This window comes from Silurus aristotelis (assembly GCF_946808225.1).
Source record: "Silurus aristotelis genome assembly, chromosome: 1".
Lineage (NCBI taxonomy): Eukaryota > Metazoa > Chordata > Actinopteri > Siluriformes > Siluridae > Silurus > Silurus aristotelis.
In genome coordinates this window covers 14074668-14217321 of record NC_139574.1, presented here as the reverse complement: position 1 = coordinate 14217321, position 142654 = coordinate 14074668, and the positions used below count along the sequence as shown (strand labels likewise).

Genomic DNA, 142654 nt, shown 5'->3' with positions numbered 1-142654 from the left:
TCACACCAACTACCTGCATGTCTTCCCTCACCACATCCATAAACCTCCTCCTTAGCCGTCCTCTTTTCCTCCTTCCTGGTGGCTCCATCCTCAGCATTCTCCTACTGATATACTCCATGTGCCTCCTCTGCACATGTCCAAACCATCTCAATCGAGCCTCCCTCACCTTGTTTCCAAAACATCCTACATGTGCTGTCCCACCAATAAACTCATTTCTAATCTTGTCCATCCTCATTACTTCCAATGAAAATCTCAACATCTTCAGCTCTGCTACCTCCAGCTCCACCTCCTGTCTTTTACTCAATGCCACTGTCTCTAAACCATACAACATCGCAGGTCTCACCACAGTCCTATAAACTTTCCCTTTCACTCTTGCAGATACTCTTCTGTCACAATTCACTCTTCTCCACTTACTTTACACTGCCTGCACTCTTTTCTTCATTTCTCACTGTCCATTACTTTGCACTGTTGACCCAGGTACCTAAACTCCTCCACCTTCACCACCTCATCTCCCTGCAACCGCACCACTCCCCTGCCTTCCCTCTCATTCACACACATATACTCTGTCTTACCCCTACGGACTTTCGTTCCCTTTTTCTCCAACTCTCTAAGCTCTTCTTCACTTGCTCCCTACTCTTAACACAAGCCACCATATATTATTGCACTTCTCTATGTTACAGTCACGTGGCTGAATGTCGCCCTGACGCGCGGTGATGACGTCAGCCTATGTTTGCCTAAACTGAAAAGCAGTGAATCGGCACAATCTATTGCAGTGCATTGGTGGGGTAGTAAACTCCACAAACACAGTTGATAGTAGAGGACATATTCATAATCATCAACAACGTCTCGTTGCTTGGTTATTCCTAGGCTCTGTGCGAAAATGGAGACATATTTAAAGGGGTGTCGGGACGCGCTGAAGGTAAGATCACGATGTGTATGTGTTGTTCACTTATGTAATGTCACTTGGTGGTCTTCACACCGCACACAGTTTTCTTTTCGTCGCACGGAAATAGGGTTGTGTAGGTATTAATATTAGGTGAGCGTGGAATAAAACCTGCTGAACATAATTCTGGAGAAGAAAAGTTGATCTTTGTACCCAACAAAGCAACGCTTAGGGTGTTACAAGTGGATGTATTACAACTTTTAATGCTGTATAAGTAGATCTGCCAGACTTTTCTCCAAGTAGCTGCTTTTCGGTCAAACAAACGTCTGCAAATTATCATTACATTTTTTGACAATGTACGCAATGCTTTCCCTCTTTCTTGTTTTCTTTTTCTTATTTATGTTTGATAACGCATCGTTGAATTCTGCTTCCGGGGGAGTAAAGTGTGTGGTCTGGTGATTAGACACATCTCTGTGGGTAGACACACCCACACAACCGCCCCCAGCACATACACACACACACACACACACACGGTTGGATCCCATTTCCCCAGGGGTTCTGAGATATATTTGTATTTTGTTGCAATGCTGGGAATCACAGCAGACAAATAAACGAATTGTATGTATTACTGGATTGCATTTATTATATATATATATCTTTAAATAAATGAATATTTGACCTGCCCACTTGTAATGAATATATTAACCCAAAGCTCAAAGGGTAAAAGACCAATACATAATGTGTCAGCTTGATGCCATTGTCTTGTGTTGATTAACGAATCTGTACTGTGTCCATCTATTTACTGATAACAGAAAATGAATAGTGGTTATTTCTCATGCATTTCAAAGCTGCACCCACTGTTGATTATTTACACAGGCTGAACAGAAATCTTTCGGATTGTGAAATCTGTGGTGAGTACAGAAAGTAGTCGGGTCAGATGTCAGTGGAGTACAAGATCTTGTCTGTATTTCTTATTTATATTTATTTATTTTATTTCGTTGTTCTTTGATATATGATAGATGGCTAAAAAATTGTGTACATCTAAGTATCACATTCACATGTACTTGTTGAACATAACATTATAAATGTATTCCACTTTTATTGTAATAATTGGCGTGTGGCTGTGGAGATGGATTATTCACTCGAGAGCATTAGCGTGGTCAGGGTTTGGGTTACTCACACTGGGAATATTTTTAAAGGTCAGGGCTTTGTGTAGGACACTTGAGCTTTTCCAGCCTTGACATAACATGTCTTCATAGACTTGGATTTGTGCACACAGGCACTGTCCAGCTGGAACCAGTTTGGGCTTTTTAGGTCCAGTGAAGCGAAATCTACATTCTGTCCAATATTGTGCTTCCGAATTTGTGGCAACACTTTGGGGAAGAACCATATAGTGGGTGTAAATTGTTCAAAAACTTTTGCTCATATTGTGTATATGACTCTTTTTGTATCATGTCATGTTCATTCTGTTTCGATTTTTAAAAAAAAGGGACTTTACGGTTTAATCATGGAAAACACGTTTACCAAGGTCTTAAATTTGAAATAATTTTCAATAAAAGTATGAAAGGTTTGAAAAAAACAAGACACCGACTGGTGACCCTGCGCAATGACTGTAACTTCCTAACATGCTGGGATATTCGAAGGATAGAATTACACCGTACTGTTATGTATATGCGACAAATAAAGGCTGCGGCTTCTACTGGGGACTGCTTGCACTTTGTACATGGTGGCTGCTAAAAGTGGGAATGCCTAGAGTATTTGCAATTAAATTTTATTTTGACTCAGCAGTACATTCTTTATACATCATCCTTATCCTTATAGTAGTGTAACCTTTTGCTTTTATTTGAACATATCTTTTTATTATCTAAATATCATTCAATATAGTTTTAAAATGGAAGACCATTGCATGAAGGATTATAAAGATCAGATTTTTTTTGTGCATTGAAACATACAGTGTGAATAGACATATGAAATGCATCAAAGAAATAAATTTTTTCACACTCCCACAGCTACTGTTTTGTTTTAAGATTATAAGCCCCAGCAATGTATGTTGTCATCAGTATAAAATCCAGTTTGCACAGGAGCAACTTAATACCCCCATATTTGTTAGATTTCTTGATAGGAATCGGTTGGTTGCCAAATACTGTCCAACATGCAGAACAAGGCCACAGTCTCTGAGAATAATGAGTTGTGAACACAGAATTTGGTCCAAGAAAATAAATACTACATAAATGTAAAAAGATCTTGTGCAAATGAATAGTCACATAGAGAAAAGCTTAACATCATATAGTCAGCCCCTGTACTCACAGGATTGAGTTCACATGGAAGTATGGATCTCAGACCTAATCACTTATTTGTTAAAAAAAAAAAAAAAAGAATCCCCCCTCCCTTAACATTTAATGGTTTGTCTTTTTGTGTAGCAGAAAATCTGACCAGAATTCTTTTCTTAGAGCCTACAATTAGAGATGCAGTGAGATGGATATAAACCAGTGAGTTTATTATATCAGTGTCTGAGGAACTGCCTCAACAAAATAATGCATTTTTAAATTAAACTCAATGTAAAATTTACGTCTGACCTTAAAATCCTTCTCATCAGATATTTAATGTTTAATGAGTGAATTTTGTTCATTGAAAATGCTTTTACTATTTGTTATTTATTTGTTCAGTAAACAATGGTTGGCCATTTCAAGCTACACTAATTGCAGGTTTTTGAGATCAAATTTATAATTCATTAATTCTTTTGTGCTTCTTTTAGGGTCACATAAGGAACAGCTTTGGGCAGCTCCATGTTGTCCTGGGGAATGAGGCATGTGATATTGACTCCATGGTATCAGCTCTGACTTTTGCCTATTTTCTGTCAAAGGTGAGAACGTCGGTAATTTATTCACTGATTGGGCACTTTATTGGTAACAGCTGTACACCTACTCATTGATGCAAATGGGATTTTTTTTTCCCTCACAAAAATCTCTGGAGTTTACTCAGAATAGTGCAATAAAGAAAAAAACCTCTCGTGAACAGTAGTTCTGTGTACAGAAATGTCTTGTAGATGAGAGGTTTAAAAGAAGTCCCACAGTAAAAATCTGCAGTAAGAGTATAATGCAATCATGTCAGCATGGGGCAGAATCGTAAGGTTTACAACGTCCATGCCCCAAAGAATGAAGATCACAAAGTTTGTTTTAGTTTAACTTGTGTTTTTATTAGTCTTGGTTTGGGATATTTTGACTTTTCATATTGAAGAAGAATATGTACCATGATTTTGCTATAATGAAGCTGGGAAATAATTGAAATCTCATTGTTTGGTTATTAGACCTTAGACTCTGGAAAAGCAGTAGTGCCTATGCTGAACATTCCAAGGGCAGAACTTCCCTTGCGCTCTGACAATACCTTTCTGCTGAGAGAGAGCGGCCTGTCGCAGGACTACTTGCTGTTCAGGGACGAGGTGGATTTGCACAGCCTGAAAAATCTGACCATCACATTAGTGGACCACAACGTTCTGCCAGAGTATGTTGTTGTTGATTTTTATTTTACACAATTAACTTTACAGTTGAATGTATTGTTTGAGGATGCAGTACTCTAACTGTATTTGTTAAATGTATGTATGCAGTGTTTTACACCTCAGCACCATGTTTGCTTTTGATTACTCAGAACATGTGGATTCATTTTCTATCAAAGTAGCCCTGACCGTAGTTTTGACCATAATGCACATAGATTTGGAATATTATTGTTTCTGTAGTAAAATCTTTAATAACTTATACTGGCAAATTAAATGTAAATATTTATTTGTCATATACATAACCACACACAGTATGACATGTATTGAAATGGGTCTAGAAAAATAAAATGTTAAAATTTCAAAAGTTGCAGCATAATACAATGTCATAAACAAGTTTAAAATGTGTAATTAGTAAGAAGAAAGTACTTGTATAGTGAGATATAGTGAGCTGTCATTTGTGTAAAGAATCAGAAGTCAATTTCCTAACTTTAACTCAGTCATTAAGAGAAAGAGACACTTTTGCATTGTCTTGGTAAACTACATTTTTAGTTTCTTTTTTTCAAAAGTGGAAAAAAGGGGGGAAAAAAATGATGATAGAACCACTGTTAACATCTGTTAGCATTTATAATCGATAGCTGGAACCTGTGTCCCAGATGTTCTACATCAAGTGGCACTATAGACAAATAATAAGTATGCCTTATTGTTTAATTAAACAATCAGCAAATGGCTGTAGAATAAGATGAATAAAACACTTTGCAATGTAATGTTGGAGTGGTAGTGGCCATGTTATAATATTATTAATTCCTTTTTTGTTTTGTTGTTTGGCCGTGACTGATATTATTTAGTTTTGCTTTGTGTGGCTGCCTGTACATTTGCAAATTAAATCCATCACAGCTACATCGATAATAAAACTGCAGTGAATAACATTGTATGAGCAAATAGTACAATCTCCTCTGTGCAGGGCTGACAGAACACTGGAAAATGCTGTGGTGGAAGTCATTGATCATCATCGTTTGGATAGAACTCTGTCTCCTTCCTGTCAAGTAACCACGGAGACTGTGGGTTCCTGTGCCACCTTGATTACAGAGCGCATAGTCCAGAAGGCACCTGATCTGCTGGACCAACAGGTGGCACAGCTCTTGTATGGTAAGAAGACTAACTTAAAATGGCCTGAACACAGTGAGCATTAATAAAATAAAGAAACTTGCTGAACAGTGCAAAGAATTAGCACAGAAAGTAGATAGGTAAAACAAAGTAGATGCCTCACTGACTTCAGTGCAAATAGCCAGATTGTTTGAGGCTCAGTAGTCATTAAACAGTATGGCTGATTAGCAGGCTCTATGGCAGCAATTTTCAACATGAATGGATGTACTCACAGCTCAGTCTGCTGTTTACTTAGTCTGAAATCAACAGCATGAGCTCAGAGTGCTTATCATGGACACAGACCAATTCCAAATAGACAAGTAACCACCAAAAATACGGATTTAATCTTATCATATGCACTTCATTTTATGGTTCTCTATAGTTCTTTGAGCTTAAATGTTGTGAAAGTAAATATATTTCCCAAAAGTATTTCTAATAATTGTATTAAATCATCTGTATTTTTTTTTGTGTGTGTTGTCAGGCACGATTATCACTGACTGTGTTAATATGGCACCTGAGGCTGGGAAAGTCACACCAAAAGACAGCCAGTATGTCATCCTTCTAGAGAGCCGCTTCCCTAAACTCCCTCCTCGGAGCATTCTCTTTCAGTCTCTACAGAACGCTATGTTTGATGTGTCAGGTATGTGCCAGGCATAAAACAAGTTTAAATGAGAAAATTGGTAACCAACATTTGGAATATTTAGAATTAGTCTCTTTCAAAGATGTTTTTTTTTTTTGTGGCAAGATTGAAGTGTTACCAGTTGTACAATGTCCACAATGTTGAAAGAAATATACGTTTGTGTCATGTGAAACAGGCCTTACTACAGAGCAAATGTTGTTAAAAGACATGAAGACTGTATCAGGAGGAGATCTGAGACTGGCCGTCAGTGTTATTTACATGACACTTGAGGTAATCGATTTCACACTGTTGCTTTTTGAATGTAGGCATACTGAATGCATTATAGATGTTGCTCTTCTTGTTAAAAAATAGTAATCTTGGGAGAATAAGTCATTAAAAATTTTGGTGGAAAATAATATACCATACAGTGAGTATGATTTTTATTGTGCTCTAAAATTTCAAACTATTTGCGGACTTTTCAAACATACATATAAAATACATATATTTAAAATATAAAATTGTAAATAAACTCCCATGATGATGTTTTATTGACAACTTAATGGCCTGCATTTTATACCCCCCAAAAAAGAAATAAAATAAAAAAAAATCTCTGTTTTTTTAGACATTTCTGCAACGAGAGTACCTGCAACAGGAGTTTTGTGAATTCTGTCATAAGCATAACTACAATGTGGTTGTGGCCATGACCATCTCTTTCATCGACAATAAGGAGCCTTTTAGGCAGATTGCTGTATACAGCTCCAGCACACGCAACAGGGATGAGGTACACTACAGCTCATTCAATTTAGACCACATAGCAGTTTCTCATACTACATCTCACCGTTTCTCATACATATATTTAACATTTAAAAGTAATGTTTTTATTTTTGTTTTGGTTTTTATCCTGAGTAAAAAAAAAATCATTGAGTCATTTGTTTGTTAAAATTCTTTTGTATTCTTTATTTTTGAGGCTTGCCAGCGACTAGAAAATCTCTGTGGCAGCAAAATAAAAGCAACACTTTCTATTCGGAAATCATCAGTATGGTTTCTGTCTGCCAGAACACTCTAAATTATGTCTTCATGTAGTATACAATTTGTGTAGTAGACAATTTATTTTATTTTGATTAGTCATCTTGTTTATTTTGCTGCATTTCTGGTTTTAGATAAAATCCATTATTTGTGAGGCAGTCTGGAAAACACATCTAATCTTTTTCACTGAAATAATGCATAAGTAATTATTTATTTATTCATTTTTTGGGGGGGTAGGAAAACAGTTTAACAAACAGGTTGGTCAGACTGCTAAAAAGATACCTAAAATCTTGCTATGCAAATGATTGTTAATGTCATGCCCCAAAAAGGGTTTTCCCAAAGCCACCATACATTTCTCTATATACATCTTTATACAATCTTACCCATCCATTGGGACAGCATGTATATATGAAAATGTTGGGATACTGTATTTTTCTTTCTTAATAGGTAATTAAAGCACTTGAAAAAGCCAGGAGCCCCCATCTGAATCTCACACCCATGAGCAGTCCATATACAGATTTGAAGGCCTATGTTCAGGGTAACGTACAGGCCTCACGTAAGAAGGTGTTACCCATCATTTCAGATTTCCTTAAAGACTTAGAGAGGAAAATGGAACAACTGGAGGACCTTGAGCTGGACGATGAGTGCTTGCAAGAGCAGGGGGACTCTCAGCAAGACAGTGAGGACACTGTAATGGAAGAAGACTCCGGTGTTCCCCCAACACCAATGAACAGTCTGGTCGAAGGCTGTCCATTGGACAATGGTCTTCCCAAAATCAATACAGACATGCTGGTGGAAAAGGTCAGCAAGATAATCAGTGAGGAGGATAATGATGGACCATGATGGTACACTAGTTTTATTACTGAACCTCATAGACAAGAAGTTGGCCATTGGAGAAAGGTGGTTGTTCTTGTACAGGTATGTACTGCATATACAGTTAGCCCAGGGCACGCAACAGGAAACTGCTTTTTTCTGACTGGAAAAGTACATAATCCTGGTATCTTAGACATGGTACTCCAATTATTAGAAGCTGTTCAATATGTCATGTTCTGCATTTGGACATAATTATCATGCATATTTGTTTGTATTATATAAAATTTTTAGTCCAGCTGCTTATGCCATGGGTTCTTCAGCAAGTTTATTAAGAAGCATTTCCTCAGGTTCTCTATATAAATCTGACAAGAGCATAAATGTAAAAGGTATAAGTGTTCAAAGTTTTAATAGTTTCAGTTTTACTGAATGCATTTCATTATAAGTGTATCTAATCATAATTGTTTCTATCTAAAGACTGCCTACACTTGCATTCCTTCATAAATAGCTTTATATGAATTAATCTATTAATTGGTTCATCATCAATCCTTAAATCCCTTTCACAGTTTCTTGGTTTTTTTAATTTATTTATTTGTTTTATTTGACTTTAAAAAATTATGTGCCATTTAGTATTCAACGAGATTAAAATCAGTTTAAATTGAGACCTGTACTGTTATGCATTTTGCTTGCACTTTTATTTCAGTGCATGAATAATATTAATATTGCTTACTCAGATGTGTTCTGCATCCACAAGATGATATTAGGAAGGCTTCAAAAGCATTTCTGATTTCTATGCCCTGATTCAGGTCATCAGGTGTTAGTCATGTCTGTGACAGTGCATTGATCTTGTTAAAATTATTTATTAATATCAATGCAACGAAAGCCAAGTCATCTCAAAAAGGTTGCATGCAAACATAAGCTTGTTTCGTGAAAATTTGCCTGCAGTCAGCTTCAGAGAGACTTTTCTACTTAAGACCAAAGAGTATCAATGCAAATTTCATCTGGTTCAGTATTCATATCTCCATAGTTAATTTATACAATTAATTTCAGTGTTACAAATATTAGGTACACTATGCAGGGATGATTCGTGTGTGTGTGTGTGTGTGTGTGTGTGTGATTTTGTATTTTCTTTTACTGTTTGACAGATGAAATATTCAGTGTATTTTTGTTTAAAATTAACCTAATAATAACCAGTATTATGAGTGTGCCAAGAAATCTAATTCTGGTATTATGTAAATCAAAATGAATTCTACTATTGATTGCATAGCGTATGTATGTCTAAGAGAATCAGGTTTATGATGCATCACAGGTGTTGTACTGGCAGCTTTTGGATAAACTGTATTTAATCAAGATATTTCATTGAAATTTTGATGTTTTCAATCTAAATGTCATGAAAGATGTTGACATGGGACATTGGTAAAAGATGTGTTTTTGTAGTCAGTATCAGCAGGTTCAATGTTATTCAATCACTGTGAATAATTTTGGCTTTTTATAAAGGACTTGGAAGGCAAAATGTACATTTCCGTTCGATGTTTTGTTCTACACAATTTTTATGGATGATCTCATCAGCCAACCATGTGGTAAGAAACAGCACAGAAATTATGCAGATACAGTATACTGAATGGTGTAAAAATTAAAAAACTAAAATATAAGCAGCAGTTTGGAAATCCCTTTGGGTGGAAATCCCATAAAGACAAGAAACATCAGAGGAAAAAAGCCAGATAGGTTCAAGCTGCTATGCTATGAGGAATAGTAACTCAAATTATTGCTATTTACATCCATGTTTATGCAAAAAAAGCATCTCAGCATGCAAAAGTTGATGTGGATGGCCCACACAAACAGAAGACTGCATTGGGGTTTACTCTCGTCAGCCATGAACTGAACAGTATAAAAAATAATTCACCTGAAAATGTGCATTACTATAGACTTTCTGTCTGACCAGTCTGGTCTTTCTCCTCTAATCACTTTCTTCAACAAGGTGTTTCAGGCTGCAGACCTCATAGGAGGGTTTCTTTTTACCATTTTGTGAAAACTCTACAGAGTGTTTTGTAAAAATCTCAGATCAGAAATACTTAAACCAGCACATGTCACAAATACGGTTCAAAAGACTAAAAGATTTTTGTCCCCATTCTAATGTTTGATGTGAACATTACCTGAAACTCTTGACATCTGTCTGCATCATGATTGGCTGATTAGATAACTGCATGAATGTTCAAGTTTACACGTTTCTTAGAAAGTAGATGGCGAGTGTGTATTTTATTTAGAATATCAATTAGCTATCTATCTGTCTAGTATCTCAAAAAAGATCAGACAGTTTATGAGCAATTTTACACAAACTGTATAATTCACATGAAGTGTATATGTAGTTTAAATGATGCTGGACAATCGTACACTGGTGTGTTAATCTTTATCTGCCTTTAATTTGTGGGCCTTTCTTAATTCAAAGATCTGCTGCAAATTCGAATGTGTTAAATAAAAAAATTGTTTGGTGTTTAAATTGCAGAGGAATGAATAGAGGGTCGGCTGACAATAAGAACGTAGTAAAGTGCTAAAATGGTTTAAAATTGTTTTTGTTTTGCTTATTTTTGCCTTTATATTTTAATACTAATAAATATGTAATGTCTGTTGCCAGTGGCATGACGGCAAAATCCAAACCCTTCAACTTCAACACTACAAATAAAAGACAGAATAGGATTTTTAAGGCTACTATACAAAAATTCAGTAATCATGAATTTCAATAAAAGCACAGTTCAGGAAAAAAGGAAATCTGTATTCACTTTTTTTTTTTATATCTAAAACCTCTACAAGAAAGTGTCATGTCAAGTGACTTGGAGGCAATACTATTTAGTTTACCATACAAACTGTTTTGTAACAGTGGAAAGTAGTATGAAGTAAGGCAATACATTTGGTACATTGTCACTTGATTGAAAAACTTAACTTTTCGTTTTAGTCACTTGTGTCTACATGCTTGCATGGAACAAATATATATAAAAAAAAAAGACATGCACAAAAAGCAAAACATTGCATGGACACTGATGATAGATGTTCTCTATTTGAACATCACTTAAAAGCTTCTTTTGTGAGTCAGGAACATTTTACTGCCCTTTTTTTGCAGTAAAATGAAAACGAAAGGCAACAGTGAAAACCCTCCAAATTAGGGCAAGCTGAGCAATAGTGACTCAACTGTCACAAAAAAAATAGGCAAAAGGGGATGGGCAGAAAACTGAGTACTGGGAAGGAACAGAAATCTCATGCAAGAAAAATAGTATTAAGTGCAGATGCATTTTTCAGTCCTGCTCCCACAAACAAATGTTATTTGCTCCTGTCCGTAATATGTAAGTTTTTTGCCCGCTTGCAAAATCGTGCAGGTAAAAATAAATTCATATGTGTATGTTTCACTTAGTTTCCTTTTGAATATGAATGAAAAAGAAACCGGAAAATAAAAAAAGTTACTGTTTTTTACGAGTTCGTCTTTTTGTGTAAATGAACATGAACAAGGAACCCTTCAAAACATAAAACATCAACTTAAACAATATCTTATATAAAAAAAAGACAATGTTTTGTGTGTTCCTTTCTTTAATAATGAAGTAATGTCTGTAGCACCCAGTGTTCTAGTAGCTACATGAACCACGTGACAGTTCGCATCCGACCTGTAAACTGTTTTATTTTCTTTTTGGTTGCCAGATAAGAAATGAGTTTATTAGTGGGACAGCGCATGTAAAATACAAATGAAATCATTAATAAAATGCATAATTATTTGTATTAGATTCTTTTGGACAATTATTCTATCTTATGTCTCATATTTATACATCACCAAAGTTTAGATAAGTTTATATAAGTGCTTTCAGTAAATGCATATAAAATAAATCAATAGTACTATGTAATTAATATTGTACAATATTATTTCATGTGCTTAATTCATGTCACGTGTTTGACACTTTTGTTTTGCTCTTTCAAAGTCTCTAAAGTTAGAACAGCACCTTTTGTACACCGTGTTGCTTCTCTGCAGTGTGCAGTTGAGAATGTGCAGCAAGTGATTGTTTTGACAAAAAACATTTTCCACATGTGTTACAACTGAATTTATATTTAGTGTTTTGTTGCGATTTGCGTGTGTGCATCCACTCGTGTCGTCTAAAAGCACTTGGATCAGCAAATGACTTTGGGCAGTGAGCGCACATATAGGGTTTTAGACCAGAGTGAATGTTGTAGTGGATATCTAGGTTAAATTTCTTGGCAAAACTCTTTCCACACTGGGCACACATGAACGGCTTCTCTCCAGTGTGCAATCTGTAGTGGGAAGCCAGCGAATTTTTGGTTGAAAGATTTTTCCCACATATATTACAAACGTTTCCTTTCTCAGACAGTAGAGAAATCGGGGTTATTTTAGAAAAGTTTAAATGTTTAGCAGTTTTAGGTGCCACTGCTGAACTGAAATCTTTGCCCAAATGCAGAGCCATTCTGTGGTCTGAGTTTGTGAAGGCTGATTGATTTTCTCTAAGCAGATGGGTGGAATTCGGCTCTAGATCAGGTGTCCATAAACAGGAGACGTCGAACTGCTGCTCCTCTTCTCTTCTGTATTGAGGACTTTCAGCTGCACACACTTCATCCAGCAGCACACACTTTTCACTCTGATTTGAACAGTGTAAGCCAACCTCCATCCTGCACTCCGAGGATTGGAGAACAGGTTGAGACTTCTCTGATTCAGTTTTGAATTCATTACCGAGCACATAAAATCCACCATTTAGTTCTGTATCTAGATGGAGGAAAAACAAATATTTACTACAAATGTGGCTGAGGAAGAAGCAGCTTTAGTCAATGATTTGATTCCAATTAACATTTTTACAAGAGCAAATAAATATTATTTGTAGTTTTGTTGTACAGTGGGTCACTTACCATCTAGCTTTTGCTCTTCACTTTCCCTATCAGATCTTTCTTTCATTTCTGCTGGTGTATGGTTCCATCTCTGCAGTAGAACAAACACAAAATCCATAGCAGATTCAACCTCTCAGTTTAACCTCCTGAAGTCAGTGTTACCATAACGTCCTAAAGTAAAGTACCGAAAGCTCTTTCTAAAGTCTGTAATGTTCTTCAGTTTAGAAGTGCAGTTAAAAGATTTTGTTTCAAACTCCATGTATCAAATGAAACACATTTTACTATTAATCACAATCTTTAGCCAAATGGAAATTTATATCTATTTTTAGTAACTAATAATAATTAATATAATTCTGAAAATCACTGGGGAAAAATGTATGCTATAAAAATCTTTGCCTAACTGACCTGTTCATTCTTTAAAAGCTGCTAATGTGTGATTTGTACTGTGTGTGTGAGTACTGTTTAATCTGTAGGCTTGTCATTTTTTTATTGTCCTCTGTCTTGCCAAATATGAAAATGATTACCAGGTGTGGTCTTTTGGCTGGTGCAGAATCAGTCGCAGAACAGTTTCTTTTCATGGAGTCTGTAGGACAAACACAATCAATTACTAAATGACTGCTATATCTCCATTTCACCAAAAGGATAGATAATGTTGACACATTTGGTCTAAAATTTCTGGTTAAGAGACAACTGATTATATATATGATTATTTATATATATATATATATATATATATATATATATATATATATATATATATATATATATATATATATATATATATATATATATATATATATAAATAATCATGAATATATATATATAGCCTCTTCAGGAGCGTTTACTCTTCGGGTTATTCATATGACCACATATACACCTCATAAACGCAGAAGGTGATTTAATTTGTTTAGATAAACGTGCATTTTTTTTTTTTGTACCTCTGTAAAAAATGTTGTTTGTTTTCACAATTAGGTCACAAGTTCAGCGAAGAAGCGACACGTTTCTGCACTTGGGTATTTGACTTAATAATATACATATGCTTGTATACATTTGAGTTGGTTTAAAATACCAGATAACACTACATGATTTAGATAGGTAAAGTTTAAAACTATTTCATTAGATTAAAGATAGTTTAACGTTAAGTTGAAAAACCAAAAGAAAGAGTGACAGACAGTACCTGGTAAAAAGATGGAGTGATACAAGTAGAAAGTCAGATAAAGTGATAGATTTTCACAAGTAGACAATGTTATTGGTATAAAAAAAGGAGGTAGACAGTGGCAGATGGATAAAAATATGGAGAAAGTGTGTGTGTGTGTGCGTGTGTGTGTGTGTGTGTAAATGGTACCTTAATTGAGAGAGAGGGAAAAAGTGTGTCTCACTGATAGAGATATAGATGAAGTAAGAGTCTGTTACAGGTGGGAGGGAGAAGGGGCTTCAAGTCATGAGCATGCAGGTGTGTGCTAGTTTTGTCTGAATCAAAAACATTGCAAGACTCTGAACATTCCCTCAATGTAAGTATATGGGACGTTGTGATTATACTTGTTCGTCCACTACAGGAAAATCAAAAGTCTAAGGACTGATAAGATTATGAGAAGATGCAGTGCTACAGCAGCTTCCAGTACTATAATATATTAAATTATAATTTAAACAGAAGGCCAAAAAACAATGTGTTATTTGTCTGTATGTTTATTGACAAAATGAACAGTCTGTAGCACAAAGATGTTAAATCTGAATATCTCTATGCCTCTGTAGGTGCTTCTTAAGGTTGCTGTTACGGGAGAAGGTGAGCTCACAATAAGGACACTGTTTTGGCACGGTGTGTGTCTTTTCTCTGTGTGAATACAAGGTTTGTTTAGTAGGAAACTCCTGGTCACAGTCCTTGCACTTTTCCAAGTCCCTTTTGTGGTGACTTATGTGTTTTAACAGGCCACTTTTACTTCCAAAAGTCTTCCTGCACACATCACAAGCGTGCTTGAAGCCAGTGTGCATGTTAAGATGTCTTGAAAAGACAACTTTATTATGAAATATCCTATGACATTTATGGCATTTGAATTTTTGCTCATGCCACTCCAGATGACTTTTGAGGCATCCCACTTCCTTAACACAAATGTGACAAAACGGAGTCTTCTCTCTTTGTTCTGTGAAAAGCAGGAGGGATTATTGCTCTGTAGAAAACACCTATAGACGTAAAGCTGGTATACAGACAGAGGAAATAACGGTTTACCTTCCTGTGACGAGGGCGGCCATAGTTGTGCTCTCACAGCTAAATCTGGAATAACAAATTCAACGCACGAAATCAGATATGCTCAACGGTAATGGAACATTTATGTAGTGAAAATACTGTTGATATTAAAACAGCAAGATACAATCCAGTGTAAAGTGTGAATGTTTTTCATTAATAGCCTTGATCAGCATTTTTATTACTTGAAAATCCGAACAAAGTTTTAATGAAAAAAAAAAGTGTTAATAGATAAATGAATGTATATTGTCATTTTACCTTCTGTAGAGGTTCCTGCTAACACTGTGCAGCCCGAATCTGCGTAAGATGATAAATAAATTCATTAGTAAGTCCAAAAGTAAACATTGAGTTATTGAATTATTGTGTAGCTAAAACTGATTTATTCATGACCAATAAAAACCCATAGAATATCATCATGCTGTATAAGCAGCTCATCTTTAGCATGTTTTATAGCAAAACTAACGATTTATAATTGTTGGATGGGTGATATCACATTGGTTTGGTTATAAAACGTGTTACAGATGATCAGATCCAACATGGCATATTCCATGGGTTTTATGGTTAATGAATAATTCGGTTTATTAAAATGTAGAGAACGACAAATACAAATCAGGCCTGTGATGTTTTACAACGCAGACTATAGCACAATATAGGATTAGTCTCAGATACATTATATGGCTGAAGGTTTGTGGATTCGTCGATGTGGAACAGATTTGGGCCCTTTAGATCATGTAAAAAGGAATTTGCACAGACTTGTACATGTGTTTCCAACTAAATCGAAAAAGCCCATCTGATTTATTCCTCGAGCTTCAACTGTCTAGTTCACTGACTAACAGGAGTGGAGCCCAATACGATCTGCTGATGCTGTAACTTCTCATCCATCTCATGGGTACATCTCTCATGTATACCCAGATGTTTTTCTGTTCACCACAGCTGTACTGGGTTATTTGAATTACGATCTCTATCTTGGCACTTCACATCCATGACATTTTTTCCCCGCATTTTCATGTTTGAAGTCTACATTAGTTAAAGGTTTGGACTTGTCAAAAGCAATGTTGCTGAGACTGAAACTGGTCACATGAAGTGGAGCGTCTGATCAGATTAGGCGCCTTCACAATCAAGTGCACTTGCAAAGACATTTAGGATACCGCCACAATCTCAAAAGACTGTAGAACCCGGGTGTAAACTGGATCTCCTCTATATGGTGCTTTTATGCAGATACACCATGTGTGTTATAATGTTTATTACACTAACCGTCTGTATCTCTCACTTCAACCCCGTCATCTTTCTCCTGTTTGGTCGTTGTGTTTTCCGCCTCCGGTTCAACTGCTGGCTGGTGCTTTTCCTGCTCCATCATCTGCAGCTTTTGCCTTAAATCTTCGTTCTCCTTTTTGCTTCTTGCTATTTCCGTGTGCAGGGATTTGAACCAGCTCTCGGCCAGCGCGCAGATGTCGGACACCGCGGTTTTCAGGAGCACATCCATCACAGCGGTCAGCTGAACGTGAAAATGGGAGTCGACCATGTTCATCTCCTGTAGAGACTCCACGCTATAAGAACCTATAATTAATTCTCATTTACCTCTTAGCTTAAAAAAAAACCCCTTTCGACTCGCTTTAGGCTCACATACTTCAACACTACAAAGTATGCTTGCTAATATAGTACACAATGATGCTGCTGCGCCATACTGTTCAGTGCGCTAGTGTGTGATTAGGATCAGTCCCAAAATAACACGACACTATTAATAACGCCTGCTACAAAAGGATTTGATTAGTTACTTCATGCCCTAAGTAGTGCACGAATGTAGGGTAGTGATAGTCTTTTTAGTTTAACTGAAGAGCACAACTTCCGGTATGTAGGTCGTGCTTCGATTATATCAACTTTTAAAGAAACCACTGCCCTCTTCTGGACAGACTGAGAAACGCATCTGGACAGAGTTAACATGTTTATGCAAGCTGTGAAATTGTCATGCAATATTGTGGTGGATCTATAATAAATTATTAATGATATTAGCAAGTATAATGTTCAAGTCATGTACACATGAGACCTTAATGAGCTTTACATATATTTAGCTCTTTTATGCAGTTTACCTTCTTAAACTAAAACATTTACAATGTTCCATCTCAGAGTTTTTCTTGTCACAATCACCACTGGCTTGCTCAATAGGGATAAACATAAAATTATAAGGAACAAACTTTATGACCTCTCCAACTCTGTAAAACTGCTTTAAGACAACGTCTATTGTTTAAAGCATTCTACAATTGAAAAATAATTAGTGGTATTTACTGTAATTACTTATTGTCAAAGTATCCTGATTGTTTCATGAAAACATCCTTGTGGGACCCGGTATGGTGGCACGCATTACATATGACTGTGGTATAAAGATGACTGGGGTAGCTTTACTATGACTATAACTATGACTATTGTAGCTTTACATGAAGAACAAAAAGAGCTCTGTCATAATCCTACTTGTATATTAGAAGTCATAATGTACATGCTAATAAGGAACCAAAACAAAAGAAATCCTGTAGTGTGAATAGCTTAACTTTAGAATGTTATTAATCCTTTTCAGAAAAATCTGTTCATTTTCATTCAATTTTTTCCCCAAAAGCATAATAAACAAAATGTTTCCACCCACCATTGCACACGGGCAATTTATTTTAATACCCAAGCCACAAAACAGAGACATCCATTTTAAACAAATAGCACTCAAGTTTTTTTCTTAATAATGATAATAAATTTTTAGCCTTTATATTTTCTGCCAGAATAAAAAACAAAACAAAAAATGACTCCATGATCAACGACACATAGTCAGGTTTTATAAGTATGACACATTTGAATCTTATTGATTAGCCTCATCTATATCTAGATCAACTGATCACCTATATCTAAATTTACATCCTTTTTCTAGGGTCTTTTTCAATTACTTGTTAAAAAATTTGTTTCCATAAATAAATAAATAAATAAATAAATAAATAAATAAATAAATAAATAAATAAACAGTGTTTTTGGTGACTATTTCATGGAAACTCTCAAAACCCAACACCCCTTAGTTGTAATAGCAAGATCAAACTGCGTTCTGGCCCCTCACCCAGATTTAATATTAATCATAATATTACACAGGGATCCTTCAGTTTTCCTTTTACCGTCTCCCTTTTTACTCTGTTCACAACTGCAGATTCTATTAAGCAGAGGTCTTTAGGAGGAATGACAGTTTCATGTAGTGAAATGATCATTAGCCAGTTAGCAGAGGATACCACCAGGATAAATAATTATAGCTTATAATATAATCCTTTCCCTGAATAGTAAAGAGGGAGACTGTCTGATTTATGTCTGTATCTTGGAGTTCTTTTAAACCAGTGCATTCAAAATGCGATTCAAACTAGTCACAAGTGCTACTATTAGATTCCATAGCTGTTATCTGTGCAGCACAAACAAAAAATGCATGGTTTAGTTTTAAACACGATGAGATGATAACCCCATGGCCTGGGTTAGTTTTAACATACCTTAGGGTCAGAAGTAACATTATGAATTCCACTGGGGGATATGTAACATAATGAAATAAGGATTGTCAAAAAATGGATTTGTAAGCTTTTTATTCAACACTGACCTGGTTGTGTGTGTGTGTGTGTGTGTGTGTGTGTGTGTGTGTGTGTGTGTGTGTGTGTGTGTGTGTGTGTGTGTGTGTGTGTGTGTGTGTGCTACAAAGCTGAATAAAATGTGCAAATGCGCATCATTAAACCTAAACATTTGAACATTGTGTGTGTCTGTATGTGTGTTCTCTGTTAGTCACCATCAGCAGTCACAGTGGTAACAGGGCCCACAGAGGACAGGTCAAACATTGAACCCAACCTTCTATTGACTATGAACTGTTCCATGCACACAATACAGAAATTCCCCTCAGCTTCTGAGGAATCTGTGTGCGGTGGCTCAAAATGATGCAATTTCTGTTGCTTCTCTGTGTTTTCTTAGACAACCTAGGATGTTGTTGGTTTGTGAGAGTTGACTTTTATTTGTTGCCCAGACTTTTCTTGGGCAAGCTTATTTTCTGTTTCACGTTGTCAGACCTTGTTCTCTGCTCTTTTTCCAGGGCTATCTTGACAGGTATCAGTGAGTATTGCTGCCTGTCCTCTCTTTCTTCTTGTTGCAAAGATTTTCCTTGGTACAGCTTTTGTTAAGGATCAATTGTGCTAAAGTTCACCATTTCTTAAGCACAGCTTAATGAGGCGATAGCCTGGTGGCCACCCAGAGGAGTGGCCTGGGAGGAAGCAAGAGGTTTAGACTAGTAGGTGGCTGGAGGAGCAGTCTGGTGGAAAGTTTCAGGAGTGAACTTGTGGACAGTTGGAGCACTAGTCAGATGGGTAGCTGGATGTAGGGCTGGTGGATGATCTGTGACTTGTGAAGGTGAAAAATTACTCTCCTCAAATATGTCTGGATTGTATGGCCAAATTCCTCTAATCTGGAATCCAGATTGTGATGGAAATATTCACTTCACTTCATCTATTTAAGTGGGCTATATACAATCCTGTCATGGGTTTGTAGTTTATGACTACTGTGAGGGTGGAATTACATTGTTCTTACAGAAGTCAATGTCTTGAAAAGTGTGAGCAATGGTTATCTAGAAGTAGCAACTTTATCTCAGACCTTGTTGTGTCTTTTGTAAAGTGTTTCATAAAGATGACAAAATTCCTCCTCCTACATTGATCCTGATCTATTTCCACATCCAATGCTTCCAATCTTCAAAAGTGGTCCGCGAAAAGAAGGCATGGAAACACAAATATTGGAGGAATCGTGTTTTCAATCGCATTGACTTGAAATACGAGTGACCAGTTGACCTTACCACAACCTGTTTGGACAGTTACAATGCCTGTCATTGGCATTCCAAATGTAATTAGAAGTTAATCTGTACTGTTTCAGTATTTCAACAAGTTTTCTGAATCCATAAAATCATCAGCTCCCCTCACCAGATATTCTGTAAGTTCTTTATCCTGCTCCTCAGTAAAAACCTTCTTTCCACTGTGGTAGACCACTTTAGAAATTTAGAAGAGAAGACCCCTTCTTTTCTAACATCTTACTCTTATTACAGAATCTGTACAAGTTTACATGGCAAATGTCATACAATTTTGCCACAGATCTAACGATCATCCAATGCACTCTTCCAAATCCTGAGAAACCCCTCCCGGTCTGTCTTTCTCTTCTAAGACCTAGGCATACTCAAATTGAAACATATAAATACAACAAAATTTGCTTAACATGTTACATCTAACCCAAAGTCTTATTATTACAACTGACCCAGAGACTTGTAGCCATGAATTAGCTCACCTTACAGCTAACAGCTAAAGCATTAGTACCAACTACTTGAATGAAAAATATCTACACAGATACACAATTAACATAATGTAACTTTGATGAGTTTAACTACAAATCAGGCTTTGCCATCACAAAACTAAATTAAGGTAATTATTATTATTTATTTTTTTTTTTTAACCCTAAAATTAAGTTTCCCCCTCTAATATCTGCTGTGTCTGCCACAGGGCTCTACTTTCCCACATGTGGAGTAAGAACTAAACTGAGTAAGTGTGAAGGGAATCAAGTGATTTGTAACTAGTTCCTAATTGAAGAGACTGGAAGTTTTAACACTGACCAGTGTTACAACTATCCGCATTCTCCCCTAAGTGTAAATTTATGTCTCTCAAGCAGTGTGATTTATTATCTATGTAAGTTGTTTACCCACAATACCAATTGCAAAAAGATGGGATGATATGTAAAATGTAATAAAAAATTTTTTTATGATTTGCAAATCTCATAAACCCATATTGTGTTCACAGTAGAACACAGAAACTATATAAAATGTTTATACTGAGGAAATGTACCATTTTAAGATTTTTTTCTTATTGATAGCTGTAACACATCTCAGAAAAGTTCACGTTTATCACCCTGTATCCCCTTTTCTTTAAACAAGAGTCCATAGATGCTAGTTTTGGGAAAGGAATGTTGTCCCATTTGTGTCTGCTACAGGATTCTGGCTGCTTAACATTTTTGTTGTATATTTAATTTTAGCATTGATGGTGCCTTTCCAGTGCGCAAGCTGCCCATTCCATAGGCATTAATGCTCCCCCATACCATCTGAAATGCAGGCTTTTGAGTGCCGATGACAAATCAGATGGTTTCTCTCCTCTTTAGTCTGGAGGACACAGTGTCCATGGGGTACAAAAAGAAATAAAAATTTTGATTTGTCTGAGGTCTGTGTACAATCCGTGTAACTTTTTGTTATTCACTTTTCATTTTCAAAGAGAATATTAAAAATAAAAACACCGTTATTTTTTATTTTCTTCTAATACTCCAGAACCAAACCAGGGAAAAATTATGGGTAATTATCCTGTTTCTTTGTGGGTGCACAGAAAAGAAAGGCCTTGATTTTTTTTTTATGACTAACTGCAGAACTATTAAAGCAGAAGTGGATGGAGCTTACACTGTCTATAGAGGTAGTTGCACTTCCTAATACACACCTAATCCTTTTCTTTTACATAGATTTTGATTGTACTAATAATCTACAGTATTTAATGAGAAGTCACTTTTAAATAACTTAATGGTGCTGACTTAACACAAACATATGTAAATCACAGTGTTTAATTCAATTAAATCATTTTTGTTTGTGTAGTGCTTTTAACAATGAACATTTGTCTCAAAGCAGCTTTACACAGATAATGTGGTGATAAAAAGTGAATATGTTCTTTATAAGTCTAAGTTTGTTTCTGATGAGCGAGTCGGTGGCAACTGTGGCAACTGTGGCAAGGAAAAACTCCCCCAGATGGCATAAGGAAGAAACCTTGAGAGGAACCAGACTCACGAGGGAACCCATCCTCATCTGGGTTTCACCGAATGTCCATTTACAGATATACGATGTTGCGGGGTACAGTGGTGGTGATCATAAGCAAACTGTAGTCCTGAGTCAGTGTAGCAGACTGTTGACATTAACTACAGTCTAAATCCATCCTCAAAGCTCCTGTTCTTACTCCAGAATTTCATGGAACCACCCAAGGCTTTGATGAGAAACCGTCCCAAGCTGCACAGAGTGGCCTCCAAATGAAGAGAACACTATCCAGAGGCAGGCCTGGATGAAGTGGGAAGATCTGCGTTCAAGTCGAGGCTGAAATAATATTTATTTAGTCAAGCCTTTTTATCTGTAGATTTTTTTTAGGTAAAGGAGCAAATCTGGAGGGATCATGGATATAGAGTGTTCAGTGAACTGGGATATTTGTATGCTGTCATCCCCTCACTCTCATACATCCACTCAGGTTTGTTGATGGTGGTGTGGTGGGTCGTCTCTTATCCCAGAGATCCCTCATGTCTGTGTTACCTACTGTCCCTCTCTTTTAGTTATGCTGACATAGCTCTTCTTGGCGAAATCCCCAACTGCACAGTGTCCTTAACTTTTATACAAGAATAGGGATAATTAATAATTCATATCTTTCTCACTCTGTCACCCCTCTTCTCTTACGCTCTCTTTCGGTCGAGTTAAACATGCTCCTGAGGTACCAGTGACCAGTGTTCCTGTCTCTGGATGGTGTTCTCTTAGATTGGAGGTCTCTCTTTGTGCAGCTGGGGATGGATTCACATCAACGGCCTGGGGATCCATGAAACTACGGAGTAAGATAGGAGCTTTCAAGATGGATTTGGACTTTATTTTGACAACAGTCTGCTAGTCAGGACTACAGTTTGCATTTAATCACCATCTCTGCTCCACATATGATCCACATATTTGATTTGGCACGTTTTATGCTGGATGCCCTTCCTAAGGCAACCCTCCCCATTTATCTGGGCTTGGGACCAGCATTTAGAGTGCACTGGCTTGTGCAACTCTAATTCTTCTTCTTCTTCTTTCGGCTGCTTCCATTAGGGGTCGCCACAGCGGATTATTAGTCTCCATACCACCCTGTCCTCTACATCTGCCTCTTTCACACCAACCACCTGCATGTCTTCCCTCACCACATCCATGAACCTCCTCCAAATCAAATCAAATCAAATCAAATTTTTTTCATCACATACACATACATACAGGGTACGACATGTAGTGAAATGTTTTGTACAATGCCCGGCATGAGGGAATAGGATGGGGGAAAGAAAAGGAGGCAGATAAATAACTATAAGGTATGAGAAAAACTATTGAAATAAAATAAAATAAATAAATAAAATAAAGTAAAAGAATATAGGTATAAAGATATATAGATATATATATAAAAGGATAATGTATGAGCAGATATACATATAAACAGTAACAATGTGTAGTGAAAAATGTAAACAAAATAAAAATAAAAATGTAAACAATATGTAAACAATAGGCAATCTATGTCCATAAAGTGTCCGTGTGCGGTATGGTGTGGTGTAAAGGTCCGTAAAGTGTCCATGTGCAATATGGTGCAATATGGTCCATGTGGTATGAATAAAATAAAAAGTGCACTGTGCTGTGCAAGTCCAGAGTTTAAAGTGTCGTGGTGCGAACGGTGAGATATGTTTTTAAAGTGACGTGGTGCGAAGGTGAATATATGTACAGAGAAGTGTGATGATGATGGTGGAGAGAGTGGGCCAGTTCTAAATCCTGGGTGTTTCCTGGTTTAAACACCGGATGGCCTGCGGGAAGAAGCTCCTCCTCATTCTCTCTGTGTTCGCTTTCAGGGAGCGGAAGCTGCACCGCGTGCTATAGATGTCCTGCAGGTTAGGGAGCTCAGTGTGGATGGTACGTTCAGCTGAACGCACCACCCTCTGGAGGGCTCGTCTGTCCTGCATGGTGCTGTTCCCGAACCAGGAAGTGATGCTGCCCGTCAGGACGCTCTCAATGGTGCAAGTGTAGAAAGTCTTAAGCACCTGAGAGGGTAGTTTAAAGTCCCTTAAGCGTCTCAGATGGTACAGACGCTGCCGGGCCTTCTTCACCAGGGTGTTGGTGTGACAGGACCAAGACAGATCCTGTGTGATGTTAACACCAAGGTACCGGAAACTGTCCACTCTCTCCACTGGGGTCCCGCTGATGTTTATAGGTTGGTATGCCCGCTCCCGCTTTGTGCTGAAGTCCACGATTAACTTCTTTGTCTTGCTGACGTTCAGGAGAAGGTTGTTCTCCTGGTACCATCTCTCCAGGTTTTTAACCTCCTGTAGGTAGGCCGTCTCGTCGTTGTTGGAGATCAGACCCACCACAACAGTGTCGTCAGCAAACTTGATAATGGTGGTGGAGTTGGATGTGGCCACACAGTCATGTGTGTACATTGAGTAAAGCAGGGGGCTCAGAACACAACCCTGGGGGGCGCCAGTGCTGAGGGTGAGGGTGGATGAGGTGTGTTTTCCCACCCGTACGGCTTGTGGTCTGTCTGTCAGGAAGTTAGAGATCCATTGACACAGGGGCTGGCTGAGTCCCAGGACCTCCAACTTAGAGGTGAGTGTGGAGGGAATTATGGTGTTAAACGCTGAACTGTAGTCCACGAACAACATTTTTGCATAGTTCCCATTTCTTTGGTCCAGGTGGCTCATCGTGGTGTGGAGAAGATGAGCAATGGCGTCCTCAGTAGAGCGGTTCTGACGGTACGCAAACTGTAGTGGGTCCAGTGTGTCTGGTAGTGATGCAGTGATGAAGTCTCTGACCAGTCTCTCGAAGCACTTCATCACTACTGAGGTCAAGGCTACAGGGCGGTAGTCGTTAAGGCAGGCGGGCTGGGGTTTCTTCGGGACAGGAACAATGGTGGACTGTTTGAAACATGAGGGGACAACAGACTGTTCCAGTGAGAGGTTGAATATCTCAGTGAACACCGGTGCTAACTGGTCAGCGCAGGCTTTCAGAACCCGGCCTGTGATGCCATCTGGTCCTGCTGCCTTCCTGGTATTCACTCTCTTGAAAGCCCTCCTCACGTCATGCTCCGAGATGGTGAACGTGTTTACCTCTCCGGCTCTCTCGGCGTGCACGCTGGTTGTGTCGCTAGCGTGGTTAGCTGCAGCCTCGAAACGAGCGTAAAAGGTGTTTAGCTCGTCTGCCAGAGAAGCGTCCGCATTCACCATTTTAGAAGATGGTGTTTTATAGTCCATTATTGTTCTTAGTCCCTGCCACAGGTTCCTAGAGCCACCATGTTGAAACTGTGACTCTAGTTTCCTCCCGTAGCGCCGCTTTGCTTCCTTCACCGCTCTGCGAACACTGTAAGACGCAGCCTTGTACTCGTCCATGTCCCCGGTGGCGAGCCCCAATCTCCTTGGCCTTCCTCTTTTCCTCCTACCTGGTGGCTGCATCCTCAGCATTCTTCTACCAATATAATTCATGTCCCTCCTTTGCACATGTCCAAACCATCTCAATCTCGCCTCCCTTACCTTGTCACCAAAACATCCTACATGCGCTGTACCTCTAATAAAATCATTTCTAATCTTGTCCATCCTCTCCCAACGAAAACCTTAACATCTTCAGCTCTGCTACCTCAAGCTCCGCCTCCTGTCTTTTACTCAATGCCACTGTCTCTAATCCATACAACATCGCAGGTCTCACCACAGACCTATAAACTTTCCCTTTCATTCTTGCAGATACCCTACTATCACAAATCACTCCTGTCACTCTTCTCCACCCACTCCACCCTGCCTGCACTCTTTTCTTCTCTTCTCTAACACACTCTCCATTACTTTGCACTGTTGACCTCAGGTACCTGAACTCCTCCACCTTTTTCAGCTCTTCTCCCTGCAACCGCATCACTCCACTGGCCTCTCTCTCATTCACACACATGTATTCTGTCTTACTCCTACTGAGTTTCATTCCCCTTCTCTCCAGCGCATATCTCCACCTCTCCAGGCTCTTCTCAACCTGCTCTCTACTCTCACCACAAATCACAATATCATCCGCAAACATCATAGTCCAGGGAGACTCCTGTCTGACCTCGTCCGTCAACCTGTCCATCACCACTGCAAACAGGAAAGGGCTCAGGGCCGATCATTGATGCAGTCCAACCTTTACCCTGAACCAGTCTGTCGTACCTACGGCACACTTCACTGCCGTCACACTGTCCTCATACATGTCCTGCACCACCCTCACATACTTCTCTGACACACCTGACTTCCTCATACAGTACCACAACCCCTCTCTTGGCACTCTGTCGTACGCTTTCTCTAAATCCACAAATACACAATGCAGCTCCTTCTGTCCTTCTCTATACTTCTCCATCAACATCCTCAAAGCAAATAAGGCATCTGTGGTGCTCTTCCTCGGCATGAAACCATACTGTTGCTCACAGATGGTCACCTCTTCTCTCAGCCTGGCTTCCACTACTCTTTCCCATAACTTCATGGTGTGACTGATCAACTTAATTCCCCTGTAGTTACTGCAAGACTGCACATCTCCTTTATGCTTAAAGATCGGTACCAGCACACTTCTTCTCCATTCCTCAGGCAACTTCTCACCTTCCAAAATCCTGTTAAACAAAATGGTCGAAAACTCCACTGCCATCTCTCCTAAACATCTCCACGCTTCTACCTGTATGTCATCTGGTCCAACCGACTTTCCACTCTTCATCCTCTTAATCGCTGCTCTTACTTCCTCCTTACTAATCCTATCCACGTCCTGCTTCACCAACTCCACATCGTCCAACCTTCTCTCTCTCTGATTTTCCTCATTCATCAGCTGCTCAAAATACTCCCTCCACCTTCTCAACACACTATCCTCACTAGTCAACTCATTTCCCTCTCCAACCTTTATTGCTCTAACTTGCAGAACATCCATTCCAGCTCGGTCCCTCTGCCTGGCCAATCGGTATAAATCCTTTTCTCCTTTCTTAGTGTCCAACCTCTCATACAGCTCCTCATATGCCTTTTCCTTGGCTTTCGCCACATCCCTCTTTACCGGCTGCGGCATCTCCTTGTACTCCTGCCTACTTTTCTCATCACTCTGTCTATCCCACTTCTGTTTTGCCAACCTCTTTCTCCTTATGCTCTCCTGCACTTCCTCATTCCACCACCATGTCTCCTTGTCTTGCTTTCTATTTCCAGATGTCACACCAAGTACTTTTCTAGCTGCCTCCCTCATCACTCCTGCAGTAGTTGCCCAATCATCCAACACCTCTTCACCACCACCGAGCCCCTGTCTGACCTCTTCCCTGAACCTCACACTACACTCTTTCTCCTTCAGTTTCCACCATCTTATTCTTCTTTTAGTCCTCACTCTCCTCCTCTTCTTCTTCGCCTCCAAAACCATCCTACAGACCACCATCCGATGCTGTCTAGCTACACTGTCCCCTGCCAACACCTTACAGTCTCCAATCTCCTTCAAGGTTGCATCTCCTGCATAGCACGTAGTCCACCTGTGTGCACCTTCCTCCACTCTTATACATCACCCTATGAATTTCCTTCTTCTTAAAATACGTGTTCACCACTGCCATTTCCATCCTTTTAGCAAAATCTACCACTATCTGCCCTTCCACATTCCTCTCCTTAAAACCATACCTCCCCATCACCTCCTCATCACCTCTGTTCCCTTCACCTACATGCCCATTAAAGTCTGCCCCAATCACCAGTCGTTCTTTCCTAGGTACACCGCTTGTGCAACTCTAATTGCTGGGTCAAAATATGGTCAAAATCAAGATTTAATAACAAATTACCATTTTATTGAAACTAATAGTATGTTTTATATTTGTTTGATCTGTTTCAGTGCAGAGTCTTCGTCTCCTGTCCAGCTGTTTGTACTGTTAATCCTAAATCAAAAGAAAGATTTTGAAGGCACAATTAATTAATGACATAATCCTGCCACATATTAAAAAATAAATAAAAAATAAGATCACAAAGAAAGTGGCAGCAAAAGAAAACTGCAAATACCTGATAAGTGAAACCACTGGTGATGCTCTATCTGTTCCAGGCTGGGACGGTTTTCTGCTTTGACACGCAAACACCAACGGACCAAATGACTGCACTCTGTTACACATACAGAAATAAACAAGTAGAAAATAAATTATACATAGAAAGAAGAATATAATACTTAACCCAATAAAGAACCTGCTGGATAATTTATGACCCTTCAAGAAATATCCCCCATAACCCTCAAAGTATCTGCGATCACAATTATAGCTGTGCAAATTTCCTGTGAATTTCATTGTACTCACTAAATAATTTATAACAGTCATAAAATAAAATACATGTTTCTCTGTTCAAGTCAATGTACAAAATAGAGTTGATCCTGCTATAAATTATTTCATAGCTTATCAGTCTTTGCAATTCCTGACCTTGAGAAATATTTTTGGGAAAGTGCACAAAGCCACGTTTCAATTGATTCCTGGTCTTGAAAGGCAGAGAGCCACACACCAGCTTGTACAGTGTCACACCCACAGTCCAGGCTGTAGCTGGGTCCGCCAAATACTGTTTCTTTTTGTACCACTCAGGCGGAGCGTAGTCGAACGTGCCTGTTAACAGAGATACATTTAGTAAAAGAAGCACAATATTCACTGCCATGCAGAACTTATGGTTTCATATAAGTTACCTGCAAATTCGTTGTAACAGTCCTTGACCAAGTCTCCACACCCAAAGTCAAACAGCTTGATATTAAGAGTGTCTGTCTGAACTAGGATGTTTTCTGGCTTAATGTCGCGATGAAGAATTCCTCGGCTCTTACAATGCTTCAGCGCCTTCAAAAGCTGAAACATCAGTTTACTAGCCATGAACTCAGGCAAGCGGCTGCCATGCTTTTTGCGGAATTGATCCAAGTCCTCACATGGTTCAGGCCGTTCCAGTATCATGATGTATTTGTCATGATCATCATACCACTCGAGAATCCGCAGGATGTTGGAACAGATTGGTTCAGTGTTTACAATGCACATCAAAGCTACCTCAGTGGGCAGGTAACCATGTCCAGGCTGTAGTAAAGAATAAGTGCCACATATAATCCCAACCTATAATAACCCCAACCTATCAAAGTTTTATACACAATTTGATGAAGATGATGATGATGATACTGCGAATGAAACTTACAATTTCCAGTTCTTCAGGTGATTCCTGTTTGGAGACATACTTGATTGCAACCTAAGGAAATATGAATGTGTTATGTGAACTTAGATGAAATTGTTCACATAAATTAAGAAAAATGATCTTTACACTCGTTTGGCCTCTGAAGATAAATAATAAGGTATGTGTGAGTGTAGTAATTACTCTTGATGTCGAAATATGTCAAAATAATGATAATGAAACAGACAACAATCAACGGACAAGATTAGAACCTATCCTGAACTCACATTTTAATATTCAGGATTATGACTAAAAACTGTCAGTTTTAATACAAGTTCTGCCTCTCTAATTTGCCTATTAAACTATATTTGAAAAAACTGAGTTAAGAAGTTTAATCAAATACATTCTGTCCATCAGCACATCTTTCCTTCAGATTATCATAAGGACAGTTAAAGACAAGAGTGAAAAAGGAATGAAAAGGCTTACTGGCAATCCATCTGCTTTGCGTATACCAGTAAACACGCATCCAAATCCTCCTTTGCCCAGCAGTTCTCCCTCCTCATACTCATTCTTGAAATTTGCTGCAAGAAAGCATCCAAATATGATTGTCTCATTCACATAAGTAGTCCTACAGTTTTAATACATTTCAAATTCCATCTGTCTTACCAGTGCCAACATGTTTAGAAGGCAGTTTGGATGAATTTGAGAGGTCAGGATTCTCGTTCCTCTGCTCACATTTATTTTCATCTAAGAGGTTAGTTGTTTTCCTTTTGCCCCTAGCTGATGACTTGGGTAAGTCTGTCTGATTAGACAATTGATGCTGAGCTCTGGGGTCTGCAACCTGCTCCTGGGACAAGGACTTTTCCTTGGTCCTCAGCAATTTTGGTACACACAAGCATGATTTGGATACACGTTTGATGTATGCACTCTTCTTTACGTTCAAGCATCCACTGTGCTGGTTGTTGTTTACAGCTGAATAATGAAAGAGATGAGAATTAATTCTTTGTACAAATAATCTAGTAATAATGCAGTAACACACAGGCACACAAAGTGTATATGAATGTAAAGGTGTTCCTAATAAAGTGGACACTGAGAGAACATCACATTCACAAACCCTTAATAATCTTTCCATTTTTTTATTACCTAGTTTAGGTGAATCGGCGAGGTCATGATTGTCTTGTGTCATCTGTGTTCTTGATCTCTTCTGCTGAGGCTCATTTTCATCTGGCAAGTGAGCAGATTTCCTTTTGCGCCTAGATGATGACTTGACTTGCCTTTTGCCTTTAGCTGATGACAGATCTGTCTGATTAGACCCCTGATGCTGAGCTCTGGCATCTGCGAACTGCTCCCGAAACAAGGACTCCTTGATCCCCAGCAATTTCAGTGTACGAAGGTTTAAGTAGGATACACGTTTGATGTATGTCTTCTTTTTGTTGCAGAATCCACTGTGCTTGTTGTTATTTACAGCTAAATAATGAAAGTGAAGATAAATAAATCTTTGCAAAATAATCGAGTAATAATGCAGCAACACACACACAAACACACACACACACAGGTACACAAAGTGTATATGAATGTACAGGTGTTCCTGATAAAGTGAATTGTTAGAGTACATCACATTCACATACCCTTTATCATCATTCTGTTATTTACTTACCTACTTTAGGTGAATTGGCGAGGACAGGATTGTTTTGTTTCTGTTTTCTTGGTCTCTTTTGCTGAGGCTCATTTTTACCTGCTAAGTGAGCAGATTTCCTCTTGCCCCTTAATGATGACTTGGTCAGATTAGTCTGATTAGACCCCTGATGCTGAGTTTTGGGGTCTGCACACTCGAACAAGGACTTCTTGATCCCCAGCAATTTTAGTGCATTCAGTGCATTGATGAATATGTAGGGTACACGTTTGATGTATTCCTTCATATTTTGATATTTTAAGCTGAATAAAGAAAGAAAGTAAGTAAATATTTGTATAAATGATCTAGAATTAAAACACACACAAACACACACACACACACACACACACACACACACACACACATGATTGTATGGCTATTTGTAATAAAGTAGACCTTGATATGATTTTTACCTTGATATGATTTCCTAATACAGATGTCATTTTATTTACCATTTATTCTAACAGTCCTAGTTTTAGATTATTTGATTTATATTTAACAAGACTGAACTCAGTAGAGAATTTATATCAGGGTAATAACTAGACCATAAAACTAAATGAGGATGTTAATACGGTGTTTAGGGTCTTATATTGATTAAATTACCGTTTTAATTTTATCACTTTCCATCCCAAGATGGCGCATCCTACCTGCACTGTATCAGCAGTGAAATGCGTTCGGTATCCATGGCAACTTTTGATTTTGATGACGACATATATGTTTACTGTTTTGTCTCCAGGTTACGCACCTATTACGTGTATAAATGAGCAAACTCAGGGGCTCCACTAACACTGCTCTGTATTTATACATGTCCTGAAACATCTAACTGATCAATCAATGATATACTGATAAAATAATACATGATAGAAAGATCACATGAATAGTTGAAGTGTGCAGAAACTCGGTTATTAGCTCTGTACAGATAGCAGTCATTAGCTTGTTTATGGGCGCTAGCTAGAGTAGTAAACTTAATTGTGTAATTATTGATTTTATTTCATTTCATTACTTGCCGTCGTGTCTTTTATTGTGAAACATGTAGGGTTTATTAAAGCATTAGCGGGGACAGAATTTAACTTCTTACAATTATTATTATTATTATTATTATTATTATTTTTTATTTTTTTTACTGTTAAACACATTTAACAATAAATCCGAGCAACATATAATAACATATAATAATTAAATTAAATTTCACAATAATTTTTAATGCTTTAAAACAAGAAGAAACTAAAAAATCTACATTTGTGTAAATAATACTTGGCTACAGCTTCTTACTAGTTAAAATCGGATCACTTCAGTGACTTGGTTCTTTGAATCTTGTTCATCAAAATGAATGAATCTTTTTTATTCATTTAGATCATTTAATTCGTTTAATCAGAAAATAATAAATGTTACATTTTCAATTAGTCAATATACACTCACAAAATGTGGCTGCTGTTGGTTCAAATAATGTAACTATGTTTAAAATAAATTAATTAAATATTTTAATTAAAAGAGTCGTGTTGACAAAATAAAAAAATAGTAATATTTCAGTTTTATATGGAAGCGCATTGCATTCACACAAAAAAAAAAATCACAGCCAGGATCTCATAATTATGACTTAGTATCTCATAATTATAACTTAGTATCCTATAATTATGAGATCCGTATCTCATAATTATGACTTAGTAGTTTGATGACTGTATATGTTAGTGTTAAGATGGTTGTCACACTGATTCTCTAAACACATTCCTGTTATCTGTTCAGTGTCTATAGGGTCTTTATAATGTGAGTATGTAAGGTATACAGGAAGTCTTTATCTGGGCTCACACATCTCTGGTTATTATTGTCTTCTTACCCAATCAGGAACAGTTTTAGCTCAGGTATTTTCCAGTGAGTGTATATATACTTGTCTCTTATCTGCATTAAATTAAAGAAAAACATATGCGCCATTCTGTGTGCTGTGTGATTCTTCCCTGACCAGAAAAGGCACCACCATATAAGCAGTCAATGTTAAAATATAATAATAATAATAATAATAATAATAATAATAATTATTATTATTATTATTATATTTTAACATTGACTGCTAATAATAATAATTATTATTATTATTATTATTATAACAATAACCATATAATAGCTTCTACGTCTCAATTGTTGCGCAATGAGGCGCTTCCGAGCCAAAAAATGCAGTAACGTCAGATCCGGTGTTATGCGCTAAAACGCTCCCCTGCCACAGACTGCCCCAACTTATCTCATAATTATGAGATACTAAGTCATAATTATGAGATAAGGATCTCATAATTATGAGATACTAAGTCATAATAATGAGATACTAAGTCATAATTATGAGATACTAAGTCATAATAATGAGATACTAAGTCATAATTATGAGATACTAAGTCATAATAATGAGATACTAAGTCATAATTATAAGATAAGGATCTCATAATTATGAGATACTAAGTCATAATTATGAGATACTAAGTCATAATAATGAGATACTAAGTAATAATTATGAGATACTAAGTCATAATATTGAAATACTATGTCATAATTATGAGCTACTAAGTCATGATTATGAGATCCTGGCTGTGAATGAGATCCTGGCTTTTTTTGTGTGAATGCAATGCGCTTCCGTAGGTTTTACACTAATAATTTAAGGAAAACGAATGAAATGAGTTGTTTTGCATCTGCAGTACCGCGCTTTGGTCAACAGGCGGAGTAATATCTGCACATGCGCAGATGAAAAGCACATTCAACGCGCACTTTTTAGCTCTGTTTTTAATCGGCGCCATTTAATGAGAATCAATTTAAGCAAAGTTTACAGTGCAAAAAGACACAACAAGCGAAGATTTTTCCTTATGGACACACAGCCAGGTGAGATTTTACTTATATATATATATATATATATATATATATATATATATATATATATATATATATATATATATATATATATATATATATATATATATATTGAGGATGTCATTAGGTTAGGTTGGTTAATCGCGCATAATCTCATGTTTTGTATGGTATTTTCATGATGTTACTGTTTTCCTCATTCATGGGTTTCACATTCATGTTAGTTACCCTTCTTGTTTTTCGCTTTAATGTCATTTATATTTGTTGAAATGTGATTATTTCAATTCGCTCACACAAAGATGCAAATGATTTATTACATTGATATTAAGACTTTCTCGATTTATGTGTAAACGGATTGTACACAAGCTGTATCAAGTTTTTAATAGCCCCAAAGAAAACGTATAACAATAAACATATTGGTATTGTTTTAGCATATCAGATTTCATAAGCAAAACAAACAAACCAAAAAAAATAAATAATAATATATATATATATATATATATATATATATATATATATATATATATATATACATACATATATATATTTTTTTTATTTAATTTATTTATTTATTTAGCTTATGAAATCTGATATATAATACCAATATGTTTATTGTTATATGTTTTATTTATATATATATATATATATATATATATATATATATATATATATATATATATATATATTTATATATAACATATAACAATAAACATATTGTGACATATAGTGTTTGAGACTATACAGTAAAATGTTAAAGTCAAGTCAAGTCAAGTCAAGTTTATTTCTATAGCGCTTTTCACAACAGACATTGTCTCAAAGCAGCTTTAAAGAAATCAACAGTTAAGGTGAATGGTGTGCATTTATCCCTGATAAGCAGCCGTGGCGACTGTGGCAAGGAAAAACTCCCTTAGATGTTATGAGGAAGAAACCTTGAGAGGAACCAGACTCAAAAGGGGAACCCATCCTCATTTGGGTGACATCAAGAGTTTGATCATAAATCTTTCAACAATACAGAACACTGGAGAGTGAGAACTAACATGAGTACTGGAGTATAAGATTATAAGTAATGATCTTTCTACAGTCTTATACAGTCATTTGTGGTTAAAAAAAACTAGGAGCTACTGAGCAACTCATAAAATATTTCAACATTTGCGATCATCACAGATCCAACATCAGCTTCTCCATGCCAGAGCCTTTAAACAGTCCAGGAGGTCCAATGTCAAAACTCCACACATGAAGTGGGATCCAATTGGCACTGGTACGTCCCTAGATGGTATGGGATGTTTGCGAGTTCGGCATCTACTTCTTTAAAGGTCCATAGTCTTCATGAGGTGGGACGTGACTGGAGCTGGCCAAACCTCAGGATGCCTCGGGATGGGAAGAGAAAGAGAAGCAGTGGAGAGGAATTAGCGTCGCTGCTGTTAATGATATTAACAGCACAAGTTCATAATGTGCATGTAATCAGATGTTCTGGAGCACAAGGTTATGATGTGAGACGTATGTTATGTGTAGGATGTGAGACGTATGTTATGTGTATGTTATGTGTTCTTAACCATTTCATTAAGATTATTAAAAGTTATGGGTTTAGTGAGAAATTGAGATAAATCAGGCAGGTTATTTATGAATCTGTCCTTAGTGGTCGGAACAATAGTCCTACCAAGGTAAACACGGCTAATCTGCTCTACCGGTAGTGTGTACAGTATGAGATAAAGGTCTGTGATGTCATCACTCTGAGGTAAAATATCTATATCAGTGACGTCTGCTCCGTGGGATATTATTAAGTCTAATGTGTGGTTAAAGCGATGAGTTGGTCTGGTGACGTTTTGTTTAACCCCAAAAGAGTTTAATAAGTTCACAAATGATAGTCCTAGGGCATCGTTTGCATCATCTGCATGAATATTAAAATCTTCTACAAGCAGCACTTTATCAAAATTGATCAAGAGGTCTAAAAGAAAACAAGCAAACTCTTGAAGAAAATCAGCGTAGGGCCCTGGGGGTCTGTACACGGTGGCCAGAGCGAGAGACAGTAGGGGTTTTATATGTTTGTCTGAAAGTAAAATTTTAAGAACGAGCACTTCAAATAATTTAAAGCTGAATCCTAATCTGTGACTAACATTAAGAGAGGCACTATAAATGGTTGCTACACCTCCCCCACGACCAGTCTGACGGGGCTCATGCTTATAAACATATCCTGACGGTGTAGACTCGTTAAGACCCATATAATCATCTGGTTTAATCTAGGTCTCAGTGAGACAGAGTGCATCGAGATTATTCTCTGTTATCATCTCATTTACAATCAGTGCTTTGGGTGCAAGTGATCTAATGTTTAAAAGACCAAACTTTAGACCTTTTTTGGTGTTTGCTTATCTGGCATTTTTCAGTTTTAACTGCAATAAGATTTCAGTTTTAACTGCTTAAAAGACACTGTAAATAAGCATTATTTGAAAGATTGCCCAAAGTCAATTTGCCTTAACTTTTCTCAAAATCTCCACATTAAAATGAGTTCAAATTTAATTCAGTAATACACAGGGACACTGTAAATAAAAATAATTTAAAAGATTGAACAATCCTATCTAGGAAAATGTTTTATGAGTATTTAAATGTGGAACATGATTGAAATGCAGGGATGCTTTGAGTGATTTTGCCTTTACTTTTCTCCAAAACTCCACAGTAAAATGAGTTGAAATTCAACAGAGTAATACACAGGGACACTCTAAATAGGAATAATTTAAAAGATTATACAAACCTATCTAGGAAATAGTTTTATGAGTATTTAAATGTGGAACATGATTGAAAATGCAGCGATGTTAAAGTTAAGGGTCGCATGGATTCCACTCAATATCAGCAGATTCTTGGGAATAATGTTGAGGAATCAGTCACAAAGTTAAAGTTACGCCAGGGCTGGATATTTCAACAAGACAACAAAAAAAAACTACTCAAAATCTACTCTGCAGATTTTATGCAGATTTTTTCATTTATGCAGAGGAACAAGTACAATGTTCTGAAATGGCCATTCCAGTCCCCAGATCTGAATGTCATTGAACATCTGTGGGGTGACTATACTTTTGGTGTAGTATACCTTTAAATTTGTGTGTGTGTGTGTGTGTGTGTGTGTGTGTGTGTGTGTGCGTGTGTGTATATACAGTGAGGAAAATAAGTATTTGAACACCCTGCTATTTTGCAAGTTCTCCCACTTAGAAATCATGGAGGGGTCTGAAATTGTCATCGTAGGTGCATGTCCACTGTGAGAGACATAATCTAAAAAAAAAAATCCAGAAATCACAATGTATGATTTTTAAACTATTTATTTGTATGATACAGCTGCAAATAATTATTTGAACACCTGTCTATCAGCTAGAATTCTGACCCTCAAAGACCTGTTAGTCTGCCTTTAAAATGTCCACCTCCACTACATTTATTATCCTAAATTAGATGCACCTGTTTGAGGTCGTTAGCTGCATAAAGACACCTGTCCACCCCATACAATCAGTAAGAATCCAACTACTAACATGGCCAAGACCAAAGAGCTGTCCAAAGACACTAGAGACAAAATTGTACACCTCCACAAGGCTGGAAAGGGCTACGGGGAAATTGCCAAGCAGCTTGGTGAAAAAAGGTACACTGTTGGAGCAATCATTAGAAAATGGAAGAAGTTAAACATGACTGTCAATCTCCCTCGGACTGGGGCTACATGCAAGATCTCACCTCGTGGGGTCTCAATGATCCTAAGGAAGGTGAGAAATCAGCCCAGAACTACACGAGAGGAGCTGGTCAATGACCTGAAAAGAGCTGGGACCACCGTTTCCAAGGTTACTGTTGGTAATACACTAAGACGTCATAGTTTGAAATCATGCATGGAACGGAAGGTTCCCCTGCTTAAACCACCACATGTCCAGGCACGTCTTAAGTTTGCAAATGACCATTTGGATGATCCAGAGGAGTCATGGGAGAAAGTCATGTGGTCAGATGAGACCAAAATAGAACTTTTGGGTCATAATTCCACTAACCGTGTTTGGAGGAAGAAGAATGATGAGTACCATCCCAAGAACACCATCCCTACTGTGAAGCATGGGGGTGGTAGCATCATGCTTTGGGGGTGTTTTTCTGCACATGGGACAGGGCAACTGCACTGTATTAAGGAGAGGATGACCGGAGCCATGTATTGCGAGATTTTGGGGAACAACCTCCTTCCCTCAGTTAGAGCATTGAAGATGGGTCGAGGCTGGGTCTTCCAACATGACAATGACCCGAAGCACACAGCCAGGATAACCAAGGAGTGGCTCTGTAAGAAGCATAGCAAGGTTCTGGCATGGCCTAGCCAGTCTCCAGACCTAAACCCAATAGAGAATCTTTGGAGGGAGCTCAAACTCCATGTTTTTCAGCGACAGGCCAGGAACCTGACTGATCTAGAGAACATCTGTTTGGAGGAGTGGGCCAAAATCCCTCCTGCAGTGTGTGCAAACCTGGTGAAAAACTACAGGAAACATTTGCCCTCTGTAATTGCAAACAAAGGCTACTGTACCAAATATTAACATTGACTTTCTCAGGTGTTCAAATACTTATTTGCAGCTGTATCATACAAATAAATAGTTAAAAAATCATACATTTTTTTAGATTATGTCTCTCACAGTGGACATGCACCTACGATGACAATTTCAGACCCCTCCATGATTTCTAAGTAGGAGAATTTGCAAAATAGCAGGGTGTTCAAATACTTATTTTCCTCACTGTATATATATACACTGGCAATCAAAATTAGAGAACAATTTATAAACAATTGAAAAATTCTAAAATAATGTCATCTCCACTGCTCAACAGTTGAAGGAGTTTTTGTCCTGTCTATACCATGCTACCAGAACACCTTTTCCACCAATTACCTAAGGCATTTAAAAAAAAACATTATTTTGCAGAAAACACACTGATCAAAATTAGAGAACAACAATGACTGTAGCATGGAAAAAGATTACAACAAAATTTTCTGAAGGTTACAACAGTCAGCAATTAGTAGGAAGTGTACAGGCCTCTGCTCTGAATGACTTCAGAACATCTGCGGCCACAGGACAGCTCTAGTCTCTCACACTGCTCTGGTGTGATTTTGGTCCACTCTTCTTCCAGTCTCCTCCACAGTTCGGTGACTGTAGTGGGTTTCTTGGCCATAACTTTGTCACTAAGGATTTTCCAGAGGTTCTCGATTGGGTTGAGATCAGGACTCTGGGCAGGCCATGTCATTATTTCAATGTTTTCAGTTTCAAGGAACTGCTTTACCCGTTTTGCTGTGTGACATAGAGCGTTGTCCTGCATTAACACTGCGGGCTGATTGGGTGATGAACCCATGGAAGGCCCATTTGTTGTTGAAGAAGGTTCTGATAAACATTTGCATTCACTCTGCCATGTAGCTGTATAAGAGGCCCAACTCCTGCTGCAGAAAACATGCCCCAAACCATGACACTTCCTCCTCCACTTTTCACTGACGTCTTTTCACACTTTGGGTTCAGTCTTTCTCCAGTTTGTTCTCCAAACATAATGTTTTCCATCGAACCCAAATAAATTAAACTTGCTTTCATCACTGAAGTGAACTATAGACCAGTTCTCCTCTGTCCACACAACATGCTTAGTCTAGGCTTTTGATTCTTTCTGCTAATGAGAGGTTTGGTCACTGCAGAGTGGGCTTTCAGTCCAAATGCTCTTAAACGTCGAGACACTGTATGACGAGACAGATCCTTACAGTTCAGCGCTGAACTGGTGAGCAATTCCAGCTGCAGTGTGGAAACGATTGCCCATTGAGATCCTCCGCAGTATCCTGTCCTCTTTTGTATTTGTCTTCTGTAGCCTTCTTGGCGGACTTGAATGAGTTTGTGATGTTGTAAAGAGTCATTATTCTTGAAATCACAGATTTGGAACGACCAACTTGTCTTGCTATGGCTGATAGGGTCGTCCCTTGGCCTTCATCTGGACAACCTGCTGCCGGAGGCTTTCAGTCACTTTAGAACGGCCCACCATCTTGCAGAGTCAGTAAAACTGGAAGGTAGGCTGCCAATTAAATAGGGGTTGACAGATAATCAAGGAAATTAGCACCAGGTGCCAGTTTAACACCAATAACTGGGAGGTATCTGAAAGTGTTCTCTAATTTTGATCAGTGTGTTTTCTGCAAAATAATGTTTTTTTTTTTTTAAATGCTTTAGTGGAATTTTGTGGAAAAGGTGTTCTGGTAGCATGGTATAGACAGGACAAAAACTCCTTCAACTGTTGTGCAGTGAAGATGACATTATTTCAGAATTGTTCAATTGTTTATAAATTGTTCTCTAATTTTGATCGCCTGTGTGTATGTGTATATATTTATATATATATATATATATATATATATATATATATATATATATATATATATATATATATATATATATAATCACACACATGTATATCACAAAAGTGAGTACACCTCTCGCATTTCAGCAACCGTTTTCGTTTATCTTTTCAACTGACATTACTATAGAAATTAAATTTGGATATATTTTAGAGTAGTCAATGTGCAGCTTGTATAGCAGATTTACTTTCTTCTAAAAATAACTTAACATACAGCCATTATTGTCTAAATAACTGGCAAAAAGTTGAGTGAGTAAACTAAGTTACAGTACAATGGTTTTCCAAGGCGGGATAGGCCTCGCAAGGTTCCATCAAAGAAGTCCTCGTCCTCGTACTGTGCGTCAGGTGCAGAATTGCTGCAGCATTGCTTTAGAGGTTGCAAAAGCGGAAACTCTGCTTGTCAGTGTTTAGACCATACGCTGCACACTGCAACAAGTCGGTTTGCAGGCTATCGTCCCAGAAGGAGCCTCTTCTGAAGCTGCTCACAAGAAAACCCACAAACAAGTTTGCTGGAGACAACCTGTCCAAGAATTACTGGAACAATGTCCTGTTGTCTGGTAAGACTAAGATAAACTTGTTTGGCTCAGATGGAGTCCAGCATGTGTGGCGACGCCTAGTGAGAAGTACAAAGAAAATTGTGTCTTGCCTACATCATGAGCTGCGGTTTATTGAGAGAAACATGGATTCCAACATGTACTGTGACATTTTGCTGCATCTGACGCACAGTGCGAGGACTCGGCTTCTGTGATGGACCGTCTTGGAAAACCTCTGTACTGTAACTCAATTTCAGGGTGTTACCAAATCTGTGACCTCGATAGTTCCTGACTTTTCATTTGGAACTGGACTAAGAGTAACTCGCAAATAATCTGATAGTTCGCAAGAAACCGTGAGTGGCTCGAAAGTTTGGAGTAACATTTGAAAACAGAGTTTATACTAATAAGTTACATAAAAATGTTGGAAAAAAATAATATATATATATATATATATATATATATATATATATATATATATATATATATATATATATATATATATATATATATACACACATTAAAATGTTAACATGATTCATACTGTTTTAATGACAGCAACTTATCTTTTAAAAAAAAGTTAAGAAACATGTTATCTATATCTGATGCAGAGAAGCTCGTCCATGCGTTCATGACCTCCAGAATAGACTACTGTAATGCATTACTAGGTGGATTTCCTGCATCATTAATAAACAAGCTTCAGTTAGTTCAGAATGCAGCAGCCAGAGTTCTTACAAGGTCAAGAAAATATGATCATATAACCTCAATCTTTTCGCCCCTACACTGGCTTCCTGTTACGTTTTAAACGTCTTTTAAATAGACTACAAACTACTATTCTTACTTATAAAGCAGTAAATGGTTTGGCTCCCATGTATCTATCCAGTCTTCTAACACGCTACAATCCGTCACGCTCCTTGAGATCTCAAAACTCTGGGCTTCTAGTAGTTCCTAGAATAACAAAGTCCACTAAAGGCTAAAGTAGATCATTTTCACATTTAGCTCCTAAACTTTGGAACAGTCTTTCTGACAGTGTTCGGGGCTCAGACACACTCTCCCAGTTTAAGTGTAGATTAAAAACGTATCTTTTTAGCAAAGCCTACACATAACATACGTCTCACATACGTCTCACATCATAACCTTGTGCTCCAGAACATCTGATCACATGCACATTATAAACTTGTGCTGTTAATATTATGAACAGCAGCTACGCTAATTCCTCTCCACTGCTTCTCTTTCTCTCCCCATCCCGAGGCATCCTGAGGTTTGGCCAGCTCCAGTCACGTCCCACCTCATGAAGATTATGGACCTTTGAAGAAGTAGATGCCGAACTCGCAAACATCTCGAACCATCTAGAGACGTACCAGTGCCAATTGGATCCCGCTACATGTGTGTTTTTTACATTGGACCTCCTGGAGTGTTTAAAGGCTCTGGCATGGAGAAGCTGATGCCGGATCTGTGATGATCACAAATGTTGAGCTCATAAAACTAGGAGCTACTAACCATATAGACTGTATAAGACTGTAGAAAGAACATTACTTATAATCTTATACTCCAGTACTCATGTTAGTCCCAGTGTTCTGTATTGTTGAAAGATTTATGATCAAACTCTTGATGTCACCCAAATGAGGATGGGTTCCCCTTTTGAGTCTGGTTCCTCTCAAGGTTTCTTCCTCATAACATCTAAGGGAGTTTTTCCTTGCCACAGGCGCCACGGCTGCTTATCAGGGATAAATGCACACCATTCACCTTGACTGTTGATTTCTGTAAAGCTGCTTTGAGACAATGTCTGTTGTGAAAAGCGCTATAGAAATAAACTTGACTTGACTTAATGAGTGCTACGTTATAGCGTCATCATACTCAGCACCAGAGTTGCTTTTTTGCACCTGCAACAATTGGAACAACTCTGACATCAAAGATTATTGTGCATCTTTTCCATAGCAGAGATTGGAAAATTCTCCTGATTTAGGACTATTTTTTGTTGTCTTGTACTGGTTGCTAGGATTAACAAACTTGACTTTTTACAAAAGGAGTATATGGTAAATCATTTACATTTTTTTTAAACTTATTGTATGTTTCTCTGCAACCAACCCCTCCTCTCACCCTTGATCTGTTGGTAATTCTCTTTTTATACTTGATATTTTTAGGATGTTGAAAATTATTACACATTATTTTTGTGAAAAAAATTTAAATACCTGATTCATGATTCATTGAATAAACTAATTCATAAAGCTGGATTATTTGTTTTGGTTGAAGGCAACAATATATATTTTAGAATAATTGGATTTAATTAACTCAATATATTAAAACTAAATTAAGCATGTTACGTTGAATTAACTAAATAACATTGCATTACTTTATGTAATTAACTTAAGTTTACTGAAATAAATATTGTTACTTAAATGCAGCCTAACTAAGTTACGTGGAACCTGTTATTTAATATGTATATAATGTATAATATATAATGTATAATATAATGTATATTTAACTGCATAGCGTATGTCGGGATTAACCCAGCCATTAGAGTTGCACAAGCCAGTGCACTCTTAGTGCCGGTCCCAAGCCTGGGTAAATGGGGAGGGTTGCACGAAATATGCATGCACGAAATAAAATATGTGGATAGACGAAATAGAAATTCATACCGGATCGGTCGAGGCCCGGGTTACCAATGACTGCCACAAGTTTCGTTAGCCAACAGGGTACCGGTGGAAATTGGGCTACTGTTGGCCGAAGGAGGAGAAGGAGAGGAGGAAGACGTCTACAGAGATGGCAGGGAAAGGAGAAGTGTAGGAGAGTGGAGGTTCGGGTTGGTACTTTAAATGTTGGTACTATAACTGGTAAAGAGAGAAAGATAGCTGATATGATGGAGAGGAGAAAGGTAGATATGCTGTATGTTCAGGAGACCAGGTGGAAAGGGAGAAGGGCCAGGAACATTGGAGGTGGATTTAAACTGTTCTATCATGGTGTGGATGTAAAGAGAAATGGTGTAGGGGTGATTCTGAAGGGAAGAGTTTAGTAAGAGTGTAGTGGAGGTGAAGAGAGTTTCTGATAGGGTGATGAACGTGAAGTTGGAAGTTTAAGGGGTGATGATAAATGTCATCAGTGCTTATGCTCCACAAGTGGGTTGTGAGATGGGAGAGAAGGAAAAATTCTGAAGTGAGTTAGATGAAGTGTACAAGGGGTACCTAGGAAAGAACGATTGCTGATTGGGGCAGATTTTAATAGGCATGTTGTTGAAGGGAACAGAGGTGCTGAGGAGGTGATGGGTAGGTATGGCTTTAAGTAGAGGAATGTGGAAGGGCAGATAGTGGTAGATTTTGTATATATATACATTTCAACTTTCTTCTGTTTTACCAGTGCCAACATGTTTAGTCGGAAGTTTAGATGAATTTGATAGGTCAGGATTCTCTTGTGTCATCTGTGTTCTTGATCTCTTTTGCTGAGGCTCATTTTCATCTTGCAAGTTAGCAGATTTCCTTTTGGCCCTAGATGGTGACTTGGGAAGATCTGTCTGATTAGACCCCTGATGCTGAGCTCTGAGGTCCACCGACTGCAACTGGAATAAGGACTTCTGGGTCTCCAGCAATTTCAGTGCACCCAAGTATGATAAATGTTTGATGTATGCCTTCTTTACGATCCAGCATCCAATGTGCTGGTTGTTGTTTCCAACTAAATAAAGAGAGTGATAAGAATTAATTATTGGTTCAAATAATGTAGTAATAATGCAGCAACACACACACTGTGTATATGAATGTAAAGGTGTTCCTAATAAAGTGGACACAGAGAATATCACATTCACAAACCCTTAATAATCTTTACATTTTTTATTACCAAGTTTAGATGAATCGGCGAGGTCATGATTGTCTTGTGTCATCTGTGTTCTTGATCTCTTTTGCTGAGGCTCATTTTCATCTGGCAAGTGAGCAGATTTCCTTTTGGCCCTAGATGATGACTTGGGAAGATCTGTCTGATTAGACCCCTGATGCTGAATTCTATCGATGCATACATGTTTGAAGTATTCCTTCATTTTTGTCTTCCACTATATGTTAATTAAAGCTGCATAAAGAAAGGAAGAAGAAGAAATAATTTGTAAAAAAAAAAAAAATGATCCAGTAATAAAACACACAAACACAAAGTGTGTATGAATGTACATCCTATTCACAAACGCTTAATAATCTTTCTATTAGATTCTTCTCTCTTTTTTTTTTTTTTTTTTTTTTACCTTGATATGATCTCCTAATACAGATGTCATTTTATTTACCATTTATTCTCACAATCCTAGTTATAGTTCATTTGATTTCTATTTAACAAGACTGAACTCGGTAGAGAATTTATATCAGTGAGTGTGAAAATACAGAGATTTGATCTTAAATCTCCCACTTTACCAGGTATTTATAATAATAGTGTAGAGTTTATTCTGGATCTTTCTGAACTTTCCATCGACAGAAACATTACTTTTAGCTTGGTATACAAACCTTCTTGTTTTTAAGGTTTCGATTAAACTAATTTAATCTTAGTGACAGGGTAATAACCAGACCATAAAACTAAATGGGGATGTTAATACGGTGTTTAGGGTCTTATATTGATTAAATTACCGTTTTAATTTTAGCACTTTCCATCCCAAGATGGCGCATCCTACCTGCACTGTATCAACAGTGAAATGCGTTCGGTATCCATGGCAACTTTTGATTTTGATAACGACATATATGTTTACTGTTTTGTCTCCAGGTTACGCACCTATTAAGTGTATAAATGAGCAAACTCAGGGGCTCCACTAACACTGCTCTGTATTTATACATGTCCTGAAACATCTAACTGATCAATCAATGATATACTGATAAAATAATACATGATAAAGATCACATGAATAGTTGAAGTGTGCAGAAACTCGGTTATTAGCTCTGTACAGATAGCAGTTGTAACATCTCTGCCTATATTAAAATAACAACACACACCTGTGCATTTTCCAAGCACCTTTTACTTCCTTTCTTGCAGTTATTAGCTAGTTTATGGGCGCTAGCTAGTAGTAGTAAACTTAGTTATGTAATTATTGTATTTCATTTCATTTCATTACTTGCCGTCGTGTCTTTTATTGTGAAACAAGAAAAAGTAATAGGCCTGTGTAATAAAGCATTAGCGGGGCAGAATTCAGCTTCGTACTAATTCATTAAGTAATTAATTAATTAATTGTGTGTTTATTAAATTTTTTTTTTTTTTTTTCCGAGCAGCACATAATAACTGCAAGAAAAATAGTTGAAAAAGTTAAAATAATAACTTTAATAATAAAAATAATGATAAAAAATAATAAAAACAATTATAATAAAAAATAATAATAAATATATGTACAAGAAATCATAAGACAAATTTAAATAAAATTTGAGAGCAAGTGGGGTGGGGTCCAATTCGATTATGTTGCCGTTTTGTGGATTGAAATAAGATTCCCAAATCATTTTTAAATGCCTCAAAATATGGAGAAATGTTAACAAATCTACATTTGTGTATATAAAACTTGGCTCCAGCTTCTTACTAGTGATGGGAAAATCGAATAATTTAATTGACTTGGTTCTTTGAATCTCGGTAATCAAAATGAGTGAATCTCCTTTCGAGTCATTAGTTAATTTCATTTGTTTGATCCGAAAATAATTATTGTAAAATTTTCAACGTAAAATATACGTGTGTGTGTGTGTGTGTGTGTGTTTGTGTGTGTGTGTGTGTGTGTATGTATATATATATATATATATATATATATATATATATATATATATATATATATATATATATATATATATATATATATATGTAAATACATAGCATAATAATTGCATAGCGTATATCAGAATCACATGATAAAGGAACGAACGACTCAGCTCTCTACTGCACTGAAACTCACACACACACACACACACACACACACACACACAATCACTCAACTGTGTTACTGAGCTGCCTCAAATCTAAACTCAAACACACACTCATACTCATTTCACACATTCATGTCTGCAGTACCACCCATATTTCTTTATTTTGGAATACATAATTTTACATGCTGTTTTTTGCACATCCATTTGACTGCTACTATTGCTGTTTTGCACAACCTTTTGTATTTACATTTTGTGTTTATTTGCAAGTACACTGCTGTATCCAGTTCTCTTTTTCACACTGTACTGTATAAAACACAGTAGGTTTACTGGCGGTGCTCTTTCGTGTTGTGTGTATTTGTCCTACACTGTCTTGTGTTGTCTTTTGCACTGTCTTGTCTTGCACTGTTTGCACAGGTTGCACACGATGCACTTTATGTGGCGAGGACAACTTACTCAGTCCTTAGCTCTGTGTTCTTCTGTTAAGTAGCTTTATGTTATTTTATGTTGTTTTATTTAGCACCAGGGTTCTGGAGGAACAATGTCTCATTTCAGTGTGTTCTGCATCAGCTATATATGGTTAAAATGACAAAGGCTTCTTGACTTAACCTGAGGTCAGAGGACTCATGAGATGAACTATTCAATTGTGTTTCAATTGTAATGCACTGCATAGTGTCTTTGGGATTGACATGATGAAAGAACAAACGACTCGGACTAAAAGATTAGAGAGGAAAACTATTTTAATAGTTATCTATGATGGAATGGGAGTGCTTTAGTGCCTGTCGAATGGGCAGCTTGCACAGTGGAAAAGGCTCGATCAGTGTTGAATGATACACACAGGTTTTAGAGAAACAAATGCTTCCAACTAAAAAAACGTCTTTTTCTGGTAAGACCTTGCATATTCGAGCAAGGCAACGCTACTGCAGTCTGCATGATATGTTTTCTATGCTGTATTGTCAATAAATATGTGTATGTTTATGATATTTCATAATTCAGTATTTCATGATCAGTTACTTGTTTGAAATTATAAAGCTCACATGAATAGCAGATATGTGTAGCAAGCAGTCAGCCTTTGGGTCTTAGCTAATTTGCTAAAAAAAATATTCCTGAATATGGTCTAACGGGTTATATAACAGTCTTTCTCTCTCTCTCTCTCTCTCTCTCTCTCTCTCTCTCTCTCTCTCTCTCTCTCTCTCTCTCTCTCTCTCAAACACACACAGTTATATTAGTAACTAAAAATAATATGATGGACTAGATTCATATTGAATTGACTAAAAGCGAGGTTCTGCAAATAAACCTATGAAACGATGTTTCCTTCATTTCTTCTTGATATAAACACTGTAATAAATACAGGTCTTGGTAAGGGTATAGTTAGAAAAAAATATTGTCAGTACCAATGCAGCCGAGACACAGAAGTATGAAAAAAAGACAATAAAAGCAGTTGTAGAGCTTAAATTAGCGTAGGGCCTTTGCAAAACCAGTTAGAGTGTTGAACCAAAAATCTCTTTTTAATCTTATTCTCTTTTTAGCAGACTGTTATGCAGCTCATGAGACAAAGAAAACTGTGATTAAATTGGAAGCATATTGGATGCAGTGTGGTTGCACATTTCAGCCATCAAACATCTTGCTTTTTTCTGTCTGATTAATATACATTTTTGTTTACCAAAATAATTTATTAGAAAATTTCATGATTGGGTTCAAACTAAATAAACTCTGATTAGAAGGTGGTGTTTCTCTACAGTTACCAAATGTACTTGGAAAAATGTACTTGGTTTGTCTTCCTTCTTCTCCTCCTCCTCCTCCTCCTTCGCCTTCTTGTTTAGCTCCTCATTTTTTTTATATGTCCGCTACCAAATAATAGATTGGTGATTTAACGCCACCTATTGGAAACAATTGGACCAGATACAAGTTCCTAAAATATTTCATGCCTTTTGGTAGTGCACAGATTCCCAACCCTGGTCCTGGAGTGTACCAATGTCCTGCACATTTCACTGTTTTCAACTGACAACACATATCTATAAACAATGTCATATGGACATTGTGAGAGTGGACTCTTACAAATACCTGGGTGTTCACCTAAACAACAAACTGGACTGGACAGACAACACTGAGGCAATTTACAAGAAAGGGCAGAGCAGACTCTTTCTGCTGAGGAGACTACGGTCTTTTGGAGTGCAGGGAGAGCTACTAAAGGCCTTTTTTGTCTCTGTGGTGGCCTCAGCCATATTCTATGGAGTGGTCTGTTGGGGCAGCAGCATCTCTACTGCAGACAGGAAGAGACTAGACAAGCTGATCAGGAAGGCCAGGTCAGTCCTGGGGATTCCCCTGGACACTGTACAGAAAGTGGGAGAAAGGAGGATGGTAGCAAAACTATCATCATTGCTGGAGAACGCCTCTCACCCCCTGTATATAACCGATACATCGTTGAGCAGCTCCTTTAGTGACAGACTGTTACACCCTAAGTGTCTGAAGGAGCGTTAGAGAAGGTCTTTTCTCCGTGCTGCTATTAAACTCTACAATCAAAGCTGCTCCCAGTAAAACCAGTCACCAAATTACACACTGTTATTACTTTTTAGTTGTGCAATAACAATACCTGTGTGCTATATTACATGCAACATGTGCAATTTGGGATAATGCTGCTTTGGGATAATGTCCATTGATAAAATGCTATAAAAATATAACTGAATTTATTTTAATTAAAGGGTGATTAGTTGGAACCAGTCTAACTATTCTGCATGATTGTCATGAGTTAACTTGTGATTATTTGCAACTTAATCGCACATTTTAATCTGTTGTAAATGTACCTTAAAATTATACTTTCCAAGTTTTTAATACTCTAATAAGCATGGACAAACATGGATGCTTTATGCGAATGTATGTTTATTATTACCTGAACATAGAGCAATTTCAAAAATTAAGTTTTTCAAGAACTTGTTCATGTCTATTAAACACATGGAAAAAAAATAACCTAAAAAAAACACAGGTTCCCATTACTTTTCTTTCTTTGCACTGAGCCAGTTGCAAACAAGGCTGTTTACATTTCAAATGACAGGGCAGCTCGATTTAAAGTAATTTTGGTGTTTTAAATTATGTAAATCATCAGGACACCAAACGGAACTTTTGCTATGTTTCCACACGGACGGTTTTTACTGCCAGATATGTGCACCATGGTGGTTGATTTGAGATTTGAGACTTGGCACATCAGTAAAACAAATGTGTATTGATTAAAACATTTTCCAGTAAAGATTTATTTTGTATTTTTTGTCTGAGTAAAGAAAAGACCTTGTGAATAAATGTGTTGCATTAAAGGTTTTAATTCGGCCTCTTTTATATTTATTTATATTTATTTATAAAAATTGGTCAAACAGAAATATGTGCTGCATTAATCGCGTGTTAATAAAATTAGTCCTGTAAAATTATTTTGCGTTTTGACAGCCCTAATATAAAGATATGTGGGGATAGTGTTGGTGCCATGAGGGCTGGTCACTGCGGATCTCCTAAATTTTCCACAATCCTCTGCCACTGTTGGCACTCTGACCCCAGCTTTCTTACAAGATGGCATATGCAAAAATTACAATTACCCTTTGGGATTAATAAAGTACGGAATGTAATTTTTATACGGAATGTGTGTCTTTATATTTAATCATATTTTCTGTCTCATTTGTCAAAGTTTAGGCTCTTGAACAGGACGTGCATAGAGAATGAATAAGTAGATGAGTAATTAGTAATAATTATTAGTAAGTAGTTTGTTATATTGAACAGAAATATGCTTATTGTGCTATATGTGTGTGTGTTCATCTGGCTCTCCCTTGGGTCTTTCTTTTTTTCGACGTCATGTGTGATTGTCACAACGCGCATGCGCAGAAGACGCGGGTTCTCGTTCGGCAGCAGGTAAAGAGCAGGAGCTGCGCGTGTTTTCGCTTGTTGCTGTTGGACTCCGCCAAAATGCTCAAATTCCTTCCGAAGTTCTTGCTCTTGCTGTTGCTAGCATTCCCGGTAACCATTTTAATGAAAGGTAAGTTGTAAAGCTATTGTTCACCACCGGGTTTGTTAGCTAACTAGCCTGGGTTTCTTGGCTAGCTAGAAACCTGAAGTAGGTCGACTCGTGCACGATGAGCTTCCTTTAAATGTAAAATGTAGTAAGATTTACGTTTTATTTACACGCGTAATATTAGGAACTGATACGTGGGAAGGTTTTAGACACTAAATACACGCTGAAAGTATTTATTCTCTCAGTGAAGCTAAATAGTTAGCTTGCTCCATTCACGTCTTAACTGACGTGTCCTTAACGGCTAGTGCTGCTAGGCTAGTGCTAGCTTACAATGCAGCATTACTAGCCATGTTTGTAAAGGCATGGTCATGTAGACTGGTACAAATATGGATTAATGAGGAAGTAGACTTGGAGGCATTATTGTTTCGACATGTTATTAGTATGAATACGGAATATGTAGCAGGGTGATGTTGTGGCTAATGGGAAATCAAGTTGCTAACTTGGCACGCACAATAACAGATTGGACCTAAATGGTCAGGGTCACCAGTATTGGTCGTGGTGGCCTGAATTGTGTAGTGTTTCATGTGTAAACTAATAACGAGAATTACACAGTCTGCAGTATCTGTTACTCAAATATGTTTGCGCTGAAGGAAAGAGCTTTAGGCGCAGTGTTGAATAGTTAGATTTGATATCTTAGTCCTCTGTAAATGTGCCTCAGCTTTAAATCAGCACATTTTTTGAGCATAAATAACAGGAGACTGCATTGTCATAACAAAAGGTTGTGAGGCCTCACACAGTTCCTGCTGAATATTGCACCGCGATTTGATGCTTTGTGGAAGTCAGCTCATGATTTGGCAACACGATGTATGCCAACATTACTTCAAAAAAACATTCAGATACAAAACAATAGTCTTCTTTTGGGCTGGGGAATGGAGAATGTGGAAGTTGACCATTGCAATTTCTTGGATTGAAAAGACTATTTTAGTGATGAACTCTGATCCTTATTTTATTCAAACAAATCTGACGGTTCCGTTTTATCTGTATAGCACGTTTAACAACATTTTTAACAACGACATTGTCCAAAAGCAGCTTCAAAGAAGCAAATCAATTACAATAAAATAAAATTGGTACTCCCTGAAATAGTATAAGGAAGAAACCTTGAGAGGAACCAGACTTAGAAGGGAACCTATCCTCATCTGGGTGACATTGAATGTCAATTCATTACAGTTCAACCATTTTTGAAGTTATCAGACGTTCACTGGTTGACTCTTGAATGCAAAAACTGTTCATGGCATCTGTAGTCCTATGCCATTGTAGCAGATTCTGTATATTAGAGTTAAAAGCCATCTTTATGGCTCTTAAGAGTAAACCTGTTTAGTAATTTGATGGCTCTTTAGACTGCTCATGGGAAACTATCTTCAGCAGCGGAAGAACTCCATCCAGAGGTAGGGCATCAAAATGCATCAGGCCGGTCTGGAAAGAAGAAAGGGACAAGATAATTCAGACATTAGTGATATTGCAATAGACAAAAGAGTCTCCTACTCCACTTGCATTATGAGAGCTGAGAAAGTGAAGAGGTTTCATATTTTTTATACAACCTAAATCTCTAAATATCTCTTTCAGGTACGTTTGTAGCTGCACAGGATGTTACAGAAGAAGAAGAGGCAGCCGATGAAGATACTACTGATGATGTGATTGCTGAAGATGAGGATGATGAAGCAGAAGTGGAAGATGATGAAAACACAGAATTGGTATGAAGTTAGGATTATATCGTAATTGCAGGGGTAGTTAATAAACATAGAAATATATAAATCTATTAATTGTGTTGTGATCTGGGTCAGACTGAAGAAAAAGATGAAGAGGAAGAAGAAGAAGCTCTAGCAGGAGAGATAAAGCCTTCCCCTAATGCTGATACAACAATTCTGTTTGTCAAAGGAGAAGGTACCCAAATTACACTTTTAAGCCTTAACTTTGTAGTTTCTCTTTTAAATTTTAGTTGATATTGATAATTACAGTAATTACAGTATATACAGTATAATCCAAGTTGTTTGTTGAGAAATGGAACAGTTTACATTTAATTTGCTTATATATTTCCTCTTGATTTAATTCTAGACTTTCCAGCCAACAACATTGTGAAATTCCTGATGGGCTTCACTAATAAAGGCAGTGAGAATTTTGTAGTCGAGTCTCTGGACGCTTCCTTCCGCTACCCTCAAGACTTTCAGTTTTACATCCAAAACTTCACTGCTCTGCAGTTGGGTATAGAGGTACCTCCTCAGCGCCAGGCCACGTTTGAGTACTCTTTCATCCCCGCTGAGCCCATGGGTGGTCGTCCTTTTGGCTTGGTCATCAACCTCAACTACAAGGACAGCAGTGTGAGTGTGACACTACAACATAGATGTTGGAGATTTATAAAACTGTCTGGGCTGGTCATGGTATAAAACCCTCTAAAATAAAATGTTTATACAAAAAAAAGGTCAAGTAATAGACACTAACACCAGTTCATATATATATATATATATATATATATATATATATATATATATATATATATATATATATATATATATATATATATATATATATATATATTTTTATATATTATATATATTTATTTTTTTATTTTTTTATCTTTTATCAACAGGGCAACATTTTCCAGGATGCAGTGTTTAACCAGACAGTCACCATCACTGAGAGGGAGGATGGTTTGGATGGAGAAACGTGAGTGAATTAAAAATAAATAAATAAATATAAATAAGACATAAAACGTGTTAATTTGTTGTTAAATTAAGAGTAAATCTTTCCTCTGACAGACCTCCAAAAAACATGTTAAATAATGTCTAGGTTGTCCTTTTCTTACAGGATCTTCATGTACGTGTTCCTCTCTGGCCTTGGACTTCTGGTGGTTGTTGGCCTGCATCAGCTACTGGAATCTAGGAAGGTAAAAAAATCCAGTAATGGAATGGATGGAGTATGAAGTGTAGGGTTTCCCTGTTTATGAGATGATGTTCTGGTCATGAACAAACTAGGTTAAGTTAAAAGCAAGTACACAGAGAGATTAAATTGTTTTTCTTAGAGCCAATGATCAAGACACATGCATGATGTACACAGTGCTGAGAGGAGCCAATATATTTCAAGTTCATATAGGGATGGAGAAACAGTAAGCATGAGTACAAGGGGGTTGGGGGTCTCTAAATATCCCAAGCACACAAACATTTACCACGACAGTAAGATGTTGCAGTAAAGTTGTTTGGTGTACAAGTAGTGGTTTTAAGCTGCACTACAGGAATTTCATTACATTCTATTTGTGCTTATTATTATTTGAATGATTTGTAATTTTGTGCAGTTGTTGAAAATATGGAAAGCAAACAATGTCTGATTGCTTTTGAGATTAAGGCAGTAAGGTTTAAATTCCATTGTTATTTAAGTTTAAGACAAAGCAGTTACAGAAGACCGATAATGAGGGAAAAGTATAAAGGGCTACAATAGGAGAAGGGAGTCTTCTTTTAGAGTTTGCATCAGGCCCTGTTCACAGGTATTAGTAGCCCCTGGTAATCCAATCACAAGTAAACTACTGAAATGCATAATCGTTCAGGTTTCCAGTGACTACTTTGGATAGAATTTCATATGTTTTCCCTTGAGAAGGTTTCATTCTTTACATCAGTCTTCCACATTTATTTTAGGGCAGAAATGAATGACAAATCCTTTCACGTATTTGTAAAAGCTATCTTTCATTTGTTTTCAGGAACTTAAAATAAATCTGATCAGTGTTGCAAAAATCTTATTGCAGTGATGTGATTGGGTGTTTCTGTGGGTTTTTTATTTATTTTTTTGTTTTTGGGTTTTCTTTGTTTCCGTCCAAGATGCATCAATATATTGAGGTCACCTATATATATTAAACTACATTCAATGGTGGTTTGAGTATAATGTGACACAAGAGTCTCTATGATTGAATCACAGAGCATATTTAAGATACATTGGCCCTCGTTCAAATCTGTGTTTAGCACTGTCCAGTTGTGATCAGATTACTCACTATGCATGTTTATACCAGGTGTGAACGAGGTCTTATTATAGAGGTAGAATTCTATTATAATTAAAACAAATATGGGAGTATTTTTAATGAGCGTTCAGAGGAGAAATCAAACTTGACAGCACTTGGATGCTTGTACGTCTTTGCAGAGGAGGAGACCTGTGGCCAAGGTGGAGATGGGGACCTCCAACCATAATGATGTTGATATGAGCTGGATCCCTCAGGAAACACTCAATCAGATTAGTAAGTTATTTTATTATTTTTTTTATTTATTTATTTAATTTGTGTGTGTATGCGTATATATTATTTTTTAGTTTTAATAGAAGTTCAGATTTGTTCAGAGTTTTTAAACTTTGTTTGGTAGAAATGGTGATCTAAAACTTTTCCTTCTCATTTATGTAAAAAAATAAAAAATCCTCTGCCTTTTTCATTCATACTTTTTTGAGTACACGTCCTTATTAACTGTTCTGAGACAAACACAAGCTTTGCTTTCTATCTTTTGTCTTGCATGGTCTTGGCTGATGATGCTCTTGCTTATTCTCTGGACCACTCATTTTGTTTCCTTCTTTTACTCTTGCGTCCTCAGTGCAGAGTCGGCGAGGTGAGACTTCCTTTTGCTTGTCAGAAATGTTGTAGTATAGGAAAGTAGCAGATGAGGTCTCTCTTTTTCGTATTTTTATCATTTGTTTTCTACTTTTTTACTAGATTTTAAGTTAAATTCAGCTTTATTTGTATAGCGCTTTCAACAATGGGCATTATTCCAAAGTTTACAAAGATAAATAGGTTTTAGGAATTATTAATTTTGAAATACGAATTAGGTCTCAATTGTAAAAAAAAAAAAAAATTACTGTTCTTCTTATGAGTTTTTTTTAATCATAAACATGATTTGTAGTTTGACATTAAAATATATTTCATTGTTAAATGGTGTTTGTTTTTGTTAATATAAACATTTACAGCGATTCAGATTGAATTGTTTAAGCAGTAAAGTGATTTTGAAGTGACCTACTTGGACACTTGGTAAAGAGTAATGTTGCTAGGGCAGTGTTATTATTGAAAATGGGCACAGAAATTGTTTATTAAAAAGTATTATGGTTGAAGTGTCAGGTGGTCAGAGGGATGACAATAATATTATTATAATTATTAATAATAATCTAAAGTATGTTGATTTCGAATGAATGGCATTGTTGTATTTTCCCCTTTTTCCAGATAAGGCTTCCCCCAGAAGATCACCCCGTAAGAGGACGCAGAAGCGCTCTGCTGGATCAGATGAGTGAAAAGGGAGTGTAGTTCTGTTGCTCTTGGCTGTATGGTGCATGCTACTGAGCACAGTTTGACCATCATACAAACACCTATAGCGGTCAACACTCGTATACCAATATGGTCAAATTTTTTTCTAAATATAACAAATAAAAAATGAAAAAGTGACAACAATGAAAAGCTACTCCAGCCACTGTAATGGTGTAATTATTTTCTTTTCCTGTTTTGCTTTTTGAGATTAGTCAGTCTGACTTATCATTTTTTCTTAAATCTGTGGACAAAAGGCATAATTATGGTTTTGTTTGGTTTTCCAGAAAGCCATGTTTTGTTTTTGTTTTTTTTGTTTTGTTTTATTTTTTAATTAATCCCTCTCCTGGGTTTTGTTTTTCTTGGCACTGATTGACTTTATGCACATGTATTCTTAGCTGGGTCTTCCTCACTAATTTGGTAACTTGTTTCCAGCCAGTACGAGTGTGCATCTGCCATGTTCAAGTGCACTGAGTTTTTGTTTTTGGCCATTTTATTCTGCCATTGTGGTTTTGGAGGATCGCTGACTAGATGAAAACCATGCGCCCCGACTGTGCCTATTTTTATTATTCTCTGTTGTCTTTTCACTTCTCAGAATGTCTCCTGATTTTCAAGTGTGTTTTCAGGATATTAAATATCATATGATTTCCAGGAACACTGATGGTAGAAACTGGGAATAGGGAGTCTGTGGATTAATTTATTTTTTGTTATCTTTTTTTTTTTTTTTTTTTTGTCTTGTGGCATGAATTTTGATGCCTGTAATAAATACTGTGTAGTACACTACTGTACACAAATGGCCCCTATAGTTCAGGTGGGCTTTGACAACCCATGGTATATAAACAATTAGTGCTATAGACATGTACTTGCTTTTGAGTAGGTGTGTGATTTACTGACCGATTGCTTTCTTATTGATGTTTTTAAGGTTCAGCGGATACGTTTTTGAGAATAATTTACAAGTAGAAATGTCAAAGTGAACCAATTGACGTATAAGCTGAAACCAGGCAGTTAGCAAGGCTTCTCTACTTAGTCATGGCTTTCTCTTATTGGGACTTTCAGCTCTGCTCTACTTTCAAAAAAAAAACTAAAATGTTTTTGTTTCCCATTTATTGTTGAACAAATGTTGCCATTAAGACTGCCCACACAAGTATTAATGACTAGGGGGGAAAAGTTCTGAAGAGATTATGGAAAGTACAAAATAAAGATGAACATCAATGTTTTTGATTCTGTTTGTTTTGCTCACACACACACAACAAAGTAACTTAAGATAATCTAAGTCCCTAACTTCCCACCTGCTAGCAAATGAGGGGGGAAAAAAAGGTCAGTCAAGCATCTAAACATTTAGCAATAATGGTCACGGTTTTTTTAATAAATTGATTAGAAAAAAATAATGCAAAACGTTTCTCCTTGAAAACCAAGCTGATTTGAAAGTTGTCCCGTTCAGAAATCGTTCTAACAGTGTGTCAAAAGAAAAAGTAATTTCTTGCAGTTGTCTGGGGGCTGAAGTAAATTTTCTAAGCCATGTCAGAAGGCCACATCACGAACACAATGTTCCCCTTTCTACTGTTTCAAATAACCTGAAAGACAACAAAAATATTCTAAATATTTACTTACACTAGCTATGTGCTTTATTAGCAACATTTGCACATATGTGCAGTTATCCAACAGGACAATCATGCAGCTACGGCAGTCCTTCACAGGACAATATGCACATTCACACCACATTAGCTTTCCACATTTCAGCATGTGTTTAGATGCAGCAGGAAACAAAAGAACCTATGGGAAACCCACATCACCATTAGGAAAAACAGGAAGACAAAACCTTGTTTATAGGATTGAATCTGAAAATTATGGAGCTCTTAAACTGACTAAAACCAGTCTGTTTTGTATAATCTCAATGTAAAATATAAAAATAAATACATAGTCTATTATTAATAAAAATCTGGGGTAGCATTTCCACCTCCCAGCTTTAGGACCATGGGTGTGTGTAGATTTCTGCATGTTTTCCACACACTTCTAGCGTCTCAAGTTTCATCCTATGTCCTATAAACATTTTTGTATTTGGACTAGATATTGTATAATGCCTGTTTATGCAAATGTGTGTGGGAATGGGTGCTCGGTGCCAGCATTTTTAATGGTGTTCACAATCCTGAAGAAAATAAAGGACTCCTGAGGCCCGACAGACTGGGACAGATTGCACTGTATAGTGCGGCATGCACAGTTCTGCCTAAGAAGTGTTTCCTATGTTTACCTTTTGGAATGTTAATTTGTGTCTTTTTATTTTCTCACAATCACATTATATTATTTTTAGTCAGTCCACTAGTAAAGAAAAATACAGTAAAAAGTGTGTATCCTGTCCATTCTTTTACAATCAATATCCCACATACAGTAATGTGTTAATTTGTGCTGTTGAAATTCATAGTTGCCAATTCAGCCTTATGCATTTTCAATACTTTTAATCAAAAACATAGTTTACATCAGGTAATACTAAAATAAAGCATTGTCATATTGAAAAAAATGACTAAACATTTTGACTATCTTGTTCGTAAACAATGATAAAAGGACTTGTTATTTTGATGGCAATGATATGTTCATTGACACAAATACGTACTTTTGAGAGAAGAACTAAGGATTTTGAGCAACAGGCTTTTGCAAGAAATCCAATGTATTGTTTTGTTTGTACACATTGTTTTGAGAATGCACTTACTGATTTGCAAATCTTAAGGATGATTCGAGAAATGCTCCAAAGCAACTGAGAAAAACTGTAATGAACTGACAGCCAAGAAATGATGCCAAGCATACGAGCAGAATGTACTTACTGTACCTTACTGTTTTATTTGTGCACTTTATTCTGCATCCTGTTTGTTTTGTTGTTTATTAAATACTGACAGTATTGTTGAGTTTGATACCACTGGTGAACGACTTTATTGCATGGTGGTGGTATGAGTAGGAGGGCTGGGCCCCTGAGCTCACCTGTGTTTGAGATGTTAAGAGGTGTCTGTCTCTTTAAGGCGCCTGTCGGCTGCTGCTGCTGCATCTGGCTTTGTGTGAGAGGAAAAAGCACGCCATCGCAAGACAGGAAACATGCCTTAATTATACAGGGGGGAAAAGCAAACGAGAGGATACCCAACATACACGGTTTGCAACTGAACGACGAAAATAATATATAAAAAAAGTTTTAAAGTGACACGGTAAGATTAAGACACATGCATACATGTTGTTTATGGCGTATTGTTTGAACTGTAGCAACAAACTTTCTCTTTTTGCTTCTTTTATGGGTTACAAATGATGGCATGCTGTTCGTGTTTACTGTCGGCGTTGCATGAAGTTATACCAGGGAGCAAAATTATTATTTTTTTTTTAATAAGCGTCAGGAAACACTTGTGATGGACAAACAGAATAACTTGGAAAAGTAATGAGAGTTTATAGTGTTTTGGTAGTCGGAGTGCTTTTTGTGCACGAGTAGTGAATTGGGGCTTTTAGGTTACACTAGATTAATCTATATGTTCGGAATCACATGCGATCAAATACATGGCTTATTCCACTATAAATATTATGCATGTATTGCCTTTTTTTTTTTTTTTTGTCAAGCCAAGTGAAAACTTCCTCGAGCAAACAAAACTCGGGCTGAATCCCAAATGGCTGCTCATTCCCTTTTGTAAGTGTCCTGTGTAATAATGGCTCCCACACCCACTGGAGTGTACTTGATGTCCGAAAGGAAGCCGTTTAGGTTTTGTCCTTTTTAGTTCTTTGATACCTGGCGTCAACGCTTTGATGTTACCGCCCATTTTAACACAACAATGGCGCGAGGAAAGTGTGGAAAGTGTGTGTGCGTGTGTGCGCGCGCGTGTGTGTGTGTGTGTGCGTGCGCGCGCCTCCATTTTTGTAGACTGCTCCTTGTTGGAGAAGTGACTTCTTGTGGTTCCTGTGAGGCTGCAGGTGGGGATGAGGTTTGCTCGAGGCGGGATGCAGTCGACCTGGACACACACGGCACTGCCTGCGGTGCTTCTTGTGGTTTTGGCCGGACTTTCTGTTTCTACTGCATGCAATAAAGCATTGTGTGCCAGCGACGTCAGCAAGTGTTTAATACAGGTAAGGAGAGCTTTTCTTTTCAACAAATACTTTCAGGATTCATATAGTATATGCACTAGTCATTCAAAAGCACGAGGAAACCTGACCATCAAATGTGCTTCTTATTCCACTTCCACCGTTATAGTAATCATCTTCCACTCTTCTATGAAGAGTTCTGCTAGGTTTTGGAGCTTGGCTGTGGGTATTTGTGGTCATTCAGCCACAAGACCATTAGTGACGTTTACAGATGTGTGTTAATATTCCAGTTTATCAAAAAAAAAGGTTTTCAGGGGGCTCTGTGTGCAGGACAGTCAAATTCGTTCACACTACACTTGGTAGACCGTGTCTTTGTAAGTTGCTTTGTGCACAGGAGCATCATCATTCTGCAACAGGTTTATGTTGCTTAGTTCTAATAAAGGGATATTGTAAATGTACAGTATACTAATATATACACAAGTTTTGGGACGCCTAACTTTTCTAGCCATGTATGGTTCTTCTCCAAACTGTTATCACAAAGTTGGAGGTACACAATTGTATGGGATGTCTTTGGATGAATTGCATATAAGTTTCCCCTTCAGTTGAACTAGGAGACCCAAACCTGTTCCTGCATTATAATGCCCCATGTGCAAAGCCAGCTCCATTAAGATATGCTTAAAATGGGTTCAAGTGGACGATCTTGAGTGGCCCGCTATAGAGCTCTGACTTAGTCTATTGAACACCTTTTTATGACCGCAAATACGTGAAATGAAATGTTCAAAAAGACCATAGAAATCTTATGTCCAGATCTCCACAAATCTTTTGACCATATAGTTTTTGTTGTTGTTGTTTTTTTAAACATATAATTGTGTGTTTCCAGATTTGTAGCAAGAACCACATTACAGGTGTGGTCTTGGGTGTCTGCAAACCTTTGGCCATATAATATATATTATACTTTAGCCAGAGGAGAACATGGGGCAGTGAAGGCTTAAATACCTCCACCATGGCAAAGTATAGAACTGGCCGCACCAGAAAAAGCAAAGCTATAATAAAAAGCTATCATACAGCAAGTGAGAGCCAGAGAGCGCCAACATCAGCCCTTTATGGACAGAAACTGAAACACACATTTTGAACAGAGGCAAAGAGTGAGATATGCTGGGAAATAGTAATGAGACAGTAATACAAACGTGAACAAGTATTTATTGCGGGTGCTCCCACAATACAGAGCAAAAGAGAATATGTTGATGAGAAAAAGGTTTAGGTTACAGCGGCTCAAGCTAACAAAACGGAAAGGATTTTGAAAAGTGTGCTAAGTCATAATGCTGTTCAATGTCATTTAGAGCAATACAGTAAATTATTTGCAACATCTCTTTTCAGCCTTCTAGAAATTGATGATATAGCAAGTTTAATACAAATTACATTACCTAAATAACAACCAGATGAGCTTTTTTATATGAAGGAAAAAAAAATATATGTTTTATTATTTAGTGTCTTGTAATATTTCATACTGCTTTTACTGAATTGTCTGATGTGTGATATACTGCACCAGCATAATCTGTAAATTTTTGGTGTCTATTTACTGCACTACGTAACCTGCTATTATTTTGTAATTAACACTTCTACTTTTATTTCTATTTATTTAAATTATTCTTACCTTCTTGCATATCTTGTTTTGTAGTGTTAATGAGCAAGTCATATAAGTTTTATCTGAGTATCATTGACATTCAGTTTACTCCTTTGTGGTTTTAGGGTTGTGGTTGATCAGACTACATAGTCTTGTGTAAGTAAGAAAAATGGATACGTTTCCGTTGTAAATAGTAAATAGTGAGCTGTATTGTCTCATAGTATGCTATTCTGAGCCATTTTGATTCAGGTTCTACATTGCCTTTGGTGGGTATTGGGCTGCATTTTGCACATCTGGAATGTGACCTCTGCTCTTTACCTCTCCTGCTGTTTTGGCAGGCTGATGTTTCAGAGTGCACTCCAGAAAACCACAGCATACTCAAACTTGATCTGAGATGTGCATTTCACCAGAAAAATAACTGTTTACGCACGCACACGCACGCACGCACACATTTTTAAGTGTTTGAATAAATTTGAAATAACTTATGATCTAAATGTGTGTATATGCATCTATCTATCTATCTATCTATCTATCTATCTATCTATCTATCTATCTATCTATCTATCTATCTATCTATCTATCTATCATATATGTGAGAGAAAATCTAGATCTAAATTATGTCAGAATTGTCACATAAACAATGATTTGTATTGAGACTTGTGAAATTGCTTTATCTATTGCTTTATTAAAAATGTAAAAATCATGCTTGATTCCTGATATTTTTTCTTTCCTTTTTTTTTTTACTTGCATTATGGTTTTTTTTAAGGTAGTTCTTCTGTTGCTAGAAGCTATATTTATGTTTTTCAGGAGCTATGCCAATGCAGGCCGTCAGATGGGAACTGTTCGTGCTGTAAGGAGTGTATGCTGTGTCTGGGCACGCTGTGGGAGGAGTGCTGTGACTGTGTGGGTGAGTGTCAATTTAATTTCTAGTCAGTGTAACAGTAAAATTTAAATTGACAACATGAAGACATCATAATTATTCTGTAACTTGTTTATTACATTATTTTCTCTGTATTTGGTGAATTTAACAGATGCACGACGTGTCTTTCCTGTTGATGTGAAATTGAGTGTTGCCACCTGATTTTAACAGGCAGAATGCTGTTCGTAGTGTTATTTTCCTGTTTAGTAATCTGTGCTTTGATAACAGCTGTGTTTAATTTATTAACTCCCTCTCAGGCATGTGCAACCCGAGGAATTACAGTGACACACCAGCCACCTCCAAAAGCACCGTGGAGGATCTGTACAGGCCCATTCCCTCCCTGTTCAGAGCACTCACTGAGGGTGAAGCCCCCATCAACATGATGGTGGTCTCCTTTCCTGTGGCAGAGGAATTGTCCTACCATGAGAGCTTGGTGTCCTTCTTGGAGACAATGGAAGATCAGCATCAAAATGTCTCGTTGCCTGGCAACAGCATTCATTCTAGTTATGATAACACTCAAGGTAAGGTATGCTACACTGTTAGATTTCGTTCTCCAGTAACACACACCTTTTCACCCCAACTCTCATTTTTTTCCTTCCTTTTCTGTGGTAATGGTGTAGTTTGTAATGCACATGTATTTCTAGATCTGTTAGTAATCATATACAGTGAGGAAATTAAGTATTTGAACACCCTGCTATTTTGCTAGTTCTCCCACTTAGAAATCATGGAGGGGTCTGAAATTGTCATCGTAGGTGCATGTCCACTGTGAGAGACATAATCTAAAAAAAAAAAATCCAGAAATCACAATATATGATTTTTTAACTATTTATTTGTATGATACAGCTGCAAATAAGTATTTGAACACCTGAGAAAGTCAATGTCAATATTTGGTACAGTAGCCTTCGTTTGCAATTACAGAGGTCAAACATTTCCTGTAGTTTTTCACCAGGTTTGCACACACTGCAGGAGGGATTTTGGCCCACTCCTCCACACAAATCTTCTGTAGATCAGTCAGGTTTCTGGCCTGTTGCTGAGAAACACGGAGTTTGAGCTCCCTCCAAAGATTCTCTATTGGGTTTAGGTCTGGAGACTGGCTAGGCCATGCCAGAACCTTGATATGCTTCTTACAGAGCCACTCCTTGGTTATCCTGGCTGTGTGCTTCGGGTCATTGTCATGTTGGAAGACCCAGCCTCGACCCATCTTCAATGCTCTAACTGAGGGAAGGAGGTTGTTCCCCAAAATCTCGCAATACATGGCCCCGGTCATCCTCTCCTTAATACAGTGCAGTCGCCCTGTCCCATGTGCAGAAAAACACCCCCAAAGCATGATGCTACCACCCCCATGCTTCACAGTAGGGATGGTGTTCTTGGGATGGTACTTATCATTCTTCTTCCTTCAAACACGTTTAGTGGAATTATGACCCGAAAGTTCTATTTTGGTCTCATCTGACCACATGACTTTCTCCCATGACTCCTCTGGATCATCCAAATGGTCATTGGCAAACTTAAGACGTACCTGGACATGTGCTGGTTTAAGCAGGGAAACCTTCCGTGTCATGCATGATTTCAAACCATGACGTCTTAGTGTATTACCAACAGTAACCTTGGAAACGGTGGTCCCAGCTCTTTGCCGTTCATTGACCAGCTCCTCCCGTGTAGTTCTGGGCTGATTTCTCACCTTCCTTAGGATCATTGAGACCCCACGAGGTGAGATCTTGCATGGAGCCCCAGTCCGAGGGAGACTGACAGTCATGTTTAGCTTCTTCCATTTTCTAATGATTGCTCCAACAGTGGACCTTTTTTCACCAAGCTGCTTGGCAATTTCCCGTAGCCCTTTCCAGCCTTGTGGAGGTGTACAATTTTGTCTCTAGTGTCTTTGGACAGCTCTTTGGTCTTGGCCATGTTAGTAGTTGGATTCTTACTGATTGTATGGGGTGGACAGGTGTCTTTATGCAGCTAACGACCTCAAACAGGTGCATCTAATTTAGGATAATAAATGTAGTGGAGGTGGACATTTTAAAGGCAGACTAACAGGTCTTTGAGGGTCAGAATTCTAGCTGATAGACAAGTGTTCAAATACTTATTTGCAGCTGTATCATACAAATAAATAGTTTAAAAATCATATATTGTGATTTCTGGATTTTTATTTTTAGATTGTCTCTCACAGTGGACATGCACCTACGATGACAATTTCAGACCCCTCCATGATTTCTAAGTGGGAGAACTTGCAAAATAGCAGGGTGTTCAAATACTTATTTTCCTTACTGTAATGTTCATCACAACTTGATTAGGTACATTTTTGCTTGGCAGTATGTTTAGTTTCTTCATTTTTAACTGCCTACAATTTTCTTTCAGAGTTAGTGGATGATTCTTGGATCTGTCAGCTGTTTCATTAAAATAACATGTCCTGTATGCATTCAATATAAAAATAAAAAAAAACAAAATACATATTGTAAAATATATTTTTTAAACCCTTTATCCCTGGCATAAAATGACTTCTTGATTTAGGGCCTCATTTATAAGCTCCAGTAGCTTTGGAGCCTGCTGTGTTACTGATTTTAATTTATTGTGAAGCAAATCTCTTTACAGTGAGCCTGTGACCCCATCTTTGTTGTCTGACTACTTAATCAGACCACCGGCAGGGTGGAGGTGTTGATGTTCAGGAGGAAATTACAGCTTAAGTCAAGGGTTTAGAAAATTATTCTGATTTAACTCGGAGGTAAAGACCAGCCGAGATAATTTCCAGCTGGTTTTGTGGAGTGCCGGGGTTCAGCAATAAATTTCTTATTTTCTTTCCACAGATACTATGAAAGCAGATGTTTTAGGGATTCAAGAATTGCAGTTTTTCATAAATCTCTATCAATGTTAAAACCGTGTTACCAGTAATTATGTGGAGTGGTGTGAATTGTTTGCTAAGCAGGTGGTTATACGATCATGATACTCCACATACAGAAATTCAACAGTGTCCAAACTCGTTACAGTGGTGTGAAAAAGTGTTGGATAAAAGTCCTGATTTCTTTCTTTTTTTGCATGTTTGTCAAACTTTAATGTTTCAGATCATCAAACTAATTTAAATATTAGTAAAAGATAACACAAGTGAACACATGCAGTGTTTAAAGGTTTTTATTATTGAGGGAAAACAAAATCCAAAACTATATGGCCCTGTGTGAAAAAGTGTTAAAACTGTGGTTTACACACCTGAGTTCAGTTTCTTTAGCCACACCCAGGCCTGATTACTGCCACACCTGTTCACAATCAAGAACTCTTTTAAATTGGACCTGCCTGATAAAGTGAAGTAGACCAAAAGATTCTTAAAAGCTAGACATTATGCCAAGATCCACAGAAATTCAGAAACAAATGAGAAAGTAATTGAGATCTATCAGTGTGAAAAAGGTTATAAAGGCATTTCTAAAGCTTTGGGACTCCAGCGATCCACAATGAGAGACATTATTCACAAATAGCAAAAACATGGAACAGTAAAGAAACTTCCTAGGAGTGGCCGACTGACCAAAATTACCCCAAGGGCACAGCGACGACTCATTCAAGAGGTCACAAAAGACCCCACAACAACATCCAAAGAACTACAGGTCTCACTTGCCTCAGTTAAGGTCCACAGAATCGAAACACACACCATTCATGACTCCACCATAAGAAAGAGACTGGGAAAAATGGTCTGCCTGGCAGAGTTCCAAGATGAAAACTGCTGCTGAGCAAAAAGAACATAAAGGCTTGTCTCAGTTTTGCCAGAAAACATCTTGATTATCCCCAAGACTTTTGGGTAAATACTCTGTGGATTGACGAGACAAAAGTAGAACTTTTTGGAAGGTGTGTGTCCCATTACGTCTGGCGTAAAAGTAACACCGCATTTCAGAAAAGGATCATCATACCGACAGTAAAATATGGTGGTGGTAGTGTGATGGTCTGGGGCTGTTTTGCTGCTTTAGGACCTAAAAGACTTGCTGTGTTAATTGGAACCATGAATTTTGCTGTTTACCAAAAAATCCTGAAGGAAAATATCTGGCCATCTGTTCGTGACCTCAAGCTGAAGCGAACTTGGGTTCTGCAGCAGGACAATGATCCAAAACACACCAGCAAGTCCACCTCTGAATGGCTGAAGAACAACAAAATGAAGACTTTGGCGTGGCCTCGTCAAAGTCCCGACCTGAATCCTAGTGAGAGGCTGTGGCATGACCTCAAAATTCCTCCACAGTGCTGTAACAGACTCAATGCAAGTTATCGCAAATGCTTGATTGCAGTTATTGCTGCTAAGTGTGGCCCAACCAGTTAATAGGCTTAGGGGGCACTTTTTCACACAGGGCCATGTAGTTTTGGATTTTGTTTTCCCTCAATAATAAAAACCTTCATTTAAAAACTGCATGTTGTGTTTACTTGTGTTATCTTTTACTAATATTTAAATTAGTTTGATGATCTGAAACATTAAAGTTTGACAAACATGCAAGAAATCGGGAAGGGGGCAAACACTGTTTTTTTACCACTCTCTATACAACAGACATTTAGCAATGAAATAATTGAATTGGGTATACTGTTACTGAAATTATTTGCTTTTTATTCCATTGGAAGCATTTAACACTAGCGTACTTTGAAAAAAGGAATTAACTATGCAGTGGTGTATGTTACATTGGGAACTCATTTATTTGAAATGTAAAATAACCTCACAAAAGTTTATCAATTTCTAATCTTATTCTCCATCCCTCTAGAAAACATGTGCACCGTCGTGTACTTTGATGACTGTGTTTCGATCCGTCAGTGTAAGCAGTACTGTGAGTCGATGGGAGGCTCTAAATACCGCTGGTTTCACAACGCATGCTGCGAATGCATTGGGCCCGAGTGTATCGACTACGGCAGCAGAGCAGTGAAGTGCATGAATTGTCTCTTCTGAACCACCAGCCTCTGAGTGTTGTGGATGCTCATACTCCTGCCACAAGAGGGCACAATAATGGGACTGTAGGCTCAGTAGACACTGAACTAGGATTGGGTTGGGGGGTACGGCATGTGACAATCATGTAAATTACAAGCCCTTGTGATTTTGCTCTTTTGTATTAACCTTTTACACTTTTTTATAGGTTTCTAGAAAAAAAAGTATATATGGATTTTGTATTTTTCTTGAATGTAAACCATTGAGTAGGCAGTCGCTATTCACATGGTATTCAAAGGGCGTTCTGCCAAATTAATGCTTTTTATAGATTAACTGTTACCAAATTTTATTAGTTTATCCATCAAACCTAGTTTTAAAAATGTTTTTTGACTGATATCAAGCTTCTGGGTGTGAGGGAAAAAATCAATCCAATAGTACACTGTGTGTTGAAACAATTGCAGATGCAGTGAAGATTCTAGTGACATTTTGTTAGTCATAATTCTTCTACACTTCAGATGAAGGGACTGGCGCCATATACCGAAAGTGCCTGTATCAAAGTGTCATTTGATAGCAAACAGAACACCTATACTTTAATCTGGACTTTAAATCTGGTTAAGCTGTTTAAATACTGTCCCAAGATATTTAAGAGATGGGAAAGACTACAGCTTTAGGATTAATTTTAGTCGTTCTGTCAGAGCAGTGCTGTGTGTCAGTGCTGTTACTTCAAGGTACTTAATGCATATTGATCAAGGTTGCTATTCCACAAAAAAGTTGCATGTTTTGTTTTGCAATAATCCTCATTAAAAGACAAGTATTTGGTTCTGCTTGTTCTTCTGCAGTAATGTAATGTGCTTACGAGAAATTGGTCTAAAACAAGCATTTAAAAACAATCAAAAATGGTGGGAATAAAAATAAACCATTGTATTTTTTTAAATCATAGAAATATTGTAGAATCACAATTTCAATTGTAAACCTTAAAGAGCAAACTGGCATTTGTGTATTTGTAATTTTTTTGAAAAGTCATACACAATATTAAAGTTAGTGTTTTAATCAATTGCATCCATGCCAGTGTTTGATCTTTTTATGGATGCATTCTTTAAGCAGGTTCACTAATCCGTCTTCCGAAATTCATCTAAATGAAGGAGCGCATGTTCACATCAACTTGTGTATGACTGATCATGGATTCTGGGTCAGATAGCAGATGGTTGGAACGGGGTGGATAAGGATGGGCTTGCTGCAGGCTCCTCCCTCTGCAACACATTTAAATCAGTACAAAGGAGTCTTTCTCTCCTGGGATGAGATTGAGACACAACTAGTGCAATCACATGACCACTCAGTCTTGGCACTGAAACCAGGTACGAGATTCACATGGACTCATCCTGAAGCCCTGTTTGCCATCCAGCTTAGGTGGGTTTATGAGTCAGAATGATTACATTACCTGCAAATTCATCATTAGGTCAGCAAAATGTAAGGTTATTTTACACCATTACTTAAAGGTTACTATTTTGTGTTGTAACAAGTACAAAGATGTTGACTGTAAGGGTGTTTAGTAACTCAATATTTATTATATTATTTGATGTTTTAGTGCACAAATTATGGATAAGAGTTGGGACTCTGTACCCAAAGAATATATTTATAGAAGGAACAATATTAAAAGGTGTTTTAAATTTTTTCTAGTCCAAAAACTGTCACAACACACAAATGAAATAAGCCGTTTACTTGGTATGATAATCTAGATTCGTCTTATTTACAATAATAGAAATAGCAGTGAATTGTCTGATTGGAGTACAGTAAGCCCCTGGTTTATCGCAGAAATGCATTTGCCACATAACTAATTTGTTTGGCTGATTTTCCCCGGATAGCACGATAGACCAAAAAACTTAGGGAATTGTTTTTATATAGTTTTATTTTGAAAAAGAAATTAATTTATAAAAAATATAAAATGTTAACAGTACTGTATACATAAAATAGCATTTTTGATGAACTGGGGATTACTGTATTCTAATTGTTTTACGTTAGTATGCAGCAAAGAAAGAAGACAAGGTGCAACTGCATCTGAACCTTTATTTTGGACAGGTTAGGAGAACATATAACAATTCTATTTATGATCACTGATCAAAATTAAAAAAAACAAACAAAAAAAAAAACTGATATGTACAGTACATGTGATGCATGGATCATAGTGAAGCACTTTTAAAATACCCCAGAGTAATGTGCAACAACCACACTGATTCAATAATGAATTTCTACATACTCGGCAAAATGGACCGCTTGTGATTTAAAATACAATAGTTCCTTTTCCAATAGGACCTGGATCCCTGCGTCCCAGGGAAAGCCTGTGTCCTCAGGCACAACAATGTGCTGCACTAGACTTTAAAACAATATTGGCTCAAGCCCTTGAAAAGAAAAAAACATGTCCGGCTTCAAACAACGGCTCCCAGACTATGGTGTGTTATAACTGTCTCCTTGCTGAATTGATCCGCAGCATATGAGTCACTTGCACAGTACAGTATCAAAATGGAAAATGAGCTAAAATATGGGAAACACTTGGCATTACAGTCTTTCCTGCTAACATGGTTGTGTGAAGCTGAGAGTTCCTGCTATCTTGTAGGGGGAAAAAAAAAGAAGGTCCATCAAGAGAGAAGAGGCAGAGTGAAGGTCACCCACTCCCTGGATCTGAGATATGCTGACATTTCTTACTGTAGTTTTTTGATGTTCGACTCCAGATATTCAAGTATTCTCTGGTTTCAAGGAAGACACTTGTAAGGCTTCTGTGGCAAAAGAAAAAAAATTTTACACAAAAACTCTTTGTTGTAGTGAGTTGCTCTAAGGGAAAGAGAGTTGGTTGAAGCAATCCCCAAGCAAATATTTCATATATTCAAATATTTCAATAGTTTTTGTGCCCATATTCAGAGGCCAGTCCAAGCCCCTCTACCATTATCCAAGCTTGGGGTGTTGTATGTGCGTGCTCAGTAGGTGGAGGAAGTGGTGCTCATTGCATCCTCGTTAATGCGTGTGCTTCCTGGGTGTATGCTGGCAAAGTATTTGACATCCTTGTCCATGTCCATCTGCAGAGCTACCAGTGTTTGCTCCAGGGCTTCCTGGTGAGAGTTGGCTGAGTGTAGGAAATATTCTAGAAGAAGAAACATAAAAATGAAAGCAGGGCTGAAACGATTCCTAAAGTAAGTCGACTAATTCGATTACAAACATTTTGTTAAATCTATTTAACTAAACTCTGAGCACTGTGTTTCCCACGGATCATTATTACTGGCACACCACCTGTTAAACTCTGAAACGCTCTGGACAGGTAACACAGAAGATGCTGCAGAATGTGAAAATGGAGGAACGGGAAGAAAACAGCGAGAGGCGAGAACATTCAGGCCAATGTAAAGTCTAAAAAGTCCCCAAAGTTTCGGATCATTTAAAACAAACAAAGAAAACACTGTACAGTGCGGTTCCTTTTTTTTAGTATATAGAACTGTGGTGAGACCTGCGATGTTGTATGGATTTGAGACAGTGGCACTGAGTAAAAGACAGGAGGTGGAGCTGGAGGTAGCAGAGCTTAATGTTGAGGTTTTCATTGGGAGTGACGAGGATGGACAGGATTAGAAATGAGTTTATTAGAGGACGTTTTGGAGACAAGGTGAGGGAGGCACGATTGAGATGGTTTGGACATGTGCAGAGGAGGGACATTGGTAGGAGAATGCTGGATGGAGCCACCAGGAAGGAGGAAAAGATGAATGCCAAGGAGGAGGTTTATGGATGTGGTGAGGGAAGACATGCAGGTAGTTGGTGTGAAAGAGGCAGATGTAGAGGACAGAGGGGTATGGAGACGGATGAGCCGCTGTGGCGACCCCTAATGGGAGAAGCCGAAAGAAAAAGAAGAAGAAATAGATTTTTTTATATTTTATTGTATATAATGTATGGCGGCGTAGAGCGGAGTAGTGGAGCATTTTGTTAAAGCTAGCGATAAACACACGGATTTAGTACGTTCATTAAATGAATATTTTTCCATTACCTACTCTAAGCGGCCACTTTAAAGGGACTTTCTGAACGCACTGTATTTGCATTTTGATGTAATATGGCAATTAAGTGCAATAAATAGCTATACAGATATTCTTGTATGCCATTTCAGCAAAAAAATATACAATATTTAGTATTGCGCTTTAATAAAGAAAAAGTACTTCTAATCCAATTACTTGATTAATTGATGGAATAACTGTTATACTCGATAGCATCAGCCCAACATTAAAGCATCACATTCATCACAAACTAAAAACAACAGAGTGACATTTCAGGAACTGAATGGGCTTTGTCGGATTACATCTACTGGACATCCATTTTAATTTGGACCAACAGAAACCTTTATTTGTGCCCAGTATACCAACCATTAGTATTACGTCAGACATTATACATTACGGGACATTATATGTCTGAATATAGTATGATTTCAGCAGTCAGTTTTACTTTACAAGCTTGTGCTCAACATACAGACACTACCCAAAGAAACAAGTCAATAGGCTGGCACTGACCTCGCTCCATCAGGCTCTGGCGCAGGGTTTTGGCCAGCAGCACACGAACATTGGGCACAGGGTCAGATGCCAGCTGCAGCAGCGGAGCCAGCAGGTGCTCAGAGAACTGATCCAACGACACACAGTCCTCCTCTATAGCCAGCTAGAGACAGTGAGTGCATTAAAGAAAAAGGGATAAAAATACATTAAAATTAATGGGACAATGCAATTACAGAAAGAGAGAAAACATGAATGAATGTACGCATGTAAGTGGATGCAATATTTGCATGAATATCTAATGTTTTGAACAGCAGCACCAGTATGATAAGCAGGTGGCAGCCAGAAAATGCAACACTCCCTTTACCACACTCTGGCCACGGTGGAGAAGAGTACTGACCAGTGCTTATGTTAACAACTTTGAACAGTTCATTACACATTCCTCAAATTGTATCTTAGTCTTTATTAAGTAAACAATAATAAAAAAATAAAAAAAAAACACCAGAGTTTAACTTGTCTTTTTAGCAGCTCTGCACTGCTTTACTGCTGCATCTGTTTCACTGCCAATGCAACATTAGTGAAATGAATGGCTTTAATGCATTGAGGTAGAAAGCACTTAACGCACTAAACTGGCTGAATTAACTATTTAGGGGCTTCAGTATAAAGGCTGTTTAAGAGTGGTGTGGGGCAATGGGAATGTTTGTCCTCACCTGACAAACAAAAGCAAATGCTTGCCGTCCAGACCATTTCGGAGAGTGGCAGAATTTATCCACCAACTCGCCAAGGAAATCCACTAATAGCGCTGGACATGTAGAAAGTTTCCTGATAATCTCACTGACCTGACAGAGGAATACATAGAAATACTTAAAACATAATTTTTTTAAAGCTCTTAATAAACAAGTAATAATCACACCATTTATAAAGAAAAGACAAACAGGGACGCAATCAACATAGAAAGCAACATCTACACAAAATAGGGGCTAAAAAAGCTTGTGACCTTTCACAAAGAGAGCATCTTATGGTCTATATGCATACCAGTCTGTAGGAAGTCCACCGCACAGAGGAGACTCTGTCTATGCAGAGGCAGAAAGCAAGCGGTCTCAGATAGTCATATACGTCCTGCCCACTATACAGCTCCAACAGCAGAACCAACTGCCTTTTAGACAAAATGCACAAACAACATTTATAACTAAATACCATGACAGTTATAAGAATTAAAAAAATCCTTATAAACATGACATTAGCTGGTCATACTCTGCAAGTTCTGATCGGAATCTCCAGTTGCGACTATTGTCTGTGACCAGGAACTCTTGCAACTGGTAGAGGTACTTCCTCCTTGTATCCTGATGCAGCAACTAAAAAAGGAAAGAACAGAAGCATGTCAAGCAAAGTGAAATAAAGTGAAAAACAGAGATGGGTGAAGAGATTTGCTAAATGCTGAGAACGAGCACAGGACAAAATAACATCTTTAATGAACACAGAAACTACAGGGTATGACTTTTGCAGGAAAAATCATTAGAAAATGTGACTAACCTTGAGGAAGTCGTAGAGGTGTCGAAGGACCCCAATGCGCACTTCGTCCAGGTCTTTAAGAAAACCATTAAAGATGGGCACCAGGTCCTCAGCAGTCAGCTGATCGCCCAAAATCAGAGCTAATTCATGGATTGAGAAAGCCAGTGTTCTCCGTACCTTCCACTGAAATGAAGCAGGAGTAATTTTTAATTACAGAAGCACAGGCGATCTACAGAAGTACTGAAAATGTATTGAAGTGCCACATTCTACGGTGCAGTTTTACAACACCTGCATGTCAGAGGCTAGGGTCTCAAAAGTGTCTCTGAGGCAATGCCAGTTCTGGCGGCCCAGCGTGAGCGCCACACCAGGAAGGCTGTATGCACAATGCTTAGCAATCTCCATATCCACCGTCTGAGCCCGAGACGGGTCAGTCATAGATAGGTACTGGTCCAACAGCGCCTGAGGTACTACATCCTACAGCATTCCACAAAGACAAAAAAACATGTTTAAACAGGCTTCTCACAGTAACCAGCAGCCGGGCTTGAGAACATGCGCACACAAGAGCACTCACAAGTTGGGACAACATCTTATATAATTGAGTAAAAATCACCTCATTTCAAAACATACAAAGCATTTGGAATGCATACACTTGTCAGCATAGCAAGCCACAAAAAGGGGGCAAATGCATTTTACCTGTTGCTTAGATTTTTTCTCCTCTTCTGGACTGCTGCTATCGCTTAACTCCGAATCATCGCCATGACTCATTGGTAGGGTGGATTCTCTACTCTGAAACACAAACGCTTTATGTTTAAACATGCATGACTCATGCCATTCAACAGTGTCTAATGTAGGAGTGTACGCAAACATACTATGAGCAGTTGCAAAAGACCATTTAAAAGATTTTGTTCAAGTCTAAAACTGATTTTTGATATACCTCTATATCAGAAGAGTCAATGAGAGGCACGTGGCAAGAGTTGAAAGGGTTTTCATGAGCCTGTCGAGGTTCCAGGAATGCCTCCTCAACGTGAGTATCCAACGATGTGGCTCTCAGAGCAGCAGTCAGCACATCCACTTGTGCTGTTACAGACAAATGAAATCATGCACAAAAGATTAAGAGTGCTAGTTTCGTTGCTTTATGAAATATATCATGCATATAAACATTCAAGCCTCAAAAATATCCCCGTGTTTCCCTATACTTATGGAATGTTCATCGAATACCAATTATTGACTGCAGAGAATAAAGTATATTTACATACAAGTCTGAATAGCCTGATAACTAAAAACCAAGCAGATAAAAGTGCATGCTTGTTGGCTAGCAATGTAAACACAGGCCTAGACATGAGCTCGCTATGCGAGTGCACAGAAACCCACGATTAACACACCTGCTTGTTATGTCACACACAGGTATGCATTGTACCTTGTACTGTTCAATACCACCGTTTCATCTTCTGACAAACATCTGCGGTGTGCAGACCAGCGCGACGCCATAATAAACTAATTTCTAATTTCACTGCTTAACAACATTCTCTCAGAAAAAAGTAATAAAAAAAAGAAACCAAGAGTTAGCTGGAATGTAAGAAGCATTTATAACATACATTACACATATCACAGCCATAGTCATAACATATTTAAACAAGTCATAATAAATAACAACAATAAAACTTATTTTCCAATTAAAAAATAAAGAAATAAAAAGCCTGAACATTTCAATGAACTACTGGCTACAGACTTCTTTCTGACCTTGAGCAGCTGACTTGGCATCTAGACATTGTGGGGAACCTCATCAGGAATTTTTCCAAGTGGAAAAATAGCAACACTACACACTACACACTACCAACCCCTAGTTACCCAAGACCCCTGTTCAAAGGAGCAAGTCGTGTCTTTAAAATACGAGGCAATGTGAATTTAAAAGCAAAAACTTTGATTCTTAGATTTATCTCAACTTTCTAACAGAGATCCAAGCCAATCATACCCTGGTGAAAAGTACATGCTGCACAGGTAGTACTTAGTACAGTATGGAACACTAGAGTCGTCACAAATTTTAAACAGAGAGGACAAACTGTTATGATGAATTGATTACATTAAATGACAAAGTAAACAGCAGCAAAATCTCTGACTCAAGCCATTTGCAGACACTGTGCGGCTGTTATATGGGACAGGAACCAGAAGAGTAAGAACTGCTCTATTTTGGGACAGAGCCAAATCATATACCGCCCCATAAGGATCAACAGTAACATGTATACTCCTCACAACAAACATGATACTGTTCAAGAGCAGCATTTACGCAGATAGTTATCTTCCATTAATAGTTTCAATTCTATGGTATGGCATTTACAGGGTAGTTTTGTATGCATCACAAACAAACACGTTTAAAACACTGGAGTTTGATAACCGTGACTTTACTGAAATTATGTAAGTCACAGTGTAAAGCAATGTGTCATTTGGTCATACTGCTGTTAACATTAACACGCCCTTTTCTATTCAATAGTTGCTCAATTTCCCTGAGCTCCTTTCCTCTTAACAAAAGACACAGATTTAAGCCTGGCCTCCTGCTACTTTCTGTGATTGGGGAACCTTCTAAAACCTGCGGTAGAACTTCAGGACTAGATAGTCGCTTATTAATAATGTACAAGTCACATAACAACCATTTGAGCAACAAGTGTTTTAGCAGCCCCAAATACTTTCAAACTTTACATTTATAGACACAAATAAAAAGCGTCCAAGTAAGCCAGAACATTTTGCTGATTAAAAGCTGCATAGCAAAGCAGACATACATAGAACATATATAATCTGATCTACTGAAGAAATCTGCAAGTTATTCTGGAATACCAGGGTATTTATCATGAAAGACACCAATTTCTTCGGTTTCAGTGTAATAAAAAAAAAAAGCAGCCATATACTATTTAAAAATGTTTTTCAGACATATCTGTCTAAATCTAGAGTTAAATATACATGTTGAAAAATAAAAATAAAACTTTGCTTATATTAAGATGTCATTACAGTCTGTAGTTTAAATCTGAAGCTCCTTAAACATAGTCATTTGCCACCTTACCATAGGCAGCTTTTTCCTATGATGGCCTTCACAAAAATAAAATAAAAAGACAAGCATGGGCATGGTTGCACACTAGAATGAAGAACTTTGAAGCGCAGAGGGAAGAACAAAAGAAGCAAAAATCGGCAGTACCCTAAATTCAGGTATGTTTATGAAGCCTTGGAGAGAATTGTGGTCATCTAGTGTTTTCCCTAGTAATTAAAATTAAAAAAGACAGCCCCTTCTCACCTTTGACATCAGGATCATCAATGTGGGGCTCCAGGTTCTCAATAAGCTCCTCCAGCTGCTTTCTGTCCAGTACAGATGTGGTAGTCTGCGTAGAAGAGCTGCCAGCAGAAACCCCATAGACATTGTTGCACTTCTCCTCCAACAGGTCCAGGTCAAGATCTATCTGTGGGATGGGTGTCCTCCAATAGTGGAATGAGTTATACAGCTCCTGCTCTGGTATCTCCACTTTCTCTGCCACATAACTAGGTAGTGCACTGAAGGGAACCTTTGAACTGGTGGTGGTGTCTGTGATGGACTGTGTAGAATTCTTCATCACAGGGCCTTCAGAGGTGTTTGAGGGGCCATCCTGTGCTGCAGGGCTTGGGGCTGGTGAGCACTGAAGTTTCCTGGCTGACTGATCTGGGTCTAGGTCACCCAATTCAGAAAGACACTTTGGAGTGGGCCTAACTGTATCAACATGGCAACAGGACTCATCCAGAGGTAAAACTTCAGCTGCCTGCTCCCCTCCACCCTCCACCGCTATATCCACACTGTCTGGTTCTGACTGGCATAGCTGGTCTTCACAATGATCCTGCATGCATGGTGCATTCTGGGAAATGCAGTTAGGCTGTGAGGAGGCAGCCTTTTCTTTGTGTGGGAGGCTCTGAGCACTGTCTTCTTTAGCAGGTGTATTAGTGCTCGTGGATTTCTCACTAGCCCTGGATAGTGGGGGAAAGAAAATGATACTGAAAATCACAAACCTGATTTTTTTTATTTATTTCTTTTTTAAACATGGTGTCTGATGAAACATTATATGGACAAATGTTTATGGACACCTGACAATCACACACAAGCTAGCATTTCAGATACTATTGCGAGGCACACAATAGCATTGGATGGCATTATGATTTCACATCACTGGAGCTAAAGGGCCCAAACATGTTCCAGCATGACAATGCCCCCATACACAAAGCTACAATAAAATCCATTAAGATTGGAGTGGAAGTGAAATGTCCTGCATAAAACCCTGAATTAAACAGTACTTAGCAACTCCTGTGCCCCCACACTGCAACATCAGCGCCTTTACTTTACTTTCAGGGTATTAATCAATACAGATAAATCATTTGGATTGTTGCACCACCACGAACTTCTTTGAAGTTACACTGAATGTCTGACCAACAATTATATGTAAAAATAAAATGTTAATATAAAAGTTTAAGACGTGCAAAAAAAAATAAGTAAAAATTCCTACCGGTTGTGCAATTGTTGCCCTCTCCATTCAGCCTCATCTGTGCCCTCTTTAAAATACTGGCCCACATTAATGCTTGGATTAGCAAATGTAGAGATGAACTGGCCCAGAGACTGGAACGCTGCCTGGCGCACCTGTTAGACACACAGCATGCAGCAATTAGCTACTTAATACATGCAGCGAACACTTAAAGCTTCAGAAACCGTTTCACACATCGGGTTTTTAAAACGTTATTCATATAGAAAGAACATTTAAATGGTACAACGTGGTTCAATACTAATATATAACCATGCACTTCACATCTGTAAATAATGATCCTGACCCAGATTTCAGGGGAGAAAAAAGAAATCCTATTTATCTAGACAAACAAACATCCTCAGAGCAGTTGCCCAGGGAAAAGGGGAAGTCACGCACCCAGCGGGAGGGGTCACTTATGAGGTTGATGAAAAGACATGAGAGTTTGGTCCTGCGCACTTCCTGAGAGGTTGCCGAGGACACGGTCATGAAGCACTCTGCACAGGCCTTCCGCACTCCCCACACATTATCCGAGCAGAGCTGGAAAAACCGTGGCAGCTGCACAGGAAGACAATGCAGCGAAGAAAAAGAAAAACAATTAAGCCACACCTGTAAAGGAAAATCTTTCCCAGCCCACTCTGAATGTAATATGCATTTAAATACAACCATAAAAATCACATCTGGTTACGTTATATGCTATTATTTATTTATTTTTTTAATTATAATAAAAAATACACCCAATCAACTGTGTAATTATGTTAATTATTGGGTTCAATTAAATTAATCACAGGGAAAAAAAAAAACATTACAACTACGGCAGACACCCAGACAGGTAATACAGACAACATGGGATGGGCAAATCATACAGGTTTGGCCTGTATCGGCAAGTACAATTCAGGGAACACATACTTCCTCATAATTATACCAATGGTCACACAATTTTAGTTAAACAAAACTAAACAAGCAACAGAAGTGTACAATGTGATAATTTAGCAGTCTTGTGTAATAGCTGATCAAAGGCATTGGATCCAAAACCTGCCCTTGAGCACAGGATAGCAATAAACCCTGGACAAGACAAGTTCTCACAGGATACTCTACACAAGTCTCAAATACTTAACAACATCTAGGGGCAAATTGGCACAGCCTATATCCCCCATCATCATGTTCTGGGGAATGTTATGCAGGACATGCTAAACTAAACTCAGTATGCAAAAGGTATTATTGTAAACATTTTTCATATCTCACTGCAGAAACTTTCTAACTCCAGTGTTTAGATAAGCTCTGTGTAGATGTTTGCAGTGTGAACATTTTAAAAAGTCAAGAACAAATAAGACATCCATACCAGCAATTCTTCTGCTGTTTCTCCTCCAACAACTGTACAGATATCTCCAAAATTTGCTGCACACACCTATCGAGTGAAAAAAATGATTATTATATCAGCATTAGATCACAATGAAACACAAACATGCATCCCCGATCAGTCTTAAACAGAAAACAAAAATAAAGTCTGTTCTTTATTGGCAATCATATTTGTGAAAGGGCCAATCAGGGAATCTCACCTTGCGTACATGGAACATCCTGCAGTCACAGCACATCTCACAGAAGCGTGGAAGGAAGAGGCGCTCCGTAATATCCTTCCCCACCATGGGCGCCATTTTGCAAATAATCTGTTTGTTTTATTTTTAAACGTGTTAAAATAGAAAAACGCTCAAAACAAAGGGTCAGAATGTCAAGTATTTGTTTATTTTTTAACAACTTACTGCCATAGCTTCAGTCTTGACATCATCATTGCTGTCTGGGGCGGTGAGATCAACAAGGACAGGACAGACGAGATTCTCGATATCTGCTCGCTCAATCAGCTCCTGCTCCAGAAGCATTAAAAGGGCTGCCTGGCTCGTCTTCCTTACCTGTTAGGTGATGGAAGAAAAATGAAATACATGATAATCACCAATATGTATAGTGGTATACATGCTACACAGCATAATCATCATTACCCACCTGGGATTTTTCTTTAATCTAAAAGTTATAATGATAGAAAATTAAACAAACAGAATAAAAAAGATAGACATGTGTTTAGCGATGCAGTGTTTTCACTGTTTGTTTCATCAGTCTCTGGATTCAAAGGATAGAATACCAACTACCTCTAAATAAGTACAGAACAGAATATAAACAAAAGTTGCCACTTTAAAAACACATCCACACTTACCAGGTTGTTCTGATCAGCTAAATATCTCACTACAATGGGCAGCAAATACTTTGAAAAAGCAAAGGGAATGGAAGGTCTGTTTTCTTGGCAGAAAATGGTGATATGAGGAATTTGTTCCATAAGCTCAGCTCGAACTGTAGGCTCTGAAAACACATGGGCACCTTGTTATATTCAAACCATGAGGATTAAACGCGAGTGCTTATCGAGTGCCCACAATGATAAAGTGTGTCAAGTTTCAGTGTCACAAAGGACTCAGCATATGGTGAATGCCAGTGTGGCACCTTCTTAATGGCAAATACGAACTCTGCGAGATGCTTACTTCCTGTAACTTCCTACAGCTTTCTGAATAAGGATATTTACGAAAAATGTAAAGAAATTCAACAGCGTTCTTCATTAGAAAACCTAACAGCTTGATCACCTTTCCCTGCACTGTACAGCAAGAACTTACTAGACGTCTGTAGAGGTAAGAATCAGAAAGCTAGTCAGGTGTGCTAAGCCAAAAAAAAAAGGATAAGCCTTTAAATTTTGCTTTGTCAGGCAGGAGCTTGGCAAAAATTCTTTATTAAGTCACACCAGACCCATCAAACATTAATGGGTGCTAAAGGGAGCAGATTTCTTTGTAACACTGAACCTGAGACACAGCAAGGGCACAATATAATTTACATACATCACATCCCATTTCTAGGAGGAAACATCATTTTAGAAAGAAATTGTGAGACTTCGTTTAAAATGGTGGAAAGCAAGCAGGAAAAAAAAAAAAAAATTGGTTGAGGGAGCGAACTGTGGTTTACCCGAGTCCTCTGCAAGTCTGCTGACTCTCTCGAGGACTGCAATACAATCCCTCTCATCCTCGCTAACTGCTTTTAGTGTATCCAGCAAACTGCGAGCCACCATCTGTCTGTGAATAAAATACTAATGAGAGGTGTGTGTGCTATTGTAAAACATCTCTGGATTACAAAAGGTCAAAATGAATGCCAGGAAATAATGACAAAATTCCTTAGGTCAGCAAAACATTCAAATATGCTGCATTTTCTTACGCTGTACTACTACAGAAAAACTACAGAATCCGAATCATTATCAATCAGCAACAACCCTGATTCAGGTGAAGACACCAAAAGGCAGATCATCATTACCGTGACATATTTAATACAGTCTTCATGCGAGTACCTGTTAAATATGTTTTCACTTGTGACGTATTTATCCAGCCTCCCCAGGGGTGTCAGCATCTCATCTTGCGATACAAAATCCAAGGCTGAAGGTATAATAATGACGTCAGACTCTGAGCTGTAGTCATCCACACCAACTATTAGAAAAATTGGAAATATTATGAGCAGAACCCACCACCCAGCACGCATATGGGGAGCGATAAAGACCTTTGCCCATAAAAGAAAAGTGACCAGAACCAACACACACCCACAGGTTTAGCAACATGCCAAAAGACAAGACACACCGTTTGAGTGCTTTTTTTTGAACATTGTGTAATATGACAGCACAATCAAAGTCAGACTGTCCAGATAAGAAGCAAAACACCAATATGTGATGAAGTCAGCAGCTCAGGCACAATACAGAGCTCAATGCACATGCTTTTTCAATCTGCACACTAGTCACCGACACCTTTTCCAAGTACTGTTTCCTTAAGGAAAAGCGTTGACGTGCTGGTTTTATGCAAGTAAGGATTTTACCCGTCCTTCCACACACACACACACAAAACCCTGTACCACCCCAATACACAGGGCAGGATTTGTTAGTTACAAAAATCCGACATAGCAGACAAGTTGTGCATACTTCCCTAATGAGCTGTTTCTGTCAGCTATGTAGATCTGACTTGATATCGCTCACTGACAGCTAGGATTATTTAATAATCAGTAATGTATTCTTTCAGGTTATGGTAGTTCTAAAAGGGACATGATTACACAATTAGACTGATCATTTCCCAGGCAAGAAACCCATCAATTCTCCAAATCACTCCAATTAAAGTCAACATTAAGAACTTGCACCAAATATAAAATGACCCAGTCTGAGGTAAGTCCTATACACGAGTATAAAAACCCAAAATCTTATACTAAAACGACCTACATGTACAAATCCTTCAATCTTTGAATCTTAATAAATGAAGTGGAAACGGAAGAATGAAGTAATCTATTTCCGTTTTGACTAATCTAATGTTTCTAACAAATCATGGTTAATAGTGTTAACGTTGTTAAACTATTGTATTTACTCAAATAAATGGATTCAGCTGTAAAAACTGGAAGAAGGGGCTAAACAACACTATCGCTGAGCACTAACCGGTGCTGTAGGCCTCTGTGTGGAGTAAAGTTTGCCCGGTGGAGCTGGTAGCTAACTAGCACAGTTCACAGCAAGCTTAGCTTTGGGAAACGTTGAGCCGGATGACAGTAAGAGCAGCAAAGCTATAATAATAATACAAGAGTAGCGTTTCTCACTTAAGCACACGTCATAATACTTACATCCGTCTATCTCCTCTTGGGAATCTTCCTGAAGCAGCGAAATATCTGTGACAAACACATGAAAAGCAGTTCAGTCGTGACTATCACCGAGCTACACCTAAACTCGGCTAGCTCGGATTAGCCAGGCTAGCGTCTTTTCTTTCGAAATGTAATCACAGAAATTAGCCCGCTAACGTGAAACCAAATCAAAGGCAACGACCAAAATCGGAGTATCCGAAACTCTGTGAGGTTTGTGCTATAACTTTAGTGGACTTCTAACATACCCGCCATCTTGTCCTGGTCCTACATTTAAAAGTGGTCTGTGCCGATGAGGCGACAACAACTGGAGGGGGGGAGGGGGGGAGCGGAGCTGAAGCTGAACTGTGCAGAAGGACGGAACAGAGCGCGGCACTGCGATCACAGTGAGCCCTGTCACTACCCGTAACTTCGCCTCGTCGCCGAGCTGCACTGCGCATGCGTGTAGCTGACTGGGGCCCCGCGTGACAGACATCACGCATGCGCAAACGCTTTCGTCACCGCGTGATCGGGTGCACCGTAACGAAAGTGCTGAACCGACCCGCACTTTCGTCAAATTGCAGGACTGCAGGACTAGAGCTGCCAAAAAACCTCAAATAAACTATATTTGGTTATGAATATATATATATATATATATATATATATATATATATATATATATATATATATATATATATATATATATATATATATATGTATATATATATATATATATATATATTCATAAACAAATTTAGAAGATTAGAAAATTTAGAAGATTAAAAAAATGAAGATTTTTCATTACTTTAAAAAGTAATGAAAAATCTTTACTATAAATTATATAGATTACAACTATATCTATTATCCTATGTACTATAACTAATATATCAGATTATACAAAAGGAAAAAGAAAAATAACATATAGTTACTTGGGCATACCAGGCACAACAGTTTCATAGAATATATTTCATTTTAAGCTTATTTTAAAAACTTAATACAGACTTTTTTTTTTAAGTAATAAAAAATCTTTGCTATAAATTATAACTAATATCAGATTATACAAAAGGAAAAAGGAAAATAACATATATATATATATATATATATATATATATATATATATATATATATATATATATATATATATATATATACTGAGGAAATTAAGTATTTGAACACCCTGCTATTTTGCAAGTTCTCCCACTTAGAAATCATGGAGGGGTCTGAAATTATCATCGTAGCTGCATGTCCACTGTGAGAGACATAATCTAAAAAAAAAAAAAACAGAAATCATAATGTATGATTTTTTAACTATTTATTTGTATGATACAGCTGCAAATAAGTATTTGAACACCTGAGAAAGTCAATGTTAATATTTGGTACAGTAGTCTTTGTTTGCAATTACAGAGGTCAAACGTTTTCTGTAGTTTTTCACCAGGTTTGCACACACTGCAGGAGGGATTTTGGCCCACTCCTTCACACAGATCTTCTCTAGATCAGTCAGGTTTCTGGCCTGTCACTAAGAAACACGGTGTTTGAGCTCCCTCCAAAGATTCTCTATTGGGTTTAGGTCTGGAGACTGGCTAGGCCATGCCAGAACCTTGATATGCTTCTTACAGAGCCACTCCTTGGTTATCCTGGCTGTGTGCTTCGGGTCATTGTCATTTTGGAAGGCCCAGCCTCGACCCATCTTCAATGCTCTAACTGAGGGAAGGAGGTTGTTCCCCAAAATCTCGCAATACATGGCCCCGGTCATCCTCTCCTTAATACAGTGCAGTCGCCCTGTCCCATGTGCAGAAAAACACCCCCAAAGCATGATGCTACCACCCCCATGCTTCACAGTAGGGATGGTGTTCTTGGGATGGTACTCATCATTCTTCATCCTCCAAACACGTTTAGTGGAATTATGACCCAAAAGTTCTATTTTGGTCTCATCTGACCACATGACTTTCTCCCATGACTCCTCTGGATCATCCAAATGGTCATTGGCAAACTTAAGACGTGCCTGGACATGTGCTGGTTTAAGCAGGGGAACCTTCCGTGCCATGCATGATTTCAAACCATGACGTCTTAGTGTATTACCAACAGTAACCTTGGAAACGGTGGTCCCAGCTCTTTTCAGGTCATTGACCAGCTCCTCCCGTGTAGTTCTGGGCTGATTTCTCACCTTCCTTAGGATCATTGAGACCCCACGAGGTGAGATCTTGCATGGAGCCCCAGTCCGAGGGAGATTGACAGTCATGTTTAGCTTCTTCCATTTTCTAATGATTGCTTCAACAGTGGACCTTTTTTCACCAAGCTGCTTGGCAATTTCCCCGTAGCCCTTTCCAGCCTTGTGGAGGTGTACAATTTTGTCTCTAGTGTCTTTGGACAGCTCTTTGGTCTTGGCCATGTTAGTAGTTGGATTCTTACTGATTGTATGGGGTGGACAGGTGTCTTTATGCAGCTAACGACCTCAAACAGGTGCATCTAATTTAGGATAATAAATGTAGTGGAGGTGGACATTTTAAAGGCAGACTAACAGGTCTTTGAGGGTCAGAATTCTAGCTGATAGACAGGTGTTCAAATACTTATTTGCAGCTGTATCATACAAATAAATAGTTTAAAAATCATATATTTTGATTTCTGGATGTTTTTTTTTATTATTATGTCTCTCACAGTGAACATGCACCTACGATGACAATTTCAGACCCCTCCATGATTTCTAAGTGGGAGAACTTGCAAAATAGCAGGGTGTTCAAATACTTATTTTCCTCACTATATATATATATATATATATATATATATATATATATATATATATATATATATATATATATATATATATATATATAAACTTTATTAAGTTTTTGAAATAAGATTAAAATTAAATATATTCTATGAAACTGTTGTGCCTGTTATGCCCAAGTAACTATTGAAAATACAATAATTAACATTAGTTTAAATTGCCCTTTTATAATAATAAATCTGTAACCAGCTGTAACCTGTGTTACATTTGTGAGTACAATCTTCACATTTGGTGTATTTTCAAATCACATTTTTGTTATTACATGCATATGATTCACAGTATACATTTAGGAAACAGGGTTTAATCTGTAAGTTCATGGGTATCATACAGATCAGAAATGTTTACAAAAATATAAAAACACCATCAATATTTTAAGAAATGCAATGGCAGCAGAAACTCCATAAAAAAATCCATAAAAAACTTAACAAGTTAGATGAAAAATACAAGTGTGTGAATGTCCAAAAAAAAAAAAAAAAGAAAGAAAGAAAAAATGTGTATGATAAACGTATTTTTAACTTCATGAAACCCACTATAAATTTGTAATTCGGGTGATTTTGCTATGTGCTATTATTGTTTTTATGCCATGTACCACTAGTTTTATTAATGTAGAGCATTCCGAGAAGCAATGTTGGGGCAAGAACAGGCAGAATCTGATATTCAAAAAACAAATGGGAATAAGAAGACATGCATATTTAAATAACATGGGAGACAAAATATACAAATAAAGAAACAAATGAATACATACGGACATACCCAGTCTGCTTCTTGATTTGGAAATGCATCATATAAAGGCTAATTGCAGCTGAGCATGTGATGTTTGTCTTAACATAACGAAATGGTAGTTGCACATTTACACAATTTATATATATATTTATATAATCATAATATACAATATAATTATATATACAAAAAATATATTCAGTTTTATTATTGCATCATTAAAACAACACAGTGATACATTTCTGATATAAAAAAAGCTTGTTTAATTGAAAAATTACGTTCAGATTAATGTGGTTTTGTTTTTACTGTATATGAGAAACAGGATACTTGTTCTTTACTATGAAACACATACCAGAAAAAGGGACGCTTTATTTCTTTCAAAGATTTTGATCATTGCAATGATCCATTTTTAACATTTTATACTGTGAAATATCAATTTTGAAGATGTGGTGTGATATTCTGATGTGAGGAAAATAAATAATCGAGCATTTCATTCCAATGGACATTGAATATACGCATTAATAAAGTTACTTGCGATTGGCAAGGTCATATGGTGTCATATCATGTTTTCTACTGATTGAAAAGAAAAACCAAAACAAAACAAAAAAGGAGTTTAGTGGAACCGCGGGTCACGGGCACGCGGAGCGGAAACGCGCGTTGACGATGTCGTGCGCGTGCCTGTGGCCGTGGCCGTGCGCGCTCCCCCGCTCCTGTGTGACTCAGTGAGATTGAGGTGAATAGTTAGATAGCCGAGACGAACCTACAGCCACACCGGCTTTATTTTATTGAACAAAAACCATCACTGCTTAGAAAACATGTCCAAACTGGACCAAGTGTTAATTCTCGAGCCGCCGACTGACCTGAAATTCAAAGGTAATGAAAAAAAAAAACCTCCATACGTTTTTCTCTTCTGTAGATGGAGCCAGGCAGGACCTTGTCATTGGATTACTAAGCTAGCTAGTTAGCTAACCTAACCCAGGTTTATGCTAGCATGCTAATTTAGAGATCTCCGGCGTCAAGCCCTTGGATACGTGTAGCTCAAGCCCACTTCTGCCTCGTCTCCACCGCCGCCATTTTGAATGAAGAGACGAGGATTTCTAGGCCTTCGATAAAAAAATAATACCATACACTACTCCTACCGGTTTGTTTAGGAGCTTGAGCAATGCTATTGAAACATCAGTGTCTTATTAGTTCTGTTAGTTAATTTGTTTATTCTGTTCCTTCAGATGTGGAGGAATTGGGCGAAACTCTCGAGCTAATATTATTATCAAGCAAAATGTCATTACAGCCAATTTTCTTGCTAACGCAATGCTAGTACTGATCGCCTTGCCCTTTTACTGTCCATGCTAGGCAATGGGATTCACCAGCTAGCCGACTAAATAGCACTGGAGAGAAAACGAAGCTAGCAGGCTGGAAAGTAGCTGTTCCGCGGGGAAGTTTTCCCATTCAATAGCATTTTGTCCAACAGTGCTGATTCACACCGGCCTCGGAGTGACGTTCTCACATGGTTTTAAGGAACTAGCTCAAGCAGTCAGGGATGCTTTCATTATTGGGCAGCAGTGTGACATCTTGGTTGTCATTGTATTAAGGAATTAGGTGCACTTGGATCAGTGTGACAGGCCATAAGAGAGATGCACTGTAGCGATGAACTGATGCGTTGCACAATGTCTCACTGCTCATTTACAGAGCCAGAGTATGAACATTGAGCACCTTCTGACACGCTTCACAGCCCATTGACATGGTAGTGTAGTGGGATAGAGGATAATGCATGTTTCCTCCATGGAAACATGTTACCTAAGAGCTAGAGAAGAGCACAGGAGTAGAAGATGACACCAAAAAAAGCATCAGTCTCTGAATATACACAAGGTAGACAAGAGAAATAAATTGGCAAGTAAGTATTCATGATGTTTACAATTCCAGTAAATAATACAGACTGATATTTGGGCTGCATCTTAATCGCTAAAATACTTAAATGTTTGTACATATGCCTGTGTCCCACAACTATCTGTTTCAAACAACAGAGCATTTTCTACCTATATAATACATTTAAACCTGTCTTCTGTAAAATTGGCAACATCTACTCCATATTAATAACTGTACAGTAAATGCTGTATTGGTCAGTGGTATGCGCTCAAATCTCCTGCCTCTATGCTTGGATTCTCCTCTTGGGGTGGACGATAGGGTAAATATATTTCGGTTATACACAATAGGTTCAGGGACCTTTGTCCAGCACTTCTACATAAATATAATACATTTACTAAGACAACGAATGAAAAATAAGTAGTCGGTACACATCTTGTATATAATATTGAAATAACAAAGTTATAAATGTGCAGACATGGTGATAAAATGTGTATTATGATTTATTTACATTGCAATATTGATACCCAGACTTATTCTTGAATAGACCAGTTAGCTTCTAATTAGTAATGTAAATGAAAAAGTCAACATACTAACAATTTTTAACCTAATCATTAAAACTAAACCGCAAACATCAGCATCAGAAGCCATTTTTTTTCAGTTCAAGGTTTACCTTCAAATGAAGGAAATGACCAAATAATCACAACTTTGGATGAAAACACATGATAATGACCAACTAGACAATTCACATGGAAGTTTGCAGGCAAGGACCCATGAAATTCACTCGTATACAAGGGTTATGCGAACATACAAAACTCGTCTTCTTCCAAAATCTATTGGGTTTTTTTTTTTAGAACATGTACATGCACCTAAACATAGCTGCTACATGATCAGCATTGTTTACATGCCCAATTGAATGTTATTTACATCTGAAGGATTAGAAATGTTGTCCACAAAATAGCACATCAGAGCTTTAAAAAAAAAAAAAAAAAAAAAAAAAAAAAATCCAGTTTATCTGGTTCCCATGTCAAATAGTTGTGTTTAACTGTTTCATGCACTGTGACTTTCAGAATGATTGTCATGATGTTTGGGTCTGAAATTGAAAAACCCCCACAGTTAATTGAAAATATTTAGTAATCTAGAAATGACACAGACAGGTACACAAAGCAGATGTTTTGGCAGGATTGCGATGCTTTTTAAATTCAAATATGAAGTGTAATAGGAAAAGCGATAATCATACTCAATAAATAGCAAATTGCTGCATTACTATGCCCTTTTGATCAAAATGATTTGTTCATTTTGTAGCAGACACATCATTTGGTACCGTACTGCCTCCGCTATCTACACTGGTATTGCATCACACAGACGCTTTACATTAGTTTCTGAGGGCGTGCTGGGCTACGTGCCTAATGACCACAGAGTAGATGCGTACGCATATTTGACAGCAAATATAAGACTGCGTTAAGCATCCACTCCACGAGTCCCCTAGTGTGGGTTTGAATGGAGTCCTGCCAGGTTGCAGGTTGTGAGCATGAGGTGAATTTGTGAAAAGTTGAGAATTGTATATATCTAACAGTAGTGGAGAACCACTTCTTGTGATTAATGTGATAGGGTGTGGTTTTAACCCCACTGCTCTGAATGGTTTCAAGTTTCTTGCACTCCTAACAGTGCATCATCTATGTATCAGCTAATTAACAAATCCTTCATGAGCTGGATCAGGTGTGTAAAGAGGAAATATGAAACAGTGCAGGACAATGTTTCCTCAGTACTGACACTGGGAAGCACTTCTCTAAACCTCTTAAGATCGAGTCCCAGCCTTGCCCCAATACACATGTTAACAAACTTGAGAAAACAGAGTCCAAAAGATTGTTTCTAAATCCTATGTGTGAGATATTTAGAATAGAGTTTGCCATTATGGAAATATTGAAAGTAGTAAGCAGTGTTTAAAGGACACCGTTTTTACAGTTTTTCCTCCTTAATGTAATTTATTTCTGTAATATCGTCTGATTACATTTTGTATAGTATGTTTTACACTGTATGAGGCAACCTGTATACTGTGATATACTGAGTATTGCTAAAAGGTAAAAAAAAAAAAATTTAAGAAATAGTAATAAGTGGAGTTTGAAAACTTTCTTCATGTTTGCGTACTTTCATTTATTTTTAACTTGCATTAACTAAAGACAGTTTTACTTACAGGCCCATTCACAGACGTTGTGACCACCAACCTCAAGCTCCGAAACCCGTCTGAAAGAAAAGTATGCTTCAAGGTGAAGACAACCGCACCACGTCGCTACTGTGTGCGGCCTAACAGTGGCTCTATTGATCCGGGTTCCTCAATCATAATCTCTGGTGAGACACGTACAGACATCTTAGACACAAGGGTGATACTCTATTAAATTTACAAGGCATAAGAAGATGAAGGGATCACGGTATTAATCAAAAGCCTGTGGTACAAGTAAAAGTGTCGGAAAAAATTCCAAATATAATTTATATATATATATAAAAAAAAAAAAAAATCAGTAATAATTTGTGATTTTCTCTAAAAATGTCATACAGTTCGTCTCATTCATCAATGTTAGTAAAGATAAAAAAATAAATAAAAAATGTCGGCCAAACAACTTTCTTTTGTTTTTTTGGGCAAAATTTCTTAAAGGCATTCTTAGTTAACTAGAATGAAAAATCACCTCTGGAGGAACATTTTTTTTTTTTAAAACTCAACAGGCAATTGTATACTGAAATCCATGCAAATTATATAAGAAGTCATGCTAATTAACTTGTGCAAATGCATGCAGCACTACTTGGTAAATTAAACATTTGGGTTTTTTAAATTTTCTTTTAGTTAACGGTGAGAAATCTGTCTCATATCAGCTTTTGATAGCCATTGAATATAACAAAATTAGGAAACTTTTTAGCAGCACTCTTAGCACTTTTTCAGTGCAGTTGTATCCTCTGTGCAGAGAAATGGCTATAATGTTATGTAAGGGAAGTATAGAAAGAGTGGGTCGTAAAATCTTTGTGAAGGCTTGAAGGAATGTGTAAGTACTTTATCTGGGTTCAAAACATGGCTATATGGTAATAGACAGAAATGGAATCAACAGTTTTTTTTTTAAGTTAATAGTGATGTCATACAACATAACTACCTGTGACACCATAACAAGCCTTTCAGACACGCATACACACATTCAGTCGCTGGTGTCTCCCGTCACTAAGCATTTCCTGAAGCCACTGGCCTGTATGGTCTAATTGAACCTTATTCATTACAGTTGTGTAGCTTTGGGGGCTATGAATGACATACATTGTTCCATGTCTGATTCATGAAACTGTCACGCAGCATTGAGACCAACAGTGCAGTAGGGTAACCAGTCTCGGGGAGTTTTTTCTTGCCACCGGCTTGCTCATCAAGGACAAACTTACACATAAAGAATCATCTGATTCATTCGTTATCACCGCATTATAAGTGTAACGCTGCTTTGAGACAATGTTCATTGTTGAAGGCGCAAATAAACATAAATTTAATTGAATAGTTCTGTCTGAGTGGGAACAAAATTCTGTTCGCTCACTGTTTATTTACTTATAAGATGCAAACAGCCAACCCTAGTGTACCACGTATAATTTGCACGAATAAACTAAATATTACATAACGTCCTAGGTGTGATAGTTGCTACTAAAGCAATAAATAGTTACAAATGTTTTTTTAGAGAATTGTTGCAATGTTTAACAATGAACATTGTCTCAAAGCAGCTTTACACAGATAATGTGGTGATAAAAAGTGAATATGTTCTTTATAAGTGTAAGTTTGTCTCTGATGAGCGAGCCGGTGGCAAGGAAAAACTCCCCGAGATGGCGTAAGGAAGAAACCTTAAGAGGAACCAGACTCATCTGGGTTGCACCGAATGTCCATTTATAGCAGATATACGATGTTGCGGGGTACAGTGATGGTGATCAAAAGCAACCTGTAGTCCTGACTCTCTGTAGCAGACTGTTGACATTACCTACAGTCCAAATCCATCCTTAAAGCAAAATGTTTTCAAGACACATAAAGGAAATATGTACAAACAGGAAATAAGTGATGAGGACATTTAACTTTATATTTTAGTGTAGTTTGATTGCTCTTCTCATCGGTCAGATGTTTTACTGGTTACAATCATGTTTGCACTAATAATTTACTCAGAAAAGGTTTAAACGGAGTACACAATGTTATAGCTGATATTTTTGGGTTCAGGCAGATGATGTAAATTGAGATGTAATTACAAATCATGTGGTGTGTCTTTATTAACTTTAATAAAATAAGTGATTTTGGGTTCCAATTTATTGTTAGTGTGATCATAATGTATGTCACACATACTACACGTGCTACTGTCTTGTGTGCAAATTTTGTTAATTCGTTGTTGTTGTTTTTTTACTCTAGTAATGCTGCAGCCTTTTGACTACGACCCAAATGAAAAGAGTAAACATAAATTCATGGTGCAGACCATTTTTGCGCCATCCAACATAACCGACTTGGAAGCAGTGGTAAGTACTTTCCCCTATCTTTCTTTATTTATTATTTTTGTGTGTTCAGCGTTTTGTGACTTGTTTTTCTATTTTGTGATCTACTGATGCATGGCTTTTTTAAACAGATGCATTTAAATTGGTCACCAGCAGAGAGCAGTATAGGCTTACAATCATTATTATATGCTGCCGTAATCATCCTGCATATCTTGTTGCTGTCTTGCTGACCTGTTAGAAACTGCATATTCAAAAAAAAATTTGTTTTTCAAACAAGGTGTCCAGTTTTTCTTCCACTTCCCTTCATGTCATTCTTGTTTCTTACATTAAGCAATTGTTTGTTCTTACATCAAACCTCGGTCAGTGGTTAACAGTTAACAAGGTTCAATCAAAGATCTCTTCAGTAGCGTAGCTGCTACAAGGATCACTGAAAAAAATACTATTTTGCTTTCTAACTGTCAATACGGTCAAAATTATTTTGAAGATTTAATGTAGACAATAGCAATTTATTTTCCCCCCCCTCACCCTCCCAGTGGAAGGATGCAAAGCCAGAGGACCTTATGGACTCCAAGCTCAGATGTGTTTTTGAACTGCCTTCAGAAAATGATAAAATGGTGAGTAGTTCTGTACTTCCTCGTCTTTCTAACAGCTTGAGTAATCAGCAGAGAGGTGACATGTAGAATACTTTATAAGCAGAGAGGGTTGCTGTGCTTTTAGCTGTACTGCCTTCATGCTAAACCCTTAATATACTGTGACCAGTATGGGAGTGAGACAGATATGTGTTTTATAATCTTAGTCTCAAATCTGACATTATGCAGTAATCATAAGCATTAACATGTTATATATTTGATTCAGATCTGACAAGGACATCCAAGTTATAAAATGTTGTATGAATGTTCACACTCTTGATTGTTAATGTTTTAAAACATCGTATAAAAATATAATTTAACAGTTTTCTCAATAGTTCAATGTTTATGTAGTTCAGACAAGCACACATTTTAAAAATAAATTTTTCAACTTGCAATAATTTGCAATATTGATGAGTTTAAAGTGACTCACCTTGATACCATTTTTAATTAAGTCCAGTGTATTGCATCACAAGCTTTTCATTAATATTTTAACAGTGTTTGTTTGCATACCCTGATTTATTATTTATTTGTTTACATGTTTTATATAGTTGATGGGGGGGGGGGAACATATAATTTATGATGTTTAGAAAAAGACAATTTGGTTTAGTTTAAATTATGAAACACAGGGCAACAAAATTTTGTTCCGTAGTTGGCTGACTTGTAATGGTCCTGATTTTATCATGCAAAAATCAATGATCATTTTACCAGCCCTATGGTGATGTTTTGAAATGTTCATTCCCTATTCTAACTTTAAACCTTTCACTAAATTTTAATAAGTGTTCTTAACCTGACTGGACTCTTCTGTTTGTACCTTTTCCCCTACATAGTCTAGTCCTTTTTTTTCTAAGAGAATTGTTTATATATACTAAATGTTCTTGATGTATTTGTGTTGGATTTGCACAAAAATGACACAAATTTGTTGTGTGAAAAATTAGCTAAATATTAAATCAGCCCTGAGACAAGCAAATGTGCAAAAGTTTGTTGTCGTTCTGCATGTTGCAGCTACAGTATACTACTCTATTCTGTCCTGTAAAGTCAGGTTTGTGTGACTGTGCTCAGAACCCCCAGGATGCAGAGTTGTGTGGGCAACCACACAGCCCCCACTCCTGTCAACTACTGCACACCTGCAGGCAGCTAAAACTTCACTGTTCAGAAGGATGTGTTTGACTTTTTCCAGTCTCAGGCCAGGCCAAAGATCAGGGTGGGACAGACAATGTTGAGTTTGTGAGAGGGAACACTGTCAACATTTCTTGAGTATGAGTGGCAAACAAAACATTTTACAATTTGGTGTTTAATATCTTTTGGGGGTAGAGCAGCCTGATTGTTTAAACAGATTAAAGCGGATAAACATATGTAAAAATGGAAAACAAGTGTTTAGAATGTCTTTGATCACTGTTCAACGCTTCTGCCCAAGAATATACCAACATTGCCAAACTGGATAGAAATACATACAATTACAGAGCATCATATGCCTGTAGTGTATTATTTAGGAAATAGGGATATTGTTGGGGTTATTTACTACATTGCACTACAAATTATATCTAGGCAGAGACAGCACAGCTAATGACTGACAAACTGTGCTCATATTAATGGCTGTGGAACATCACCTTTTAATAAATCATGCATAATTATAAAGCTTCTTGTGTCTGTCCTAAACAGAATGACATAGACCCAGCCAAAGCTGCCCCCATCCTCAACTCCTCCAAGGCAGACAGCACATCGGCAGCCAAGCCCAGCAGCATGGCTATGGATGACACAGAGATGAGAAAGCTGATGGAGGAGTGCAAGAGGCTGCAGTCAGAAGTGAGCAAATTGGGAGATGAGAACCGACAACTTAAGGTAAAGAAATGAAAAACCAAACGTAGAGGCATGATGCCCTTTATACAGCACAATATTTATTATATGAACAGCGAAATCTATTCACGTTACAGAAACACCTATTCGTGTGGTTAACAGCAGATGTAATGAATGTGTTGCTACTCTGAGTGTAGAACTTGATTCTCCTTTTATTATTTGTTAGGATGAGGGTCTGCGGATGAGGAAGGTCCAGCGCTCAGAAAACATGGTCTCAAACACAGCAGCCATGGCGAGGAAGGAAACCAGTTCCAAGTCGCTGCCCTCCCTGCTTGTTGTTATTGCAGCTATCTTCATTGGATTCTTCCTGGGGAAGTTTGTGTTGTAGGATAAATGCGTGTGTTCTGCCCAGCTCCTTCCAGTGTCTTCTGGGCCTAAGGGGCGAAGTGTGTGTTCTTGTCATTCAGCGTCGCATCAGTGCTAGTCTGGCCTAAGGCGGCGGGAAAAATGCGTCTGTGTACAGAATCATTCAAACAGGCCTTGCCTTTTTGCAATCTCACATGGTTAGTACACATACACACTCAAAAGAGAAGAACAAAGTCTCTGGTTTTTTTCCCCCCATTTTCTTTTCTTTTTGGTTGCGGTGAGGGGTATTTCTTTTTTTCTTCCAAGGGTGGGACGAGTTTAACTGTACATTTATTAATACATCAATTGCAGTCAAATTGCCGGCACTGTGTAGAGACCTTTATGGTAATGAAAAGAAAAATCTATGATAAATAAAATTAAATGTCCTTGGTTCCTTTATGTGGTTTAATAAGTGTTGGAATGTTTTAAGCGTCTTGTACATGTCATTCTAATCCTTTATTGAAAAATTTAAGACTCAAAAGGAAAAAAATTAAGCTGTGTGTTGCTGGTTGGCCTCTTCACAGTGAAACTGAGCTTCAGATTTACAATAATTTTGTTTTCAGGAATGTGAAGAATTCTGCTGAGAGACTGTGCCTCCTTCCATGTACATTATTTTCTCACATCTTACTCCTACATTGTCTTAGCATTTACTTTATGCAAATTATATACTCATTTGTGAGGCAACTGTTAACTGAAACATGACCACTCTGACTGTATATGGTATTTAACATTGAGCCACTGGGAAATAAGAGAAATTAAAATTAAATAAAAATATCTAACATTCTTGTTTCTGTGTATGCTTGACGACTCTGTACGCACTACTGAAATTTTCAGCGAAACAGAAACTTTTCATTTTGTTTTTTACTTTTTTTTTTTCTGCATAATTGGCATGCAAGCTTTCATCTTGACCAACATCATAAATATTCAATAGTGATTATTTACTTTAAAATATACAGTCTGTTTACAGGATGGTGTTAAACACCACAAAATGCTTCTGGGGCAATTCTACAACATACTCAACAAGTAGTTAACAATTAATTAGTCCCATGATGTAAAGAGGTTGGGGTCTGTAGGACAGTGCATAGGACAGTTCTGTTATTTCTGTGATTAGCAGAACGGGAGCACAAATGTCGTCATGTAAATCTGATCCTATTTGACAAAAAAGACAAGTGCAACCACTATCAATGCATATACCAGGCACTGGCACTTTGTGTCGCATCCGTTGTCAAGCATGAAGTGATGGTCTCCCTCTTTTCCGATGCCTTTCTGTCCGGCGCTACAGTGGACCAGTGGTGGCTGATAGGATGTGGCACGCTTGTGAGGCCGGTCAGGGCTTGAGCCATTGGTGGGTCTCTGTCCATTAAAGAGGAGGCGGTGTCCAGCTGAATCTCGTCCAATGTAGAAGAGCTCGTATTCGGTGTGCGGCAGACGGATGCCTAAGGCGGCACAGCCTGATGTAGGAGTCACATCCTGTTGAAACCCTTGCTTCCAGGAGCTGTGTTTTCCACATTCATCCCCACTGAAGACGTTCAGAAGAGAGGTGGTGGCCACATCCATGGGCGTGACCTTCATCTGGGTCACTGTAACAGACACAAATCCCAATTTAATAATTAATTTTGTAGTACTATATGTCTAGATATTCCACAATATTGTGTAATGTGTAGGTGAAAAAGAGAATGGTTCATATGTTAAACATTTCATGTTCAATACCCCGTGAGGTTTGAAGAATTACACAACTGAGCTGTAAAAAGTCATAATTTGTTTCTTTAAATGAGTCACACTTGCTCATTAGCTTTACCACCTCCTGTTTAATAATTACTGCTTGGGGACTCTGAACAGGCTTTGTGTACCTGTGAACGTGTATTCAGTGCCTCCCATGACTGTAGTGGAGGGAATGCCTGGGCTGTAGTGTCCTTTAGCAGAGATGCTGAAAGTGGGATGCCTGCAGACTGGGTCAGAGTAGTGGTAATAGTGGCCCTCCCAAATGTTGCTCTCCTTATGAAAGACAAAATGACGAGTGAGGAAGAGCACCCCTGGGCGGACCTCACAGCGCTTACTAACCCAGTTACCGTAGAGATGCAGGGGGTGGTCAGTCCGCGAGGGCAGAACGGGTGGATGATGGACGTCTGCTACAGAGATGATCTGACACGCAACACAGCTATTAAAATAAGTCTGAAAAAGAGATTAGAGGAAAAAAAATCAGATGATACACAAACTACAGTGATCAACTATAAAATTCAACAAGGAAAATGTTGATACTTTTGTTTGGTTTAAGTCTATTTAGTGAGAGAATTAAACACTGACGAGAGAGAGAGAGAGAGAGAGAGAGAGAGAGAGAGAGAGAGAAAGAGAAACCTGCCGTCTTTTAAAGCCAGTAAGGCATGAAAAAGCAGGACTTAGTCATTATAAGTCATGGGCTCACAAATCAAAAAGCTCTACACAGCAAATAACAGCAATAAAATGATCAGGAAAAAACCCAAAACCACATTCAGTATGATGATTTAAAGAAAAAGTCTTTCATCACTATTTTTGAGATTAGGCTCAAGGAAAATCTTTTGAAGAATATGATCTGATCATATGGTTTTTTAAAATTACACCAATTTCCTTTAGGCTCTAGTATAAGCCATGTGCATGATCTTACTTTCTAAAGAGAATTTCAAATAAATATTTTTTTGTTGACATTTTTGTCCACCAGTTTTATAGGCACTGACAAATTCATGTTCTTGGCTCAATTACGCAGTGCTGCAGTTACTACAGTGCAAGTGATTGTATTTGAATTACAGTCCACCATCTTGTGCTAAGCCTGCCCTACTCACTTGGTACGGCTAATATACACCTAGAATATTTATTGGAAGAAAGAGGTTGCTTTCTGATCAGTTCCTACAGCTCGACTGCCATGACTCAACATGCAACTAATAAATTATTCAGCTTCGAACTAGAATTCATTAACTACATCTACACTGCATCTTTCCTAACGCCTTTTCATAGCCATCAGAATAAAGAGCGGTGAGTGCGAGTATATGGGTGAGAGCGCCCGCATGAAAGGCATTAATCCAGCCGAAAGCTCCCGTTCCACCTCTTAAGTCTTGCTGCAGTTTTCCCTTAGCCTTGCCACAGCGCCTTAGGCACGCACCAAGTCAGAGCTGGAATTCAGAATGATGCCCTTTGCAGCTCTATTTCCTCATTCCCTTTGAAGCAGACAGGGGATAGAAGTGGATCAGCAGCCTGGGTACGCTCTGACACCAGCTGAAATCACACTAAAACGGCAGGGGAAATGCTGATATTTGTTCTGTATCAGTTTTGTTTGAAATTGTGGAGTGCTTGACGTCAGATCACGGTAATGCTAGAACAAAACGGCATGGCCGGAGAAAGTGAAAGCCAATGAATACATAATGCATTCAAGTGTGTACAAGGAAGGACATGACAATGACCTCAAAGTACACACAAAGAGGAGGACAACTCCACTGACATGAATGAATCATAATTCTGTCACATTTGACATCGAGTGTATAGCGGATTAAAAATACACTGCACTTCGTGAATTAAACATGCTGCAGTGAAATATTTCATCTATTTTTGAGTTTTGTGTGTACTTTTGCTTTCGACTGCACACACAGTGTGACAGAGGTCTACAGGGTAATGCCATGACTGCCAAGATCTTTCTTGCTCCAAGGAGCCTATTAATATTCATAGGCAAAGGGACCATTGTAATATATGGTTTATTGTGCTGTTATTCATTTTCATTTAGCCATTTATTACTTTCTAGTGGTAGTTAGTTGAACATGCATTGAACAGCATGTGTTGTGAAAATGTCAGTATGAATCAGTGCCTATTTTTGTTGTGCAACTCCACCCCTTGTTTATTGTTATTATAGGACACAGAACTAGGTGCTTCTCCTGGGCTATACCAACCGGATGCTCTGGGATATTAATCATCTACATCTCAGAAGGTTGTGTGAGATTTAGAGAACTGGGCTTAAGTGCTGAAGCAGTGAAGAATCTGGCCATGCTAAAGTAAATCTACGAGTTCACTTCAATCTCCACATGACTATGCTCCTTTTTTAAGGGCACAATCACTAAATATTCTAGTTGAGAAAACTGATTACCATATTTTTCCAGACTATAAGCCTCTACTTTTTTCCCACGCTTTGAACCCCGCGGCTTAAACAACGAAGCGGCTAATATATGGATTTTCCTCGGTTTTTTCCGGTTTCACAAACTTCAAGCCAAAAAACTGAGCGACATAACATTAGACCAATGAAATTGCCGAACGGGTTCAGGTGAACCAATGAAACTCTTTATATTAAATCAGATGCGCTCCCACTGAATCGGGCCGCACCACATCATAAATATGGATGATGTTCCTCTGACGTTTGACCTGCCGCTCACTCGCACTGGCCACAGGAAATGCGAATCATTCGTCACGCTGAAAACAACCAGGCATGAAAAAACGCACTTCACCTGTGTTCTAAGCAGGCCCCCGCCTTTGACTGCTGCCCAATCCTCACAGCACCGTCCCTTACGGTCCCTCCTGCAGGTGGTGAGCCCACGGGAAGGCGGCCCCACGTCACTCCGACGTCACGGACCTTGATATTTCCCTCGTAAGGGACCCCCGGAGCATAGAGGGTTAAGGGCCTTGCTCAAGGGCCCAAGAGTGGCAGCATGGCGATACCGGGGCTTGAACCCCAGACTTTCCGATCGGCAACCCAGCGCCTTAACCGCTGGAGCCACCACTCCCCCCTATTTTTTAATTATGTCAACTAAAAACCGATTAAATGCAAATTCGTGCATTTAGATATACACTCACGTCAACTATATTAGGAACATTTGTAGATTTATGAATCCATCTAATTATGAAGCAGCTGCGAAGTGCATGTAGAAACAGGTCAAGAGCTTCAAGTAATGTTCACATCAAAAACCAGAACAAAGTTAAAGGTGTTATCTCCCTGTCTTGGGTTGTGGCACTGGTTGTTGCTTTTATTTGGCTTGGTCTGAGTATTTCATAAACTGCTGATCCCCTGGGATTTTCACACACACAACAATCTCTGGAGTTTACACAGAATACTGCAAAACAACAACAAAAGAAACTGTGCAGGGGGATTCTGAGTGCAGAGGGACTGCAGGCTGAAGCACCTTGTTGATGAGAAAAATCAGAGGAGACTGACCAGACTTGCTTGAGCTGACAGAAAGTCTATAGTATCTCAAATAAAAACTCTTTACAACCATGGTGAACAGAAAAACATCTCAAACTGCACAACACATCAATCGTTGAGGTGGATGAATTACAACAGTATTCAAATCACACTGGATTCCTCATCTGTTAACCAGGAATAAGACTCTAAAGCTATATGGCTTTGGCCATGCTGAGATGTTTTTCTGCTCACTGTGTTTAAAAAGAGTGTTCATTTAATTGATTATATCCATCCTGGCAGCTCTAGTCAATCTGGACAATTTCATCTGATCTGTCTTATCAACAGAGTTTTCACAAAACTGTCACTCAATGTTTCGTTTTTGGTTTTGTTTTTTGCACCATCCAGGGCAAATTCCAGGGACTGTTGTGTAAAAATAAATTCAAGGAGATTTGAAATACTTAAACCAGCCCATCTGGTACCACCATCATGCCACAATCAAAGGCACAGTAATCCCACTTTCTTCATTGATTGGTTTGAACATCAACATCGACTGACCCGTTCCTGCATGACTTTTTTTTTGTGTGTTGTGCTGCTGCCACATGATTGGCTGATTATATAACTGCACGACCGTACAGGCGTTTCTAATAAAGTGGACAGTAAGTGCAAAGTATATATTCTAACCTATTCCACTGTTCTGCACAGTAAATGGTGAAGGCATGTCCCACAGGAATGACTAAGATCCGCTTTCAGAATAAAAAAAGCAGGGTACTTACTTAAAATCTTCTGTACAAGCGCTAGAACTAAGGTGAAGCACTGACCTTGATGTTCTGCAGGGGGGGCTGGTAGCCTGTGGGCCTGTGGTTTCTCCTCTGAGTGCGCTCTGTGTGCACGTCCCCCACAAACAACTCCTCCGCTTGTCTCTCGGGCTCATTGGGCCGAAAGCGCCTCTCTATGCGTAGCAGCTCCAGCTCCTGCATGCTGAAGCTTAAGCCGTGGGTGCAGTCACGATCAGAGCCCTCTACCCACAACTCATAGCTGATATCTGGCTCCAGGTGCTCCGTCAGACCACAGGCCATCTCCAGTTTCACCTGGAGATCTTTGGCCACTGGCAGGCTGTAGCTCACCAGCAGTACTCGGCTCAGCTGGTAATCCGACTCTGTTCCTCCACGGACAAGCCACGATGCCTGACGAGGGTGCAGACTACCTTCGATGAGAAGAGTGTAGCTTGGCTTTGTGCAGTGGTTGTCCTTGTAATAGAACTGAAGGGCCTGGAAGGTGTGGTTTGAGAAGAAGTGGTAGGATCTAGTGAGGAATTCAGGTCCAGGTCGCACTTCACAACTTTAAAAGAAGATGGGGAGGAAAAAAAAAAAAGCGTTACTCAGATGTCGAGATCAAGGAATCCCGAACATCAAAGTGAGTCTTGTGCAGTTAAAAATAAGAATAATGTGATGGGAGATTTCTCTAAGAAAGTGCACTTTAACAGAAGCAGAGATTGTACCTTTCAGACACCCAGTGTCCAGTGATATCAGGAGGCATATGCACACTGATCTGCTCTCCGTCTTGTAGGTGTTTGAGCATGTTGTGACACTGATTGTGTTTGTAGAGCTTCCCATAGCTTTTGTCCAGCTGTACTGGTGTGGACTTATGAGGCAACTTCTCAGACCAACCTGCATCCATGAAACACAGTGAAGATTTTTACTACATCAGGGATTTGTCTCATCTACACAATTCATATTGAAGTGCTATCTATAAGGCAACACTATATCTATATATTATGGACTACATTGGGGAAATGATTTGGATATTTTCATCCCATAACTACACCCCGTACAGTATATAATGCATGGGTTAGATAATAGATTTTTTATATAATTTCTGAAAGCGAAATAGGGATGGGGATAAAAGGGGGAGGCTTTTTACTTGTCACACACATTAAAACACAGTGAAAATCTTTCTTCACATATCCCAGCGATGTTAGGATTAGAGCACAGCTATGATGCAGCACCCCTGGAACACAAAGAGTTAAGGGCCTTGCTCAAGGGCCCCACAGTGCCAATTCTTAGGCTTAAACCTCCGACATTCCAACAAGCAATCCATAAACTTACCCACTGAGCTATACCACCTCCCTCTTTAAATCTACTTTTTAACCACACAATTCAGATGCAACCCGGAGGATGCGGTACACACCTCGACACCGTCTGCAATTATTTCAGAGACATATAAAGATATCGCTCAGCACCAAATCCTAGATAAAACCCCTAGATGCAACCCAATGCGTTGGCAGTTTGCCCTTAATTACAAGGCTGGATTAGACCTCGGCGCGCGCGCGCGTATTAATGAAAACTCATTTTCTGCACTATAATTAAGGTGCAAATTATACACAGCTCGGTGACACCACGATGGATTTTCCACACCCGCTATAATTACTGATCCTGTTCAATTTCATGCAAATGAGCCTGAACTACTGATGCCTAATTATAGGTGTATAAATTGATGAGAGTTTACTATACTGGTAATCTGTGAACACACTTACCAACAGTCATCAGGAGGAGGAAGAGGAGGAGGAGGAGGACGGTCGTGGTCATACTCGTCGGGTAGCAAAAAAGCATCCTTCAAAACTTGTCTTTCAATGAGGACAAAAAAAAAAAAAGGACAAACAATCTCCCAAAAGTTGAAATGAAAGAGTTTTTTCCCCCCCAGTAAAGTAACCTTGTATCAAGCCGGCGCGTTTTGTTGCACCGATTTGAACCACTTTAATTCAGACATAATGAACAAAAAAACCGGATTAAATGAAGCGCCCTGTTCACACTCAGGACAATGACCGCGCTGTAATTCGGATACACATTCCCCCCCCCAAAAAAAAGAGTTTAGTCCTCGCAGGGAAGTAAAAACTCCAGGTTTTGAATAGTAAACCCTACAGAAGCAGTATCAGAGGACAGGTCCGTGTTTCCACTGGCCTGGATAACGGGGACTGTTTAAATCTCACGCGCGCACCGCTCTAGTAGTATCGCAGGCGCGCGCCGCGGCATCAGGGTTGCCAGATTGAATCGCGAAGATCAAGTGTATCCTGCTTGATCCTTTCTAAATAAGCAGCAATTGCACTGGGCGCATTTTTGTTGAGATTTCTGAAGCGTCTTTTCTCCAACCATGTATTCCGATTGAGTTCCTTCTAAATGAACAATTTCCCCCACTTTCAATAAAGTCAGTTCTCAGAACAGTTGTTGTCCGTTTATACCACAACTATTCTCAGTGCTTAGCTGTGTGAACACTGAATTACAGAGTCATTCAAACCCAGCAGGTTCAAAACCATCCCCACATCCATTTTCTATACTGGTTATCCTACACAGCATTGCAGAGGGGCTTGGAGCCTATCACAAGGAACTTGGGACGGGAAAGGGACACCTTGTCCCAATCATACACTTCCAGTGGATCATTTAAAAAACTGGGGGAGAAAACTGGACTACCAGGAGCAAACCCCAAAACACAAGCAAAACACACAAACTCCACACACACAGGGTGGATTTGAGCCTTCAACTCCAGAGTAGCTACTACTAATCCCTGCTACAGCATAATGTCTTGTACTATGTTTTCTATTAACAGTCACACAGTTTGTACCTAACATGGCTCACCCTGAAAAGGACCACACAATGCAACTGTCAGTCATTAGTGTACTTTTGTACTTGGTATTTTCACCCTCATCATATGGAAACATTTCAAGTGGAAAGAACCACAAACAAATTGTGCCGAGACCATCTCTTCAGGTCGTCTGATTAGCTGGTGCACTGATTTAATGGCATTCATATGTTGTGTTATAAATATATTCATCTGAGACTATTTGAAGGACTTTAGTCAAGTCAAGTTTATTTCTATAGCGCTTTTCACAACAGACATTGTCTCAAAGCAGCTTTACAGAAATCAACAGTCAAGGTGAATTGTGTGCTTTTATCCCTGATGAGCAAGGAAAGACTGTGGCAAGGAAAAACTCCCTTAGATGTTATGAGGAAGAAACCTTGAGAGGAACCAGACTCAAAAGAGGAACCCATCCTCATTTGGGTGACATCAAGAGTTTGATCAGAAAAAAGTCCAAGTGTGAACAAACCAATAGAATTGATATTTTTTTTAGTAATAGCAATCAACTGCCTTGATTTCCTATCTTATATTTACAACATTTTGACATTTTTATGAAGAATATTTTTTAAATATTATTTGTTATACAATAATCCACACGTAAGAAACATGGAAAAATGTATTTAATACAAGTAAATATAATATAAATGTTTTTTAATCTTCGCTTATGCATTTTCATAATACCTTAAATGTTAATTAGTGTATGATGTTCAAACCTTTTGTCAAATAAATTAAAAATACGCATGCTGTCTGTTCTAACTTGTCCCAGTTCTAACCCAGAATAAGTTTTGTATTCCACCATTTTAAAACAGTATTAATCCAATTTCTCATTAATACCCAAAGTCTAAATAATAAAAATGTACACTAAACAAGTGGAAAACATTTCAAACTGGCAACACTGTGCCCAGCCTCCTCCTGCTCCTAAGTGCACAACCACCACACAATTAGTGGAGCATATGGAAGAGGATATGTAATCACTCAGGATTAACTACAAGTACCTCTTTACTTCTACATTCTTGGCCTATTATTATTTTCTCAGCATTCTCTCTTAAGCAGCTCTATAAAGAAAATGTCACTGCAATTTTCCACGACAGTATGATATTAAACTAATCATCATGAACATTGAAATCTGAAAGGATTTAGAGTTCAGGATTTAGGAAAAAAAGGAAACTGGATGATGAGTTGCTATTGTCATACGCGTATAATTGTGACGCGACATAGCTGTGTGAAAGAGGGCAATAGTCTACATGAAATGCAATTAGTCCCACAGGATATTTATTGTGCGTATGATCTGTCTGGTTATTATCAAATATACAACACAGATACGATATTAGAAATCCATCTTCTCCTTGTACTCGACAGTATAAATAGATAATGTTACTTGAATAATTATATATATAAGAATATGAATAATAATAAGTGTGCCTTGCTCTTTCATTAATATCACATTACCTGCATTAAAGTGCCAGGTTCATATCTAATTTAAAGCTCTTTTCATAGTCTCTCAGACATTAAAAGTATTTTTATTTGCTGAGATGAGGGGGAAAAAATGTAATAAGCAACTCAGGTGTGAGGAGAGAATCATCATCGTCTGGTAAAAGAAAAAGTGATTCACACCTTAAACACGTTCGACACTTTTTAAAATAAACTGAAACTCATGTCCATGTCTTACTCACACTGTAGCCTGTGTTAGCCTGGTGCCAAACACATCCAGCACATCTCTTCCACACATGGGACAAATATAAATTCGCAATATATTGACCAGGGCTGTGAGTGAATAAAACACGTCAACAGGATGTGCACCTCCTGAACCATATTTTTTTCCACCTTACAAAACAGTTTTTAAAAATAAAAAGTCAAAAGAAAAGAAATATGCATATATAACTATTTGTAATTTGTACCATCTTATATGTCAGGTCGTCCATCATCAGCATATCTCTGACAGCTCTCCAAAACCTCTCCCAAGAAGAACCTTTGTGATGTTGGCGTCTCATAAAGGCCCCTTCAGTGATGGTAGCTCTCACCTGGGTGTGTGTTTGCAGTGCACAGAAGGCCTTTCCTCTGCGCTGGCCTGGGTGTCTGCCAGCCTGCTTGCGAAGCCTTGCACTCGCCCGCCAACCCATCTGGAAACCAAAGCATATTTAACAGGACTAAAATATGCTTGCAGAAAGCATTTGTGATGGGTATAGAAAACATGCAAGTGTTTCCTCATATCTACAGCAATATAAATGTTTGAGAATCATTATTTAAGAATGTGTATAAACACACTATAAACAGACACGATAAAACACTCAGAGCCTTACTGACACCAATTTTGGGAACATAAAGTAAACCCAGATGTTTTTTCTCCTTCCCAACTTTACAGTTCTTGTCAAAATCACTGAATATCCTGCTCTGCAATTTTTCAAACACTAATATTGACAAAACATTATTTTTATTAGTGTAATTTGCAACAGGACTTCAAATCCTAACAGAGTGAAGGAAACGTTTACGGGGAAAGTGCAAGTGGCAGGGTGTGAGCAGAAGCTAGATGAAAAGAACAGCAATCCTCTTTTGACCTCAGTGGGGTCCCTTTTGCACACAGAGGGAATGTACTGGCAGATTAAGGGTGAAATCCTGTGCTCTTTTGTCACTAGTTGAGATGGTTAGCCAGGGTTAAAGGTCGTACAATCCTACTGAGATGACTTAGTGCACCCCCCTTGTCATAGCATACCAGAAGGATGAAAGGAATGAAAAGGCAAGCAGAAATCAATTCTACAGACCTTGATTAGGGAAGAATAAAAAAAATACGTGAACTTCCTGAAAACAAATTTTTTTAGAAAATGCAGAGAACTTGATCTTTTGAGAAATTATGAATAAATGTATGAGCCAGAACTACAGACCGCATCTGCTATTAGGGCAGAATGGATAATTAGCTTATGCTCCAACAAGTAGAAAGAGCATACGATCACAATATTATGGAAAATGCACTATGGAAAAAAAAAATCAAGGGCAAAACCTAAATTGTGGAACTTCATTAAAGCTGCACATGCTTTAATTTTTTTTCTTTCTTTTATAACTACACGGATGCCTTTCCCGCCACTAATCAGATCTCTCCGTTCAAAACTCTGTATTAAAAGTAGAAGCTGAAATCAGGGTGGTTTTTTTTTTTATTTTACAAACCCTGCTACATTCAGCTGATTACAATGCAGAGCAAATTCTATCACTTTTTTTTTTTTGATGTTTCACTCTCCTGCCAAACTGCCAAAGTGAATCACAGAGAAGTTGATGAACACGTCTGTCAAATCTCAGTTGTTGAAACATCTGCAAGTGTGCCAAGCACATGTTACACTGACAGCGACAGTGGAGGAGTGGAAGACATGAACAGACGCTGATATGGGCGAGACGTCACTCCAGCTGTTGGCATCAGACATAAATTCGAACATGAATGAAGAAGGAGCCAGAACAAATTTCCACAACAGTAGGATGTTCCACTGAATGTTAGGAATTGCTGTTGATGGCACTGTATTTCCCAACAGAAACCAAAAAATGAACTTGTTCCTATAAAATCTATCATATGTTCTTGATCTGTGTGCATAGTGGTGACAAAAAGATGCTACGTTTCTTCCTGCATTTCCCAACCTCAAACAACAGAACCAACCAATGGCAATTAGATATGGGCTTGCCTCTAAAGCACGGGTCCATTAACAATCCTGGGTTTATGATTATTGGTTGCCTCCTTAGCAACCACAAGGAAATCCTGAAAAACAATGCTTGAAGGCAACAGTATGCTTTGATCAAAGAAAAAATGGGGGACATCCTGAATCAAGTAAACACTCCTCCAAGGACAAACTGCCAATTTACACAATGGCACATAACACAGAACACTGAAATGCAAAAAAAATTATGTATCAGATTTGGATCTCATGTGTAAGCCTGTTGAAGCTGCCGAACTCCAGTTGCTAATCCCGAGGGCAAACAGGAGCAAAAAAAAATCCTTGTTAAAAAAGCCAGCGGAGCAGCTAAGACTACTGATTAGGATCAGAGTGACTTTGCAAGCTCCTGAAATAAAACAGTAAGGATGAAGAGCTTTACCAAGCTGCAGGAGAATTAGACCAGCAGAGATCCGATACAGTGATATGCGATGAGATTTGACATTCCACGAAAGGTCATTCCGCTTTTCTTTTCACATATATATGTATGCCAAAGTGAATCTCCTGTCCATAGCTATCTATCTCTCGATCTATCACAGTGGTCCTTTTTCTGTATGTGCGGTAAATAGAGTAAATTAAGCTTCAAGTTGCAATTAATTATGCATTTTCTTTGCTGCCGAAACTCTCCCAGACCCTCCGAACATTTCTAATATACTGTGGGCGTCCAATACTGCTGTTTGATATCCCACAGAGAGTGAAAACAAGTGCTGTATATTAATGAGAGTTACTCTGTTGCCAGAACTCATCTATAACAACAAACAGGATTGTACAAGTGGTTGCTGGTGTCAGAGAATTAGATTTACATGAACTCAAGGATCTATAAGATCAAATCATACATGCAGTTTCATTTGGCTGTTTTCTTTTTTACTTTCTTTCTTTCTTTTTTTTTTAACTGAGGTTTTTTTTTTTTTTAATATAATCGACCTGCCTGAAAACAGCAGTGTTTTTTGTTTTTCAGTGCCACAATGCTTTTGACTCGAAGCAAATTCAGAGTGCAGAAACCACATTACAAGTTAAGGAGGGGTTTCATAAGCAAAGCCCACAGTCCTGCAGTCATTTTGTGTAGCTGGAAAACAAAGTAGCACTCACCCTGTGAGCGTCTGGGCTGTGAAGGGAAGTGGACTTTGTTCCAGATTTCCTCTTATTCTTCAGGAGGGGCTGCATGGGGCTTTGATGTGGTGCTGGGTAGGGCACTAAACAGAGAGCAGCCAGATGGGGCTTCGCTTCACTGGTGCTAGAGGAATATTTATGAAGATTCGAGGCATTTGCAGACACAGCACTGCTGTACTGTTCAGCAGTTTACCTACAAAATAAGTCCTTCTAATATGCACGCATGCACACAGAAAAGAGACAGATTAAAATATTTTTCTTCCGAAAGAACTGCCCATTTAATAAAGAAACGATTTATCTTTGTTAGTTGTAATAAAAAATAACATTGAGACAAGACATTGAGAATCTGCACAAGGACACAAACAGACATTTGTTATGATTAAATGGTACCATTTTAGTCAGCCTTGGTGATCCTCTTCATTGTACCTCTGCCCAATAACTGGCCTGTGTGTGTGCCCTTCACCATAGTGCTGCTAGTAACTCAGTCCTTTTAGCAGAAATGGATAAAAAGCAGGATGACTGGGTCAACTATTCATATGCTCTAAGTATGCTTTTAAGATCTAGCTATAACTAAGGGAAGGAAAGCATTTGGTACTGTAGCTGCAAAACTATTACGCTACCTTTTATCAGTTTTCAACAGTGCTTCCTATTTGTAAAATAAACCAGTAAAACATTTTCTATTAAGAAGATTTTCAGCTGTATTCAATCCACATCAAGAAAACTCCCCAAAGAAAAGAGATAATTTTGGTCCAATAATCAGACATAAAACCATAACTACATTATCATTTCCAGATCCTATAGCCAATGGCAGCTAGTTTCCCCAGACGCTGTTCCTTTAGCTATGATAAAACCACTGCCTGAGCCCCAATGTGGACAAGAGGCAAATAGTTTGGTCATGTGACTCTTCTTTAAATCTGATTCTGCTCAGACTAACATATGCCATTATGTTAAAGGAGTTGTACCAAAATACAACAAGGTTTTCATTTTTGCAAGCAGGGTCTAAAGCATTGGGCTTGTTTTAGGGATAATAAAAAGCAATGAAATGACATGGCTTTTTGTTATAACAATCAAGGGTGGATCTTTACTGTTATAAATGTAAGCTAATGATGACTAAAGCTAAAAGATCTTTTCAGGAAAAAAACAATAGCAAAATACAACTGCAATAAATTGAGCAAAAAAGAATAAATAACAAAAGGAAGCTACGGATAACACTGAATAAGCGGTAAAAGAGAAACAAACCACTAATTACTTTAAGAAGCTGTCCTGCATCAGGTTTACATTCCAGCTTAACCATTTCACACACATTTCTGTGCAGGAAGAAGCAGCATAGACTATTACTAGCTCACTCCATCATCAAAGATGCACTCCTAATCTTGGGCTTTGGATGTCTTTTCAAAGACTTTTTTGAGTTTAAATTTAAAAGAACCTGTCAGCTCTGCTGCATCACATCTTATATATGACCCGTCCTGCTGTTCTTTAGTACTGGCTGTTTTAACTTTACCACATGGATTAGAGTTTTAAAGTGAGTGAATAAAGACAAGTTACTTGTAATTACACCACAGATCTGCTGCATTCTGATTGGTCAGAAGGTTGATTTCATAATTTATAACAGCGTAGTTCCGACAATTGTTCAGCTTAGTCTAATATACAGTACAGACCAAAAGTTTGGACACACCTTCTCATTCAAAGAGTTTTCTTTATTTTCATGACTATGAAAATTGTAGAGTCACACTGAAGGCATCAAGGGCTATTTGACCAAGAAGGAGAGTGATGGGGTGCTGCGCCAGATGACCTGGCCTCCACAGTCACCGGACCTGAACCCAATCGAGATGGTTTAGGGGTGAGCTGGACCGCAGAGTGAAGGCAAAAGGGCCAACAAGTGCCAAGCATCTCTCGGGGAACTCCATCAAGACTGTTGGAAGACCATTTCAGGTGACTACCTCTTGAAGCTCATCAAGAGAATGCCAAGAGTGTGCAAAGCAGTAATCAAAGCAAAAGGTGGCTACTTTGAAGAACCTAGAATATGACATTTTTCAGTTGTTTCACACTTTTTTGTTATGTATATAATTCCATATATAATTCCACATGTGTTAATTCATAGTTTTGATGCCTTCAGTGTGAATCTACAATTTTCATAGTCATGAAAATAAAGAAAACTCTTTGAATGAGAAGGTGTGTCCAAACTTTTGGTCTGTACTGTATTTAAATGGCTATAGATGTTCCTCTTAATAAGGTTATAGTTGAAATGGTAAAAAAAAATTGTAAGGTGAATGAATTAATGTTTCATTTAGAAAAGAGACTCCAGGGTCATTGTTATGCAACAATCAGAGGAAAAGCCGCAACTAGGACATTCTAATGGACTGCAGGCTTTGCAGTCTCTCGGCAACAAGACAAGCTGCATTGTATGTCTGAAAAAAAAAGGATGGAGAGAGAAAACTATTTATAGCTGCTATAACATAAGTGAAAACATCATGTACAGTGGGGCAAAAAAGTATTTAGTCAGCCAACAATTGTGCAAGTTCTCCCACTTGAGAGAGGCTTGTAATTTTCATCATATGTACACTTCAACTATGAGAGACAAAAATAAAAATAAAAATAAAAATCCTAAAAATCACATTGTCTGATATTTAAAGAATTTATTTTCAAATTATGGTGGAAAAGAAGTATTTGGTTCCCTACAATGAAGCAAGATTTCTGGCTCCCACAGACCTGTAACTTCTTTAAGAGGCTCCTCTGTCCCTCACTTATTACCTTTATTAATGGCACCTGTTTGAACTCGTTATCGGTATAAAAGACACCTGTCCACAACCTCAAACAGTCAGACTCCAAACTCCGCTATGGCCAAGACTAAAGAGCTGTCAAAGGACACCAGAAACAAAATTGTAGACCTGCACCAGGCTGGGAAGACTGAATCTGCAATAGGTAAGCATCTTGGTGTGAAGAAATTAACTGTGGGAGCAATTATTAGAAAATAGAAGACATACAAGACCACTGATAATCTCCCCCTCGATCTGGGGCTCCACGCAAGCTCTCACCCCGTGGGGTCAAAGTACGAACACAAGAACGGTGAGCAAAAATCCCAGAACTACACGGGGGGACCTAGTGAATGACCTGCAGAGAGCTGTGACCAAAGTAACAAAGGCTACCATCAGTAACACACTACGCCGCCAGGGACTCAAATCCTGCTTAAGCCAGTACATGTCCGGGCCCGTCTGAAGTTTGCTAGAGAGCAATTGGATGATCCAGAAGAGGATTGGGAGAATGTCATATGGTCAAATGAAACCAAAATAGAACTTCTTCTTCTTCTTCTTTCGGCTGCTCCCATTAGGGGTCGCCACAGCGGATCATCCGTCTCCATACCACCCTGTCCTCTATATCTGCCTCTTTTACACCAACTACCTGCATGTCTTCCCTCACCACATCCATGAACCTCCTCCTTGGCCTTCCTCTTTTCCTCCTACCTGGTGGCTCCAACTTCAGCATTTTTCTACCAATATAATTCATGTCCCTTCTCTGCACATGTCCAAACCATCTCAATCTCGCCTCCCTCACCTTGTCACCAAAACATCCTACATGTGCTGTCCCTCTAATAAACTCATTTCTAATCTTGTCCATCCTCGTGACTCCCAACGAAAACCTCAACATCTTCAGCTCTGCTACCTCCAGCTCCACCTCCTGTTTTTTACTCAATGCCACTGTCTCTAATCCATACAACATCGCAGGTCTCACCACAGTCCTATAAACTTTCCCTTTCATTCTTGCAGATACTCTTCTATCACAAATCACTCCTGTCACTCTTCTCCACCCACTCCACCCTGCCTGCACTCTTTTCTTTACTTCCCTAACACACTCTCCATTACTTTGCACTGTTGACCCCAGGTACCTGAACTCCTCCACCTTCTCCACCTCTTCTCCCTGCAACCGCATCACTCCACTGCCCTCCCTCTCATTCACACACATGTACTCTGTCTTACTCCTACTGACTTTCATTCCCCTTCTCTCCAGCGCATATCTCCACCTCTCCAGGCTCTTCTCAACCTGCTCTCTACTCTCACCACAAATCACAATATCATCTGCAAACATCATAGTCCAGGGAGACTCCTGTCTGACCTCGTCCGTCAACCTGTCCATCACCACTGCAAACAGGAAAGGGCTCAGGGCCGATCCTTGATGCAGTCCAACCTTCACCCTGAACCAGTCTGTCGTACCTACTGCACACTTTACTGCCGTCACACTGTCCTCATACATGTCCTGCACCACCCTCACATACTTCTCTGACACACCTGACTTCCTCATACAATACCACAACTCCTCTCTCGGCACCCTGTCGTACGCTTTCTCTAAATCCACAAATACACAATGCAGCTCCTTCTGTCCTTCTCTATACTTCTCCATCAACATCTTCAAAGCAAATAAGGCATCTGTGGTGCTCTTCCTCGGCATGAAACCATACTGTTGCTCACAGATGGTCACCTCTTCTCTCAGCCTGGCTTCCACTACTCTTTCCCATAACTTCATGGTGTGACTGATCAACTTAATTCCCCTGTAGTTACTGCAGGTCTGCACATCTCCCTTATGCTTAAAGATTGGTACCAGCACACTCCTTCTCCATTCCTCAGGCATCCTCTCCCCTTCCAGAATCCTGTTAAACAATCTGGTTAAAAACTCCACTGCCATCTCTCCTAAACATCTCCACGCTTCTACCGGTATGTCATCTGGTCCAACCGACTTTCCATTTTTCATCCTCTTAATCGCTGCTCTCACTTCCTCCTTACTAATCCTATCTACATCCTGCTTCACCAACTCCACATCCTCCAACCTTCTCTCTCTCTGATTTTCCTCATTCATCAGCTGCTCAAAATACTCCCTCCATCTTCTCAACACACTCTCCTCACTAGTCAACACATTTCCCTCTCCATCCTTTATTGCTCTAACTTGCAGTACATCCTTCCCAGCTCGGTCCCTCTGCTTGGCCAATCGGTATAAATCCTTTTCTCCTTCCTTAGTGTCCAACCTCTTATACAGTTCCTCATATGCCTTTTCCTTGGCTTTCGCCACATCCCTTTTAACCTGCTGCCGCATCTCCTTGTACTCCTGCCTACTCTTCTCATCACTCTGTCGATCCCACTTCTGTTTTGCCAATCTCTTTCCCCTAATGCTCTCCTGCACTTCCTCATTCCACCACCACGTCTCCTTGTCTTGCTTTCTATTTCCAGATGTCACACCAAGTACTTTTCTAGCTGCCTCCCTCATCACTCCTGCAGTAGTTGCCCAATCATCCGGCACCTCTTCACCACCACCAAGCCCCTGTCTGACCTCTTCCCTGAACCTCACACTACACTCTTCCTCCTTCAGTTTCCACCATCTTATTCTTCTTTCAAACCTTACTTTCCTTACTTCTTCGCTTCCAAAACCATCCTACAGACCACCATCCGATGCTGTCTAGCTACACTGTCCCCTGCCAACACCTTACAGTCTCCAATCTCCTTCAGGTTGCATCTCCTACACAGAAGATAATCCACCTGTGTGCACCTTCCTCCACTCTTATACGTCACCCTATGATCCTCCTTCTTCTTAAAATACGTGTTCACCACTGCCATTTCCATCCTTTTAGCAAAATCTACCACCATTTGCCCTTCCACATTCCTAACCCTAACACCATACCTACCCATCACCTCCTCATCACCTCTGTTCCCTTCACCTACATGCCCATTAAAGTCTGCCCCAATCACCAATCGTTCTTTCCTAGGTACACCATCTACCACTTCATCTAATTCACTTCAGAATCTTTCTTTCTCCTCCATCTCACAGCCAACTTGTGGAGCATAGGCACTGATGACATTTATCATCATCCCTTCAACTTCCACCTTCACGATCATCACCCTATCAGAAACTCTCTTCACCTCCACTACACTCTTACTGTACGCTTCCTTCAGAATCACCCCTACACCATTTCTCTTCCCATCCACACCATGATAAAACAGTTTAAACCCACCTCCAATGTTCCTGGCCTTACTCCCTTTCCACTTGGTCTCCTGAACACACAACACATCTACCTTTCTCCTCTCCATCATATCAGCTATCTCTCTCCCTTTACCCGTCATAGTACCAACATTTAAAGTACCAACCCGAACCTCTACTCTCCTACACTGCTCCTTTTCCTGCCGTCTCTGTAGACGCCTTCCTCCTCTCCTTCTCCTCCTTCGGCCAACAGTAGCCCAATTTCCACCGGTACCCTGTCGGCTAACGATACCTGTGGCGGTCGTTGTTAACCCGGGCCTCGACCGATACGGTATGAAATTCTCATTTGTGATCCGCATATTTGATTTGGCACATGTTTTACGCTGGATGCCCTTCCTAACGCAACCCTCCCCATTTACCCGGGCTTGGGACCGGCACTAAGAGTACACTGGCTTGTGCCCCCCTAATGGCTGGGTTGAAACCAAAATAGAACATATTGGTAAAAACTCAACTTGTCGTGTTTGGAGGAAAAAGAATGCTGAGTTGCATCTAAAGAACACCATACCTACTGTGAAGCATGGGGGTGGAAACATCATGCTTTGGGGCTGTTTTTCTGCCAAGGGACCAGGAACGACTGATCCGTGTAAAGGAAAGAATGAATGGGGCCATGTATCGTGAGAGTTTGAGTGAAAACCTCCTTCCATCAGCAAGGGCATTGAAGATGAAACGTGGCTGGGTCTTTCAGAATGACAATAATCCCAAACACTCCGCCCGGGCAACGAAGGAGTGGCTTCGTAAGAAGCATTTCAAGGTCCTGGAGTGGCCTAGCCAGTCTCCAGATCTCATCCCCGTGTTGCCCAGCGACAGCCCCAAACATTACTGCTCTAGAGGAGATCTGCCTGGAGGAATGGGCCAAACTACCAGCAACAGTGTGTAAAAACCTTGTGGAGACTTACAGAAAACGTTTGATCTCTGTCATTGCCAACAAAGTGTATATAACAAAGTATTGAGATTAACTTTTTTTTGACCAAATACTTACTTTCCACCGTAATTTGCAAATAAATTATTTGAAAATCAGACAATGTGATTTTCTGGATTATTTTTTTCCTCATTTTGTCTCTCATAGTTGAAGGGTACCTATGATGAAAATTACAGGCCTCTCTCATTTTTTTAAGTGGGAGAACTTGCACTATTGGTGGCTGACTAAATACTTTTTTGCCCCATTGTAAGTGATAATCAGTGGTGGATGAAGTACACAAACGATGTACTTAAGTTAAAGTAGAGATACACTAGATAAAATATTACTTCAGTACAAGTGCTCCCTTTAAACATTCACTTGAAGTAAAAGTACATAAGTATTTGCTCTAAAATTTTCTTAAGTATCCAAAATACTATTATTTATTATGTCTATAATGTTCATATTATATTTGGCATTTTTGTTTTAAATTAAATCAGTTTATGTTAAATAGAGCATATCAATCTATTTAATAGAATGATATTATATTATCAATAATATTAAAAGTTGATTAATTTTAGTAGTTCAATAAAAAAATGGAAACTCGTCTATTTATCACACACACACTGATATATTTCAAGTGTTTCTTTCTTTTAATTTGATGATTATGATTTACAGCTGATGAAAGCCCAAAATTCTGTAGCTCAGAAAATTTGAATATTGTTAAAAAAAAATATTCAATATTGGAGACTCGTAGTGTCACACTTTAATCAGCTCATTAAATCCAAACACCTGCAAGGGTTTCCTGAGCCTTTATTGGTGTCTCAGTCGGGTTCAGGCTACACAATCATGGGGCCAGACTGCTGACTTGACAGTTCTTCAAGAGCCACCACAGACAGACGTATCCATGGGCTACAACTGACTCATTCCTTGTGTCAAGCCACTCCCGAACCAGAGACAACGTCAGAGGTTTCTTACCTGGACAAAGGAAAAAAAAGGACTGGACTGTTGCTCAGTGGGCCAAAGTCATCTTTTCAAAGGAAAGAAAAATTTGTCATTTTATTTGGAAGTCAATGTCCCTAAGTCTGCAAGATGAGAGAAGAGGCACAGAATCCAACTTGCTTAAGGTCCAGTTTAAAGTTTGCACAGTCAGTGGTGGTTTGGGGAGTTATGTCATCTGCTGGTGTTGATCCACTGTGTTTTATAAAGTCCAAGATCAGCACAGCCGTCTACCAGGAAGTTTAAGCAGAGCACTTCATGCTTCCCTCTGCTGACCAGCTTTATGGAGATGCTGATTTCATTTTCTAGCAGGATTTGGCACCTGCCCACACTGCCAAAAGCACCAAAAGTTGGTTAAATGACCATGGTGTTGGTGTGCCAGCAAACTCACCAGACCTGAACCCCATAGATAATCTATAGGGTATTGTCAAGTGGAAAATAAGAACAAGAGACCAAAAATGCAGGTGAGCTGAAGGCCACTGTCAAAGAAACCCGGGCTTCCATACCACCTCAGCAGTGCCACAGACTGATCACCTCCATGCCATGCCGAATTAAGGCAGTAATTAAAGTAGAAGGAGCCCCTACCAAGTAGTGAGTACATATACAGTAAATGAACATACTTTTTAGAACAACAATTCACAAAAAATGTTTTTTTTTTTTTTGTCTTATAAAGTATTCATATTTTTTTGGAATGTGATGAATCTATATAATATACAACTGAAATTAATCATCTTTTAAATGATATTATAATTGATTGAGATACACCTGTATATATTTAATTCAAAAAGTATTCAGGCCACCTTCACTTTTTTTCAATTTAATTATACTGCAGCTTCATACTATCTTTCAAAGTTTTATTTTTTTCATTAATCTACACTCAGTACCCCATAATGAAAGAGTGAAAAAAGAATTTTAGAAATGTCTTTTTTAAAAATATCACAAGTATTCAACCCTTTACTCTGTACTTGTTTGAAGCACCTTTGGCAGCAATTACAGCCTTGAGTCTTTTTGGGTATGACAAGCGTTGCACACCTGGATCGTGAGATTTTCTGAAACTTTTCATGGCAAATCTCTTCATGACGGCTCAGGTGGACATTGGTGAACAGCCACTTTTGGTCTCTCCACAACTCTTTTAAAGGTTTTAAGTCAGGACTCTGGCAGGACCACTGTAGGACATGCACAGTGTTGTCCCAAAGCCACTCTTGTGTTGTCTTAGCTGTGTGCTTAGGGATGTGGTCATGTAGGCAACCGGTTTACCTTCCAAGTCCCTTTTACAGGAAAAACATCCCCACAGCATGATGCTGCCACCCTCATGCTTCACTTCTGGGATGGTTTTGGGCATAATTTCAACCAGACATTTCATTTAGAATTGAGGTCAAAAGAGTTATCATACCAGAGACTTTTGTTCCACACAGTCCGAGAGTCTGTCAGGTACCTGTTTACAAAATCAAAGCAGGCTTCCATATGTTTTGCACTGAGCAGAGGCTTCTGCCTATTCTCTCTGCCCTAAAGCCCAGACCAGTGGAGGGTTGCAACAATGGTTTTCCTCCTGGAACTTCCACACTTCCAACCCTCTCCACACAGGATATTCAGATCTCTGTCAGATTGACCATTGGGTTCTTGGTCACCCCTCTTACTAAGGCCCTTCTCACCCAGTTGGCTGGGTAATAAGATCTTGGAAAAGTCTTGGTTGTGTCAAACATCTACTTGAGAATTATGAAGGACAGTGAACTTGGGACATTTTCAATGCAGCAGAATTTTTTTCATCATTCCACAGATCTGTGCCTTGCAACAATCCTGCATCAGAGATCTGCAGGCAGTTCCTTTGACTTCATGGCTTGGGGTTTGCTTCGATGCTCTGCATTGTCAGCTGTGAGATATTCTATAGAGAATTGTATGCGTTTCAAATTCATGCCCAATCATTTAACCTTTACACACGTGGACTCCAGTCAAAGTGTAGAAACATCTAATCAATGATCAAGAGAATTGGGTGGCACCCGAGCAAATTATTATTATTTATTTTTTTTAAGTGTTGTATGTCAATAAAAAAAACATCTATTTGAATGTATCATTAGGCTGCAACATAGAATTTTATAAGAAATATATTTTTACTCAGCTAAAGTTTTATCTTAAATTTTGATTTTCTTTTCCTACAACATCACCACTATATAAAAAAAGAATAACCTGGGATTTCTTAAGAGGAGAAAAACATCTATAACTGGAATTAATACATTATGTGAACCTTAAATATTTTTTAAATCAAATGTTAATTACAAGAATTATTCATAAACATGGTGTCTGAAAAGTTAAGAGCTGATGAGGGGAAAAACTAAACACACTTAATATATGCTCTATACATTTTCTCAGCTGCTGGATCTTGTTTTTACAGATTTTGCTCAACAAATTTTGATTGACATTTTCTTAGTGTATTCCCACTGTTAGCTCACGTTTCTGATACCCTGTTGAACACATTATGGAACACATGTCTTAGAAATAATGTGGTTTTTAATCCATCTGGTCCTGCATATTTTGGAAAATCTATGTACTTAAGTCCTTCTATTCCTTATGTTAAAAAGCAGTAAAATACCCAGGCAGGTTCTGTCTGAGGACACATTACCCACTGCCTTACATTGCATTGATTACTAAAATTACACAGATTATGCATTTTAATTTAACACTAACAAATTGTCTTAAAGTCAATTAGTCAATGCATATTTTGGCACAACTTCAGCTTACATCCTCTTCATTCACTGCTGAAATGATTCCATGCATAGGAATGTAGTGAACTTCTGCTCAAGCTCACCTAAACTTGGAAACACTTTCTTTACAAACCATTTAAAATGCTTGGTGTTATGTTCAGTGTTTGAACAGCTTTTAAGCACAAACATAGTCCGTGCTTTATAGAGCAAGGTCCCCCCCCCCCCCCCCCCCAACAGCCTTCCTGTGCTGCTGAAAATAGAGGTTCCCTGAGCCACATACCATCCCATTCAGTAGCAAAGAAACCAAAGCATGACCTTCAGCTTTGTGTTCACATTTTACTATAGAAATAAATCCAACACAAGACACATCACATTCTTTTTTTTAAACCAAGGCTGTCAAAAAAAAAAAAAAAAAAAACACGACATCACAGAAAACTGAATAGTAGCTGTTCAAAATGGTCACAATAATGAACAAGGAAATGAAAAGGAAAACAAATGAGCAGAGAAAAAAAAATAAGCACAGATTCTTCTGTGTTAGAACTGGAATTTTTCATCAGCCATGTCAATAGCCCAGGCAAATTTCGCCCTGTGAGTCTTGTTGTAGATCTTCTCCACAGGAACATTGTGCTTCTTACACCTGTAACAGAAATATTTTTCTATTTAAAATTAAATAAATAGAAAAAAGCGAGCATAAATACACGCATACAATGGTCAGCCATTCAAAGACTCATCAACCCAAAGCTAAACTAAACCCGAGAGGAACTACACAACCGTAATGACCATATACAAGTTAATGAGGTCATATATACATATACAGATGAGGTCTGGCTCTTAGCTCTTACCTCATGTATATGTCTCCCACTACATTTTATTAAATAATATACCTGAAGGCAACAGAAAGTAATGGTTAATGAGTATGTGGAGAATTACTGCTGAGCTACATATTGTTTTCATTGTTCAAAATGGCTGCAAACAATCAGTGACCAAGAATTGCAGACCAAAAAAAAAAAAGCAATTACAGCTTCAAAACATGAACTTAAAGGAGGACAGCCTGTCTCCACTGCTCCCTTATAATTTGCACCAGATGTGCATGGACACCAGAGGGCTGTCCCAAAATCGTAGTGGCCCTTCAGGGTTTTGCTGGTGAGCCAATTGAATCATGTGTGCATTCCCTCATCAAATTAATAATTAACCATTTTTAAATTATAAACACAATTTCATTATCACTTTCAAGGTTTGCCAGTAATATAACAGCCGTGTAGTTGGTCTACCATTGTTATCACTAAATCATCTGTTCCTACAAACAAACAAACTTCAAAATAAGAAAAATACCTGACCCCCCCCCAATCTTCCATAAGATTTCAGTGAGCTTGAACCAGTTTACCCATTCTTCTTTAATCTGCATTCAAACAATGATACGTTGCTCGATAGAATTATCAGAAAACATTTCATGAAAGCAGAAATATTTGTTACATGCAAACCAGTTCACCATCCACCAAAAATTGGTCACCAAGTTAACCAAATCTCTTCACCAGTATCTGCATTAAATGTACCATGCTGAGGCATCTGATTACTTGATTGGATAATTGAATGATCAGGTATACAAGTGTTCCTATTAAAGAGGCTGCTGAGATATTTGGTATTCATTAAAATGTGAATTCAGAAAAAAACAACATACTAATATAAACAACCCGATTGACTTCAAATCATATAAATGGAACAGAAACCTGCATTTTTAAATATGGATTACACTTATATTTATGTTCACTTCTTATGAAAAAAAAGTGCTGGTCATTACTCTCTCCGTTCTCAGGCTGTTGTCTTGCTTTCTGTCCCACATTTCAGTACTGAGCTGGGTAAAAAGGCCTTTGTTTATTCTGCTCCCTTTACATGGAATTTGCTGCAGAACAACTTAAAACTTAGTAAATTGATTCCTTTGAGTGTTTAAGTTAAGAATGAGATCTTTTGAGTTGGACTCCCTCACATGTCAATGTTTTTAATTGAGATTTCATTGTAAGTGCATAATTGGCTTTCAAACTGTTTCTATTAATTTATTTGTCTTTATTTTCATGTTTTTTGTGTGTCTTTGTACGTATGTAATGATGTGATGTAATTCAGCTGCCTATCTTGGCCAGGTCTCCCTTGCAAGAGATTTTTAATCTCAATGGGCTTCTCCTGGTTAAATAAAGGATAAATAAAAATAAAAATAAAGGTTAACCGCTTATTTTTATTACACTTTACAGCATTTAGTAGATGCCCTTATCCAGAAAGACCTTTTTTTATTCTTTATCAAAAACACATCCTTGTGTTACTTCAGTAGGTCTGATATAACTGCCATCAGTTAGAGAACGTAAGAAAAGGAGAGAGAGCCAACACAAGCCCTTAACTTACCACAATAACACTAATTCAATTGCAAAAAAGCACCATTGTTTAAACTGACTTGCACTTTTTCTGTGCATGGCTGAAAACTGCAAAACGAATGCCTTTGCTTATGAAGAATTAATCACGCACACATTACTAAATACTTTTATTTGCATAGAAGTTCACCTTCAGCCTTTAGCCATTATCATTTACTCTGAATTAAAAATACCCTTCATTTGAGCTTTTTTCCTGATCGGTTGTTTTGTGCTATAAGCTGACTGTGCCCTTGAACTTTTATACAGTTTTATGAGTGTCATTAAATGCAAATGAGCTGTGTCTGGTTCGAGCTGTGCACGTTACGGGTGATCAACAAGCACGAGAGTACAAAGAAAATCTGCCTTTCCGAAACTTTTAATACATACAGCAAAATTTTTGTTTGGCTTATTCAAATAATTACACAACTTTATTAAAAGATTGATAAATGAAGCTCAGTGTGTGCGTTATATAACAGACTGCATTGTTCGTCTGAAGAAGCCATTACCATTTGGGAATACTAATTATATATAGTAAAAGTACAACCCTCAAATTTCAGCAACCATTTTAGTATTTCTTCTCAAGAGACAGTACTATAGAAATTAAACTTGGATAAATTGTAGTCAATTTACAGCTTGTATAGCAGTATAGATTTACTGTCCTCTAAAAACCACTCAACATACAGCCATTATCATCATCAATGTGGTTGGCAACAAAAGTGAGTACACCCTAATTAATAATAATAATACTGTATGTTGTGTAACCATGCAAAGCCACATGTTCCATTCATCATGTTCATGTTTTGGTCTGCTTGACAGATCTGTACAAATTTGTGCATCATGTATTTGAGCAGTTAATATTTAGTGCTTCGAGTACGGCTTTCTCATACTGACCACTGGGTATTCAACATGGCACCTCATGGCAAAGAAATTGTGAGGATTTGAGAATTACCGTAATTTCCCGGACTATAAAGGGCACCCAAATATATTTTACAAATATTTTTATTTTGAACATAAATAAGCCACACCTGTCTATAAGCCACAGGTGTCTACACTGAAACTAATGAACTTCACACAGGCTTTAACAAAAGACAGTGACTGTAACACAGCTTGTATCTAAACAGTAGCCTACCAAGAAAGTCATTGTTCACTGTCTTCCTCCTTCCTTTTAAAACTATTTCTCTCGGGAGTTTATCTTTTGGCATCGTCGTGCGTTTAAAAAAAACAACTTTTTTTTCTCCCGAAGCCGTGCAGCTCAGAACACGGGTGAGGTGCGTTTTTCCGTTTCCGCTCGGAAATTTCATTAGTCTCATGTAATGGGGTTTAGTTTTTTGGCTTTAAGTTTGTGAAACTGGGAAAAACCCAGGAAAAAACTATAAATAAGCCGCTTCGTTGTTTAAGCCGCGGGGTTTAAAACGTGGGAAAAAAGTAGCGGCTTATAGTCTGAAAAATACAGTAGAATTGTTGCTCTCCACAAAGATCCCGAGGCTATAAGATCGGTAACACCCTAAAACTAAGTTACAGTACAATGGCTAGGGTCATACAGAGGTTTTCCAAGATGGGTTTCACTCGCAACAGACCGCACAAGGGTCGATCAAAAAAAGTTGAGTCCTCATGCTGTATGTCAGGTGCAGAACTGGCTTCAAAAAACAGATGCATGAGTGCTGCAGCATTGCTTTAGAGGTTGCAGAAGTGGAGGGTTCTGTCAGTGCTCAGACCAGACGCTTTGAACAGCGTCCCAAAAGGAAGCCCACAAACAGTTTGCTGTAAACAACCTGTCCAAGAGCATGAATTACTGGAACCATGTCCTGTGGTGAGGAGACTAAGAAAACACTTGTTTGGCTTAGATGGTGTCCAGCATGTGTGACGACACCCTGGTGAGGAGAAACAAGAAAATTGTGTCTTGCCTACAGTCAAGCATGGTGGTGGTAGCATCATGGTCTGGGGTTGCATAAATGCTGTTGGTACTGGGGAGCTGTGGTTCATTAAGGGAAACATGGATTCCAACATGTTCTGTGATATTCTCAAGATGATGATGATGCCCTTCCTTTAGAAACTGGGCTAAACAGCAGTTTTCCAACATAATAACGACCCCGAACACAACTGCCTTGCTGAGGAAACTGAAGCTGATTGAGTGGCCAAATATGTCTACAGACCTGAACCCTATTGAGCACCTGTGGGGCATCCTCAAGCAGAAGGTGGAGAAGCTCCATGCATCTAACATCGAGCAGCTTTGTGATGTCATTATGGAGGAGTAGATGATCCCAGCAACAACCTGTGCAGCTCTGGTGAATTTCATATCCAGAAGTATTATGGCAGTGCTACATAACAATGGTGCTCACACAAAATATTGACACTTTGGACACAATTATGACTTTCACTTAGGGTGTACTTATTTTTGTTACCAATTATTTAGACACAAATGGCTGTATATTCAGTTATTTTCAGAGGAAAGTACATCAATACTGCTATAAAAGCTGCACATTGAAAAACAGTGGTCCCCAACCCCCGGGCCAATTGGTACCGGGCCGCACAGAAAGAATACATAACTTACATTATTTCCATTTTATTTATTATCTGATTCTAAACGATGTTTTATTTTGGAAAATTACCAGATTCTCTCCGCCCACAACTGTCTATGACTCACTCTTGATACATGTCATGGTGCCTCGGTCACAAGTCTTACCTTCATCCTCTACCTTCTTAAAGGGGCTTCTCCGGCCGCTAACACAATACATTACCGCTAAATTCAAACCCCCAATCTAGCAAAATGAACAAAAAACAACACAGTGGATTCACGTTTATTATTATATTTAGAATATACCAGTTTTATTTGCCGGTCGTATCATTTATCTGCCACACCTTAAAGGCCGGTCTGTGAAAAAATAGTCTGACATTAATCCGGTCCGTGGCGCAAAAAAGGTTGGGGACCACTGTTCTAAAATATATCCGTATAGTATTGTCCCTTGAGAAGATTTTAAATAATATTTTATATATAAATACACTAATATATATAAAAACACAAACGCACAAATATATATTAGTAATCTTCCGCTTTACCGCGGTTGAAATCTCGTACCCACGGTTTATCGCGGAATTGCATTTACCACATAAGTAATTTGTTTGGCTGATTTTCCCGAACAGCACGATAGACCAAAAAGCTTATAGGGAATTGTTTTTATGTTGAAATAATGGAATGTATTAATAAAAATATAATTATTAATTACAAAATAAAGTAAAACGTTAATACAGTACAGTACCGTATACATAAAATAGACACACACACACACAAAGTGGCTTAGGGGCAAACAGTTTCACACAGGGCCATGTAGTTTTGGATTTTGTTTTCCCTCAATGATAAAAACCTTCATTTAAAAACTGCATGTTCCCAACTGTTTCAGATCATCAGACTAATGTAAATATTAGTAAAAGATAACACAGAAGTGTGACAAACATGCAAAAAATAAGAAATCAGTACACTTTCACACGACTCACACACACACAGCAAAGGACTGAACTTAACAGTAAACCAAAACTTGTTCGCTAAAATGTCATGTCTTTTCCCAGCCATAAGAAGACAGGTGTAGTTGAAGGCATTTGGGAAGAGGTATAATTGGTCCATGGAGCTCTCTCTTTGCAGCACCCATTTAATCTCATCTGAGCTGCAAATTATCTTAGCAATAAAGCTGACTTTCTACCAGTAACACCTTTAGCTTCTTAAATAGCATACTTCTCATTTGTATTACTTTATTCTTTTTTCTTCTGTCACCTAGTTCAAATGAAGGGGGAATTTACTGCTACCACATACAACGGCATCCTGTACAATTGTGTAGCTTCAAGTTTACGGGAATGGTTTGGGTAAGAACCATGAATGGCTGAGAAAGTCAGGCGTTGCAGGCTAGATCACGGCCTAGAATCATTGACCACTGAGGCGATTTTAAGCCAAAGCTGCTACACCATTTGAAAGGGCCAGTTTAGCCAAATAACACTCGCTGTTTAATTTTGAGAACCGGTAATAAAATAAAAGTGAATCTATCAAGAAATTGATACAAGTAATCAGTATAAAAACAAGCAGCATCGGGTTGCGCACATATTTTTGGTGTTTACAAACACAAACATTCCTCCATTTTAAAAGGTAAGATGTATTTTACTTCAGCTTTCATTACACCAACCAGCAGCACAAAATCTCATCTTGTAGAGTGGAAGTGTGAAATGTGTAACACGTTACCAGGCCACAGTAATGCGGGGGTCGAGGTAGTTGAGCTTGGAAGTGCCCAGAGCGATGACCTTGTTCTCCTCTCGGTCCGTCTCCTGCAGCTTGAGCTTCTTTAACTGCTCTGACAGTCTCTTCAAAGCATTTTCCTTCTTCTCCACCAGCCTAACAGAGAGCAATAAAACGAGAGGGAGGCTTGTTTTCAGAGAAATAACATGCTTCAGGAACAATATGCAGATGAGCTGCTGTGTGTTCATGTTGGATTTACACCGACTTACATTTTCAGTGCTCGCTCAGTTTATGATTATTGCTAACATTATGTTTAGACAAGCATGTTAAAAAAAATAAAAAAATCCACAAGCTAGTCTACTAATATATGAAATGATAGAGTTAACAGCAATAACGTTCAAAATAAAGTCAAATTCTGCTTTTTATTTATTTATTTTTAAAAAATATATTACTCAAATCTCTAAACTATCTTAGCCCTGGCAAGTCTGAATAGTTAGTGCCATAACCAAAAATATGTCTAAAGGCCCTGTGTCAAGCAAAACATTGAAATAAAAAACCTTGAAATAACGCCAAAACACACAATAGCCAGCAAATACACAACGGTGGTAGTTTTAGTGCTGATTTCTTACTTCTTTGACTTCTCCGACGGTTGCTCCTTGTGATCTTTCTTTGCTTGCTTCAGCTCCTTTTTGGCTTTCTCAACTTCCTCTTTTTTCTTTTTGATCTGTAGAAACACAAAAAACATCCACCTAAGCATCAGCAAAGATATAAAAAAAGACAGGACACTTAAAATGCAAGAGCAGACTACCACTGATGCATTACTGATGTTAGTGATTATTTACATAAAATAAGCTTTGCAGTCTGTCTAAATGAAATCATCAATTAGTGCACCACGTGTGGAAAAACCTGTTGGAAAGCACCGTGGATGATTCCTGGGTTTGGGTGGGGGAATAATAATAATAATAATAATAATAATAATAATAATAATAATAATCACAGATTGAACAAAATAAATTTCTGCTGCCTACAGCATGCTTTATGAAACCATACTTATTACAATAAAGCAGTGCTTACACTTTCTAAAACACTAAACATTTTAAAATCAACACCACAATGTTATTCACGTTATTTAATCTTGCCTAGGCTGTGCATGAAAATATCATGTTGGTTAAGAAGCCAATTTAACAGATCACAAAAAAACACTGATGTGAAATGTCATTTCCACACACGCTCATGTGTCAGGCTTTGATTAGTTTGATCAATTTGTTAGCTGTGTGTTGCAGAAGAAACCGAAATCAGCCTAATCAGTTCAGCATGCAACTTTGCTTTTTTTTGTTTACTTCTGGTGGTAGGCCAAATTTCGGGTAATACAAACCTTTAATTGAACACTTTTGCAACAATCCTAAAGTAGTAACAGTCCTAGGTACATGGTTTTTGCCATCTGTTCAAGATATTAATTTTTTAAACAGTTATGAATACCATGACACAAAAACCCCCAAAAGGAAATACTCAATTACATTGCTGCAGGAAAAAGCAAATTTTTTCCCCCCAATGGAAAAAAAAAATGCAAATGTACTATAATAAATGTAAAATTTACACAAATTGCTTAATGCAGTGACTAAGATCATGCTGAAACCAAGATTATGAAATAAAAAAAGGCTTGTATTTTTGTATATAATTTAGTTTTTTGTTAAAAACAAAAGATTTTTCAATTTAACTTATTTTTATTTGTATAGCGCTTTTAACAATGGACATTGTCTCAAAGGAGCTTTACACAGATAATGAATGTTCTTTATAAGTGCAAGTTTGTCCCTATTTTCATCTAATCTGTGGAGCCTTTTTATGAACCTTTTTGTCAGTTACTTCCTTACAGCTAATATACTTCTTTCATGCTGTAGTTTACAACGTTCTGTTTCAAAATAATGCACTTACTGTCAGTATGTCTCTCAAATTGGTAATAAACAACATAAAAGTGTTGGGGGAGCAAGTTTGGATCGGTTTCAGTTTTTGAATGAGCAGTGAGAAACTGGCCAACAAAAAGGAAACAGAGATTGTAAATGACAAACACACATCAAAACAAACTGACTGACTGACGACTCTATGGAATAATAAACAGATGGTAGGACAAGCTGATAACTTCAAACTCTTACAAAATCACTGCCTGAACATCAGCTCCTCACTTCATCCGCCTCTACACACTAACTAAACTCCACCGATTAAATTCAAGTAAGAAGGCAGTCAGGGTTATCAGTTCTAAATCTATCAAATGCAGTCACTAAGAAGTTGCATGACATCAGCACACTTAATTACTGGACCAGTGTCGTTTGTCACGAACCTGATTTTGACTCAACATGCTAATGACCTCAGATGAATGGCTTAGAAAAGAAAATCACGGAGGAAACACTTGGCGACATGTAATTTCTATAACAAATGTAATTACTCTGGTTAATAATTAAAATCATTAACAATTAATAGGAAGTCTTACCTTCTCCTGAAGGGCCAACATGGACTTCTCAAATGTTTTGGGTGCTGCCCTCTGGTGGTTGCAGAGTATAGCCACAGCTCTGTTTGCTCGGTTATAGGCCAGCAGTTTTTCCTCCACAGTCATATCATCTGGCCACCCACCCACACACATACAGGTACACGCGCACGCACAAACAGCCAATGGCAGTTTGTTTAAAATAAAGGTCAATGCGACACGGCATCAAAAATATTACCCCTTACCCATGATATTAATAATATTTAATAATGACTTAAGGCAGAATACTAATGCTGACAGTGTACACTGTTCTTCTACGCTAACCAATTTTCATTAAAAAAAAAGTATGACCACTCAGATAATTAATCACAGTTCTCACACAGAACTTTGATGTAAATAATAATAAAAATAATACCCCAATTTAGTTTGCAGTGCTCTTTAAGTATACGTTGAGCAGAACCTAGTTGATTTTTACGCCAAAAAACAAAAAGGGAAACCAAAAAGATACTAGTAAAACTAATACACAAACTGCTCTTGGTTGCTAAATATCATTTGTAGAATGTGTTTTGCACACTATCTGGTACTCAGAGAGAAGTAATCACATGAATACACTGTTACTGCGTTGTACTGTTTGGTAAGTACAGTTTCATATGCAGAGCAATTTTTTCCCCTAAACTGAATCTAGCCTTTGCAGATGGAACAATTACAAGTTTGGCAAAAAGCTTCAATCCACTGAGATTAACAAAATGCTTGCTATTTACATAATTGTCCAACACACAGATGTGAGAGTTAGTTTTCGATTGCTGAAGGCTAGGACTATAAAAAAAAATTTTTATATTAAATATTCAGCAACTTCCAGTCTTGGCCCCGTTTCTCCAGTCCACCTCATGGGAACTGTAGCATATGAAAGGCAGGAAACTGAGCCAGTATCTTTGCTTCTACTGCAAGGTGTGTGTGTGTGTGTGTGTACTGACCAATGGTGAGCTTTCCCAGCTGCTCCTGCAGAGTGGTAGAAGCATTGAAAGTTCGAAACACTTTGGCTGTCAGTCCAGGCATTGCCTCATTTAGCTTCTTATTGAGGTAGATTGTCTGCAAGAAAAAAAAAATTAAATCAACAAAAACAAAGACAATTATGCATTTCAAATAATGGAGCTATATATTATTAGACCTCATGATAGAAAAATTACATGAATGATGTAAAGCTTACAGAAATTCGGTCGAATAAGTCATCTTCTGGATCCTTGTTTTCCATGAACAGTTTCAAGTTTTTGAAAACCTGTACAAAAAATTATACCTAAGTATATGATTGTGGAGTTACATGTTAGTGCTGAGCAATGTGGCCAACATTACATCATTTCATAATTCAACAGATGGCAGCATACATAATGTGATCATTAAAGATTAAACTCAAGCTTTTACTGTGGAACATTACACACTACAAAGAAACTCAAACTAAGAGGATATTTGCAAAGACAAAGACATGCTCACTTGTTTTTCCACAGGCACTTTGTTGTAATATCTGATGGAGTCCTTGCCCAGGAAGTCAAACTCAACTACATAGTCCTGACCATCCTGATGTCGGTGGAGGGTGATGTGCTCTACACGCAGAGAGCAGCAGCCCACTGTGTCTGCGGTATCATCATCTTTCTCATTACCAGCCCTCAGAGCTAGCTACATATGCCAACAATATGTATGCATGTCTTTATTATCTGCAATACATTACTACTTCATATCTGATTTAAATAGAATCTTTTATCTGATTTCTTTTTAAAAACCAATGCCGTTATCTACCTTGTCGATGAAGTATAAAGCAACTCCTCGTTGTCTTTGTTTCATCTCTCGAGCAGTCCAGGCCCTTTGGTACTCACGTCTTATATTGTCTACACTCAGTTTCAGCTTACGAGCCGTTTCATACTTTTGCCAGTCTTTCTCACCCTGCACAGGATATATTAAAAAATAAAAAAATAAATAAAAATACAGGACTCAATACTCACTACCATCTACCCAATAACATGCACCATTTTCCCACAACACGCAACTACGTCACAAAAACATTTTAAAATCACATTTTGCACAAATGCACACTTCATTTAATACTTTATTAGAAATAATCATTATAATAATCGCAATGTTTCTGCCGCTCTGGAATGGAAAGGCTGCTACACATGTTCACTCAATGTTCTACTTCTACAACTCAATTTCTATAGTAATTTTACTTTATTGTATAGGATTTCATTATATTGTAAACTACATTCCTCTGTTCTTATTGTATTCCTTACATTGTCATTTTTTTAGCCTTTTTATTATACCATGTATGGTTTTGTATTAAGTATGCATGTATTTAAAGCAAAGGCCACAAATGTATAAACCAGGATGACAAACTAATCAAGATACTGTTCAAATGTTATTATAAAACATTTAAGTTTTTCTGTTTTTAGAAAAAAATTCATTTTATACCTCCATCGCCAATTATAAAACGTCAGTGTATAACTAGTAACGAGGGTTAAGCCGTCAAAATGCAGTTGAGAGAGAGAGAGAGAGAGAGAGAGAGAGAGAGAGAGAGCGAGAGAGAAAGTAAAAATCGCAAGAGAAAACAAATGTTCACAAAAGCACATTTATGATTGCAGTAATAAGAATTGCCATTTTTGTTTGTTGTTAAAACTGTTAACTTGGCCATTAACTTGATACGTGATATGGAACTGAAAACTGGATGTCTGACAAAAATAATTGGACACCTTAGAACATCTGTCCATCAACAGCAAGGATTCAACAGTGCTGTAGTAAAATTAACAAAAAAAGGGCCAAAACCCTACTCTTTAACAGCCTCAATAACAAATTATTAGGCAGAAAATAAGCCAGAATTAAACCACCATTTGCTCATTTACTTTTGCACCAGTAAACTGTTTCGGGGGAAAGCTAACCAGGGGGAAATTCACTTTTATAATCTTCTATGCAAAGGTAAAATCATGAATTTTTATTAAAAATTCACATGTCTATTTCAGCTATTCATCAACTGTTGAAACTTTTTTGGGCCCAGGTTTGTAGTCACTTTGATTCGAAGGTATCAGTCACTCCAGATATTAAGAAGGAATTCGGTCTCTGCCGTAGGCCACAACATGCCTTTCCCAGTAAGTAGCATTAAAAATTAAACCAATCAGTTTATTTGACACCCAGCTCTGGGAAGGAATTGCTTTCCTTCGTATGGTGCAATTCTTATTTGAATTCACCTGCAGCAAACTCCAGACCACTCTATTAGAAACATTTTCTGGATGATGTTTTGAGTCTGAAAATAGCTTTCATATTCAGCCAACACCTTCAGGTCTAGAAAAATAGCACAAACCACTGCTAAAACCACTCTGAAGATAAGCTTACAACAAAAACATATGGATAACCGAGTTGCTCATGTTCATGGGCTATGTAGATGACCTTTACCTTAAGTTTGGAGCTGGGATTGAGCATGATGTACTTGATGTGTCCATGGATGTTCTCCACCCAGGATGCCAGCCATGTGACTGTGTTATCATGCTGCACTCTCTTCCACCGATGACCTGCAGGTGGCTCTGGGACCTTTACGTCTCTGACCAAAGCAAAGATAATCAAGTATTTATAAAACCCCCTTTTATAAGTATTTAACAGTAACAACACAGTTTTGTTTTTGCCTTGAAGCACCTACATGGCCCAGCATTTAATGAGAAGATATCACCCATATAAAAAATACCTATTGGGGCCATATTACTGTGGTGTAATGCAAAGTTTCAGCATTTTATACGTGAAGACAATTTAGGAGTAATCAACCGCTTAGCTACTCTCTATCCATTTGAGCTTTTACTTACTGACTGCAGTTAATAATCACATCCTCAGGCTGGACACGTCTCTTCAGCTTGCCCATTTTGGGGTGCTCCCCTCGTCCCCTAAAGAGCCCTGGAGGCTCCAGACGGAAATTGCCTATTTTTTCCTTGTGTCCATCCAACAGACAGTATCCATACTCCTCTGTTAGTTTAGTGGCTTCATCCTTTAAAACCTAAGTGATATGATTAATTATATTTATTCAGATAAATAAAACAGTCGAATAGCAGTGCCATAACAAAATTATCTAATGCAATAAAAATTAAATAGAGCAACATACCTGTTTTTCTTCCTTCGTCATGTTCTTCTTTGCTTCTGTCTTTTCCAAAAAGTATGCATGGATTTTGCTGAAATCACACTTGTACAGCTTCTTGATTAGTTTCCTCTCATCTTCTGTCATTACCTACAGAGAGACAGCACATACAAGTCTATAAAAAACAAGTTTTTCTTTACAGCTAAACCAGATAAAGTGAGGCACGAAGACAAAGCAGATAAATTGTTGGATTTCAGAAGACCTTACCTCCTTCCAGTCAGTGAAGAAATTGTTTTGAAAAACCTGCTTGGCGGTGTACTCATGATCGAGCATCTTGGCATAAAAAGTTGCTACTTCTTCTGCAGCTGGGTTTAGCTGCACAGGCACTCCTAAAACAAAACAAAGCCTTCAGCTTTTTCAACAAAGAAAAAGTCTGGTATACTGTATATGTTTGAAGACACACCATCATATAAAAACTGCACATCGCTTGGTAAAAGTTCATATTCCGGTGGGAAGAGAGGCCCTTTGTGCTCAAGACTTTTCCACTTCTGACCATCTGCATGCTTTCCTTCCTCCCACCTACACAACAGTCATGAGCAATATAACGCACACTTAAAAGCATTCTAAAAGCTTTTATTGAAGTTACTGCGAAAATGTCAACATATTATAGCAAGCAAGAAACTGAGAGAAAAAAAAAAAAAAACATCTGCGCATAGCAGGGAAATAAAACAAGTATAAACTACTATAAAGACATAAAACATGATCAATATATGCATTCTGTGACTACATTCACTGGCAATTAGTTTTACTCTACATATACTATACAAACACGCACATGTATGTAATATATATATATATATATATAGATAGAGAGAGAGAGAGAGAGAGAAAGTTAAACACATACACACCTTCCCTAGTGGAAGACAAATGTACAGTTCGTAAAATAGAGAGGCAAATGGGACTAATTATCCTTTAATAATTTACGATTTCGGATAATTACATCAAAATTAGCTGGTGAACTGATCCAACACAGTCTTACGTGCTTTTATTATGCATATATTCTAGGATGTTGGCTCATCAGTGGTCAGAAAAATAGTAAATTATTTGCATGTGCTGTTAATTTTATTCATTAATTGATACATCAAGTCATAAATCAACTAATTAATAATTCAATTAATTGATTATTCACTAACACAAGCTGAGCAGAAAGCACACTTCTGGTAGAGTTTGGGAAACAGTGACAGCCAATCATATTTCAGACAAATCTTTTTTCCCCCTCAAACATTTGGAGTAGAAATATGAAACGTGTACTTTATGGCAATTTTGTCCAGGGCTTGCCTTCTTAAATAAATAAATAAAATCACACCACGTGAGAATCTGGGAACTTTAGAAAGACAACGTGATCATTGCTACGATTGATCTTTCCGTCCAATGCACCACTGTATGCCACCAGCCAGCCAACCAACCTCGGCGCGCGCGCACTCGCAGAAGCACGTGCATAATCTCTGATAGAGTGACACGCAAAAGCAGTTCTGCGAAACTGCACGAAAACGCGAATCAACGAATCACAACATATTTTCATTACAAGTAATGATAAAAAAAAAATACATAAAACACGGGGCAACAACGTGAAACCGAAAACTAACGAAGTGCCCAAACACAGACGTTTATCAATGACGGTGTCACAACTGCTATTGTCCTACAGGAAACGGGTGATGCGCTTGAGTTCCGCGCAGAACTATGAGGGGGAAACCACAGTTTAATAGATTTGAATATTTGCTAGTTTAAATGTACCTGTTATCAAACTTTACGAAGCTAAAAAAAAACAAAAAACAAAAAACACTTATAAAAAGATATGCCACCACCCTTCAACACTTAATTTTTATAAACATGTTAATTGTATGCTTAAATTCTAGCTTAAATTTTGAAACTTTCCTCAACAACAATTTAATTATATTGAGTTTACAAGACTGCTGCTAAAAAAGCATAGAAAATTGGACCAGCATGCTGCAAGACTGGACTAGTTTACATCCTTTAGTCAATGGAAAACACACATACAAACACAATATACTTATATCCTGAAAAGAGTCTATTATTCTGTGTTAATAATTTAGTTTAAACTCTTACCATTTCCATTTACCAGCTTCCTCCTCAGCTTTTTTCGCTCCTTTCTTGTTCTGTTTTTCCTTTTCCTCATTCTTTTCCCTCTTGGCCTTTTTATTTTTCTTTGGCTCTTGTTCTGTGCTGCGAGAGCTCCTTTTTTTCGTCTGGCTTTGTGCTTTATCCTGTGCAATACTGACAGTGGACTCTTTGTCCCTCGTCTTTTCAGCATTTCTCACCTCTAGATCATTCTCAACAGGCAGACATGTTTGTGCACGGTCAGAAATGGGATCAAAGATTTGCTCTTTAACATCTTCCTCTTTCACAGCTGGCAGAGATGTGTGGCTATTATCAATCTGCTTCAACAAAAAATAAATAAATAAATGTTTTATTGGATCAGCATCAACAATAATATTGAACTAATACATTTTATTTGATTCTCTAATGCTGTGACCTCATTCTAACACTTTATATTAATATATCGCATCATAATTAAATCAGCACATAGGAGATCTTAATTATTTACTGAACTAAAGCATAGGAAGAAAATGTGCAGGGCTCTCAAGATGATTGTGATAATATCGGTTATGAAAGACATTAAAAGATTATATGAAATTTTAATCCTACACTTACACACACTGAATGACTATTGACATCATGAGTACATTTCCTGTTTTTATTTTTCTGAAGCTTTTCAGATCTGAAAAGCAAGAAGGATAGTTTTATTCACAAAACACACACACCCCCACCCTTCTACTGCAGAATATACACAATCATTTCACAGCATTTATGGTTATAATTAGCAATGTAATGTTCCTAAATCCTTTACAGGACTGCATCCAGTGTGTGATAAATGAGTTTACACTATATGGACAAAAGTATGCAGACACCTGACCAATCAGTCCATTATTGATTTAGTCCCCCTTTGCTGTTTTAATAACTTTGGGATGCCTTTCCACCCGATTATTGCGCATGGAATTGAGAGAGTGTGTCCATTCAGTTACAACAGCATTAGTGAGGTCAGACAATCAGCATTTCAGTTTATCCAAAAGGTGTGCACAGGGATGTTGTCAGGAAATTTTAATGCTGCCAAATGCAATGCCATTCTCCATAATCGTTTGCTACCATGTCAGGGTGTGATGGTCAGATGCTCACAAACCTTTTGACATAAAATATATCTTCTAGCATAAATAAGTTAAATTTTTTCTTATTTACTTAGTGTTCTATTGTGTGTATACATATAACAGTACATCAATCGCAAAGATGTAAGTCCCTCATTTCAATTGGACTTCAATTGAACTGCAATCTAACAACTATTTGCTTTTGTGAAAGTATTGAAATGCATGGTTGTGAACTCAAAGTAGAGCTAAATCTGCCCCCCCCCCCGAATCCTCCATTCACACACTCAGGCTGTATCTTTCAAATTTTACTGAGTGTTGAGTGTTTTGGCAATAGATATAATGTTTAAAATAGGTAAACGTTGCATGGGTGTTTCACATCACTGTGTGAAACTGCCATGAATGAGAGTTCAAATGAAAGGTCTTTCAAATCGCACAATTGCACCTCTTTCCTTGGAGTTTAGGATCTTCGTCATCAGTAATCTTGTGTGGATCCTTGGGACTGCTTTTAGTGCTGTTAGACTAGAATATAAGAATGCATTGCAATTAGCCTGAGGCTTTATAAATCTGGATTAAAAAAAAAAAATAATAATAATCATCATACCTTATAGTTCTTAGTTCCCTCAGGTAAAAAAGGTCTAAAAATACAAAACCACAAATCAATATGCAGCATAACATTTATTCTTGCTAAAGAACTGCCAGCAAAACTGTAGTGTTATAGTTGAGTTCAAAGACACCATTCGCAAAGAAATAAATAATTTAACACTGGTGTTACATTATTTGATACAAAATTCATAACAAATGTTAAATATAATTGGAAGCGGCTGATTATATTTTGGTTTAAAAAAATACTAACAATACCCAGGATCATTATTATAGTGTCAAATAACCCAGCACCAACCATAATATAATTGTTTATGAAAGGTTTTAGAGCCACTAACATTTCATATCCTTCTTGTTCTGCTTTCCCTTGTGCCCGCATTGCTTCCTCCAAGTTATTGTTTCCATCCACTCTATAAGACAACCATCATCACTCATACTCGCATTCATATTATGCTATAACCTTTCCTCCATAAGCATTATACAACTGTGTGGAATCATTTTAACAAACAACTAATAAATAACTTGCCTCTTTTCCAACTCTTCATTCAAATCCTAATAGAAACAAACATAATTACTTACATAAATCACAGCTCATAGGGAATATTGCAAATGACCAGAAGAATGGTAACAGTGCCATCACATGGTCATTATTATTTCACATACACCCAAAATTATTTTTTATCATACCACCTTAACCTTTTCGGCTTCAGATACATTGTTCTCGGCATCAAACTTGACTTTTTCAGAGCTATGAGAAGCACATAAAGAATTTATAATGAGGTATGACCAACAACCAGGTTTCATTTACATGCATGAAAGATTGCCCTTAAACATACCTTGTGATCTTAGACTCCTGGAGAGGTTTGTGTGAAGTCCTTGAGTGAGAGTTCTTAAAAATGATGAGAATTTAACAAAACAGACTTATTTTACATGTGGGTTAAATAAAATAGAGACCTGATGATTTTACCTTTACAGAAGAACTAGGGTACTTTCCATTCAGTTCAGAATCTTCAAGTTTTTCCTTGGATCCTGATCTCGTCGATATCGCTTTCTTTCTAATTCTGGCATGAGAAATTTAGCAAATGAAAAGGTCACACTTATGGTTTTAAATAGCATTGTGACCCAAACGCCTCATCTAGTTTTTAGATTTGTGGCCTAATAGCAACTACTATGGTGAATGTGTTCTGCCAGCTAAATGTGGAATTCATTGGTTATTGACTATATGACCAAAAGGATGGACACCTGACCATCACCCCAGTGTGTTGTTCTTTACCAAACTGTTAAAACAAAGTTGCAAGCACACAACTGTACAGAATGTCTTTGCATGCTGCATATAGCTTTATAATTCCCCTTTACTGAAACTAAAAGGCCCAACCCAGTTCCAGATTTACTGTTGGTGCAGTTACAGTTTATGTACTTTTTTTAATATAACTGCCGGTCTCTTGGGGTTTTGACACAACAGGAACTATGGTTTACCAGAATGGTGCAATTAAACATCCAGTGAGCAGCACTTCTGCAGATAGTAACACCTTGCTGTTGAGAATGTGGCAAACTGGTTTTATGCTGGTAAAATGCCATCTCTGTCAACCAAGAACAGAAAGCTTAGGTTGCAGTGGCACAGGCTCACCAAAACGAGACGGCTGAAGAATAAAAAAACATATCGCTGTCTGATTAATCTCTTTCTGCTGATGAACTAGAAGAATCAAACCGTTGAACCTTTGTGTCAAGAGTCCAAAATGGTGAAGCTGGGGTATGGGAAATGTTTCTTTGGCACACTTTGGGCCTGTTATTCAAATAGCATTTATGAATATTGTTGTTGCATCCCTTCTTGTCCACACTGCACTTCTAAAGGTCTACCACCAGTATGTACCATGTCACGAACAGGACAATAATTTTTATTCTTCCCGTAACCTCCCCAGTCAGTGGCTCTGAAGCTAATAAAACGCAGATAAAATGTGCACCTAAACAATTTGCAGGAATTATGTGGTGCAATTATAACATCTACCCAAATCCCAAAGGGATGTTTCCAGCATCTAAAGGCTGCGCTTTATGTGGCGAGGACACTTACCAGAGCTTAACTCTGTGTTTTCTGTTATATAACTTTATGTTGTTTAATGTAGCACCAGGGTTCTGGGGGAACGTTGGTTCATTTCACTGTGTACTGCGTCAGCTTTATATGGTTGAAATGACAAAAGCTTCTTGACTTGAAAAATTAAAGCTGTACAGGAGCAAATGGAGGCTCTACTCAGCATTAGTGTGCACTCCTGACAAAGTGCTCAGAAAGTGAGTGTTTGCTTAGCTAGTTATGATTTTTGCGTTTAGAGGGTTATGGTTACTCAAATCTAAATCTCAGACATGGCAACACTTACCTGCAAGTCTGCTACTTCTAGACAAATAAATGAAAACCAAATGTTTTTCTCTACCTGTGGTCGTTTGTCTCGGCTGATCTTTTCTTGCTGTGTGAATGGCCTTCTCTGGCTCTCTTACTTTTCTCCTCCGCCTTCATACTTCATCACTGACTTTGAGCAATAGGTGATAATGTTGAAAAGAGAGAGAGAAAGAGAGAGAAAGAGAAAATCTATCAGAAGGACTGGACCCTTTACACACACAATGTGTTCACATGCAGGGCTGAAAAAGGCTAATTGATCCCCTGCTAATACTATAATGTTTGTCTATTTCTTCATTATTAGAAATGTAAACAAGATTTCAAGGATGTCTAGAACAGAAACAATAGTGATTTTCTTTTTTTTATAATGAGCAGCAAAAAAAATGGTGTAAAATAAAACTCTAACAATTTAAACTATGAAACTTTGACAAATCAACACCTACATATATAATGTATCATTTCCCTCTGAGATGTTAGTTTTCAAAGATCTTCCCCCAACACAAGTGTGAAAAGAGCAAAACGGCGTTGTTTCTTCAAGTAAATGAAACACACGTTTCAAAACCGACGTGATGGTGTTCACTTACCTTATTCACACCTGAAAGTTTGTAAGTTCTCGCTAGTGCTAATTGCGCATGCGCAATAGCAGCGGCGCCTCCCACTCTATAGAGCAGTGCACGTTTGACGCCTGGTGTTCACACGTCTCAAACCTGCTAACTTATTCATTGTCACATAACAAGGTCAAAGAATATTTCGGGAAATACGTAAAACATAATAAAAAAATACAATCAGGCTGTTCTGGTAAACGCAAACCAGGGGGGAGTGGTAGCTCCATGGTTGAGGTTCTGGGTTACTGGTCAGAAGGTTGTCAAATATTGCCAAACTTCCACCCTCGGGCCTTTAACCTTACAGTGTCACTGTATTATGGCCGACCATGTGCTTTTTTTTTTTCATAGTGGCAAGCAATAAAGAGGACCAATCTAGTAAAATCTATTTCCATTATTGACAAGTTTGGCTCTGATCTTTAATTTCTCGTTTGGCACACATCATTCATCTTCAGCAAACATTTAATTGGTAAAGGTCACGATGCATCTGGTGTCTATCCTGGAAACATTGGGTGTGATGTGAAGATGCATATCAGTCCATCATAGGACACCACGTGCAAACATGCATTGTCCTGCCTGGTTTTACACTCAGTGTTATCATTAGGTTGTGAGGATTGCTTTGATGAGTTCCACAGGTTTGTTTCAAATGATTTAAAAGCTATACATTTTTATGTGGCACACACAAAATATAAGACCGAAATAAAGATAAAATACCAAAATGCAATTGATGCACAAAAAAAGTCTGCACTTCTGGAAACGTTTTTATTACAGCAAAAATATCAATAATGTAAATCTTTTCATCTTGTAAGATAAAGTTGATGGATAGACTGACCTTTAAAGACAATTTTCATCATTCTGATAACTCTTGTTTCCTTAGCAAATCTGGCACCGTTGCATGTGAACTGTGTCAACAAGTGTAAGCCAGTACAATTCACTGCCCAGCGCACTGCCACAAATACTCAAATACATTTGGTTTACAGTGAGGAAAAAAAACAAACTCTTGCACCATTTACATCTGGAAGAAAATTAAAAATATCCGACAGTGTTAATCAACTTATCTGTCTAAAATTAATAAACTATCAAGATCTGATATTCTAATAGTTCAAAAAAATGAACTTAAAACATGACCAAAACAATAAGACTGCATCTGTTTTTTTACCATATCGAAATGGGTAAGAAAAGATTGTTCTACAGTGCATTAGTGTGTGTGTGTTGAGCGTACACACACACACACACGTTACGTTATGAGCATGCTATGGATTCCAGTTGCTGCTCGGCCTCCGCTGCCATCGCGGCCGCTTGCAGCTGTTCAGTCTCGCTCTGCAAGCTGTTTGCAGACAGCTGCTTCCTCTCACTGTGCATGTTGTTCTCGTGTCTCTTCAAATCTGACGCTTTGGCAAAAGCCTTGGTGCAAGAGCTACACCTGAAAGGCTTTTCGCCTCGGTGCCGCCGTTCGTGGTCCTTCAGGTGGGACTTGTGTTTAAAAGCTTTCTCGCACATGTGGCAGTTGAAGGGCCGCTCGTTGCTGTGCACCCGCTCGTGTTTCTTCAAATCGGGTGCGCGGATGAAAGACTTGCCACAGTCTTCACATCTGTAGGGTTTGTAACCAGTGTGGATTTTTAAATGCTCTTTCAAGTGGGCCTGCGTAGTAAAGGCTTTGGTACATATCTCGCATATGAACGGTCTCTCGGCAGAATGAAGCTTTTCATGTTTCCTCAGCCGGTTCTCGTCCACGAATGTTTTCCCGCAAACCTGGCAGGGGAACTGGTCCCTGTGGCCGTACAGCAGGTATTCAAGCTTCATGTCTGCAGTAGCTGTGCTCCATCCAGGAGCTTGCTCATCTTTAACGTCCCCCATGCTGTCAGCAAACGCAAGGGTCTGGGTGTGAGCACCGAGTTCTTTGGGCTCAGCGTCCATTGCTTCCACATCCTGATCGTAACAGGCAACCTTGCTTACCTCCTCCTGCGTTAGCTCTTTCAAAAGTGAAGTGGCTTCCTCCACTCGCAGGGCACTGTTGGGTGATTTGTCTAGATCGTGATTGCCTTGAGGCTCCTCGACAATATCGTCTGAAGGCGTGTCTTCCTGGTCCCCAATTACCTGGACACCATTGTCTTGATTCAACTGAGACTCGTCCGGTGGAAGCCCGATTTTAACAAGGGCTTCGTAGGGATATTTGGCGTTTTTATGGTCGTTTTTCTCCTCGGAGGACATGTCGCGTTTCTGCGAGCAGAGCTTGTCCAAAAAACGTATTCCAAGTATTTGCCCCGATGACATCATTAAGTTGACATCTTTCTTCTTAACCGAAATCTTCGCCGTGTACATATAGTTCAGCACCTCTTCGAAGATGTCAGAGCGGATGAAGTCGATCTCGATCACAGACGAGCTGTCCACCTCGTGCTTCTTAAACAGCTTCTTGAAGTAGTTGCTGCAGGCAGCTAACACACACCGATGTGCCCTGAATTTAACGTCTTCGACCACCACAGCTATGTCACAGTGCTCGCCTTCTAATCTCTGCTCGTTCAAAATCTTCAGGAAAATCGTTTTGTGTTCATCATCCACATATTTCAAAGTTTCTGACATGCTGGAACAGGGTTCTGGAGAGAGACAGATAGAGAAAGAGAGATAGCGAAATAAATGTAAATGTTTAGTGTTCTTGCTTTTAGGAAATAATTATGATATAAACAATGACTTGAGCACTTTCTGTTACAGTTTAGAAGTAAGATTTGGATCTTTAAATGTTTTTCTTTTTATTATTGATTGTAACCAGAACAGGACCTTTTACAGTAAATAAGCAGATGAATATATATATATCTTTATATCCTACATGTTTGGAGCTTCTTTTTCTTAAAAGATCCATCACTGTGAGCTGTGTTTTGGGAAGGAGAAGAGTGAATGAGTTTACAATCACAGGTAACATCAGAGCTAGGGAGCCAAATAATGTTGTTAGCTAACAGGATGTTAACATCCCGTAGTCGAAAAAGGAAAGGTGTGTGAAATGTCTGAATGTTACATGATATCACGAATGAGTTTCCTACTTTACAGACATGCCCATGCACTATTTAAGGTATGTTTGGGCTAATAATCCTGTCTCTTTCTATAGTTTTCCTGCCGCATTAGCCACCCGGGTTAGCAACCATCTTGTTATGCTATCCCCCAAAGACTACTAAGAACGGGTAGCATTTAGCCAACTGGCTAGCTAGCTTGCTGGCTAACAGTGCAGCTAACTACCATTAGCAAAGCATTGTTATATCAGAACCCACGCAACAATTTCTCAACTAAAATAACCGCGACTAAACCCGGCAATTCGTAGAATAAAATCTTGTTCGAAGAGTGTCTGCCACACTCGACTCCGTGTGTGTGAGTGTGTGTGTGAGTGTGTGTATATATATGTGTATGTGTGCGCGCGCGAATATGTGTGTGTGCACGAGTCTTTCCCCCCTCAGCAGCGCGCTAGTAATATGGACGCCCGTTCACGACGGACACAAGCACGAGCAGCCATGAACACTCCTGACATGACGAAGCCGAGAG

The 142654-nt window shown here is 38.2% G+C and overlaps 11 protein-coding genes across 30 annotated transcripts in view; 4 read left to right on the top strand and 7 right to left on the bottom strand.

Annotated features, from left to right (window-relative positions):
* The first annotated feature begins 700 nt into the window (after positions 1-700).
* Positions 701-10735, top strand: prune (prune exopolyphosphatase). Of its 5 annotated transcripts, XM_083547378.1 has the most exons (9): positions 955-1360; positions 1760-1794; positions 3639-3746; positions 4191-4384; positions 5338-5522; positions 6001-6159; positions 6335-6429; positions 6761-6919; positions 7612-10735. In XM_083547378.1, the coding sequence occupies exons 3-9, from the start codon at positions 3708-3710 to the stop codon at positions 8005-8007; spliced, it is 1227 nt and encodes a 408-aa protein (XP_083403504.1). In that variant the 5' UTR covers positions 955-1360; positions 1760-1794; positions 3639-3707; the 3' UTR covers positions 8008-10735. The 5 variants fall into 5 exon arrangements, with proteins under 5 accessions (XP_083403501.1, XP_083403503.1, XP_083403504.1 ...); XM_083547375.1 differs by lacking the exons at positions 955-1360; positions 1760-1794 and adding an exon at positions 701-919; XM_083547377.1 differs by lacking the exon at positions 1760-1794 and having other exon boundaries at positions 701-1360.
* An 825-nt stretch (positions 10736-11560) lies between these two features.
* LOC310729448 (uncharacterized protein) lies at positions 11561-16942 on the bottom strand. Of its 3 annotated transcripts, XM_083547618.1 has the most exons (6): positions 16340-16941; positions 15344-15382; positions 15071-15115; positions 13371-13429; positions 12868-12937; positions 11565-12727 (listed from the first exon to the last, which is right to left on the bottom strand). In XM_083547618.1, the coding sequence occupies exons 1-6, from the start codon at positions 16611-16613 to the stop codon at positions 11943-11945; spliced, it is 1272 nt and encodes a 423-aa protein (XP_083403744.1). In that variant the 5' UTR covers positions 16614-16941; the 3' UTR covers positions 11565-11942. The 3 variants fall into 3 exon arrangements, with proteins under 3 accessions (XP_083403745.1, XP_083403744.1, XP_083403746.1); XM_083547619.1 differs by lacking the exons at positions 15071-15115; positions 15344-15382; positions 16340-16941 and adding an exon at positions 14192-14413 and having other exon boundaries at positions 11561-12727; XM_083547620.1 differs by lacking the exons at positions 11565-12727; positions 12868-12937; positions 13371-13429 and adding an exon at positions 14517-14984 and having other exon boundaries at positions 16340-16942.
* A 10767-nt stretch (positions 16943-27709) lies between these two features.
* On the bottom strand, positions 27710-44461 carry LOC310729526 (serine/threonine-protein kinase pim-1-like). Its single transcript, XM_083547793.1, has 8 exons — positions 44267-44461; positions 43790-44104; positions 29516-29610; positions 29057-29107; positions 28569-28941; positions 28315-28491; positions 27911-28006; positions 27710-27789 (listed from the first exon to the last, which is right to left on the bottom strand). The coding sequence occupies exons 1-8, from the start codon at positions 44307-44309 to the stop codon at positions 27743-27745; spliced, it is 1197 nt and encodes a 398-aa protein (XP_083403919.1). The 5' UTR covers positions 44310-44461; the 3' UTR covers positions 27710-27742.
* LOC310733794 (uncharacterized protein) lies at positions 29676-31006 on the bottom strand (the record flags this gene model as incomplete). The annotated part of the gene is made up of 3 exons (XM_083555215.1): positions 30687-31006; positions 30173-30496; positions 29676-30001 (listed from the first exon to the last, which is right to left on the bottom strand). The coding sequence occupies exons 1-3, from the start codon at positions 30946-30948 to the stop codon at positions 29676-29678; spliced, it is 912 nt and encodes a 303-aa protein (XP_083411341.1). The 5' UTR covers positions 30949-31006.
* Positions 44462-50119: 5658 nt separating the features above from the next.
* On the top strand, positions 50120-56814 carry ssr1 (signal sequence receptor, alpha). 2 transcript variants are annotated; one of them, XM_083548283.1, is made up of 9 exons: positions 50120-50308; positions 51908-52035; positions 52126-52225; positions 52397-52659; positions 52929-53005; positions 53147-53225; positions 54464-54557; positions 54901-54915; positions 55521-56814. In XM_083548283.1, exons 1-9 carry the CDS (start codon positions 50128-50130, stop codon positions 55586-55588), a joined length of 1005 nt encoding a protein of 334 aa, XP_083404409.1. In that variant the 5' UTR covers positions 50120-50127; the 3' UTR covers positions 55589-56814. The 2 variants fall into 2 exon arrangements, with proteins under 2 accessions (XP_083404409.1, XP_083404410.1); XM_083548284.1 differs by lacking the exon at positions 54901-54915.
* A 1780-nt stretch (positions 56815-58594) lies between these two features.
* On the top strand, positions 58595-68115 carry LOC310730243 (twisted gastrulation protein homolog 1-A-like). Of its 3 annotated transcripts, none has more exons than XM_083549128.1 (5): positions 58595-58786; positions 59528-59687; positions 62074-62173; positions 62443-62706; positions 66904-68115. In XM_083549128.1, exons 2-5 carry the CDS (start codon positions 59541-59543, stop codon positions 67083-67085), a joined length of 693 nt encoding a protein of 230 aa, XP_083405254.1. In that variant the 5' UTR covers positions 58595-58786; positions 59528-59540; the 3' UTR covers positions 67086-68115. The 3 variants fall into 3 exon arrangements, with proteins under 3 accessions (XP_083405254.1, XP_083405253.1, XP_083405252.1); XM_083549127.1 differs by having other exon boundaries at positions 58596-58778; XM_083549126.1 differs by having other exon boundaries at positions 58596-58786; positions 59535-59687.
* Positions 68116-69105: 990 nt separating this feature from the next.
* Positions 69106-82754, bottom strand: ppp4r1 (protein phosphatase 4, regulatory subunit 1). Of its 2 annotated transcripts, none has more exons than XM_083545251.1 (20): positions 82539-82754; positions 82276-82320; positions 80978-81113; positions 80602-80708; positions 79811-79953; positions 79365-79511; positions 79164-79271; positions 78947-79012; positions 78004-78162; positions 77593-77723; positions 76362-77059; positions 74016-74158; positions 73775-73867; positions 73370-73555; positions 73103-73264; positions 72824-72924; positions 72605-72725; positions 72280-72408; positions 71594-71735; positions 69106-70194 (listed from the first exon to the last, which is right to left on the bottom strand). In XM_083545251.1, the coding sequence occupies exons 1-20, from the start codon at positions 82543-82545 to the stop codon at positions 70031-70033; spliced, it is 2988 nt and encodes a 995-aa protein (XP_083401377.1). In that variant the 5' UTR covers positions 82546-82754; the 3' UTR covers positions 69106-70030. The 2 variants fall into 2 exon arrangements, with proteins under 2 accessions (XP_083401377.1, XP_083401378.1); XM_083545252.1 differs by having other exon boundaries at positions 80978-81062; positions 82539-82728.
* Positions 82755-86382: 3628 nt separating this feature from the next.
* Positions 86383-95737, top strand: LOC310730184 (vesicle-associated membrane protein-associated protein A-like). Its single transcript, XM_083549035.1, has 6 exons — positions 86383-86647; positions 89831-89983; positions 92043-92146; positions 92656-92736; positions 94411-94590; positions 94772-95737. The coding sequence occupies exons 1-6, from the start codon at positions 86590-86592 to the stop codon at positions 94931-94933; spliced, it is 738 nt and encodes a 245-aa protein (XP_083405161.1). The 5' UTR covers positions 86383-86589; the 3' UTR covers positions 94934-95737.
* LOC310729060 (protein APCDD1-like) lies at positions 94625-103261 on the bottom strand. The gene is made up of 5 exons (XM_083547053.1): positions 102615-103261; positions 101580-101748; positions 100900-101419; positions 96801-97122; positions 94625-96530 (listed from the first exon to the last, which is right to left on the bottom strand). Exons 1-5 carry the CDS (start codon positions 102688-102690, stop codon positions 96100-96102), a joined length of 1518 nt encoding a protein of 505 aa, XP_083403179.1. The 5' UTR covers positions 102691-103261; the 3' UTR covers positions 94625-96099.
* A 16185-nt stretch (positions 103262-119446) lies between these two features.
* top1mt (DNA topoisomerase I mitochondrial) lies at positions 119447-139242 on the bottom strand. 9 transcript variants are annotated; one of them, XM_083545449.1, is made up of 24 exons: positions 139109-139242; positions 138562-138657; positions 137106-137199; positions 136975-137027; positions 136826-136886; positions 136665-136690; positions 136477-136548; positions 136140-136173; positions 135981-136057; positions 135051-135117; positions 134445-134776; positions 132781-132896; positions 132585-132706; positions 132345-132467; positions 132052-132239; positions 131651-131795; positions 130010-130153; positions 129707-129889; positions 129426-129494; positions 129193-129307; positions 128225-128352; positions 126369-126463; positions 125746-125895; positions 119447-119761 (listed from the first exon to the last, which is right to left on the bottom strand). In XM_083545449.1, exons 2-24 carry the CDS (start codon positions 138642-138644, stop codon positions 119659-119661), a joined length of 2580 nt encoding a protein of 859 aa, XP_083401575.1. In that variant the 5' UTR covers positions 138645-138657; positions 139109-139242; the 3' UTR covers positions 119447-119658. The 9 variants fall into 9 exon arrangements, with proteins under 9 accessions (XP_083401575.1, XP_083401577.1, XP_083401570.1 ...); XM_083545451.1 differs by having other exon boundaries at positions 138562-138653; positions 139109-139195; XM_083545444.1 differs by lacking the exon at positions 139109-139242 and adding an exon at positions 138964-139102 and having other exon boundaries at positions 138562-138645.
* A 632-nt stretch (positions 139243-139874) lies between these two features.
* Positions 139875-142654, bottom strand: part of zbtb14 (zinc finger and BTB domain containing 14) — a 3144-nt gene continuing 364 nt past the window's right edge. Inside the window, exons 2-3 of one of the 2 annotated variants that reach the window (XM_083547346.1) lie at positions 141951-141992; positions 139875-141720 (exon numbers count right to left, since the gene is read on the bottom strand). In XM_083547346.1, the coding sequence (XP_083403472.1) occupies positions 140369-141706 (1338 nt within the window). In that variant the 5' untranslated portion in view covers positions 141707-141720; positions 141951-141992 and the 3' untranslated portion in view covers positions 139875-140368. The remainder of the gene's footprint in view (positions 141721-141950; positions 141993-142654) is intronic. The other variant, XM_083547347.1, reaches the window with a different exon arrangement.

Coding starts and splice junctions, on each gene's coding strand:
- ppp4r1 (XM_083545251.1), bottom strand. Junction 79,272..79,364: donor TCAAGACTGAAGCTATGGCA/GTAAGTTGTTAA, acceptor TAAAACAAACAG/ATTATTTGCAAAATGGCGCC. Junction 74,159..76,361: donor TGATGATCCTGATGTCAAAG/GTGAGAAGGGGC, acceptor TGTCTGTAACAG/CACAAGTGGATGTGCTGACT.
- LOC310729526 (XM_083547793.1), bottom strand. CDS start 44,309: ATGACACAAGACAATCATGACCTCGCCGATTCATCTAAACTTG. Junction 44,105..44,266: donor CGCCGATTCATCTAAACTTG/GTAATAAAAAAT, acceptor CTCTTTATTTAG/TTGGAAACAACAACCAGCAC. Junction 28,942..29,056: donor CACCTGAAGAACTGGAAATT/GTAAGTTTCATT, acceptor TCTTTACTACAG/CCTGGACATGGTTACCTGCC.
- prune (XM_083547375.1), top strand. CDS start 881: ATGGAGACATATTTAAAGGGGTGTCGGGACGCGCTGAAG. Junction 6,160..6,334: donor CGCTATGTTTGATGTGTCAG/GTATGTGCCAGG, acceptor CATGTGAAACAG/GCCTTACTACAGAGCAAATG. Junction 6,430..6,760: donor TTATTTACATGACACTTGAG/GTAATCGATTTC, acceptor CTGTTTTTTTAG/ACATTTCTGCAACGAGAGTA.
- LOC310729448 (XM_083547618.1), bottom strand. CDS start 16,613: ATGAACATGGTCGACTCCCATTTTCACGTTCAGCTGACCGCTGTGATG. Junction 12,938..13,370: donor CAGCCAAAAGACCACACCTG/GTAATCATTTTC, acceptor GTTCTACTGCAG/AGATGGAACCATACACCAGC. Junction 12,728..12,867: donor TGAAGAGCAAAAGCTAGATG/GTAAGTGACCCA, acceptor TCCTCCATCTAG/ATACAGAACTAAATGGTGGA.
- ssr1 (XM_083548283.1), top strand. CDS start 50,128: ATGTGTGATTGTCACAACGCGCATGCGCAGAAGACGCGGGTTCTCGTT. Junction 50,309..51,907: donor GGTAACCATTTTAATGAAAG/GTAAGTTGTAAA, acceptor TATCTCTTTCAG/GTACGTTTGTAGCTGCACAG. Junction 53,226..54,463: donor AGCTACTGGAATCTAGGAAG/GTAAAAAAATCC, acceptor ACGTCTTTGCAG/AGGAGGAGACCTGTGGCCAA.
- LOC310730243 (XM_083549128.1), top strand. CDS start 59,541: ATGAGGTTTGCTCGAGGCGGGATGCAGTCGACCTGGACACACACGGCA. Junction 59,688..62,073: donor TCAGCAAGTGTTTAATACAG/GTAAGGAGAGCT, acceptor TATGTTTTTCAG/GAGCTATGCCAATGCAGGCC. Junction 62,707..66,903: donor TAGTTATGATAACACTCAAG/GTAAGGTATGCT, acceptor CCATCCCTCTAG/AAAACATGTGCACCGTCGTG.
- LOC310729060 (XM_083547053.1), bottom strand. CDS start 102,690: ATGCTTTTTTGCTACCCGACGAGTATGACCACGACCGTCCTCCTCCTC. Junction 101,420..101,579: donor GGACACTGGGTGTCTGAAAG/GTACAATCTCTG, acceptor CTTCTTTTAAAG/TTGTGAAGTGCGACCTGGAC. Junction 96,531..96,800: donor CACTGAATACACGTTCACAG/GTACACAAAGCC, acceptor TGTCTGTTACAG/TGACCCAGATGAAGGTCACG.
- top1mt (XM_083545444.1), bottom strand. CDS start 138,983: ATGATACATTATATATGTAG. Junction 130,154..131,650: donor ATCCCAGCTCCAAACTTAAG/GTAAAGGTCATC, acceptor TATCCTGTGCAG/GGTGAGAAAGACTGGCAAAA. Junction 125,896..126,368: donor CCGTCGGAGAAGTCAAAGAA/GTAAGAAATCAG, acceptor GCTCTCTGTTAG/GCTGGTGGAGAAGAAGGAAA.
- LOC310730184 (XM_083549035.1), top strand. CDS start 86,590: ATGTCCAAACTGGACCAAGTGTTAATTCTCGAGCCGCCGACTGACCTG. Junction 89,984..92,042: donor TTCCTCAATCATAATCTCTG/GTGAGACACGTA, acceptor TTTTTACTCTAG/TAATGCTGCAGCCTTTTGAC. Junction 92,737..94,410: donor CTTCAGAAAATGATAAAATG/GTGAGTAGTTCT, acceptor TGTCCTAAACAG/AATGACATAGACCCAGCCAA.